Source organism: Centroberyx gerrardi, chromosome 1 (genome assembly GCF_048128805.1).
Source record: "Centroberyx gerrardi isolate f3 chromosome 1, fCenGer3.hap1.cur.20231027, whole genome shotgun sequence".
Taxonomy (NCBI): Eukaryota; Metazoa; Chordata; class Actinopteri; order Beryciformes; family Berycidae; genus Centroberyx; species Centroberyx gerrardi.
The window spans coordinates 23,518,598-23,660,415 of record NC_135997.1 but is presented as its reverse complement, the minus strand read 5'-3'; the positions used below and the strand labels follow the sequence as shown (position 1 = coordinate 23,660,415).

General features: G+C 41.9%; 5 protein-coding genes and 1 long non-coding RNA gene across 7 annotated transcripts; 1 reads left to right on the top strand and 5 right to left on the bottom strand.

The window, feature by feature from the left end:
- Positions 1-4,354: 4,354 nt before the first annotated feature.
- Positions 4,355-34,885, bottom strand: LOC139920940 (RNA polymerase II elongation factor ELL2-like). Of its 2 annotated transcripts, none has more exons than XM_071911045.1 (12): positions 34,748-34,885; positions 34,059-34,106; positions 17,359-17,486; positions 15,813-15,976; positions 13,146-13,390; positions 10,817-10,941; positions 8,547-8,661; positions 7,836-8,322; positions 6,979-7,030; positions 6,038-6,209; positions 5,770-5,814; positions 4,355-4,726 (listed from the first exon to the last, which is right to left on the bottom strand). In XM_071911045.1, exons 1-12 carry the CDS (start codon positions 34,883-34,885, stop codon positions 4,616-4,618), a joined length of 1,830 nt encoding a protein of 609 aa, XP_071767146.1. In that variant the 3' UTR covers positions 4,355-4,615. The 2 variants fall into 2 exon arrangements, with proteins under 2 accessions (XP_071767146.1, XP_071767148.1); XM_071911047.1 differs by having other exon boundaries at positions 6,038-6,200.
- Positions 34,886-62,806: 27,921 nt separating this feature from the next.
- Positions 62,807-65,981, top strand: serf2b (small EDRK-rich factor 2b). The gene is made up of 3 exons (XM_071911052.2): positions 62,807-62,936; positions 63,826-63,934; positions 65,537-65,981. Exons 1-3 carry the CDS (start codon positions 62,930-62,932, stop codon positions 65,604-65,606), a joined length of 186 nt encoding a protein of 61 aa, XP_071767153.1. The 5' UTR covers positions 62,807-62,929; the 3' UTR covers positions 65,607-65,981.
- A 1,017-nt stretch (positions 65,982-66,998) lies between these two features.
- Positions 66,999-68,165, bottom strand: LOC139920937 (uncharacterized). Its single transcript, XR_011785070.2, has 3 exons — positions 68,048-68,165; positions 67,694-67,775; positions 66,999-67,524 (listed from the first exon to the last, which is right to left on the bottom strand). It is a non-coding gene; the product is annotated as an uncharacterized LOC139920937 (long non-coding RNA).
- A 73-nt stretch (positions 68,166-68,238) lies between these two features.
- LOC139920931 (endoplasmic reticulum aminopeptidase 1-like) lies at positions 68,239-76,797 on the bottom strand. Its single transcript, XM_071911037.2, has 9 exons — positions 76,702-76,797; positions 75,639-75,770; positions 74,784-74,938; positions 74,528-74,607; positions 73,472-73,655; positions 72,524-72,680; positions 70,765-70,952; positions 68,359-68,530; positions 68,239-68,277 (listed from the first exon to the last, which is right to left on the bottom strand). Exons 1-9 carry the CDS (start codon positions 76,795-76,797, stop codon positions 68,239-68,241), a joined length of 1,203 nt encoding a protein of 400 aa, XP_071767138.1.
- A 1,623-nt stretch (positions 76,798-78,420) lies between these two features.
- On the bottom strand, positions 78,421-82,326 carry LOC139920932 (endoplasmic reticulum aminopeptidase 2-like). Its single transcript, XM_071911038.1, has 6 exons — positions 81,758-82,326; positions 81,233-81,371; positions 80,714-80,848; positions 80,343-80,463; positions 80,097-80,251; positions 78,421-78,543 (listed from the first exon to the last, which is right to left on the bottom strand). Exons 1-6 carry the CDS (start codon positions 82,324-82,326, stop codon positions 78,421-78,423), a joined length of 1,242 nt encoding a protein of 413 aa, XP_071767139.1.
- Positions 82,327-83,933: 1,607 nt separating this feature from the next.
- On the bottom strand, positions 83,934-129,653 carry sema4bb (sema domain, immunoglobulin domain (Ig), transmembrane domain (TM) and short cytoplasmic domain, (semaphorin) 4Bb). The gene is made up of 15 exons (XM_071911053.2): positions 129,519-129,653; positions 115,910-116,356; positions 102,567-102,727; positions 101,848-101,910; positions 100,832-100,930; positions 98,989-99,100; positions 98,264-98,380; positions 97,526-97,683; positions 93,943-94,124; positions 92,570-92,720; positions 91,424-91,634; positions 90,992-91,107; positions 89,645-89,802; positions 89,028-89,119; positions 83,934-88,681 (listed from the first exon to the last, which is right to left on the bottom strand). The coding sequence occupies exons 2-15, from the start codon at positions 116,028-116,030 to the stop codon at positions 87,909-87,911; spliced, it is 2,514 nt and encodes an 837-aa protein (XP_071767154.1). The 5' UTR covers positions 116,031-116,356; positions 129,519-129,653; the 3' UTR covers positions 83,934-87,908.
- Between the last annotated feature and the right edge of the window lie 12,165 nt (positions 129,654-141,818).

Genomic DNA, 141,818 nt, shown 5'->3' with positions numbered 1-141,818 from the left:
GTATCCTGAAGTGAATAAGTCTATTAAATAGACTATGCCACAAACTGAATCTTCCACGTGATTGTTTACTGCTTACAGGAATTCAGTAATTTGTAACTGAGTTCATTTTGAAAGTAACCTTCCCAACCCTGCTATGTAAGAGTTGAGATTATTACATTCATCACTGATACTGTTCAAGCCTAAGGGTCACAGCTAAACTTTAAAATATCATGCAGTTATGATAGGCAAAAAATATAGCACAGAAAATCATACCTTCATACCGTAGGTGATAAAAAAAACCCCAAACATATAAGAAAAGTACGATACAGTGTGGAGTACTATAGACACACTATCAGCATATAACGTTGCATGAAGCTTATGAAGATTTTTCGTTAGGATGGAGGGGAAGCATACAGCTGCAGTCTCTAAATTGTTACACTAGAGCAAATTCAGTAGAAAGTTAAGTTAGCTAACGCTAACTGTTCCTCTACGTTGATCGCCAGCTGAACTCAGTACAAAAGACAAAGCTAACAAGCTAGCATTTAAAGTTAGCAACACGGCACAGGTGAGTATGCAGGAGGAGGCACGGAAAAGTGAACTTAGTGAACTTTGTTTCGCTGACTTTTAGTTAACAATGACAAATTCGTCGAGAAGTTGTAAGTAGGTTAATACAACCATTGGCTGACGACCTTACCTTAACCCTGCTAAAATTTTGGCCAGACAGCCGATGTGTAGTGTTGTTTCTGTGAGTTCAGCGGTGATGGGTCGTCATGACAACAGCGCCCGCGCCCCTCCCTTCCCGCCCGCTTCACTACAACTGCAGTGACCTAAGTGCACCTCTTGGTAAACTCGGGATACAAGGTTCAAATTGTGCAACAGGTTCTGCTAACCCTCTCTGTTGTCACGTTTTTATAAAGATGCATATTTCATTGTATCAAATTTATATTACAGTTGTATTATTAAAATAGAAAAGTCAATTTCCTACAGAAAATGTGTGCTTGCTCCAGCTTGGCAGGTTAAGATGAGTCATTTGCCAGTTAATCTTTTGAAAGTGTTCGCAATTCGACCACCAGGTGTCACCATTCACCCTCCGTCATTAATTTCTACAGGGGGGAAAAAAAATAATAGGCACCAAGAAAATACTACATCAACACATCTCCTGAAGTAGTACCTTAACATTTTAAAGTTGGAACCATGGGATGGAACAGAGCCTCTAACTTAAAGTATTTGGAAACTCAATTCTTGAGTGAGTTGCATAAATTCCTATTTGACAATCCTTGTTCAGTTTTACTTACCAATTTTTAGCTAAATAGTATAGATACATTATTTGTGCGTTGTCCCTCTTCTTTACATTCTACATTGCTATCCAAGTGCAAGCCAAACCCTTTATCTACTGTTATTGTTGTATATTGCATGTATATGTATACATATATTTACTTATGACAAGTTTGAGTAATTTGTCTGGCTACATAGGATCAACTGACATCAGGCCACAACTATGTATGCAACTAAATATGCACATATATTTAATAACTGAAGGCATTTTCTGCATACTTATCTTTTGATCTGAAACATAAATTTAAGTTTACAGCAAAAAGATCTAGTCACACTCCGCTGTCCCAATACTTTTGTAATTGGCTGCACACAGCTTAAAAAAAGTTGTGATTAAATAAAACATGGATCATTCATCATCTATGCTGATTACCAGCAACAAAGAGAACCACAGAATGAGATTTACTGCATTAAACAATGAAAACTAAAGACCAAAATCACTTTGAGGTTTTTATTCTTTTGACTTTGAATAGGACAAGAGAAAGTATACATTTGTAAAATGCAATTCATAAACAATGCAATTTAATGCATATTCTCCTCTCACACCAACTGTGAATGAAATGGAGCTTAGGTTTCCCTTCAGCAGGTATATGGTACAGACAAACACCTACTGTGCAGTGCAGTACACACCGGTGAGCTTCTAAATGCTCTGCACTCATACAAAAAAAACCTTATGAGCCAGTTGTTATTAACATGTGATTTAAAGACTTTCACAGACAGTGATTCTTTCATCATACTTCACAATCCACAGTTAATTATGGTCTTCAATCGACCACTGTGGCACTTGACTATAATAAACACTATCGCACCTTTTCCCTCCAGAGTCCATCTCATAATTATTATCCCCCACTGGAAAGTGATTGAGTCTTCTCATTTTAAAACCATAGCTTCTTTGAGCACAACAGACCAGAAACCACTGAAGACAGTCTTTCAATCAAATTGCTCCATGCCCTCAGAGGCGAGTCATTTCGTAACGGGAGGGAAGTCAATAAGAATACCATCAGAGGTAAAAACCACAGCGGAATTCCAATCGGCTGACCATTTGCCTCATCTTGGCCTAGAAATGGTATTGTGATAAATGATTCAAAAAACAAAAAAACAAAAAACAATCAAGTACCAGAAGGATTATAAACACAACTGATAATAAGCCATGTCATTACAGCCAATCTTTATCAATCTCTGCACTGAAAAACTATAATTTGAAGGAAATAGTTTTGATCACGAAACTCAAGAATATTTCCTCCAGAGAGTAATATTTAAATACACGCGAGAAAGCCAATGTTAAGAGAGGCATTCACTCTTGAACAGTGACATGGCTAAGACAGTTTTCAACAGCTAACAGTAATGTAAGGCAGATAACAGATGTGTGTGGATAATGACACCTTCATGATATTGGCAGTTTGTTTGAAAATTGAGTCCTATAAAAGTGTAAGTCTTAAGGCTTCTACGTCATCGACTGCGTGTGAACATTCAGTACAAAATCTGCAACCACAATGAACAATTACAATCTGGATGGAAATTTCACTAGCCTGCTGGCCCATTGTTTTCAGTGTGGGTTTTAGTGCAAAATTGCGAGAAATTGAATGGGCGCCAATGATTGACTATGAAAATGGAAGGCTACAAAACCCTCCAGGCTAGTGCTTAAAATTCCCAAGTACCACAACTGGTTATGATGTTACGGCATACCGGCAAATCTACATTTCTCACCCATATGGCTCCATATTTCCCTGAAGACCAACTGTCTAAGTGTTGGGTAAAGTGGCCACTAAGCTCCCCATCTGAGGCCTTTTTTTTTTTTTTTTTGCCATTTCAACAATAACGGTAAGAAGACTTTAGCGCTCAAGGGCATCTTCCTCCCCGTGACGCTCCATGACAATTCATGACCGAATCAATTCAGACAGAGACAAAATATACAATATATTATGTAAGGTGAGCCTTTCATCTATTCACAAGCTCTCCCACCTTGCTCTTGTAGCTGCTTGCATACAAACACTTTGATCCAACATGACATGACGCTTCAGGCTGAGGAGAGCAGAATAACACATCAAAAACACAGGGCAGAAGAAGGCGGCTTAAAATAAATACATCAGTAGTTCAAAGCATAAAGAGAGTGAGAAAGAAAGACACTTATGTTCATTGTTTGGAAATACTTAAAACTAGACGTGGTGCTGATGTGGTGCTGATTAACAATGTCAATAACTGTTGTGGGGAGGCAAAATTTAAATGTCTTTCTCCACCAAATTTGTGCGTCAGTGATCAAGGCAACTGCCCGTTTGGTCCCTTAACTGCTATTCAAAAGTAAGGGGAGTGGTTAATAAATACTTTCTATTTCTGTGATAAACTTAAGCGCAAGAGTCCCTCCACCTAACCATGAATACACACATTCTTCAACACATTGTAGCATTTCTATGTGCACCGCAGCTCGTACATATTCATCCAGTTCAATATTATCCAATGCACTGCTCACTGGATTCAGCTGCTTTCAAACGGTCCGTTACCGTTACAAGAACGCAAATTTAGTGTACAATATATTAAGACCACATGCTCTACCCATGAAATACACTGACTAGGTGAAAGCTTTGGCCCCTTACTGGTTGCTACTTTTAATCACGAAGAGGAGATGTAGATGTAGGGCAGGAGACAGATTAAAGAAGCAATAAAACAACTGAGATACAGGATCTGCAAAAAGGCAGTAATTCAATGTTAGGCTTGTGGTCCTAGTATTTTGTACACTCTTTGTATGCTGCATATCGGCTGAGTCTGAATTAATCTTTAACTGGAAAACTTGCCTTAAGCAGTGTTCCAGTTAACGAAGATGTATGCCACATGTGTCCATAACAGGGTGAATAAGTTAAAGTCATATTTGCTACCTTTTACATACTTCCAAGGACATGGCCGACACTGACATTGGTTTTAACAGGGCGACAGGACAAAAACCACGACAAATGAGATTGTTTTGTCACGGTATTACGATTTGCACACAAATCCTTTCTGAGATGACTTTGAATGTAAAATCTCAGAAGCGCCGAGACAATTTTCTTCCCTCACTTGGACTTTTCATGTCAATATGACAGCAGTGATCACTTTGAAACAAACAGACTTACAAAAACCACAAGGAAGTCTGCTGCTGTCTTTTAACCATCAGCGGTCACAGCGGCAGCCTGTGTCGAACCGTTGCAGTCTCATCCCAAAGCTCTGATCGGGCTCTAAAGTGAAAACGCTTCTTTTTTTCAAACCTATGTTCTTTATACAAATCAGGGCCTCCCATCTCAAAACATCAGTGGTCAACACATAAGAACCAATGCTATGAAGAGGCCTGAGTGACATCGTAGTCTGCGATGAGCTGTTTTATGTGGGACAGTTTCTCATGGAGATATTCACAGCGCTTCTTCTCTTCCCGGTAGCCTGGGAACTTCTGCAGAGACAGGAGAAAGCATTAGAATCACAGCTTTTCACACTTGTTTTCCCCTGGGGGACCAATTTTTTAAAAGACTCTTATTGTCAGCACATGATTTGTGTGCACTAAGCAAAGTAAGGCGTAATAGCGGATGACGTGTGAAATATTTAAATGGATGATGCAGAGACTAAGAACCACATGAAGCAAAGTGCAAGAAGGTCCATTCAAATCTAATCAAATTGAACATACACCTTGAAGGGTTTCATCCTCCTTCTACTCTGGCCAACTGCCAAAAACATTAACAATAAGGAGTGTTCATTCATATTTCCTTGTACTGAAAGTTACTTGAGCTTAGTTCACTGCTGACTTTAAAGGAGATAATACCTTTGTAACTTTCTGCTGTTTAGCAACAGGTGCCCATATGCTGCTTCAGCAAGGATAATGTTTTATGCATTTCCAACACCATACGGAATAAACACTGCACCTATAAACGTATAATTGCTTTGCCAGCTCTATCCGGTTGTAACCAGTTGATGCCAGAGTGAGAGGATCATAATTTTGTGGTTACCTTGTAACAACAGGACAGGACATGCTAGTTTTCAAACTAGTGCTTTCATGAGCCTTGATCACTAACTCTAACCACTAACCATTTTGAGCATCTTGAAAGACCATTTAGTCATGGCATTGATATGCTAGCATAGGGATGTGGATGTGATGGAATATTGGCAACACATTGATTTAGAAAGGTGATCAAACAGCTGCGTCTGTATTCTGCAAGGACATTGTTTTTTGTGTTTTTGCCACCATTATTAAAAAAAACATGACAGTGCAATTTGAACAGGTTTTGTTCCTTAGGATTTGTTCTCATTCTGCTCTACAAATTCTAAATTTCCTTTCTTGGATTTCTTTGCATATCATGTAGATGTACAAGATGGAGTGAGGTAGATTGCAGCACAGATTAGCATACAGAGCTACATTTCTTCAAGGAGTTTGAGGCACGATGCAGTAAAAGGCAAAATAACTTGAGCCATTTAAATGACAGCAAATGTGCTATGGCTTACCTTTCTATACTTCTTGTACTTCTCCAGTATTTGGTCTTCCATTATCTAAAATGGTACAAAACACAGTTCATTAAACAGGAAATATTCAGGTAACTTCAGGTAACAAAAAACAAATCCCACCACAAATCAGCACTGTGAGCCTAGACAATAGCAGTGTGTGTGCATGCTTGCATTTAATATGCGCATCTATATTGTTTAAAGCCCGGTGGCTTTACAGATTCACCTGAACATAAATAAATCATTCAGATGTATGAGCGCACGTGTGTACCTTGTACTCTTGTGTGCCAGGGGACAGGCTCTTGATCTTGGATCCCAGCTGAACAAACATGTGAGTGATGGTGGCGATCCTGGAGTGGAGGTCTTTGTACTCGTCATACTCTGCACAGAAGTCGTCCTGATACCTCTGACGCTGCTCCACACTAGTTATGGTGCTGTATGTACTAAACAGAGAGACATGGACAAACTCCTATTTATACAGATAGCCATGACGCACTTGTGACGTTATGTTGAATAACATCACAGGAAGAATCAGTCTTAGCCTATCATATTGATCAATTGGGACCAATTATTGTATAATGTGGAATAACATCGACACCTAAATCCTTCTTCCTCCATTATTTTTGTCCTGCTAAAAGTGATCAGGATAATTGTTCTAGTCTGTAATTATATCTTTTTTGATTTTTTTTTAAGCTGAACTATCTCAAAGAGACTAGTTCTATTAGTCTGTTTTATTTCCATTTTGTGTTGTACCTTTTTTTTCACACAAGGTGGCAACAAAGTGCCATACTGTTTTTATGTTACAGTGGTACCACTTGATAAATCTCCCTTCATGCATTAGCACCACAGACAATTCTTGAATTTTCCAGTAGGACCAAAGTATACTGTATAATAAAAATAAAACAAAACAAAACAAAACAACAAAACCTCTAATGTCTCTCTACTAACTAGTCAAGAGACCATTTGTTTTTGACCATTCAGCAGAAAAGAGCAAATTGATCTGATTTTTCCAAATAATTACTGTTGGGGATGGAGCAGAAGTAGTAGTAGTATGCAGCAGTAGCTCAGCAAGCATGCTCATCTAAGCCTGCTGTTTGCCATCAACACATTCAACAGCCAACATATTCTAAATGTGTTAAAAGACAATTGTGGCAGTGACAGCATGTGGGACAACCAAAACAAAATCATCATAAATCATCTGTTTACACTCACAGCACGTAATCCGGCTTTTCCTCGGAGGCCACAGCATTTGTGATGTCAGGATCTGAAAAATGCACCGAGACAAGGCAAACGACATTAGCCCGAGCCAACTCAATACAGCCATCCCAATGACACTTTGTCATTGCCTAAATGCTTAGCGGTGTGTTTTTGTTTTGCTTCAGGTCAGTGTGTGAGTGTGTCTGCCCGCCCGCCCGCCCGCTTGCCTCTGTGCAGACGAGCTAAGAGCCCGCGGGTATCAGGAGACAGCTCGGCTTAGAGACCTAATGCACTGCTCGAGCTGTTATTGAGTCAATCAGCCACATAACACACTGAGGACTCAGGAGAATGGGCTTAAGGGAGCAAACACAGACGGGCTTATGAGATAATACTATATAAGTGCACCAATGGCCAGTCAAACAAACACTCGCTCAAGAGAGAGACCACACACACAGAATTACCACTGGTCATCTGCTCGAAGCCTGTGTGGTAACGTGTTATTTTGTAGCCCTGTGTGCATGAGACTCACTCAGGGAACAAGTCGGTTCACAGCCAGATGATAACAAAGGGTGTTTTTTAGGGGTATGCCAACTGCCATATGATACAATATAATATTCACACGAAAACAGTCCCAGTCTGGAAGCAATAAAGTGATATCTCCGATCTGCTACCAAGACTCACATGGGAGTCAACGTAATGCACAAAAGGAGGAAAGAATCTAGCTTTAAACAGGAAATGTGAACATGGTGCAAATTTCTAAACACTTACCCCTCAATACTACATCACTGTGTTGGTATTAGCCTGTGAGCAAACATGAAAAATGGAGGCAAATCTGTGATCAAAAGGAAAAGGTTATGTAAAGAGGCCCTTACTGTCAAGTTTGTCAGGGTTCTGCTTGAGATCAGGACTGGTCTCCAACCATTCACTGCTCTGGTTGTCTTTTAACCGCTCCCTCTCCTTGTCCTTGTGCTTTTTAGATTTCTTCTTTCTGTGCTGGCTGTTGGCGAGTTGCTGGTGTGTGCAGTTAGAGTCAGCCTGCGGCAGCTGGTGGCTGCTCCCTTTGGGTGCTGGCTTCCCGGTCTCCGACACAGGTGTGTCAGAGGAGCTGGACAGTTTGTGCATAGGTGGGAAGCCATTTTGGCCCCCGGGGAAGCCATTTTGGTTCCCAACATGGTTACTTGTCCTTTGAAACTCTGTTTTTGTGTGGAAACTGGGGTTGAGGGTGGGAGGTGCATTGTCTCGTCCTCCTTTATTGTTTAAGAGTCCGTTTACAGGTGGCTGCTGTTGCAGCCTCTGGTCTGCCAGTCTTTGTCTCTTAACTGCTAGGCTTTCCAGTGGGTCCAAAGGCACTGGGCGTTTCTGGGAGAGAGAAAATGAAAAAAAAAAAAAAGGAGAACAACCTTTATCTCTCAAATTATACATTAATGTTTCCATACAATACCTAAGCACAGCTTGCAAAAATAGCTTGTCATTCTGATGCTGATGTTAAGTTAAACATAACATACAAGATACTATCCCAAAACAATCAAGTTCATACATAGTAGTCACTTTCACAGATATTCAGAAAAACAAGGTGGATTTACCACTGCAGGATTTTTCCCTGTGCTGTGATGCAGTGTCGAATCCTCTGAAGTTTTCTGTACAGATTGGTTTGCTTGGAGATTCCTTGATTGGCTGGTGTTGTGCAGCTGCAACTTCCTGTAAAACAGGAGGGAAGGACATGGCAATTGGGAGACCAGACAAATAGATATTTCATATGTGCCATTTCAAAACATTACACTGTACTTGGTGTCACTGCAAAGGTATGGGGCTTTACAGGTGAACGAGTAAAAGTAAGCATGCAAATGCTATACAGCTACGGTGTGTAGCAGGTACATGCAGGCTCTGTTTGGTGGTGTTGAGTAGCATCTGTAGAGAGAGTTGTGGACGAGGGAGAAAGAGATGGGAGCCACTAAAGCTCTGTCACGCTAGTGGGAAAAGACAACAGTCATACCTGTCAAGATGCAAGTCACCATGTCCAGCAATTCCCATTTTTATTTTGTTACCACCAACCCTATTTTGTCATTCATGATAATTACCATTGTCAGCACTAATGAATAGTTGTTGAAGGTACTGTAGACATTGATGATGAAATTATGTCTGGTACTTGCTTTGACTTATTGTTATTATTCTGAGGCAGGTCTATTTTTTTACAGAGTCTGATGATTTGTACATGGTTATGTTTTTTCTTTTTCCTCTAAGGATTTTGATAACTTGATTGTTGCCTGCAAAACAAGGCATTGTGAAAACGTCAGAAAAAGCCATTCCAAAACCTATTGGCAGGATATTGTATTTAAGTAGCCTATGGACCCCACTGTGTGAGATGAAAAATTCATTTTGATCTGAGATTTTGTTGTAGACAGCTCCATTAAGTATAAAAACCAAAACTAGATATAATTTACTCTGCAGTGACACCAAAATAAGACACTCTTGTGACCAAATACGGTAATTTATTGTTCCACAATTCAGAAGTGGTGTGAGGTAACATGGTCATTTCTGTAGGACGGCCTTATAAACAAAGTTTTAAAAACCATTTGACTGTTCCTGTAGTGAAAAGATCCCCAGGCCACAGATGGAAGCTCCGCCCTATAATGGGCTGCAGGGCAGAGTGATAAAACAGCGGTTCAACAGTAAAGCCCTGTGCTTAAAGCCTGAGCAGCAGTGGAGCAGTGAAACACACCCGCCTCTCTCACCAGGGGGACAATGTTGTTGTGATACTTGGGCCAGGATATGATAAAAGCGGGTCTCTTAATGTTTTGATTTGAGACCGCTATATATTATGATTATCTATTGTGTTTTTCTTGGACTGCTGTTGGACTATTTTTCTTTTCTGCGAATGGAATCATGTTCCTTCAGGCAATGAAATGTCCAAATTAATTATACAGAGACAGCACAGAGCCATAAACCAATTACTTGATAAAACTCAAGATCTTTCGGATTTTAAAGCCCTTTCGTAAAGGACCTTTTACCATCTAAGAACATCATGTGATCGAGCACTATAACTGGGTCTTACATTAATATCCTTGAAATCCAATTGAAACTAGAAGGCACTCAGAGAGCACAAACCTCCGCCAATGCTGAACAACTCTTCAACTTGCTGTTACACCCAAAGGCATCATTCCTACCACTTAAATTTTAAGTTAAATTGATTTCTTGACCCTGCAAACATACCCTTAGGATTTGGAATGAAGTCTCTATCTCTATTCATTTCATAGTTATGGCTAATAAAACATGATTGTCTAATGGTGGAAATCCCAGCTCTGGATCTAATCAATTTTTCCTTGGCCCAAGGCCTATCTGTCCACCAAATTTCATGGAAATCCTTTCATTAGTTCTTGAAATATGCTGCTGACAGACAAACAAATATACATAACCTCCTTGGCAGAGGTAAATATCAATACTTGGCATTAGTGTGTTGATATAATATTGTGGGGGAAAGTATTGCAATACTTTTATATTATTTTTCACATTTACCAAAGGTGATGGGTTGCAGCTAAACACCTCATTCCTTAAAGCTGCAATATTCAACCTTTTGCCTTGAGTCAGTGAAGAATATAGTTAGTCCCACCCTCCTCCTCCTGGTGTTCACTCCAAAATGTCCCCGACATTATTGAAAATCCAATATCAGACAAAGCGGGGGATTTACATACGGGGTCACAGACAAACACATACTGATAAGGGATGAGGTATAATATATCCTATTTATTTAATGCCATTTTAATGTGACAAAAGTTGAATATTGCAGCTGTAACATGTATAATTTAAAAAAAAGGAAATGCAATTAATAATTTGTTGTAACAGAGCCTCTACCCACCTGGCCAGCAGCCTGCTGATCATCTGCCTCTCCTCCTCGGCGTATCCCGGCCAGTCCCTCTGCACATGCTTGTAGAAGTCGTCCCTCAGCAGGTAGCTGCTGTCTTTGGGATTCACTTTGGCCACCTGAAACACATGGTACAGCGCAAGGTAACTTTCAGCTCTCATTACAAGTCTTTCACTCATACCAGAACATAAGAGAGCAGATAGTTTTCCCATATCTACGTATTAAACAGCCATATCTGGGACATGTAGAGTTAAAAATCTGAGGCTTTGTTCCTGTGTGATGCTGCCTTAGATTACCTGAGTTCACTTCATGGCGCTTCTCAACATCCGTCAGAAGTAAAAATACAGTTTTACCAGCAATTGTCCACATTAATGCAGGAACATAAAACACTTATTCCCTAAATGGGGATGTTTTGAGCCACAATTAAATAGTGGGCTATTTTTACAGCGTGTCATGTGTTTACTGCTGTACTGTTTCCACTGCATCTCTATTACCAGTCTTCAAAGTAGCAAACTTCTTATATACAGTAATGGGTCTATTTTGTTTGTAGTGCGTCTTCATTTTTGTTAGATACCATCATGTTAAGCTGTTATTTCTCAACATACAGTGCACACCCCAGCTTTGATCCTTCAAATCAGTCCAATGAGTATTAATTCAACTGATGAATTATTCAGAAACACTCGCATGCATAATATCAGGATAATTAGCCACACTTTTCAATTATTGATGTTTTTTTTAATTTTGTCCCTCCAGAAAAACAAAACTACCGTGCAATTTTCTCCCAGTCGTTTCACAACAGTATTTACAATAACAGATTTAACCACACTCTCAGAGAGGATGTGTCAATTTACACGTGTGTCGAGTTAGAGACAACAAACCTTGTGCCACTGTCAACACATCATCTGTTAGAACCTCTCATCTAGCTGTGGGCCAGTATCTAATTTTCAGGCTACTGTTATCTTGACCAAAAATATCCAAGTAAATGGTATCATCACAATATTCACCAAAATAAGGTGAAAATTGCGATTAGTAAAATCACTTCCTACCATTGTTCTGCCTTGTAAAAACAGATTTATACTTAACATTTGATTTAAATATACCCATATTTCTACATTGAAAACCATACTGATTATATTGCAGAATTTACATTGTACATTGAAATAGTACACTCAATATGTCTAAACTCTATAGTCATGTTGTCTGAAAGAGAAAAATTAGTGAGGGTGTCAGTGGGCTTTTTTTTTTTTTTTTTACCATGGTGCGAAGTTAAATGAGTAGTACTGCCCAGCCATGCTAGCAACACATATCAACACAATATGCATTTTTGTTAGGTCAAACACGTACTGTCACTACCATGACTCATGGATGTGTTGAAAGTGGCACATTCTTTCTCAGAGCGCAATATTCCTGAAAAGCAGAACTACTTTTCTCCGAATCTGAGGTTCCCATCTGAGAGTCTCCCCACGCAGGCCTTGGGGCTTTCTCTCTCACAGTGACGACTTTAGCCTCCTCTATAATCTAGCCAGACTGCATTTCTCTGAGGACATCCATCTTTCAGAGGCCTCCTGACAGAGCCGACCCACCCCACAGCAAACACAATCTCAGCAGAGACAATTACAGTGCCGACCTAATTACACAAACACACGCAAACACACACACACACACACATAACGCCACAAAAACCACATGTGCATGCACACAGAAACAGGCGTGAGGGCCAGCAAGCATACAAACACGCACCCACCCACCCACACACACACACACACACATGAATGTCCAAGCACACACAAACATCATTTAGGAAGTAGTCAAAAATGTATACAGGAAAACAGCATACAGTAAACAGCTCTAAATTAGATCACCATTTCAATTAAAGCATGACTGGCCCTTTGCTTCACTCAGTACAAGATTATATGTTTGCATGCCATGCAAACAATTTCCCCTTCTGCCCCTGTATAGCTGGTACTTGGACTTCTACTTTTCAGATCCTGAGTCAAATGGGCTCAAAGGGCAGATTTTCTCTTGCCGTGTAAAGCCTGTGTGTGTGTGTGTGTGTGTGTGTGTGTGTGCGCACTCTTATGTGTAGGTAATCAGTATATGTATAGGCCTTATATGCATGTGCGCACACACAAGCAACAATGTGCCTACAATATTTATCTAGATGTATACACGCGTGTCTTAAGAGTGTGTAGGTCGTGTAAATGTACAAAACCTGTGTGGGTGGGTGTTCCCACATGCTACCATTTGGGCATGATGTGTCTGTTGAAAATGTAGTGTGTGTATGTCTGTGTTTGTGTGTGAGAGAGCATCTATTTGTGCGTACCTCGTCCAGCACGGCGCCCAGCTCGGCCTTGTCCTTGGGGCTGGCTCTCTCCCTTTCCAGCCACAGCAGCAGCTCTGGTTTCCTGTAGGGTTTGAGAGCCAGCAGGTGGATGATGCGCTCCCTCAGGGGCTTCTGGGTCGGCGGGGCCACGGTGCCGTTCCGCCGGTTGTTGGGAGAGTGCTTATGGAAGCTGCTGTCTGATGCAGACAGAGGAGCGGGCCTCTTCTGGAACTTGACGCATTTACCTGGACACACAGGAAGACCAGATGGTGAGCAGGAACAGGAGGGTTACTGTCAAAATGCAATATGATACAGATTACCTGCTCTAACTGTAATCAGTAACGGAATTCATGAATAACTGAAACTGAAACTCAGTGATGCGATCTGATTCATTTCTTTTAAATCAGTTACTTTTGGATCACCTTCCCCTAAACTCTACAGAACATGAAGTAAAACTGACAATTTCTATGCACATTGTATGAAATATTTGTCTCTATAAATTTTACAACGAAAACACCTTCTTTTACTTCAAACATGTGTCTCAGTACATTTTCAGAGTTTTCTCTGACATTTAGAGAGACTTTGGCTTAAGCCTACTGGAACTAATTCAGAAGCCCTGAGCAAGGAAAATTCACTCCTGGAACTCACTGAAATGAAATGTGTCACGCAAACACAAAACACAGAACATTTCACATTCTCATGTTGGTGGTCAGAACAAGTACTGAGATGTGACACTTCAGAGTTCAAGACAGAGAAAAGGCCTGAATTTTAAACCATCACCCACGCCAGCACTGCATTCACCTGTTTAGGTGGCCGCACAAACCGGCCAACTGGCTGACTAATGGGAAAACATTTAGCAAAAGATATATTTTAATTACATTTTTCCTCAGGTGTCATGTTCATGCGTTTGAGTGGCTATTAGTCTTTCGATGTAACTGCCCACTCATCGTTGCTGAGGTCCCTGCTCAGACGGACAGGGCAGCTAGGATATGTTAGGGCAGTGAAAGCCATCTCTCTCTGCTAATCCCATTACACGTTAAGCTGTGCTTTGAAGGTCAGAACGGGGCAGTGGCACGGGAAAAGAAGGCTCAGCACCACAGAAGTATGTGCTGCCAGGAGATAATAACGCTATCCATTATCATTAGTCTACTACCTGCCATTAAATCATCATAAAAAAACACTAAATTACGTAAGAATTATGGTGTGGGATGTATGGAGTGTCAGAATGTGTGCTCTATGGGTTTTGGCATGCCTGATAATATGTACTGTGTGTTTTTGAGCACCTCCTGAGGCAGAGAAGGGAATGCAGAGCGCTGATATTAAATGTGTCCCTATGGGCACATACGTATGTTGCAAAGTCATCGTCACCTAAAGACCTGATGTTGCACAATACACCCCATCTAAAACTGGCCTGAACCGCCCGGAGCAAAAGCTTCCCTCCTTTCTGCAGCTCCAGCACTGACAGGGGGGTCTACAGTCATGCCAAGAAACAATATTGCATAATCACACCAAAGGTTGGAGAGGAATACAAAAAAATTTAAATTAAAAGAGAACCACAGCTTGCTTGCCAGTGTATGTCTCTCCACATATGATTGATTTATGGTAGCCTAGGTGATAGACATAATATGAAAACAACATCATATGTTCATAGGCTGTGAGCAGCTTTTGCAGTATATCATCACTGGCTGTCACTGAGATATGGCTCCACTGAAATCAAGGAACTGTATTGATTGAATACAGACTAAACAGAGTTTCTGGCAAACATTGCAAGAAATTTATTAGAAATTGTGGCAAAAGTTAAATGTTGCAGCAAAACTGCAAATCACCTGCCAATTTATGCAATTTAGCTTTGTGGCAAACCTCTAGCTAACTTTTTTTTATTATTATCAGAAGTTCAGGGTATATTTGCAAAAATAGACAGCTATTGCTGCACAAGCTTTCAGCCAGTTCAGCAAACTAAATAGTTTCCTGAAAATATGCTACAAACTAGCTCCAAGTTTGAGCAGCAAACTTTTCCTTTTTGTAAGCCAAAAAGGTACATCATTTCTTTCTGAAGACATCTTTCTGCAAACTAAATGGGAAGAAGCTGGCTTTGAATCTAACCTTGGCCCGCTACCTGCAGAGGTGGTGGTTTAAGGACAGATGCTGTTGACTTTTAACAATACAAAACTTCCCTTTGGCCAAAGCCATCTTCAAAAAAGCTACATTTACGCTTGTGTAATTTGGGCACAACAGCGAGATGACAACCACAAACTAAAATAAGAGTGCAAAAGTAACAAATATAAGAGCTAGTGTTAGCCTTGGACCCTATTTACACAAGCAAAAAATATGGCTTTCACATCTGGTTTCATAGAGAGCTCTAGCAGAACAGAGATGTTTGTGCCCATAACAAGGAAAATTTTGGCTCACAGTTTAAAGGTCATGATAACATTATACAATTTCTCAGGCAATTAAAATATTCCTTTAATTATTTAACTTTTATTACAACTATTATATTTCTATTTTTGTTCCTTACATCACCTTGTGTTACCTGCATCCCATTTGTTAATACCTTTCTAAGCTGAAGGCCCTTTTGCCCTTTGCCCACAAAAATGTACCCATGTATGTATGTATATGTGTGACCACATTTTTGCTCTGGTCCCAAGAGGCCTCTAGAGGAAGTCTTACTCGGATGCGTGGCTCCAGGTTTGATCTCAATGGCAGAGCGGCTCCAGCTGTCCTTCTCCACCTGAGACATCCTCTCCCGGGTCATCTGGTAGGAGTCGTCGGTGGCGCACACTGTGATCTTGTCCTGGATGCTGCCTTGGCCTTCCAGCTGCTCGCGGCCCTCGCTGCAAAACAAAACAAACAGTCGTATAGGACCTCAGGACTTTCTGCAGGCTAAAGGCCAGCCCCCCTATACACTTTACACTGCCAAGACATAGTCCCGTAAACTAGCTTAGAGCAGAAGGCAAACAGACTCCATATAGCATAATGTGGCTTTGTGGTCGAAGCCGGCTAAGACAGGCCTACGGTTATGTTACGTCACTGTCCAGATATAGCCCTCTAGCTCGCTAGTTCAAAGCAGGATAGAGCCTGTGGAAAACCACCAGGATTAGCTTGGCTCCTGACAGCACAGTTACAAAACAAGACCCATCTTGGACAGAAGTAAAAGGTTTAATACTTGAACCTGGACTGCATTGGTGCTGTAAATAAATTAGTGATTCCCAGTGCTGCCAAACACACTTTCTCCCATATTACATAAATAAGAGCTTTCTTTCAAGTTCTGGTAACAATTCTAGTATTTTCCACTAAACCATTATAAAGACCTAAACATTGTCCATTCCTCCTCTTTATCCTGTAAATATCAAAACAAGCAGCAGGCAGAGAGAGCAAGATCTTTGTCTCCGTTGTCCAGGGTCGCCCCCACGCCAGAGCTGGACCGAGGCAAATAAGCCCAGTGTTTGTGATGTTGCTCTTGGCTCCAGCGGCTGACTGGAACCAGAACTAGCTAGAGTTCAGACCACAGCTCGGCAGCTGGCAGCGGGAGGCAGCACCAGAGCATGACCCTCTGTCTCCCTGCATGGCCACTCCACAAACAAGGCCTCACAGGTTCCAGTAATGAGAGGGTCCGCCCAGAAATATACAGGAAATTACAATTGCCTGGTCCTGCGCACAACAAACAGTGCGCTCACTGACTCTCATGATGACTTAGGCGACGTGGTTACAGAGAGAGACATGAGGATCCATGAAAAAGAATGTGATGACCTTTGGACAAGACACAAAGCTATCATTTGGGGTCACATGTGCCACAACAGCTGACCACATCAAAGCCTTGTGTCTAAAAATGTTGTGACACAAGGGTCTGGAAGCTTTTCCAGCCTCCACTGATTCAGTTATTTTTTGTATTTTTAGAGCCAAATTTTGCTGACTGGAATTGTGCTCAGCAATATATTAATCATTCTATAAGGAAGCATTGTTGGAAACTATTGGGACCTTGCTGATTTATGTGGCAAAATTATTTCTAGATGGGTGGCCCTGGACCCGGGCAACCACTGGTGTCCCATTTAGCCCGGTCTGATCTAGGACCAGAGCTGGGTAAAAATAGTGGCTGAATTCCATTTGAAAAAATGTAGGAGGACTTGATTTATCTCATCTTGCAAGGAGCCCTTTAATTATTTGGCAACATAATGAGACTCTGATTTACAAGTCTCTCTACTGCTTACTTCCATACCTCGAAACATATTGGTGGATGCAGTCGAAGCTGGCTTGAGGTTGGTCTTTGCTGTCGCTGGACAGGTAGAAGGAGAAGAGGCGCAGAGCAGAGGGCGACTCTGGAGTGGGAGCTGGGATCTTAATGTACTGAGGAGGAAAGAGGACAGCAAAACGTCAGTCTCCTATAAAAGCACATGCGTACACCAGCAAACATATAGACACACTTTTGCTAAAGCTGCATGTGCACACACACACAAAAACACAGAATAAGTTTTATGCACCCACACATTCAAGGCTGCACACACACACAATTATGTATACTGTTGAAAAATGGCTTGGCAGTGTATTTTCACAGGCAGAAGTTCAATGGCAGAAATGCATGTCAATTAGAAGGAATACTATCTGAGTGATTTCTGATCAGTGAAGGAAATTATAATATCCTGCTAACCTGTGGCTGGTAGTTTTTCCAGACTTGGCTAAAGCAAAATAGTCTAGCCAGAATTTGAAGATAATCTTATGAAAATGGTATGATGATAGCAGCTAATTAATGATTTCAGGCTAGCACACAAAGTACATAAGTGCAGTATGCAGCCACCTACTGAAACACTGGCACTCCTCTTCTGGCTTAGTTTTCATACTGATTTATTGGATTGAGTACATTTTTGTCATGATGAAATTTACTCTATTTCTAATCATTTCTCATGATGTTAAAGTTTTGTTTACATTTCTAATGATTTTAATCACGTAAATAAGTGTATTTAATAAGTGTATAAGACCTGTATTTTAAGTTATATTCACAAAGTTCCAAAAAGCTTATCATCAATCTACAAATCAAACTCTTAGAGATAAGATAGATAAGATAAGATAGAAGATAATTTGTGAATATAGCCAACTTAAAATTGTGATGGTAAAAAAATACAACTCTGAATTGAATCTTTAAGATTTTCTCTTGATATATTATAGTCAAAATGCAAAACAACAACATATTCATATTAACATTTAACATTTGCACTTCACACATTTTGCACAAATATCTCTTTGCTCTCTTCTTGCACATCCATTGTATCTGCCACCACCCTTTTTAATTGTCTTGGGATCAATCTTTTTGTATTTGTATGGTATCTGTGTTGTCTGTTCTTGTGCGTTTTTACTGTGCCTGGCTGCAAGCTGAATTTCCCTTGTGGACAATAAAAGTGAACTGAACTGAACGTGCGTCTACATGCACATTTATATTCCAATATTGTTAGTAAATCAGTATGAAAACTAAGCCAGAAGAGGAGTGCCAGTGTTTCAGTAGGTGGCTGCATACTGCACTTATGTACTTTGTGTGCTAGCCTGAAATCATTAATTAGCTGCTATCATCATACCATTTTCATAAGATCATCTTCAAATTCTGGCTAGACTATTTTGCTTTAGCCAAGTCTGGAAAAACTACCAGCCACAGGTTAGCAGGATATTATAATTTCCTTCACTGATCAGAAATCACTCAGATAGTATTCCTTCTAATTGACATGCATTTCTGCCATTGAACTTCTGCCTGTGAAAATACACTGCCAAGCCATTTTTAGTGACCTTAACTGGGATCTGTGTGCTTTTTAACACTCTCATGAAGAAAGAGAATGGTCATATTGTTCTACAGGCTGGACACCGGCCAGTGTTTCATTCCAAAGCCTTAACTTGTCAATGGTTGCCTGACAAGTCTTCAGTGATATAAGGCAACATCTCATGCATCTTTTATTATCTTTCCAACTGTCAACTTATCATAGGGAAAAGCAATTATCTACTCAGCAGAATCTGAGACACAAACTCTCTGATGCCAAATGCATTGTAGCCAAGAACACAGGACCTTCATGGTTATTGCAATCAGCATAAATCAGTGGACCACTTGCAGCCCACTGTAAAAACCAGATATTGAGAAATGTAGTTGTTGGGCCTTCAAGGAATAGTTCAGCCCAAAATTAAAATTGAGTCATTATCTACTCACCCCCCCTCCGTCATCTGAAACGCCATTTTAGTTCGTAGGAAACGCAAACACAGCAACTTGGCTCTAGTCAGTCTCAGTCTTCTCCCAAACTACTGCAGCTAATGGGGCCATCTTTTTTACAGCTCCACTGGTCGCACATAGGAGATAATGAGATGAATATTGGACTTTTGGACCCAAAGTGCAATTGTTTGGCTACAAAACACTTGGATTATGCTGCCAAGCTGTTTGGAGAAATTTAATGGATATTTTATGATTTTTTGGAGCCGTTAAAAGATGTGTCCATTAACTTCAATAGTTTGGAAGAACTACGGGGGCTAACTCGCTGTGTGTTTGATGGACCTATGAGCTTAAATGGAGTTTCAACTGACATGGGAGTGGGTAGATAATGACTGAATTTTCATTTTGGGTTGAACTGTTCCTTTAAGCATTGGAACCGTCCTCCAATACGTTCCTATTGTTTTCATAGCCTAGTGCATCTCAACTCTCCCACTGCATCATGCATGCATGTATGTATATACGTACACACGCACAAGCATAAAAATATTGACCAACCCTTGTATGCGCGCACACACACACACACACACACACACACACACACACACACACACACACACACACACACACACACACACACACACAATCTGGCGTGAGTTTTGGTGTCGCTCTGTAACTTTAAATAAATCTCCCTGGGTAAACAGTGTTTTTAAGAGCCCGCTCCACTGAGGCGTCCATGAGATCCCCTGGCAGACTCAGTGGAGCACAGCAGAGCCAAGGCTGCAACCTCCAGGGCAGACAAATGCACACACACACACACACACGCTGACAGATAATAACAGATCTGGGAAATATAATGACTGGGAAATAAGATTCTACACAGATCTGACCACCAAGTAAAAACACATTGATTGAATCAAAATTCTGTATTTCCTTCTTCGGAGCTCTAGCACCCAGGTCAGAGAAAAGCCGACTCGAGTCTCCCGTAACTCAAAAAGCTACTTTACAAATGTTTTAATTTAGCTTGATGAGAAATAGACTGTTTGCAGCAGAGAGAGAAGAGTTGGGAGAGAGAGTATGTGCTAGTGAGTAAGGAGAAGGAGAAAAGAGCATGGGCGAGAGTGAAAGAGAGAGAGACAAATGGAGAGAGAGAGAAATGGAGAAAGAAAGAGAGATGCCAGCTGGTCAGGAGCGAGTATAAGTGAGTTAAATCCAAATCCCCCGGTCAAAAGTCCCACTGCAGGGGAGATGCACACTCTGTCATCAGAAGCATTCTTCACTGCCTCCTTACACTGGCCGGTGGGTCAGCAGTTTCACAGCAATCCCATTCTTCATGCTGCAGGTAGCCTCGACCATTATTTTTGGGGAGGGGGGCATTTCAGCTCAAAGCAGGAAGTCATCACGGGCCATTTCCCCTACTTTCCCCTTGTCGTGTCCTTCTGCTACTGCTTGGCTCTGGTCTCGCTGTTTTTCAGCCCCAGTTAGCCAACAGTGTCCAGACCCTGTCTAGATTTCCCTGCCTGTGTGTGTATATGTGTGTGTGTGAGTTTGAAATGGCGACTGATGGTTGTGTTATTTTAGTTTTCTCAGTCTTTGTAAGCTGTTTTGGTGTTTCGCAATATGTCAATTGTCACTTTTTTATAATGTCTTTTTATAGAGGGAATATATACCTTTTTACTTTTTATAAATGCTCTGATGACACAATTGTATGTTCTTGCAAAACCCAATAAACAAAGTTTTAAAAAAAAAAGAAAAAAAGAAAAAGAAATGGCGACTGATGATGTACTAAGATTGGCATCCGTAGCAACAACTCTCGACTCTCTCAAAATCCCACAAGGCTTAAGATTGATTCTTTACACGTAAACAGAGACGATGAGAAAATTCTATTAATGAGAAAGTTGGATCATGTGTATTGAAAATTGAATTTTGAGAGGATGCTGATAACCTGACTTTGTTCAGGCTGTGATGGCACGGGGTCAAACTGCAATCAAATAATCACAGATGGGAAGTTTCTGGGAAGAGATTCTGGGTTGTCTACTTTTCTAAACATTATTTTTTAAATGGCATTTCTGTTTGAGAAGGCAGTATACAGCAGACAGGACAATAAGAGAATGAATAATGTCTCACAAAGGTAACTAGATTTGAACCGGCAATTCTGCGAATGCATGATATGCTCCTTAGCCCACAGATTCATCAGGATGCCCCATTCTTTCCTTGTTGTTTTGAAAGTCACTTCAGAATCAGATCTACCTTTCGGGCTTGTAGTGAGCAACAAAGCAACACAGACGTTGACTCTATTCTCTTATCAGCCCGCTGCACATGTCTATACACGCTGGCTTTCACCGCAGGAACTTACACAAACACTCCATCTATGGCCGAACTCAGATAGCACTGGAAGATACACACTAGCCTGCATGTGGCTGCGCAGGTGGATCTCCTTACTATCTGATATACTGTAGTCTGATTTTCAATATAACTGGCTGTGGATCAACATTCAATGAGACTGACTTAAAGGTTGTAGGTTAATACTGCATGCTGTTACTGCATTCAAAATTGCTAATAAAAAGTAATGTCAATTATAATTTAAAATCAAAAGGAATTTATACTGAGCTTGACATAATACAAATAATACTAATACTACGACTAATACTACTACTAACAACAATAATAACAAGCATCATCATCATCAATTACATGCCACATGCAACATAACAATACTACAATGCATCATCATGATGCATCAAAAGTCAAATTTTGGAGACAACCCATCATCACTGGAGAAAAATGCGGCAGTCTATTTTAACCATCCAATTGTTAAAATCTGCTTTCCTGAGCATCCTGTGTGAGAGACAGAGGTAAGTCAGAAAACATCCGTTGCGATTGCACTGGATGGATTATTCTTCACCATGTGACATTTTTGTTTACATTTGACAAGATAATGCGAGTACTTTCATTTTATGACCACTTAGACATAGCCATGAACTTAGTAGTAATAAAACAATGTTAAAAGCTTTGTTATTTCAGCAAGCACTATGGTGATATAAATAAAGATGTCACAGCATAACACTGCCAACACCAAACCCCTTGCTCTTCTTTGTCAGGCCCAACAATCTTAAAACACCTCCACATCTGTCAAAGCAATCTCACTCTCCCGATTGCGCAACTCTGAATCAGTTGTGAAACCAGAGGAACAGCTGGTACTCGGGGTTTTATACAACAAGACTTCTTGTCTCCATTCTCTGCAAACGGAGGTTTGAGATAATCTGTTTAATCCCTACACCAAAAGAACAGGACGTCTCACGAAGAAAAACATGGTTTAGGCCTGGGTTGGAGTCAATTCGCTTTTGATTCAGCAAGTTCAGGAAGTGGATTTTCTTTACAATCCCAAAATTGAAAGGTTCAGATATTCTGAAATAGCAAAATGATTGCTACATCATAAATCACTAGCAGTTTCACTATCCATTTTGAAATGACTGAATTCAGAATGAACCCAAATCCTGCTTTATACCTACTGCTTCATCACTACCTGACCATCCACCTAGCAAATCCTGCTCACATGGATTACTTTACACTGCTCACAGGGTTGATGGAGAGCCCTCTTATTTGTTTTGTGTTCCACTTCTAATGAAATCCAACTCTGCATGAAGAGAGACCAGTATTTCCTGAGTAAAATTCTGGGAAAGCAGACAGATATGACTCTCAGAAATCTGAACAAATGCTATTTCACAGCAACAGAGTATGGGAGCTAATCTGTAAAATTTAAGAGCCAATTCAACAAAGTCATAAAACTAGAAAGGCCTCGTTCAAACCCAACCTTAAATCGCTTTCTCGGTTTACACTAACTGAGAGCCCGAGGTTGTGCAGGGACATTTCAGAAGTATTAGTGCATCTCAGTGCAGAGCAGCCTGTCAGCTCACACATCTCCATATGAGCAAGCCTGAGAGCTTTGCAGATGCAATGGTCACTTCTGGGTGAAAATTAAATGTGTTAAGTAAGTTATGACTGGAATGGTATGCTTACTGAAGCAACATCAATATTTGATGTAAAGCTTGCACCACCCTCAAGCATTAATAAATGAAAAAACAACAAAGACTTGATTCAGAGGAGATCATCAGAGGACATTTTATTTCCAATCTTCCTCTTCACTAACAGCAATAAATAATTGATGGGCTCTGTGTTCATTGGATTGTGCCATGGGCAAGCGCAGGATTCCAGCTGTTGCAAATGCCCAGTCATGCAGTGCAGCCAGAAGCACTTCCTGGCATTTAGCCGGTGACGGCTCTTCCAATGACCTCCACAGGCAGACTCCTGGAGCCCCCGCTGGGCCAACCACAACAAGCACTCTCTCATTCCCAGCCATCGGGCCCCACACCAAAGCCTGGAGCATTCTCCTGAGAGGCGCATATGGCAACTCAAACCCAGAGAGCCGCTCTCACAAAGGACGTGGCACTTAAAGAATTCAACTGACCATGAATAATGAAATATTTATTGTCTGCCTTTCAAGTAAAATATTCAGGGAATCTGTGGGCTGCGTCTGATCTGTGTGATTCGGAAAAGGAAAAAAAGAAAAAAAGGAAATCGCAACACATCAAACATAGGCGAAGTTACTGAGGTGAGTGTAAATTAACTTATCAGCGATGGTCCGTGCTTAAGAAGTGGATGGAGCGGTGGACATTCCCCAACACTTGGGAATGACTTATGACCTCAATAATGCTCAGTGACCCCCTGAGGGCAAAAGGCCAGGGGGTAAAGCTAGCAGGAGCCTGAGTTTGAGGTGATTCAACTCATAATCCTTTCTTTTAACCCAAACCTTGGCCCCCGACGCCTACTCACTCCACACACATCCGCTCCCAGACTAGCCAGGCTTACCCCTACATCTACCTCTGTCTCACTCTCCACATTCCCCATTCTCATTCTAATTAATGCCACTAGGTCAGTCTAGTCCTGGCGGCTCTGTCCTTTCACTGCTTCCTCCTCTATCTTCATCAACAGCAGATATCGGGGGTGAAGTAGGCTCTCGAGCCTCTCCCTTCAACTCTTTTCTCTAGTCTGTCTGTCAGTCTCTCTTTTTCCATAGGTCTGTCTGTCTCCATCCTTCTTTGTCTGCCTCCATCTATGTCCCTCTCTCTCAAATTCCCTCCCCTTGGTAAAAGCCTGTTTGTCCATCTGTCTTCTTTGTCTGCGAGCTTCTCGACCCTCTTTGCTTCAATACAGGTCTATAACCGTCTCTAAACTGTTCGTCTACCTGCTTCCCTCCGTCTGACAGACTCATTTCACATTCTGTAAGTGGAAATTTCCATCAACAACAGAGTCTTCACAGCAAAGGAAAATTATCTGGAGACACATATCCTATATGCAGACTCCCAAATTAGAAGCAAATCACATAGATGTATAGAGAGGGGGAAGCAAGAAGCGGCAGCAATGCTAATGTGCAATTCAGGTGCACAACCCTGAGGAAGTCTACTGTTGTTGGGTGAGATTGTCACAATAATCATGTACTATTGATCAGCATTGCAGACTCTCTGCATATGCTTTCCCTGTGTATGGGATTTTTCCATCCAAAAGTCTTTGTGGACCACATTCAGTAACCAACTGTAAAGGTGAGCAACAGTAAAACACTATCTACAGTACACAAGGGCAGCACAACTAAATGAACCACATTCTTACTGCCATACTGTATGGAATGCTATTATCGTGTTACTGTGTTCACTTGAGTGTTACTTGCTGAAAATCAATTGCCCTCTGCACTAAGAGTGAACTGAAGTGAGTGGGACACTCCCTCTCTGTCTCACACATGCACAAACAGGCACCCTGCCATTCCCTCAGGCCTCCAACATTCTTTGTTCATAATCATACTAGATTAATCACATTGGAAATTAGGTTGAATAAATGTGAAGACATTTCAACTTTTAACCCCACCAATTTATGCAAGGGAATACTGCAGCAGCGGTTGAAGATTTGTTAAGTAGTTGCCTGCAGTCGCCCATGTTTGTGAGCTAAATGGGACCTCTGTGCGAAAACTAGCTGCCGTATTAGTGCGTGAAGTGGGAAACACATCTGTGTGCGTCTGTGCGTGCATTCTGCACGTGTCTGCATGTATGTGAGCATATACTTATTCAGTGGGTATGTGCATGTGTAAGTGTTTCGTTCCCTTTAACTCTCACTTCCTGGAGAGTGTCTGACAGGGGGGGCAGGATCAAAAGGGCAGAGCTACTGGTAGAAAAGATTTTGGTCAGGTTTTACTATGAGCACCATGTTGCCATGTTTCCTCTTGAACTAAATAGTGTTTGCTGCAAATCTGTAACAAACCTCTTTCTCAAGGATAGTACCAGCGCTATCTAGTTCTTATCTCCAGTGGCTAGTGATGACTTTATATCTACTCCACAAATATAGCTCCATCCATTGCCTCAGCAGAAATTTGGAATTGAAACCGACTTACCTAATTCAATTCAACAGACTTTATTCATCCCTGAGGGGCAATTACATTAGCTCCCAATGGCTCCAAAATCCATCAAAATACGGCATTAAGACTTGATTTCTAATTTATAAAAGATATCCATTATTGCGACAACCATGTCACTGCTCGGGTGGAGAAAAACAAGCTTGGAATTTGTTTTAGGATAGAGACCTGTAAGATTCTGAGAAGTTATAAGGTCAGTTTTCATCTTATTAATCTATTTTAGAATTCAGTGTCGTGTTCAACAAGATACAACATGGCTCTGTATGGCTGTGGGATTTTTTAAAATCTCTATTCATTTTCTCATTATGTTTTTACTTATTCTTGATTTTTTTTTTTTTTTTATTATGGACAGCCTGCTATGGTGATCTATGATCTTCCAAAATAATTAGCAGACAAGACAGTCTAACCACTAGACTACTCTGTCACTCCGCCACCAGTTTTGCAATTTCCACCTAAGCAATACTTGCCAATGACTACTGTTAACACTGCAAAGCAAGCTGCCATTTCACAAAATATCAGCACCTAAAGTTTTGATATAATGGAATTACAACACACACAAACTGAAGACTCTTGACAGTTGGTTTCGTTTCAGATGGATGGGAGCCACTAAGATAAGCAAAACCCGATACTAAACTAAACTGGCTGAAACACTGAATGGCAGCCCTTCATGTAAGCCAACAGGACAATATGATGAGTTTTACATCATCAACATTTTATGATCCTTGTATGCTCCTTCACAAGCACATCATCATGGTGAAATACCATACTTTCTAAAAATCAACTGGAATAGAAGTGAAATGGCTGAACTGTGGCTATATAGTACAGCTCTGGGGCATGGCTCTGAAGTGAAAACACTGACCTTGAGAGTTTCAGTCTTTAAGGCTGGGAACCAAATGTGAGAAATTCAGTCTCACCCTGGGATCCAGTCTAATGGACACATCTGGCTACTGCAGTGATGTGGGGAACCACTAGAGAAAGGTTTGCAACCCAGTTTGAGTCCCACCCCATCTTTAAGAAACACTGACCTAGATCCAAAATCTTTGCCACGTCTCCACCTTGTGTCATATCCCATGTAATAAAGAGTTTACAGCTGACCCACACAAACTCCTAAGGGCAAACCATGCAATCCAGGACTACCATGAAGGCCTCCAAATCAAAGAATGGTTCACAGAAAAAAACACAGCATCTTTTCAATATATTCATAGCTTAAATTTAAATGTTTATGTTTTTTGGTATATTTTTTTTGAAGTCACAATAAAACTGCATTTTGAGAGCATCTTGCTTCCTTAATGTGAAGCATTTCCTGTTGAAACAGGATATCGAGGCAGGACAAGATGTGGGAAGGGATCACACAACAATGTAAACTAACAGAATATCAGTTAGGGAGAGAGAGGCAGTTTTATTTGATGGAAATGACGGAGGGGCCAGATTTTTCAAAAATCTCTGATAGTTTTATTGGTTGGAGTTTTTATGTAAGCCTCCTAGTACATGATGAAGTCTTCCAGGAAGTAAAAGTAATGAGATTTTGATATAAAAATACATCAAATAAATGTTTTGCCTCATTTTGTTTTGACATAAATTGTCAAATTGGTGTATGGTAGGATAGTTAGAATGAGCTAAAAAGGCGAAAAAGTCATTTTTCATTTAAGTGTGACTTTAAATGGAGAAGAAAAACCATGTGTACCGGCTCATATGTGTGGCAAGACTCTCTTAATGAGCCCCAGTTCACTCTGAACCGTCATAAATGTCTCCACACGTTTATGAGAGGGGGATGGGAAAGGGTCACTTTCCTGACTTTATCAAACGATAAAGTTGATTGAACAAAAACTGTGAGAGACTGCTGTCGGTGCACAAGGCTTATGTTTCCTGCTAGCCTGTGGTTGAATGTGGGGTCTGGGTGTAGATCTCATGCAGGCTATTGTTTCCACATCCTCTGCAGCCTGAGTAATGGCCTTCTGAAAACAGGCTGTCTTTTGTTCTGGCCTCCTCGGCTCCAGAGTGGGATGCCATGGCACTGCTTCCCCTTTCTGGGAGATAGGAGGAGAGGGAGGCGGTGCAGGACGAGGAGGAGGAGGAGGAGGAGGAGGAGGAGGGAGTGAAACCTGTCGCCGCCACCGCTGCCTTCTAACAGCAGGAGGCAAGTCACTCTGGGCTGGGCGCTAATGCAAACTCTGTGTGTGTGTGTGTGTGTATGTGCATGTGTGTGTGCGTGCATGTGAGCTAATCCAGCATGAGCACAGAGAGGCTCAACTGCAGGTCTTCTCACCAGGGTGTCATCAGCATTACTGCCACTCATAAGACGGGCGAGGGAGAAAGGCCAAACTCCAGCTATCAGCCAAACATCTCAGCCACTGACTCCGACACACAGCCGCACCCACACAGACACAGACACACACACGTAAACACAGACATACACACACACAGGCACACGCAGACAGAGACAAACACATACACACTCAGACAGACAGCTCGCCACCACCCTCATCCTTACCACACATCAGTAAACACTACTTCTCATCATCTCATCACAAACAAAGGAGCCTAAGCGTTCCCAGGGCCACAAGTTGACACATGCCATTTAAGACGAGCCCCCTCCACAAAGGGCCCTCCGACCACCAGCGTCCACAATGGAGGACAGCGATACAAAACACAATGTGTCTGTGTCTTTGGGCAAGTGACAGAGTGAGAGAGAGAGAGAGAGAGAGAGCGAGAGAGACAGAGAGAGAGAGAGAGCGCGGGGGGGGGGGGGGGGGGGGGTGCAGCGCAGAGAGCGAGAGGGACATAAAGATAGAGAAACAGAGAGAGATTCTGTCTGTGTTCACGCGTGCGTATGTGTATGTGTCTGTCTGTGTGTGTGTGTGTGTGTGTGTGTGTGAGACTGTGTGATCCCACAGTCAATCAGTCAGCGCTTCGAGCTACGCCGTGGCTCCTCTCTAGCTGAGTTCCACGTGCTGGCACAGGGTGATTAATGTGGCTGCCTTGAGTGGGAGACAGTGCATGTAATCAAGCCCCAGCCTGTAATCACCTTCCATTCCTTTTCATTTGCAATTTCACAGAGGGCCAGGCTGCTGCCAGAGCTGCGAGCTCCAGCACTGGGGAGGGGAGAGATATGGGAGGGAGGATGGGTGGATAGGAGGAGCGATGGATGGATGGATGGATGGATGGATAGATAGAAGGAAGGATGGAAGGAGAGGGGGTTGGGTGTGGAGAAGGAGGGGGGGGGGGGGGGGGGGGGGGGTGTACTGTGCCACAAGCATCCCCTGAGGTTTCCCCCTCCAATGCCAAGGACGATATGTCTCTGGCAGGTGCCTGAGGGCCAAACTGTCAACTTCGACAAATTGTGGGTCACTGTGCCTGACGCAACCCCCCCCCCACCACCACCACCACCACCACCACCACCACCACCCCGCCCCCGAGCCAAGTGGGATCTTCCGCAGAAAGCGATGTTCCCTGAGATGTAAGTCCATACCATTACACACACATATGGGGGGGCAACTCAGGGGAAACAAGCGCCCTTTCATGTCTCATTAGCTTGTGGTGGAGGGGGGGTTTCACATGAGGGAATTAGACGGGACACGTTCCTCGGCAAGCCAAGATGTGTCCCATATCTCCAAGCTGCTTAATCAGACAGAGAACGCTTTTTGCAGCGCTGCTGGATCTCGGAGGCCGCTCGTCTTCCTCTTGCTCTCAAACCTTCACTAAATAAATATGTAATCCAGTCGGGGCACAAGATTTTCATTCTTGGCTAATGTTTTTAAAAGGAAGCAGCGAGCTGTAACCACCAGTGTTTAAAACATCATAATCCCTCAACAATTTCCCCTTTGTGCTGATAAAAATGGAGGGCCCACGCTGATTAACGTGATCTGAGGGAAAACAACACCTAGCTTTATTGCTAGTGACATACAGTCTATTTACATTATACTGAAGAGATTATTTAAATGCACCCAAAGCTTATTTGAAACGTGAAAGCATGCACGTGCGCACATGTTCCTAATTACCCTACATTTTCCCATGTGTGGTTAAGTGCTTTTTAATTTCATGTATCAAAATGATTAATGCACAAATTAAGAGCATATTTGTGCATTGTTACAGATTTTGCCCATTTGGACAGCCAACCAGTTCTGACATCTAAGGTTGGGAGAATTCAGGTTCTACTGCTTTAGACGCCAGATAAAAGCCTAGATTCAAAATTTTGCACATAGTTAAATAAATTACTGGGAGCAATGGAAGAAGGGTGCAGTGTTTATTTATTATTTCACCCTCCACCGCATTAGATCCATAGCAGGGAAGCTTATATCACGGGCCCAAAAAACCCCTCAGGGCAGACCATAACACATCTGGGCCGACTGTAAGGCACTAGGCTGAAAAACTTTACTCATTTTGGGTGATCTGTGGAGGGTGACAAACATTCTGGTGGCATTCCCCCTCTCATTGTTATTCAAATCAGAGGAGACAGCAAACAATCATAGAGGGAGGGGGGGGGCACACTCCAGGGATCTGGGTATAGGCAGTCTAAACACACAGACAGACCTACACACACTCAAACACACATATACATAAACACTAAAGTGACAACAGCCTCACACACACGCGCACACACACACACACACACACATAATGGAAGGGTCCACAGGGGATCCACTCTGCTCCATCCAGGCTAAAGACTCTTGTTGCACAATGGGCAGAGGGGGCAGGACAGGAAAAAGGAGGTGGAACATGATGAATACACTCACGCATATAGGCACACACAGGTCACAGCACACACACACACACACACACACACACACACACACACACACATACAGTGACATAAAATACACCCAGACGCATACCCAGGTCATGGCATTCAAATGCATACATTTAACATGACGTACATGTATACACACACACACACACACACACACACAACATGTATATACACTCACACCCACCCATCCTCCACTAGGCTTCAGCATACAACTACAAACAATGTGCTCTCTCTCTCTTTCAAACACACACACACACACACACACACACACACACACACACACACACACACACACACACACACACACACACACACACACACAGGAAAAGTGGGCCTCCAACCTGAGAATGGGAGAGGGAAATTAGCAGGCCAGGGTTCACGTCAGCTGCCTCGCTATTACTGTAGCAAGAGTGTGCCAGCACCACACACACGTTTACGAATGTCTGAGTCAGGCAGACAGGGAAAGCTATTGCAAACTGAAGTCATGATGCCTCATGCTGTAATCAAGAGTATTATGGGCCCTGTAATTACCTCTAAACATTAATTTGGCTAATAACTCTTCTCTCAACCCCATATATAGAGCAGGGTGTGAAATTCCCAGCCAATCCCTCAGCGATCACAACGACACTAGAGGTCCAAAGATGAACCCGCTGACTGTCAGTCGCTCAAGACATACTCGCATCCCTATGTAAAAAGAATGGAGCCCAGATAAAGGCCCAGGCCTAGCTCAGGTTTGCAAATAATATGGCAGCAGTGAACTACCATGGTGTAAACATCGCAAACAATCCACATTCTCTGTAGCATTGGGGCATTCGAGTGGCTGAGTGAGGCAAGGCATACACTAAAAACCTGCAATTTCACAATGGGAATATACAATAAAATATTAAATACAAAATATTCTTTTCATGCATTTTGATCCACTCCTCCGCTGCATCAAATCTCACCAGCATGGTAAAACAGGCTACCTTATAGACAATGTAATGCAAAATCTATTTTGCATTCTCTTTTTTTTAATTGACAGTTGACATTTGTCCCCCATGCATAGACCATGGGACAAAGCCAGCCAATTTAAGTGAAATTGATCTATTATACAATGGATGGATGTGTGTCCATGTGAAAATCACATCTTGTACACTTATTTTTTACTCCTGAAAGCTTTGCTTTTGGCAGACATGAGGTTTTAGCAGGACACATACATTGTGCTTCACAGCTAAGCAACTTTTGTGCTGCAATCTAAAATATTCTGTGGCATGTTTAGTTTCTCTGATAATCTGGACTGAATCTAAGTATCAAGTTTTATGGCTAACCAACTACTTTACTGCCCTAGTCACAAACTCTCCATCTCTCCCCTCTGCTTTAGGCTCCTAGTCTCAAAGTCCTGAAGCTGTGGATTAGATTTGCAGCTTTTCTCAAATTCAGGGCCAGACAGGTTCCATGGGATGTTTTTGAGCAGGCTGGTCCCCGACCTAATTATCTGGTATGGAAAGGAGTTAGAAATGCCCCGTGTCTCCAAAGGGGCCTTATAGTTGCAGTTGGGATCTACAGAGCCAGGGAAAATGGCAGCTGACCCAGTGCCCCCGCACCTCCAACCCCCACACCAGAGCAGAAAAACTGCTTCTCAAGCGGACAATCCTGGGGTATCGTGACAGTTTGGGCTGGAGCCAGCTCTCACAGTGTTTACGGGAACTTCCTGGGCTGATTAGAAAGTCCCACCCCCGAGAAAATAATAATGGAAGAACAGGAAGTAGAGAGGAATTTGACTGCCCCCAACCTCCCGGAAAAAACCCAAAACGATTTGCTGGAAAAAATCTTGATTGAAAAAATCTTGAAAAAAAAAGTGATTTCCCTGATTCAACACCCTCTAATCTAAAAACACGAATCTTTTAACATGATGTGTCTACCTCAAATTCAGACAAGGTACAAGATGGCTGTAGCTGTGAGTGGGGGCGGGGGGGGTGGGTGGGGGTGGGGGGGGGATGGGTACAGGTGGTACTATGGCCCAGAAAAAATATGGAGCATAAATCTTTGGCAAGGTTGTGGCACACAAAAAGGCCAGCATACAGGCCAGTATACTCAGTTATCCCATTAGTCCATTTTTCACTATCTACTTTCTAGTGAAAACAGGCCATTAGTAAGTTTATTCAATGTTATTCCATTAGAAAAGCTGAATAATGGTAATAATGCATTTCGGTATTACATTTTAATAACTACTGCAGGGACTGTATTGCTCCAGGGAACAATTTTAGGCTGCGTGGAGACAGCGGTCCTTTTAGTAGCACACATTTTGAAATCCACTGATGGAAATTTTCTTGCACCTTAGCTACTATCCAAAGTATAGGCCTTTTCTTTTGGGTTATGATAATGATGATAGTTAACATAAAAAGCACAGGGCTGACACACTTTCCTTGCTTCCTACCTCTGGCTGTCACCCAGAAAGGCCACACCTGTCTTCACTCACACACACACAGTCCACCGCCACCAACACTGTAGGGTTTAATCCGATCTCTTAACGACACCAGTCCTCTCACAAACCTCACCACTGCTCAGCTCATTGTCAAGACAGGAGGGGGGTTGCTGTTCCCAACCAGCTCATGCAATTAGCATGTATATTGGATGAAAAGTGAAATAATCCCAAGGGATATTGGCATTCCTGGTTTTAGACCACGACGATCAAGTTCAGGCTATATAGATTATGGTTCCACTTCATGAGCCCAAGCATAATGTTAATGCATTACTGGCTCATACACACACACATATATTATACAGTAGGTGGACAAGGCTACTCTGTATCATTGGTGGCTCCTTATTTGACTCATGAGAACTCTTCTCATCGCTGTGCTAGTAGCAAATGACATGGCTCTGGCTCTGTCAGTGTGTGTGTGTGTGTGTGTGTGTGTGTGTCCCCCTCCCCTCTTCCCAGCAATGCTCAGTGACTTAACAAAGCCTCTCCACAGTCACCAGCCTGACCCAGTAACCTGCATGGCTCCTATCTGCTGGAGACAACCAGCTATAAGCTCCCATCCAAAAGCTCTGAAGACTCCCACTGCTCCAGCAAGATGGGCAACACGAGTAAATAGCAATGGGTGATTAGGTTTTAGAGGTGAACGAATTTAGAAGAATTTTAAGTTTATTTAGAATTTATAAGAGCAAGATGAAGGCAACTGAAATTTGATTTGACAAAACTTCAAGGATCTCCATGGGGAAACTGGATGGCATCTCCCATGTTAGTTTAAATTCTGAAGGAAACATATAATGTGATGTTACCTTCTTAATTTAACAAAAGCAATGCTTTACCACCCCATAATGCTTCTTCATCCATTTGAACAAATCAACCAAAGCCTAGTGGACTGCCAGGCTACATGCATAAATACCACTTGGTTTGTCAACAAATAACAGGTTTGAAAAACTGATTAAGCCATTTGCAGATTTAGCTGGTTATATTTTATTGTTGCATTGTGTCTTCAACAGAATAATAAAGCTAATGTGTCAAACCTAGCACAGCATTGTGGAAATAATAATAAACCCCAAGCTTACCCCTTGGTTTCCTTTGAAACAAATAGAGGGTTGACTTGGTAAGGATCCCTGAGGTGAGAGAGAGAGAAACACAGAGGGACATTTGTTGTAGCACAGTTGCACATATCCAGAGAGCACATTTATCTAAAACTAGCCTAATAAACATAATAAATAATTTTTAATCAATAGTGACGTTAGAGTTACAGAATTATAGAGTATAGTATAGTATAGTATAGTATAGTATAGTATAGAGAGTTAGACTTTAAACCAGTGCGAATCTTGAAGAGACACAAGAGAGACGCAAAATGTTTAACTTGCCAGCAAGATAACTAGAGAAACGGGTGCAGTGTTTCTGTTTTACTTTGAAGCACAAGGAAGATTTCCTAACAAACAGCTGACTGGCTTGTCTTTCCCGACAATCACAGGGTTGAGCCCTGGTATGCAACAATGTAGCCAATTGATTTGGGGTTAGCGTAGTGAACTGTCGCTGTGGCAAACTTGTTTGAGCGAGTCCCATCGACTTGCCCACTACACAAGACAGACTGCACGCTGCGATGAAGTACAAAAATGCAGAACACGCTTAATGAACTAACAGCACAATAATTTAACACAGTGCCGCGGTGGAGAAATTTACAAAAATCAGGCGACAACTTTGACAAGTAAATGAGTGGTAATTTCAACCACACATAAATATTAAGAGGACATGGTACCTTGAGATTCTGGAAGGCTTCCAAAGCTCTGATAGCTGTGTCGGTGAGCTTGACGTGGTAAAGCGTCTTGTTTGGGGTGTTTTTATTAATTTTTCCACAGGAGAGCCCATAGTGGTGCTCCTGCCTCAGCGAAGCCATCGCTGGCTTTTCTCTTCTCTACAATTAAAGCTGCTTTCCTCTCAGCTCAACACTCTCATTGATACGTCACGGTGGGCGGGGCTACACTGAGTGACAAGTACGTCAGAGGAGGCACGGCGTGCACTGGGTAGACAAGCAGTCGTGACTATAAAGCACTTTAAAATTCCTATAATAGTCCTATATAGACCTATAGTGTGTCTATAGAAATTAGTAGTATGCTTATAGTGACCTTACCATATTTCATGGATATTTTTAAATCTCCTATGCTATAAAAGCCCATATATATTCCCATAATATTCCTATAGGGATGTATAGTGTCTGTGGTACTCAATAGTGAGATTATGGTGACCAGATCATACTTTAAGATCTTTTTAAATCTTCTATGATATCACAAATATTCCTATAAGGATTCATAGTTTTGCTCTGATATCTATATAGTATCCTTCTAAAATGTATTAGGCTATAGGATTACTTGAGGTCTTGTAGTAGTAGCTCACTGATGTCTAAGTAAAATGAAGACAGAGTCTTTAAGGAAAAAACATAAATTAATATTTTCTTGAAAATATAACTGATTTGTGTTTCTAATGGTGGTCATTTCAGTGGATTGGAAATTCGTCCTGCGTCTGACAGCTGACTTCCAAATGTTCTGCCAATATTCCTGCAAACAGCTTTTAAAAGAACGCATTGACTGCTGCTAAAAAACGTCCGTTAGATTCAGTGTAGAGTGTGTCTTCAGTCAGCTGATCACATTCTCTCCAAGCTCAGAAATTACCTTCTGCATTTCACATGAAACCACAGGCAGACAATACACATTCACAGAAATACACACACACACACAAGCACACTTTTTGAATACTCATTGTTGAGTGAATAAATCAGCATGTCCCTCTCAACACAGCCTTTAGTCTTTGTATATCATGCCAATGTATCAGTTTTACTTATTAATCATCTGATGAAAACAGCCTGGAAAGCTACACGAGGAACAAAATGGCAATGGCAAAAAAAAACAGAATGTGGGTCAGTTTGCAAGCAGTAATCCTTGACGGCAAAGATGCTTATCCCGAGGGTTAATGGGCTTAGTTACCGTCTTTTTTGACAGTCTGTCCAACTTTCCTTTCCTTTGCTCTTGGATGACGCCCAACAGTGAAAGGGAAATCCTTCTCCAAGAACAGGAGTAGCTAAAACTGATGGCAAACCAAATCTCACTTCTTGGTAGGCCTGTCAGTTTCTGTTACGCACACACCGAACTTCCCAGTGTGTTTCTGAGAGTCACACACTGTACCGAGAGATAGCAAATCTAAACAACTTAAGTGTTTGCATAACTCTGTGAGAAAAAGCACCGCTGAGGGTGGAGGTTGGCAAAGCAGATGAGTCTGACAAGTAAGCCTATTTAGTTAAATTGCTAAGCTACTCCCTGAATGAAAGTACATGGGTGGGGGTGGGGGGGTTACTGGAGGGTAAGAAAGAGCAGGTGGTGCTGAATCTTCACACGTCATGCTTCAGTTCCATGAATCTGAGACTCTGAGAGGCCTGTGTTTCTCCCAGTCAGCATTCATGTTGCAATTCTCTACAATTCTCCTATACCTTATCAAATTAATTTGCAAATCCAAGTCCATGAGAAAAGCAGCCCTTTCCCCCACTCCTATAAATGTGTATTTGTCCTTTCCTCCAGGTTTGAGTCCCTCGTCCAACAACCAGGCAGTGGGAGATTAACACATTCCCTCCCCCTCCTCTTCTTTACCTGGCTCGCCTGTCTCATCCACTCATTGTCTGTGGTTTGCCATCTGCTGCAGGGGAAGCCACTAATGCACACCGACCCCTGGGGATGACGCTTCACACCTGAGGTCAATGACTCCCAGGACACCTGCAACTGGTGTGAAGTAGAGCCACTGAGCAAGTGAGGTTGATCAGGTTGTACCACGGTCCCCATGTTTCCCTTCTCTAGAGCTACAGGCAGAGTGGGTTGGAAATACATAATGATGTCCATGGTGAGATGCCAAGCCGCCTAAACATTAAATGATATAGAATGGATTGCAGCCTCAGAATATGGAGATAATATTATTGTCGATGAAAAATGCTGTGGCCAAACTCTGACTATGTATGGCTCTGGTGTGAGACAGGAGAGAGCAGACGTGAAAAAAGGGGAAACTTCCAGGGACATAATATCAGCAATATGTATGCATATGTGGTATGAATGTAAATAGCATGAGGGAATACCCTTGTGAAGAAATGGTATATTGAAACCACAAATTTTGTACTCAGTATACTAAGGCTCCACTTATGCCATGTAATAGTACAGCTAAGGTTGTGCTAAATATACCTAGATATACTACTTTGGGACACATTTAATATGGGAATCAATAAGGTATAATGGCTTTTTTTATTTATTTTTATTTTTTTTTACCAGGATTCACATATCAGTGTACTTCATGAAAAGAGTAAGTGTCCCTAATATTTTGTACATGTGTACAGACCTCAAAATCTCTCTGTCTGCACCCAACACATGCACACACACACACACACACACCCCCACAGACACACACACACACAAACACACACACGCACACAGCGTACTGTTCAGTTAATATGCGTTTCATTGTGAAATCCAAGAAGATATTTCCACAAAGACAGTGCAAATGACTCAAAGGCTGAGGCTTAGAAAGGGTGTGTGATCAAAGTCCAATCCCCAAGACACATATGCACATTCACACTCCAACACACACACACACACACACACACACACACACACACACACACACACACACACACACACACACTGTTATTTCAGCTGGCAGGGATCTGGCAGTGAGAAGGCACTTTTGAATTTGGGAAAGGTATCGTGTTAGACAGACTAACGCCTTTCTAGTGAGACTAACGCCTTGCCTTGTGTCAAACACAGCAGCACTTTTAGGTTAGTTATTCACAGGCCCAAAAACTCAGACTTTTGGAGGTTTTCCAGCACAGATTTGATCTTCCTTAAATATGACTATATGAATATGAATATATCTAAACACAATAATACATGGTTCCCTATTCAGACAGTAATGAAAAGATCCTATGCAGCATATCCCACAGAGGTTACACTCTGTGGTTGCACTCTTTCTGCAAATTCTTACAGAAACAGAAAATCTTAATTTTCTGTAAGAATTTGCACTTGTAAGAATCATTGTGTTTAGTTGTGTAACATGAGGACCAACAGATAGCAAGGCCCAGAAAACATAGAAAACATAAAGAGAGAAAATATTTTGTTGTTGCTGTTACTCAAAAGTGCAGTACTGTACCATATTTGATAGCAAGTAATAGATGATGTCTCTCATACACGCTAAGCAATATATTTGAAAATCATGAACAACGCTATCATTGTAGTAGCTTAAATTCTTATTTAACCATGTTTGAATAATTTTTATGTAAGCATAAAAAGACCGAATATACCTCACTAGAATAATTGAGTATAAAATCAATTTGTATCCTTCTAACCTTCTGAGCAACCAAATAATTCAAACCTATATAGGACTAATTCATTTTAATGACCTCTTAAAAATCAAGATGTAAGTGAGGTTGCAAAAAACAACCTCCAGACAATATCAATGACTCACTTAACACGCTCTTTCCTTAAATCACACTGCAATTCAAACACACTGTTGAGTGCTAATGACAATGTACTTTCTCTCAGGAGCCATTTGTTCTCCCTGGTTAGGAAGGAAGTGCTGTGAGAACATTGAGAGAGTAGATGCCGGCTGAGCTGTAATAGCGATTAATTAATTGACTTTTCCCAACAGCATGTGTGATGTTGTGCAAATGAATATGATCTCCACAGACCAAATCATGTCATTATGCTGTCTGGTACTTACAAAGAAGGACAAAGGCGTCCCAGTGGCTCAGCTGGCGAAGGTGCATACCATGTGCTCATGATGCTGTGGGTTGGAATGACTCATAACCTTCTAATAAAGCAGAGACACCCTGAAAATTAACCTTAAAGATCGACTGAGCATCCTCAAAACTAATTTGAGCACACCTATCTCTTTCATATTAGACATAGAGAAGGCCCACTTATCAGCCTTGTTGTTGCTGATTGAAATTGTGTGGTGGGATCACAGTATACCCAGACTCTGATTACTGGACGTACACCTCTTCAACTACCACTCAGAACTCGGATAAATAGTACTGGCACTTTCTGTTAGTGCATTTGTTGTATATATTGAGTATGAAATGTCATGTTTGATGCCTTAGAAGAATGATTTTTAGGATTGGTTTTCAAAATACAAATAAGTAAGGGTAACTACTAGTCTGAGAATAGCCAATGGCGGTGGTTGACCCTTCATGACCCTCTGCAGAGCTGTGTGTCAAATGTGAAAACAATCTGCCCAAAGGGAAATGTTGCTTTCAGATTGCGGCAAAAATCATAAATCAAGGCTGTTCTTATAGATTTTCTCTGAGCATGATAATGAAAAATGATCTGACAACTGTACTGGATGCCAAATTGTAGTGTGGTTTTTGTATGAGTGTACCCAAAGAGCGGAAATCAGCCTATACAAGGAATCATTCCTATATTTGTTGTTGCAACATTTGTTTTATGTTGTATTGCAACATACAACATTGTTGCATATGTTGCATTGTATGTTGTAACATATGTTGTATGTTGTAACATATGTAACATTGTAACATATGTTGCATTGTATGTTGCATTGCAATGTTGCATTGCAACAATGCAACATTTCATTGTTGCATTGAGAAAGATACAGCCTAGCCTTCTGTGTTTCAAAAGATGGCCAAGTGGAGGAATGTGAAGGCTGTGTGTTACTTCCAAGGCATGCTGGCAGTGGACAGGCCCAAGCCTCCTCCATCTCATACTCTGGAGCCCACTGAGCCTCCTGCAGCGAGCCAACGAGCCTCTCCGTACGTGCTTCCCTCCAAACTAAGAATCAAGTTATCCAGTAACATTTGTTGTAGTATTGTGACCCAAAATGAGTCGCGGGACTTTATCTGGGTGAGTTTAAGCTTAACAAAATTAGCATTATGTTTTCACCAACCTGGGTCCAAGGACGGAGACTAAATTTCTGGGGCCCAGTCCAAAAAAGACTCAAAGACTCTGTCACACTACCATATAAGATAAGATGCAATCAAAACAATCTTCCAGATGATTGTACATTCTGTACATTGAATAGGTACTGAGAAGTATCGTGCTGTAGCTCAATCTAACAACCTCTTTTCTCCAAAAAAATTGAAAAAATAAAAGAAAACATCTGGACTAAGCAATGTTTAGCTCAATAAAAGCAGGCTTATTCAGCAATGTCTACAGATTATGCACAGATCTGAGATTCTCAAGTTTGTTTTCACTGTCTTTAAAGTGAAGGTGGGTGCAAACCTTTCCCACAAAGCAGCACAATCAGACTTCAGAATCAGCTTTTCATCCCCTCTGTGTGTGTGTGTGTGTGTGCGTGTGTGTGCGTGTGTGTGTGTGTGTGCGTGTGTGTGTGGGACACACAACTCCACGCCCATTGCTAAGCAGACCCAGGTGTTTGGTGTTTTATTGAGATCACAGGCCTTTTCACCCAGCATTTTTACAGTGACCGTACAGGTGTGACTGATCATTTCAAGCATGAAATGAAACAGTAGTCAAAGACAAGTTGGTCTGTGTTGTGCTGACCTGGAAAGTCTCCCTCATAACATCAGTAGGCTGCAGAAACCTTGTGTGTCCACACAGTTAACATTTTAAACATTTAGAAAGAAAAATGGCTGATTCTCCCCTTCTGTTGTTGACATTTGACAAGGCATTATTAATTGTTTGGCTTCGACCCATGGTCATGAAACAGATATTACATATCTATCTATCTATCTATCTATCTATCTATCTGTCTGTCTGTCTATCTGTCTATTTGTCTTACGCCTTCCTTCACCCACATATCCCCTCTTTTTTTCTTCTTTCCTTTTTTCATACATTATGCAAACTAAATAACAGGGTTTGCAAGCGCTCCAGGAGCGAATGCCAACTAACTAATAGAACTGTCTGCTCACAACAAAATCTCAATGGCGGCGAGACGGTTATGTCTGTGTTTTTATATTACAATTGGCATAAGTGGATGATTTTTGGTTTAAATATCAGTCTGGTCTGGCGTAACCAGCGAACTGCCACCACACAAACAGACAACAATGAATGGCGCCTGCCACTGGAACAGGATTGGATAATTGGGAGCAGGAGCAGATTTCCCATAACCGCAGGGACACAGTGACAAAGCGATCCAATAAAAGTCAGACACCAGACTACTGAGGCATTTATACCAAGGGGCCAGGATGGGGCCGTGTCTTTGAAGCCAAGTTTAGACAGAGCAGGGTAATGTAGCAGGGGCCAGACCCAACACACAATACTGCAAATCTAAAAACACAAATTAGCGAGTTAATTACCTTGGCTGTAATTTTTTTAATTCAGCTGTAATACATAGATTTGGGGTTTGAACAATCTAATTGCTCATAATTCACTGCTGTATCTTGGACTGAGCCAGGATGAAGTCTCATATTTACACATTACTTCTGATTGGCAGAACTGGCTGTTTGACTTGACTTGCATACCTAAAATGCCATGTATGTGGCCAGAACAGGCTGCTGTAAAACTGCTGCAAGAACATGGAAGTCATGAAAACTGACATCAGGCTGTGCTGCAGGAACGAACACCACAGCTGCATCTATTTCTTATCTATATCAGTAATTTATTCTCTATGTTGTTCAAGGATAAGGCAGAGATGAGTCTTCCCAGTCATTATCGACCTTACACCACTATGAATACAGAGGTCAACAGCTCATATTTTATCACTGCATCTTTTGATTCCATGGCCATGGCTGTCAATATGTGAAACATCTGAATAATAAGCAGACGAGCCTTCTGGTCGGCTGACACATTGCTGTGTCTTCAAGGAGAAAAATAGATCCGTGTTGCTGTCTTTTTGTGTGTGTGGCCACCGCATGAGTCTGTCGTTGCCTTTGAAGCTTGGAATAAGAAAAGACAGTCGCCTTGTCAAGAGCTGTATCATGACCATGGAATCACACTTGAATGTGAAAGGATTGAGAAGCAACAAAAGAGTTGCACAATGTCCTATCTCACTGTTTAATACTACTCATCTATTGCCTGTTTTGGTCCCTCTGGGGATTAGCTGGACGATTTGAACTATCTCATCCAGAGCTTTGTGGGGGGTGGGGTGGGGGTGGGGTGGGGGTGGGGGGGTGGGGGGGAGTACAGTCACCCAGCCAGCTCGTTTCCCCGGCAGCTCTTCAGGGTCTGGATGACTCACACAGGCCACAGACGTCATGTTTTTCAGGGCAGGTGCCTTCGTATTACCAGAGTTGCACAACACTCAGGTTCCCAAAGAGGAGAGAGGGAGAGAGAGAGAGAAAGAGAGAGAGAGAGAGAGAGAGAGAGAGATGCAGAGAGAGAAATAGAGTGACAGAGAGATAGAGAGAGAGAGATGAGAGGGAGGGAGAGACAGACAGAAAGAGAGGAGAGAGAAGCAGAGAGACACAGATAGAAAGAGAAAAAGAAAAGAAGAAGACAGACATATTTGAGAATGTAATCATGCCAGGTGATGCATAGTGGAGAGAAATCTCAGCTCTTTCTAAATTTCATTAAATGTCTCTTTCTAGCTTTTGGTGGCGGTTTAATATACCACTGTTTTTCAAATGATTAATCACATGCAGCTTCAATTCCTTCTCTCACACTTCTGAACATGGACTCTGGTGATTGTGGAAGAAAGACTCGACTGTATGATCTGATTGAGTTATGTCAGTCTAATTGAGTTACGTTTCCAAGTCATTTACCATCGTAGGGTATTCTGGCTGAACAATGTCACCTTGGGAAAATGTTGTGTAGCAGGTAGGTATGGCCTACCAGCCGCCAAAAATCACCGGCCCTTCAATGGTGACCAGAAGGACCGGCTGGGAAAACACTGGTGAGGAAAGTGAATGAGTAATGCTCTCCCCTCCCTCAATAACTACCATTGAGCAAGACATACCTTCAGCTTCTCCAGTGGAGCTGCTCAGTGGCCACCAGTAGAAGACTGTGGCTGCACTGGGCAGCTTCCAGTGTGAATGTGTGTAACTGTATGCATGTGAAGCAGGACAGTGGTGGAAAAGAGCAAGCGTGCTCAGTCAACCTTCCCTGGATAATTTAAGGTAAAAAAAAAACATAGTACCCACAGAAGCAACCATTATTCACTGGACTAACCAGCTTAGCAAAACTCTACACATGGAACGTTCAATAGCCAAAATACACAGTAGACCAGAACATTAGATTCATAAACGCAATTCATTGGGAAAATAAGAGATGTGTATAAATTTGTCTTTTTCCTTTGGGGTTGTGTAGGAGGTCATTTGGCTTTTTAAGTGGAAGGATGAAGGGTTACAATTTTTCATGTCATTGCATTTCTGTTATTGTATTTAAAAATATGAGAACATTTTAAAGGCAATGGATGACACAACACAAAATAAATAAATTGCCCCCTTTCATCTATGAGCTAATTGTACAATGTTGAGCACAAGCTTGTCAATGTTTCTAGAAGGATGACACTAAAATTAGCATCCCAGATGTGGGAGTCTCCTCCATGGCAACTTGGCTTTACCAGGCCTTAATTAGCCGAGGAGCAGGGCACAAGGGACCCCTTGCCCATCTACAGACAGGGCCTCTGGGACGGGAGGAGAGGAGAGGAGAGGAGAGGAGAGGAAAGGGGGGGGGGGGGGGCAGAGTGACTGTACAGTAAAGCAGACTGGCTCTGTACAGTAAAGCCCATTATTGTTGGTCCAAAGTGCAACAAATATCCGCAGTGCCTTTTCCCTGGGCTGACACGCCGTGACAAATATTATGATGGGTGGAGTTAGACGCAGTGTGCTGCTTCAGTCTTCCCAAGAGTCTTTTGCTGTATAAGTGTGCGTCATACTGAATGTTTAACACAGTCTGTACCGTATGGGTACTGAACATTATTTCAAATTTACATTGTTACTTTGTTGTACTTTATAATGACACGTTCATTTTTACATATCTTTTGATTCCTATAAAGCAGTTGTCAGACATGACAATGCTAATAGCATATCAAGGCCAAGGTTTTTAGGTGTTAAAGGACTACACGACTGTTTGGGAGTTTGTTCCATTGGTCACCTTACCCAGTATGTGACAAGAGGATTGGCACCAAAATCATCTCTGTGATCATCTCAGTAGATAGCTCTGTCTGGAGCGCAAGCTAACGCTTAGCATACAGCATGTTAAGTAATCGTAGGTGACTAGCATTATTCTACAAGTGTAAAAATGAGAAGTTGTAGCTGCTTTAGGGCTGGATGGTTTGTTCATTTTAATGACACGCCTTAACCTGCCAGGCTTGTTCAGGGGAGTGGTAAAGACAAAAAAGAATGTAGCTACAATGTGATTCGTAATGGATTTGACTAATGATATGTTTGTTTTCAGAAGTTATGAATCTGCAGGCCACAAAATAAAAACCAATACTACTTTGTACTACTAAAAGGTTTATGTTCATACTTTGGATAATACTAATCGCCCACAGTAACATACTGCATGCTAAAGTGTTAGCATGTGCACCAGACAGAGCTATGTATTGGAGATACAGAGATGATTTTTTTTGTGCCAATCCTCTCGTCACATATTGGATCCTCTCATCACATACTGCGTAAGGCGACCAGTAGGCCAAACTCCCAAAAAGTCAGTGCATAGTCCTTTAACCCTCCAGTGGTATTTCCCTGCAATTAACATACCGTCTCCTGTAACCACCATTCAAACTTGTCCAGGCTGAAAAAGTACAGGCTGCAGACTAGCGGGCAAGAGAAATTTCCATCCCTGAACATATCACACAACTTTGCATCAAAATACAATCTAAGTGGACAACGGTTTGGAAGAACGCTCAATTTGAAACACTTAACAAGATACTCTGCCAAAGCTCAGTCAACCCATATAATTTATTGGCTCAAAAATCTTCATTTCAAGCTTCACTTCGCAGTCTGTTCCATTCATGTTTTTCTGTACTGTACATTACACAGTTGATTATGTCTGCTTATATGTGGTATGTGCTGTATGTGAGTTACAGTCTGTCATGTCCACTATGTGTTGCATGTGCTGAATCTCACTTTGTCGCGTAAGAATTTATTGTGAAGGACACCAGTGAATTCAGTTGAATCACATGCAACGTCACATGCATACAGGTCGTGTTTTCAGCGAGTCTGCACTGCACGTGTCTCTTAGTTATTACACAGGTGGAATAATTCTCCATACTTTGCATGCACAGTAAGGAACCTGTCAGTCGGTTCGTCTGTTGCTTGAACCAACCCAGATGAGTCAGCCAGGAGACAACGGTGAGCTCACCCACAGCAGGAAGACAGAGAGGGAGAGAGAGAGAGAGAGAGAGAGAGAGAGAGAGAGAGAGAGAGAGAGAGAGAGAGAGAGACAGACAGAAACAGAGAGAACGAGCATGTGCATGTGTGTGGGAAATGTAAACAATTATATCTACAAAAACAGAGGAAGACACAATCCATATTTTGAAAGTTAGAGATACATTACTTCAGAGAGACGGGAAGAAAAAAGGCGAGAAATGGAGAAGTGGAGAAAAATGGACAAAGTTAGAAAGATAGACAGAAAAAAATGGTCAGAGAGAGAGAGAGAGAGAGAGAGAGAGAGAGAGAGAGAGAAAGACAGAGGTGGACAAAGTGAAAAACAGCGAGAGAGATGCACATAGAGAGATAATGGACAGAAAGGATTGATCACAGATGTTGAATGATAATATCTGCCAAATCATGTACCGTAGAAATTGAAATGGAAGGTTGACGTCACCCATGGAGCCTCTGTGTGTGTGTGTGTGTGTGTGTGTGTGCAGCAGTGTGTGGATCTGTGTTTACTTCTGTTGCGATTATCCTGTTTCCAAAATGAATGTGATGTTGAACCAGCCAGCCCTTGTCAGAGGGGCTTTGTAGGATCCAGTACATCATCTGCTGTTATCTATTCATCCCTAAATACTGGACATCATGCATTAGCTGGGAGATGGCTGTTACCTTGGCAACCACTCGCATACACGCATGGACATTGTCATAAGTTTATTTCATTATCGTATTGAGACCAGTCTTGACGTAGCCCCCTTGTTTTTTGGTCAGCATATTCACAGTCTGGGCAAGGAAGTGCATAAAATAGCATTATGGGTAATATATTTGCCTGTATGTTCTTTTTAGTCAAATGCTTCCAATGTAATACAGATTCCAGAATCACATAATGCAGAGTAATAAGGTTGAGGGATTTTTTCAGTCAGCCTGTTGCATTTCCAGTTGATTTAGTGTACTCTTTCAGTGTGTGGTGTTAAAAGCAGGTTATACAATGGACATAAAATGGATGATATGGTCTTCAGGACAAACGCAAGAGAATACAGCGTGTACGTCTGGTATAAATGTAGAAAAACAAGCCCATCATTTTCTGCTTGGATGACTGCTATTGTTCCGTCCCATGTGAAAGAACATTTCAATTACCCCGAATCAGAGACAGCGCCTTCAGGTTGTCACATTGTAGCTGCACGAAAGGGCAAGGTAGCTGTGTAAAATCTGAAGTTACACGAGGCAAGCCAATTTGTGACTCAGCATGTCAAATTGGATTTGCTATTTTTTTCCTGATAGTTTCACGTTATATGGATTTATAGACCTATGGATGTACTCAGCGACTTCTGCTTGATCGATTGAGTAACTGAATAATTCACTGTTTTCACTCCAATCTGTGGCCATTTTGCATTCCTCCCAACAACTATATTTTTGTGATACTATTGATCCCCAAAGAAGAAAATCTTTTTCACTTGACCACTTCCAGAGTGAAATCAAACTACAGGGTCAGCCCAGGGGTAAATTGGGATTTGGTTCAAAAACCGATGTTATCAAGTCTGAAATTACTACTAAGGTATATGATTTGGACTCAGAAATACATGGTAGATGGTCATTTACAGCACAGAAGCACATATATATTTTTCATAATCAACCTACCAATGTCTTTACTGTTGTGTTGTTCATACATACATGTGCACTGATGATTAGATGAGTAGTATTTATTAATATAATCCATGTGTGACGCGCAATATCTTAGACACCACTGATCCGATTTTCACAAAACTTGGGGAAATGATGCATCTCACCGCTGCGTTCCAGCATTCAGAATTACACTGATTGACCAAAGAGGGAACTACAATTACAGCTCAAAACAAGGTTACATATTTGTTTGATTGGTCCAGATGGGGACTTCATCATTTGTGTTTACTGTTGGCTGGTATCTAGTTGTAATTTCTAGCTCTTCCAGCCCATATGTGTTGTCAAAGCCTGCACTACCTTTCCTGTCACTCTCACTCTGTAGTAAATCAGAAATGTGCAAAATATATGAATCACTTTTAATTTGTCACCAGTAAGTCACCTTTCTTTTCATATCTGAAGACCATCTTTTGCTTTTTGTTGGAACCTTTTTTCACATGTATTTTCCGCATTTTTGCTGTTCCTACGCACCTGGACTAACGTTTAGCATACCTTAAGTCAAGAGCGAAAACTTCCTCTGTACTTTCAATAAAGCAGACCTTCCACCATAATAATTCAGAGAAAGAGAGTTACATCCATAGTCCCGTCAGTGAAATACAACCCAGCCTAATCTCCAGCCCTGCTGGACTGTGCTTAGTGTTTCCATGGCACAGGGTCAACCGGTCCAACATCTGCACTACAGGAGAGATCACCTTGACGCTCACGTGCCTTCCTTTGTCCCCAAATCACTTTTGATCCAATAGACCGGTTCCCCTCAGGCACACCGGCGGGACCCCTGATAAAAGGTGAAACAATGGCTTCCTAAGCAGGTGGGATGGGAGTGGAAATACTAAAGACGGGTGGGAGAGGGTCCTTTTGTTTGCCCTCCATCACCTCAAAACAAAACAATCCAGAGTATCCTCCTCCCCCCAGGTATATACAGGCAAGTGACAGGTGTGCTAGAAACCCCTGAACTTTAATGCTGCTTTCTCGTTCTAGCATGCCAAAGGTTGATTGTATACATGAATAGTTCATGTGATTCCCTTCACTGAAATTAATAGTTTCAGTTATGTCTGGAAAGGAAAGGAACTGGTTATGTAAAAGTTACAGGATCAATACCAAGGAATGTAGGGAGGCTCAAGGTATTCTTCGCTGGGATCTCAAATAACTCGTTGAGCACAGCCCATGCACCCGCACACACTGGCCTATCTCGACCCTCTCCCAAAGAATTCCTCTCATTTCGGGAGTGAAGACAACAGAAAACCCTCACAACCTACAAACACGCCTTAATTCATGCAACACCAGAACACATTAACCCATTTTAATGTTCTTGTCTACAGTGAGAGCTGCGTCTATATTGTTCAAAGTTTTATGCCTAACAAAGGCAGGTGAAATGCATCACTGCGTTGCATAATATAGGAGTGATTCCCATGGGAGCTGACATTAATGCAGGTGATGAGATTTCCTCAGATATTATATGAATGGAAGTACGCTGCAAAAGATGCACATTTTGCCAAGTGTTTTTACCTTTCACCTTTAACTCATCGTATGCTGTACTTCAGGAAAAGCAAGGTTGCAGACTTGCTTGCAGTGATCAAAGTCAGATGCTATACCAATCAGAACCTCACTGACTACGGTGGAGGTTTTTACAACGGCCTATAAAGGGCCATGTGCAGGTATCTAGAGAAACAAGGAAGGATGTCTGCACACTGAATATAAGCTCCCAAAGTATTTATTGCAACGTTTCGACCAGCAAGGTCTTCGTCAGGTATCTAGAGCCAGACTGAAATTTGCCCAATGGATTCTGGCAGCGGTTAAGCTTGGTGGATTTGGATGAAAACTCTGCACTGTGTGTGTGTGTGTGTGTGTGTGTGTGTGTGTTTGTGTGTATGTGTTCTCCATCCACAGCTGTGAAGGGAGGATGATAAACTCCTTCACTATCTGATAGACCTCTATGCTCAACTCCTAAATTAAAATTTGTACGGCTTGGACACTTGGCCTCACACAAGCACTCTCTCTCTCTCTCTCTCTCTCTCTCTCTAGCTCTCCCTCTCTCTCTCTGTCTCTAGCTCTCTTTCTCACATACACACTCACACGCTGAACTCCCTGAACACTGTACTGAACTGTCAGTGGCACAATGACCCTACACACTCAGCCAGATAACACAGTGGCCATTGTTCAGGGAGTCGTGGCTTGGACAAATTGATTGAAAATCAAATGAACAGCATTCCCTTTTAGTGGATCTCAAGTGATCTAAGGCCATCCGCAAGGAACAGCTGACTGATACAGCTGATAGTGTATCTTGTTTCTAGACAGACCGGCGTTCCTCAAATCTACAGATGGACGGATTCAGGATGTGAAGAGACTAAGAGTGATACCAAAAGAATAAGTAAAGACCAGAAGTGAGTTACCTTCTGAAAAGAGATATCCATCATTTTAAAAAGTGACACTTGATTAACACTTTATGCCCTTTATTATACTATTGGGGCAACTAAGCCAATGCCCTTTTGTTATCATTTTAATATTATGTAAGTAAAAATGAAAAGGCCTAACTTCCAAACATAGACAGGCTTGGTTAACTTATCCCAAACTGCTGCAGTATGAAGTGAATATCAAAATGAAGTAAGATAATAACAATATACAACCAACAACACATGTAAAGACTGAACATACAACATTCTTTTTACAGGCTTTCGTCAAATTAGCTCCAACACTCAGGACATGCAGATTTCCAGAAGAGAGGGAAGATAGTTGCAATATACAACGTCATATTCATTGAACAAACAACATATTAATTTCATAGTCTCTTGTCAAAATTAGCTCCAACAATCAAGACACGAGGGATATTACGGCAGCACAGAAGATGGGATCAGCAACTCCCATCAATCATTCCCGACAGCGGGCAAGACTCTGGCAGTGTGATGGATGACAGTGGCGAAATGAGAGAGAGAGGAATGCGCCATACGTCCAGCTTGTCACACTAAGTTTATACTGCTACACATCAGCGCTTCCACCACTTCATGATCAGCATTTGCAAAGACCATTCACACCAGTGGAGCCTATGCATGAAGACAGTGCAATCAAATGTTGGAGGAGAAGGTAGCGCTGGTTTTCTTCACATCACAACATCTTCGCAACCGTGATTTTATGAGTCATCGATCACCTGTTTGGAGTGAAAAAATACACAGTGTAAACACACAAACACACTCGCACAGAAGCACGCGCGCGCGCACACACACACACACCCACACACACACACACACACACACACACACACACACACACACACACACACACACATCATATGGCCAAACTGAATAGAATGAATTTACTTGCATGTGATGGTATGACAGGGAGGTATGGTATGTCACTGAGGAGCCAGTATGGCAATGTGCAAAAAAGAAGTAATATTATGAGAGGGCACGGTCTGTTATTCCAAAAAATCTCCCAGTTAAATATAGGATGAAATTAATGGAAAACAAAGATTTTCCTCCCCATCATCCCCCTTTGATTAAATTTGAGACAAATAAGCTTCTGGAAACATGAGCAGCCGCTGAGCTGCACAGCAGCAGTCACACAAGGACAGCATTAACACTTAGAGGCTTTGTAGACCAGAGGCAGTCAAAACTGTCCAAATTACCAGGTGGTGATAATTGCACTGGGAGACAAAAATAGTTTAGTTTTAGCAGGACGCTGCTGCTGAAAGCAGCTGTGGATGGGGAAAACAAGTGAGAGGCAGACATCCTGGGCTGCCTGGTGTCGCCAGCAGCCCAATAAACTGACCACAGTGTTCAACATGCTGTTCTACACGCTGTTAAAGTCTTCACACTCCACCATGCAAGTGGCATGAAAAAGCCATTGCGGTGTAGCCACTCCATCCTCTGCAGTTTGTATTTTTCTGTTCAAGTCTGTGTTAATTCACAAGTCTGTTTGTTAATTGCGCAGGGAAGATCTCAGTGTCTCAGACTATGGGTTGGGACCCAAAATGGCCTACTTCTAGTGGGTCCCTCCATGAAATGTGCAGCAATATGCTTTTTGATTCCAGGATGGGACACTAAATCTCTCTGTTGTGTCAAGGGCTGAAAAAGAAAAAAAAATGGGAAAGATAATTGAATCACATGTAGACTGCAAGTAAGTCCGTGCTTAGCTGACCCTCTTATACAATAGTGATTGATTGACACTAGAAGTGGAACAGTACATAAACTCTTTATTTAAATAAGATTAGAAACACACCGATGAAATAGATGTATGGTAAAATGAAAGACCTCCTTTCAAACTTCTAAGTAAAGGTATTTAAGTAAACCATATTAAATGCACTTAAGTAAAAAAGAAAAAAAGGGTACACTTTCAATAAAACGTCCTGGCAGTTCAGTGCAAACAAGTGTTAGTTTTAGGATTAATATTGTTAAGGTTCGGTTTAAGAGGTCAGTGGTCATATTCCGCTTGCTCTAGATCCTTCTTCTGAACGTTAGCTGGTTTGAAGGTTGGATAGGTCATCATTTTGCAAAATGTTAGAGTGAAAGGTTTCATTCCAAAATTAGGAATCCCCCATTTGAAAAAGTGACACCTACTCTTACAAAATGATTGATCTCATGCAATGAAAACAAATTATTGTACTTTTTAAAGGATAGTAGATGAGATAGTAGGTCAAAAGTCTGATCAGAACTGTATTTCATATACTGTATACTTTGAAATGTGCTGCGGTAAAAGTATTAAGTCCCCTTAAAGAGCCAATCTGTAATTCGCTACATGTTTAAACACTGTTGCCCCACTCCTGGTTTTGTTTGCACAGTGAGTTATTCAGCTGAAGACATTTTTGTCATTCTGAAATGTATTGTCTAGCTTTCGATACATGGACTGACCGTATATAACGCTGCAGTAACACTGACTTGGTTCATTGCTACAGTGTGAGGTTCCTTCAAATATTTGAGGGAACTTGTGTCAGATTATGATATTTATGTAGACCCTTATCAAATTCACAGATAGAAATACCCTATGGCTACTTATACTCAACTGCATTCCTTCCTCCTGACCACAGTTTGAGCTGAGTGCTCTTTGGCGGGTCAAACTCATGCATAATATACTGCAGTTGCAGCCTGCAGTGAAAATCAATATAGAAATAAGCACACAATACAGCATTTCTGTTTACTGGCAATGTATTTATAGTATATTCAAACCAGTGATGTATGACCACCTGTCTCAAGGACATCACTCGCTGATTTCTTATTATGTTTATGGGAGCCTGCACATGATTTTGACCTCAAACCTTGGACTAGAAACATTATCAAGAAAAATGGGTGTGCTGGAACAGTTAAGTGTTTGGGCTCTACTTTTACCCATTATATGTTTTTAGACCAGCATCCACCAAGAAATAATGTGCAGAGGCCTGTGAACCACAAGCAACTTACAGTATGTAATTAAATTCAAAGAAGGCCTTAGACTTCCTCGCCCAAATAGACCCTTGGCTAGACAATCACAGCAGTAGTTTGATGGCTCATTGTATTCAAACAGTAATTATGTCCTTAAAATACAGTATTGCTCTTTCAGCAAGAGGCCTAGCCTGGTGTTTGGCCTCCACTACAGCTCACTTCCCTCTCTATGAAAAAATATTAGGAGTTCTATTCCAAAATGCTATATATCCATTCTGGAAAAAATATATCAATCAAAAAATCAAGTTCATCATTCAGTATCTCTAAAACACAGAGGGTCCAGACTGTATAACTGTTATCATTTTGTCAGCCAAGGACTTAACGTATCTACTCTTCTTTAAAAAGTAATATAATTTGTTTTAATTTTGTGGTATCAACCATGTTTCAAATATCTGATTTTGGAACCAAACTCCTCATATCATCTTATCACATATAGCAGCCAATCAGGAAGTCCCCTTGAAAAGAAACAAAGTTGCTCATTTCTTCTGTTGTTCTAGTTGGTGGATGCCTGATTGAATCAAGACCTACAGCACATTAGGTACATGCGAGTGTGTTGCAGCTACTTACGGAAAGTTTTCATTATTCTATTCATAGTTGCAGAGCCTTACTATGTCTGGATTCAAGCAGAGCTTTTAGACATGACTCAGTCATGAAGCCTATTTCATTACGAGAGAGTCAATAAAATCATCCTTGCACGTCAACTGCAAGGAAAACATGTGGTTTTTAAGTTAAAATACTAATGAAACTCCCAAATACTTCTACATCTATCTTTTTCTCTTGCTCTCTCTCTATCTCTTGTACCTATCTAGCTTTTACCCTGCCCTGCAAACAGCGTTTATACTTTTGATCCGGTCAGCATCAACCATGTAACCCAATCCAGGCGCTTTCATGATTAAATTCAGTTTGACATAGACCGCCACCTGCTGGCTGCTTCATAGACTTTTGCAGACAGTTAAAGAAGTGATTCAACCAAAGTTTTGATGGAAGTTACTGTGTTGTGCTGTGTTTTGTACAGCACACGTGTGTGTGTGTGTGTGTGTGTGTGTGTGTGTGTGTGTGTGTGTGTGTGTGTGTGTGTGGGGGGGGTCATCTTAGGAGGAATAAATTAAAAAAGGGGCATTATGTACCTTGGCATCATCACCGTAGTTACTGGTGTCACTGATTTGATTGCAGGAGTCTGGAGAGAGAGGAGGAGGAGGAGGAGGAGGAGGAGGAGGTGACAAGTTGGTCTGGGACAGAGCCAGGTTGCCAGGTTCCTGGGGTCTTTAGTGAGCTGTCTGCCTTTACAGGCTCCTTGTCCTTTAATCAAGGCCTCGGACTCGGTGGGCTCCAGAGTTTGACAGGCTTCCTCTGCATGTTGGCTGGGCTGTGCTGCTCTGGCCTAGATAATGAGGATGGAAAATGTCAAAAAGTTGGCAAAAAGTTGAGAAACTCTTATAATGTGGTTATGTAGCTTTAACTGTCATGACTTCATTCTTGAGGGGAATGTAATAATATGTAAGGGTTAATGTTGAATGAGAAATTGTTGCATTTCTTCTGTTTAGTCTTAATCTGTCTGGACAGATTTAGAGTCTATTATTATTATCATTATTATTATTATTATTATTATTATTATTAATAATATTATTATTATTATTATTTACTATACGTTTTTCAAAATGCTTTTTAGTCTGTTTTAGTCTATTTTGTGCCCTTTGCTTTGTTCTGTTTCCTTGTGCTCTATGATGTTGTATACTGTATTTCATAATTTTGTTCTGTGATTGATTGTTGATTAGTTAGATAGGCTCATTCTCTGTGAAGCCCTTTGAGACATGCTTGTGATGAAGGGCAATATAAATAAACATATTTTTCTCTATGCACTGTATGTGCAGGTATTTCTTTATTATTTATTATTCTGTACTTATTATTCTTTCTTTCTTTCTTTCTTTCTTTCTTTCTTTCTTTCTTTCTAAAACTGCCTTCCCATGCATGAACATCAAGGAGGTTAACTTGGCACATGGCTCTAGTCGCGGTGTTGATGACGTAAACAGGAATCCCCACTGGAAAGCAATGGGGATTGACTCCATAAACCTGTAAACTCAAGTTACACTGAAAAACCCAAAGAATACTATAAACAGCAATAAGTGTATTCTACAACTGAGCATACATCACCGCTGTGCCCAGCCAGCCGCAGTCTCCTTTACTGTACTAATCAGTTGTATTGATAGACATAGAATCTTTAAATGAATCAATCTTTTTAAACCTGAAAAGTTTCAGATCTGGTCCACATGGGGCTAAACATCAAAATATGTTTTGGCATCTCTGATATATTAAAAAAAAAAAAAAAAAAAAAAAAAAAGGTCTTTAGATGCTCACAGAATTATTAAAGAGGTTTCTATGAACCAGTAGTCCCTTAAAATAACCTTACATTTTCATGAATTTACATGAATTCACCCCTTCATTCATGCAAAATCCCCTTCAAATGCATGAAGGGAGTTATTAATGGAGGAGATCCCATCGAAACCTCCTTAAACACCCATTATTCTTGACTACTTACTTCGTAATTTAATGAAAAATGCAGGGACTTTTCCATTAATTTCCACTTAATAACCCTGTACACCATGCACAAAAGGCATGAAAAATCCCTTAATTACTAGAGTCTCTGTGAATCAACCCATGAATAAATCCCTGATACTAACCCTACTGTTTTAAAGCTGTTATTTTTAATGGATAATTAATGTTTATGTAATGGCGAAATTAAGGACATTTCAGGGATAAAATGAAGGGGTTTGGTTTCATAGGTAGTTAAAGGTAGCAAATGGAGGTTCAGCAGGGAATCACTGGGGAAAATTCATACTAGCACTCTGTCCAACGACAAGTGAAATACTGGGGAAATATTTAAACAATTATTTACACCACAACCCTGACTCTGAGGAGTGTAGAAGCACAAGTGATGAAGAGCTGAAGAGTGCTGGTCAGCAGGACAGCAGCAGAGCCAGCCAGTCTTCCTCTGGAGTTCACTGATGTTTCTTCTTCTTCTCTGCAGTGCAGGTAGACCTGGAAACACTCACCTTCAGCTGTGGAGACAAGTCACATCAAGGCAGACACACAGCTACATTTATTGGACAACTAACAGACATTTTAATTCAACTGCATTAACATTCTTCATTAATTGTTTCCAAAGTTTTTGGTCTATTTCACTACTGAATACAAGCAGATTGGGAGAACTGAGGTTGTGCAAGAACTTGGTTCTTTATAAAGATAAGTGTCCCATCTCCTTTTTCTCACATTAGTTGTTTCTGTATGTAAACTCAGTTTACATTTTGTTTTGATGCTCTTTTACAGAGTTTAGTTACAAAGATGTGTGAGCAGTGACCTAAAGGGTTCCCCTTCCAGCAGCTGACAGCTGATAATATAAAACACTTTTGCATCATAGTGGTTTGTATAAATGCTTGGATCTTAACAGAATCTCTTCTTTAGATGCTTTGCCATTGAGCCATAAAAACTTCACAGCAAAGTTATTTCTGTAACCATGAATTGAGTGGGGATGACTTCCCATGTCTTAACACAAATTATTACATGCATCCCCAAAAATACTAATTTTGTCAAGTTGATGTATGTATCTATCCTCTCAAATCCATGTTTAAGAATAGTGAGGTATGTGATAGCTTCTTGCAAATCAAACAACATGAAGAAGGCATTTATAGAGACATAAATGATGGTTCATATTTCAAAAACATCCTCTATTCTCACAGCAACGACATGTTCTGCAGATCCAGTTGTATTATGATGATTTTGAAATGGCTCATCCGTTAGGCTCAAAAAAGGGAGTACATAAGCTTTATTTCATTTTGAAGAACCTAGCACCAAGATGCAACTCTGAGTTGATGAATATTCATCTTGTGGCTCTTTTTCATTCTGAAGATCTGAAGAAAAATGGATTTGATGAAATACGAAAGCCTCTGATGATTTGAAAGTTTAGGAAAGCACAGGAATAGAGCGACCTTTTTCTGAAACACCGTGCTTGTGTCTGTATTTCAGGTAACAGGTGATCATTTAGCTTTCAGTCCTTTAGTGCTACATATTGTTGTAGATTAGGTTTGACCACTAAGGATGAGTTACAGTGTATTTAGTGAGGATCACCTTGGACTGATTTTTCGTTCAAAAGAGCATCATTTGGAACATTGTAACGTGCTACAGGAAAATCCCACATTGGCCTCGGCATTTGGTGTTGTAAAACTTGTATGCTCAATTCATTACAGTATTTCCACTGCTCCAGAAACTATGCAGTGGATATTAATGCATTATTTGCTTGAAGGTGTGGTGCAATATGAACTGAAACTGGTTTTCCAGTATCTTGTGAAACAGTGTTATCTCTCTTTAGACACATTGTCAGAGAGGATTCAAAGCTTCAATTATGGTTACACAGAGAGAAGAAGCAAACCAGGTGGGTTGAAAATGGATGATGGCAGCAGAAACCTTGGTTTGAATGCAGTTCAATCATGGTGTCTTCTGTGATTGAAAGAGATAACAGGTATTGGAGCCTTTTGATCCAGATGAATATTGTATTCTCACCTGTTGTTACATATGGAATGACATATTATTTGAAGCATTTGATTTCTGAACACCACAGGCTATTTAAATCATTGTTTCCTGAAAACAGATTGATTCCTAAGCGTCACTTTATGATACATTACCCAAGATGCATCTGGAAAATTGGCCCGCTTGTTCGTGGTGCATGAGATTTGAAGCTAAACTATTTTTTCAAAAAGTGTGAAGAATTTCAAAAACCTCACAAAATCTTTGGTAAAGCAACATCAGCGACAAGTCGAGCATTACATTTAAACTTATACTCAGATGTCTCAACTACCAGTTGGGTTAAAAATTATGGCACTGAATATCAATTAGTTTGTTTGTGTTGGAACAGACCTGGATATGCCACTTTTCAAAAAGATCAGTAATAGCATTATAATTGAAGAACAAGCTTTCATAATAGTTGGCCATGTTGATACTCTTTATTTTGATGATCACTTTAATGGATTATGTATTGAGGAGAGAAGTGACCCATGTTCTGTCATCTGCATTGAAAAGCTGATTTATTCATTGTTACATTGTGGGGTGAGGGTGTAATTATTGATTGCTCTACAGTGTTAGAATGGAAATAAACTATTTGGGAGATTTGAGGATGTAATCTTAAAGATTTAATTGTGCAATACTGTATTTACACCCTGTAGTGTTATCAGAGGCAACTCCAATAGTAGCTAAGTAGACTATGAGAGATTTGATTTTTAACACTTAACACCAGTGTTAAGAGGATTCAACACTGACGTGTGTTGAATAGTGTTACAGTCTAACTATACAAAGACCCATATAGACATTTGTATTGAAACTGACTCTCTTAGAGTTGTTTAGGGGCTGCTGAATTTGCTGTGCCATACAATTTTCAATGAACTAGTTTTGTGGGAATATTTTGACCCATTACCAGACACCGCCTGCAATTCTGTTCAAAACATTTTTCTCCAAAAGTTCTTTGAATCTAATTATTTTCTGGTTGTTGTTTTTTTCACATTAAAAATCACTACATCTCACAAAACTAATTAAAACTGAATTGATAGCAATGAAGTCTACAATTACATCAAAGAGTACAATGAATAGGACCAGAGACAGAAATGAAGGCTAAACTGACTTTAGATTAAGACAAATGAATAGAAATGATTATTATTTTGATCATCATCATTCATTTTTATGATGATGATGATGCTGAGGCACGGGGTGATGGAGGTGTGGCGGATGGGGATAGTAAAGACATGTCGGGCCTGGCTGAGGACAAGAAGACGAAGAAGACTAGAACCACGATGAGGCAGGTAGAAACACAGGCAGGTGGGACAGGTTTCTGAAGGAGAGCATGTGCACACACACACACAGACAGACACACACACACACACACGCACACACACACACACACACACACACACATACTTCCTCTTTCTCCTCCTCCTCCTCTGTCCTCATCCTTTTCTTCCTCCTCCCCTTCCTTGACTTCTTTCTTTTTTTTCTCCCCTTCTCCTCCTCCCAATCCTCCTCCTCTTTCTCCTCCTTTTTCTGCGCTTCCTCCTCCTCCTACTCATTCTCTTCTTCCTTCACCTCTCATTCCTCCACGCTCTCTTCCTCCTCCTCCTCCTACCTCTCCTCCTGCACCTCCTTCACCTGTTCCATTTCTTTCTCCTCCTCCCAGCACAGAACTTGGGGAAAGGTGATGATGGTGGTGATGATGATGGTGGTGATGATGGTGGTGGACACAGTTCTGGTGGTCCTCACACACCTGGTGCTTGTTGGCTGGTGGCAGAGGGGAGTTGAGGTTGGATTGGTAAATATGATGGTGATGATGATGGTGATAATGGTGATGAAGGTGACAGTCCTGTTCTGGACTGGTGTTCTTCATCTGGTGCTTGTTGGCCGGTGGCAGAGGGGAGTTGAGGCCGGTCTGAGGATGATGGTGGTGATGATGATGATGATGATGATGGTGATGGTGTGTATGGCCGGTACAGCGAGGTGGAGTCAAGGTGGTGTTGCTGAACGACAATAAACACAATCAGTTTCCTTAGGAATCGAAGCAAAGTCGATTACTTTCACTTGATTACTTGTAGTGAAAAATATTCAAAGACAAATTAAAGTAACATTTACTGCTCCATCAAATTTGGTAGAAAATGTCATTCAGTTATTTCCCTCAAGTTCCAAAGTGTACCTACCTGTTACTGCTGTTAGGTGGAGACCTTGCCACCATGCGAGCCGGCTGAGAGCTTTTCTGCTCTGAGTTCCTCTTCAGGAGGTTGGCCCTCCTCTTTCTCTCCTCAGATCTGGTTTTGGCCCGACCCCTTCTGGGCTGAAAGGAGGAGCGAGACTTCTGCCGATCTGCAGCCTCAATGACAGGAGGCACCGCCTCAATGACAGGAGGCGCTGCCTCACTTCTGCCAATGAACAAGCTGCGAGCCAGGGAGGAGGACTTTCCACTGGAGGAGATATGACAATCAATCAATCTATTCATCAGTCAACCACTCACCTTCATCTAACTTAAACAAAGCAGTAACCACACACACACACACACACACACACACACACACAGACTTACTGGGAGCAGTCGTGGTTGCTGCCACTCAGGTGGCTCAGAGTGACAAATGGATGGCTGAGGACTTCGCCAGGCAAAATCCTCTTAGCTGCATCCATTTCCAGCATCCGTTTTAAAAGACTAACGAACTGTCTCCTGTCCTCGACCTCTGCCCCATCATCTGTAGTCAGGTAGAACTGGATTTGGAAATAAGAAGCAAAGTCCAACAGAAAACCAGATAAATCAATTATTCTGGATTATGGAAACAGAGCCAACGAAGGTGATGAAGTTAATCAATTTAGCCTTGACAACACAACACCTACCTCTCTTAGTTCATCTAGAGAGCTGAAGGGATAGAAGAGGTGGTGACCAGACTCTATCCCTGTGTCTGCTGTGTATTCATCTGGGGTCTGAAAAACATAGATAGGACACCTCTTGGTCACTGTCATTCATTTACTGTTATATTTTAAATAAATCCACAGGCACTTTTAGATGAGAAGATGTTGTTTGGTTGTGGTACCTTGAGCCTCCACAGGTTCTGGGGAGCCTCTCTCCTGAAAAAGGAGGCGGTTTTTGCTCCAGCACTGAGCATGTGATGCCCTGGCTCTCCCCGGGTGTGCATGATAAAGCGGAGCTGGAGAGACAACACATGGTACACATGGACATTAGTCTAGAATATATATATCAAGATCCCATGAGGTTTTGGAGATGTGTCGGTTGCGATCGACTCCTGGAGATCTTTCAGGAAGAGTATCTATGGAAGCAGCAGTGCTAGATCTATTAGGAATAGAGTAGACAGGAAGGTTACTAACCAGATCATATTCACCCCTCCCTGTATAGAAGGAGTGGCCGAGGAACAGGCCACCCATCACGCAGCCCAGAGACCACATATCTATGGCCTCATTGAATGGGAGACCCAGGATGATTTCTGGAGACCTGAGGGGCGAAGAAGAGTATACAACATGAGACATATGTGACACAGCCTCTTATTTACTGCTTATTGATTGTAGGAGACAGACACTAGTAGAGTATCAGTGCAGGGCTTTAGAGCTCTCACCTCCAGTACAGGGGCTGACAAACATAGCCGATCTTTGCCTTTGATGTTGGTATGGCCAAGCCAAAGTCGATTAATTTGACCTGGATTGGCTCTTTCAGGCGGTTCACCAGCATTACGTTGTCAGGTTTGAGGTCAGTGTGGATCACTCCCACAGTCCTCAAGCCGTCCAACGCCATCGAAAGCTGCAGGTACAATATAGAAATGTAGAGTTGATGCCATAGTTGGACATTGAAAAAGCAATTTATTTTGATTTCTCTCGGACAAAAGTTGGGGATTAATTTTTTTTAGATTTTCTCTATATTTGGCTTTATCGTTTCAATTGGTCTGCAATCTATTTGTGAAAACTACATCCACTGTACCTGATGAATGATTGGCCTAATCTGTTTCAGAGGCAGAGGGCTGGACCTCCTCTCCCTCATGTAGTCCCACAGGCTGATGTCCAGCTCTTCAAACACTAGACAAGTGTGTCCTTTCAGCATAAAGCAGTCGTGCCACTTTACGATGTGGCACTTGTCCAGGTCCAAATGGCGCAGTTTTTTCAGCATGGCAACCTGCGAGTACACAAAGAGTTAGAGATCGTTATGTGATCAATGTTTAGTTCACATATGACATAATCAATTTCATCAGTGGGTCAAGTAAAATCTGACCACCAGGACAAATGCTACTCAAGCAAATCAAAAACATTTAAGTGGCCCACCTCCTTTTCGGCCTCACGGACGTAGGCCTCTTTATCCTTTAACACCTTCACCGCCACGCTCTCGTTGGTGTCTAGCTTTAGACACCTAACCACTTTTCCAAAGCTCCCCTCTCCCAGGACGGCCTGCAGCTTGTAGTTGCTGCTGCGGGGCTCCTGCTGGGGCGCAACAGCGACCGAGAGGGGACGAGCGGACTGGAGGCGTCTTGGACGACGAGTTGTCATTGTGAAAGAAAGCTGAGGGGAGACGAGAGAGCAGAGAGAAAAGAGTGAGATACTTTATTAAATACTAATTACACTAATTTATTTGAACTTTATAGAAAAGTATACTCTCACTCTTACCTCAGACTTGGGTAAAAACTGAGTAATTGATTTTTAATTAAGTGAAATGTGTCAATACTTTCCAACAGTATCAGCTTCCCTTTGCTTCAGAAAAGGAAGTCACCAACTCACCTCAATATCGTCCTTCCTCTGCTTGCAGAGGTACACAGATTTGGAGCTTCTCTCAGTAAGTAGAATGACACTGTCTTGAGTAAAAAAATATGCAAAACACTGGAAAATACTAGGAAAGCAATGCTTATCGCACCTTTGGTCTTGCAACACCAACCACAGAATGACATCCAGACACAGAGATCTGACAATATGTGTAGAACCATTATGATGCAACTATGGCCTTCCAGATATCCAGACTTCCACTGCTTAAAATAAACAATGAAAATTATTCATATGGCATGTATATAATATAGCATAAATTATAATATATACATCCCTATGTACTTTTTATATACAGTATCTATATATATATATATATACATATATATTCCCAAATGGCATCTTAATCACATCATGTCCAACTCATCCTCACACACCCTTTTCCTTCAATAGAGGCCTGACAGTAGCTGACCTCCCATGACTAATGGTGCCTCCATCTACTGACCTGCTATTCAACATCATATCTAAATGCATACAGCACAAAGCAAAACCAAAAGACCAAATGACTCAATTAATGCAAGTTTTATTTTCAGAGGGCAATGATTATTATTTTGGATATTGTGATCAGCACAAGACAAAGCTGGAAACAGTCACAGGGGAACTAGTCTAGCAGGAGGGACCTTGAAATTTAGAGATACCCCTACCAGAGGTAGAAGAAAACGCTTAAATGCTGCAGACAGATTGTCTGTGGAGATGCATCTTGACTACAAGTATGGCAAGTTTGAGAGCTATCTGACCTTCTGATTCAAATCTACATGAGTTTATGTGCAAGCAGTCCCATGCGGATTGGCTTTGTTTTGCACCTTTTTTTGTTGGTGGGGTGTATCAAAATGTGGACCAATTTAACCATCTTTGCAGTAAAATATTTTTATACAACAATCTGTTTCATTTATGGGAGACCCTAGGGATGCTAAAAAACATTGTTGTGTTTTGTTCTACCTCCGGTAGGGGTATCTCCACAATTAAAGGACTTTTTGAGGCTCATCCACTAGCCTAACGGTGGTGATACAGCAGTGGTCTAAAGTTTAAAACTTATAAAAAAAAAATCATAAAAAATCAACAATACATGCTACAGCTACCCAGCGCATGCGCGATGCCACATGGTAAGACAGGGGAATGTTCTCGTACCGAAATCTCGCGGTTATTTGTCAGCCCCACTGAGGCACCAAAGCTCAAGGAAAATCAGCGACTGGCACGACGAGAAGGAAATAAGCAGCCCTTTGGGTGAGCTTATTCGGATTTCGGGCGAAAGAAGCATCAACTGCAAAAAATGACCAGTGGGTATCAACATATATTTTGACTGTAAGGCATTTATGTACTTCTGTTGTGGTCATTTCGGTTGCATGTTATCTCTGCTCATCGTAGACATGGCGACTGCCGATGTGGGCCCCGTCTATTTGCTGAAATAGACGTATTTCATGGAATGCAGACGAACAGTGTTGTCTACTTGGGCCATGTATTTTGCATGCTAGTTGGGCCGAATAACAGACCACAACTCAGATGTATATTTAAGCTACAGTTTATGTAATTCAGCTATATTGTAACCTCTCACATGATGATGAAGTAACGTCCGACATTTGTAAACACTGATTGTCCATTGGGTCGCTCTTGTCCAGCAGTTACTCTAAGCCTCGGCCTGCTGAAAGCCATTGATAACAGAGAAATAACACGGATATTGGATATTAACGTTACTCCTGGTTGACACGGTGTTAAGTTCGGTAATTATAGTTATTAGAAATCTGCCTCTGCCCTCGTCATTTATGTCTTTACTCGACCGGTGTGACATTTTAACGGTACTTCCAGAGATGTTGCTGTCCTCTGTCCTCTTGTTCTGGGCTTGATGCTCCACAGCGCCTCCCTGCCACGTCGGCTGCAGACAGATTTGTCACCTTGTTTTTTTTTTCTAAAAATCTGATTTATTTATTTTGTTTGATTATTATTTTTTTTCCTTACTGTCTACCATGCTAATTAAGCACTGCACATTGTGCTACTTTTCTGCAAGACAATAAGAAAATCCCTGCAGTGTTGCTTATGCTTGCTGCTTTGTGTGGCAACTGTTTTATAATGGAGGTGTTCTCAGGGTGTAACTGCTGCTCACACATATGATGGGTTGCTCATTAATGTGCCTTTTGTTCAATAACAGTTTATGTCTTGCCTACGTTGCAGGAGGAAACCAACGTGAGCTTGCTCGTCAGAAGCATGCCAAAAAGCAGACTGACATGGGCAAGGGGAAGAGGAACGAGGATGGGTTGTCTGCTGCTGCCCGGAAACAGAGGTAGGCAGCATCAACGTGAGATGAGATGCAGCGAAACTTAAATGATCCCTGTGGTGCAACTGGATGTTTGCAGCTGTAAAATCACAGCCAAAAATCAACATAGCAAGACTAGATTCAGATCCAGTAGTCTTTTGTTTTTTTTCCACCTAGTGTGTTACAGGCAAGGTGGGCCAATTTTGGCTGGGTTAATTCATTCCCCCTACTGGGCCTACACATTGGATACATAGCCTAGATCCCCATTCAGATTTCATTGTGGCATTAATCTAGGGTTCAGTGGAATGTTTCACACTTCTCTCATCATGCCACGCATAGGTCAGTATGGGCCTGTCTCATAGATGGAGACCACCAGGCTCAGCAACTTTTCAGTTTTGTCACATTGGAAGGCAAGAATGAGTCTTCTGTCAAGCAGGTGTTAACAAAGCAAGACATTTTTTTTCCATGCCAAAAAAATTCTCAAACACCTGTCCTATGATTATCATAGATTCTTGTTGTGATGTGACAGTAAACTCACTGTCCCTCTTGTTAAATTTGAACGTATTGCCCACCAAGGCCAGGTTCTGTATCCCAAAGCTTTTAACTTTTGCCATAACTTATGAAGTAGACGTCCTCTGATATAACTAGTCCCGTGCAAAATATCCACATCACAGTAAATTCAGGCAGACTCCTGGCTTCATTGGTGTTATAACAATTAATTTTGCTTGAGAAAATCTGTCTGTTGAAGAATGATCGAATTGGGGCGGCACTGATATCGGTATGGGGGCCGATACCAGGTTAAGTATTCGGTATAGGTGGAGTGAGCTGATGCCAAGAGATCCGGTACCGTAGGTTGTGCTGGAGCCTGGGGCGCGCGTGTTTCAACTGTTTTAAAAAAACAAAATATCAACAAATAATCAATCAATCCAAAATGTTTTTAAAAATGTGTCTTATGCAGTGATCTGGTTATGAATTATTTTCAGAGGTTGCATAATGTGAAGTACTTGTATCGGTATTCTGTATCGGCAAGTACTCAAAGTTGTACTCGGTCTGAAAAAAATGGTATCGGTGAACCCTTATTATTGAATTCAGGTGTGTGATCAGGAACAGCTTGGGGAGGTGCAGGTTGGGACTGGAAAACCATAATCTTCCACTGGAATGAAAAAGGGAGATGCATGTACGAAAAACATATCCCTGCATGATAGATTTTATTTTTTTGATGTGGCATCAGGCGTTGCATTCAGAATAACTAATTACTCTCAAGTGGCTTTTGACCCATCAGCCAGGGTTGCATGTAATGTTGGTGAATATTTCGCAACTAGCAACTTTGTCAATCCAGGAGGCACCATAACTGTCGAGTGTGGAGGTGTGCCACGCTCATTATCCTGTGTGACTTCTCTGGAAAACAGGTTGAGGGTTAATTCTCAACTCCATGAGCAATTTTGTGTGGAGTATTACTTTTTATACGCATTTTCAAGTTTTTGAATTGGTTATCCATATAGATGCATGTTAACGCTCTGTGTGTGTGTGTGTGCTATAGTTGGGTATATCTTAACAAAGTTTGTTTTCTATCTCGAAATCTCCCGACTCATTCGAATGTTTTGTTTTTTCTTCCTTCCTTCCCCCAAGGGACGCAGAGATAATGCAACAGAAGCAGAAAAAGGCGAATGAAGGGGGGAAAGCACCTGAGAAGAAATAACGTTGCAGTCGGAGATGAGTCCGACTCGGTGTTCAAGATCGTCCCTCATTCAGCATTCTTCCTGATATTTATGAGAATGGATCTTTCATTTTTGTCTAGACTCAAGAATATAGGATCCTACATTCTTCCCTATGGCAAATGACATTGCTTGTTGCTTATTGGAATTGTGTTATTTTACCTGGTGAAATAAAGTCTGAGCAAGTTAGTGGTTCTCCACTCTGGTCCTGCATGTCTCATTCAGAGGAGCATCAGTGGTGTAAGCAGCAGGAGTATGAAGTATGAACAATTCTCAACACAAAGCATCTACATAACGATTGTGTATTTTTGTATCAAAATGTCCCCTGCTGGTTCCAAATAAAATATCTTTTTAGTTCATGCTTGCTCGAGTTATTTTGCGTGTTGGCGTAGAGAAAACAGTTGTTGATTTTTGTTGTATGTTAAATGTCAGTTACATCTTGTAGAATCCTCTTCATGTCATATCAAGTTGTCAAGATTTCGTTTTCTGAAATTGAACATGACAATGGGGATGGAGGAATGATCAGGAAATAAACTTTAATTAGCCGTTTTTCCACTGTGTCCTGGTATCCGGACTATGTCTGTTAGATAATTTCACTTACAATGAGAAGAAATTCTATTAATGGACTGTTCTGCATGTGAAGAGTTGGGGTCAAGCTGTGTTCACAGATTTCATCAGAATTTGAGTTGGCAAGGGTGAAAAAGCAATTACATCATAGGGATAATGTTTGTGTTGGAGCAGCTGTCTTAGCTGTAAACCTTTCACTGAACAGACATCCATACAACAAGCTACAGTTTAATCAGCAGGTTGAATGGCTTCTTTAAACTAGTCTCATCAGAACTAACCTAGCCTAATAACAAAACATGTAGCATTTTGCAATATTTAAATTCTGCTACATGTAATGAAAACTACCTTAATTATGAGAAATAGAGCTAAACAACTAGGGCAGCAGTCTAGTATCTGGTCACCCTAAATAATGAGGTTAGGTTCAAATGAAGTCTTCTCACTTCATATAAAATAGTACTTGGACAAACCCAGCCCAATAAATTAGCACTTCCCAGTGAGATTGTTTGTAGAAAATATGAAACAGAATTTTTTCCAACCATATGCAATGTGTTTACACACTGCAATGCATAAAAGGCTTCATAAGAAAATAAGTTGGCACTGTGCTGTGGACACGGCGCTCTCAGCAAACAAACAATACTTGGATCTATCCAATTTATTTACATGAAGAAAATCTTCACATCGTCAGTACTTTCATGTGAATAACAACGATGCAAGTAAGCGTATGCATAAGCATAAGAAGTGTGATTTAAATGTCGGTCTCTTGGCTAAAGTCTGACTACTTGAAATCTTTCCATCCTCTTTATGAGGGTGTGCCAAACAAAACATCTTGATCTCTGTTCAATCCCATCAATATAATTCTCCTGATTATTGTTTTATTTGTCGTGATATCTCTACAAGTACTTTGAAGAGGATAAAGGGCTGGATTCAGAGATTTGACTTTAATAATGAGAAAAAGGGGAGGCAAAAACAAGAAACACAACACAGACAATGTGGTTACTGATAAAGGCCATGACTGTTATAGTGATTAAGAACTATTCCAATGATTTTGACAAACATCTCCTGACGGTATATAGTGAATGATAGCTTCACAGCTGGTTGACAGCTACAATCCTACACACTGATATGAATAGTCGCTCCCCATTTGAAGTGGTAAGTGTATTTTTTCTTGCAGAGTGGAAAGGCTTTAAAGGCGTTTTTGTAGGTTTTCTGTAGCCAGGCTTGAATAGAGGCTGTGTTGTTGTTCAGCCAGTGCATGTTCACCTGGATCAACTCTAATGAGCTCCTGACAAAGGAGAGGTGCCCAAGTCTCCTCTGTGTCACAAAGAAGTCATAGACCTAGGGTGCAAATTAGACACATACACACACACACACACACACACACACACACACACACACACACACACACACACACACACACACACACACACACACCAGATTTGAGTTATACACCTTTAGATGAAGTAGATATGATGGGTTATGTCTAAGGAAGTTGAACATAAATCACCTCGTCATATTTTTTAGTACAGCTGAAATGGGATGTGGCAGCTGTCACAATGCCAGATAAACAGGATGAATCCAAGGGAAACCTATAAATAAAAGCACAACACAACTTGTTATCAGTGTTAACTTTAGAGCCAGTAGGTTAAATGCTTCGGTTAAGAAAACTGACACCAAATTAAGATAGATAATTGGTCCTTTTTACGCCTCACCCAGACTACCAGTGTAACCCTCCCTGCAAGTGAAAAACCAGTTCAGCCTGAAGCTGGCGTTTGCCAGACAGCCAGCCTGGGCCTGGATAATGGTTGATTGCTTTTATGATGTAAAGATTAACCAGAAACAATTATGAAGTGATGCTTACTTTGCTACTAGCTTGTCCCAATTGTTCTGCAGGAATTTCCACACGATCTCATTGCTCCTGGCTTGACCCGCCAGCTTCTCCACAATAAGGGCAAAGTCCTGGGCTTTGAGTACTTGGTCCTCGAGAGATGCGTTCAACAACCTGATGAAAATGACACTGAACTGAAATATAGCCAAGAAATACCTTGCAAATCAAATTTCTTTATCCATGCCATTGTTTTTATCCCATGTCTAAGAGTCCAGATAGATTCTCAAATAGAGAAGATGCAGATAAAGTAACATGTGCATAATCAGATAAATGGTAAGCTGTACTTGCCACTGTATCTTCTCTCGGTCTTTGGTGTGACAGAGTGCTGTTAGCATGAGGACCTTCTCTTTACTGGATGAGCAGTGGCAGTATTTCTGAAGCAGGTATGTCCACTCTTCATGGCCTCCGCTCATCACGGCCACCTGGAATATCAGGCCCCGCAGACTGGAGGGCAGCCTGCGTCAAGACAAGATGCAACATCACTGGCACACGGCACTCATACAGAGCAAACAGTCCCACAAATTCTTTCATTCATTTTCTCTACCCGCTTAATCCTTTTCAGGGTCATGGGGGACTGGAGTGTATCCCAGCATACACTGGGCAGAAGGCAGGGAGACGACCTGGACCAGTCCCCAGTCCATCACACTCTCGCATTCAAATCTATGGGCAATTTACAGACTCCAGTCCACCTGACCTGCATGTCTTTAGAGTGAGTCACCGCATTGCCCCGAGATAAACACATTTCATAACTGAACTGCTAAAATCAGTGTTTTCTTTTAAGTTGCTTCTTACAGACAGACTTTTATATAATTTGTTTTTTTTACCTATGTTATTTACCTGCTGTGTTCTTCTGATTTTTTAAATTGATGTCTGGTATTTTTATTGTTTATCTTATTGGCTTTTATTAATTGTTGCTTTATTGTCTTTAAAGCACTTTGCAACCCAATTTGAAAAGTGGCATACACATAAAATGTATTATCAAATTTAATAGTATTCCCTAAACGAATACATCTTGTATTAACAGTAAAATGCTCTTTATGGAAGTCATAACATTGGTCGGTCATGGGCAAGATACATTTTTCTTTCTCTGCTTCTTGTGTCTTGTAACACTGGGGTCTGCTAAATTTAATAAAACACATCTGTGATAATAATGTTGTTGTGACATATTCACCACCAGGTGGAAGCATACGCCAAGATGGAAAAAAAATGGTGTTCTTCCTGATGAATATTGGTATCAGATTTGAGGGAAATGTACAGCAGAAAAATTTGGTTTTGATTGATTTGGTTATGTTATGCAATCGTATTTTGTTTATACTATTGTATTCTCCTCGCTAAGCCAAACATGAGCACACACACAGTATCCAGGGCTATGGGTTAATGTGAGATTTAAAGATCTCTTGAAGTGAAAAAATGACTTTTTTGAGTTGTTTGGTGTTGTACATCAATAGAAGATACTCAAACCCTGTAAACGTGTAATTGAATGGCATCTTAGACTGGAGGTAGAGGCTGACTAATAATAGTAGGTTGCCAGTTCGAACCACAGCACCTAAAGGAGAGCATATAGTGTAGCTGTGAGCTAGTGAGGGTGGCCAGTATTTCATCTACAGATCCCACCATCACTGTCAAAGGGCAAATGAGCAAGGTGCTGAATCCCAATCTGCTCCAAGGCTGATGGACTATGGACTGTGCATGACTCTGTACTATAATCCTGGTTGCTTTGTATAAATTAGTAAATACAGTAATGATCTTCATTTCAGGATATGACACAGGATAACCGTACAACACAGGCCACAAAATTCACTGGAATCAAGACTAGCAGAAATATGACGTTTCCTGTAGATGTGCTATCGGTGCGTTTTGATGACTCATCCTGGCAAGCTTGATGGGCTCTGGGCTCCTTTCCAACGTCATCTTGAACGCAGATTAACAGACTACTGATTTCAGCGAGAGCACACAATGCTCCCAGTAAGTTAAAGCAAGCAAAGTGTCGTGATCAAATCTGTTTGACTGTAACCACACTTCATCACTGCTCCTTTGTTTTTCATTGACACTTCCTCAAACACTGTTGCTGTCATTAGGTATTTGGCCAGCGCTGCCACCATGATGCACAACAGTCAACTCAAACAGCTCCCAGCCATATTTGTGTTTTTATCATCATTAATTCAGCTGTGATTTCATTGCATGAGGTGTTAAAAGTCTTCAAAGGAGTTTTGATTAGCAGCATCTGCCCACCAATTAAGTTTGGGGTTGTAAAATTGTGGAACCCCAGCATTTAAATGCATGTAGCTAGGGTTGTAGGGTTTTGCTCTGGTCTCAGTCTTGACTTGGTCTCAACGCCCTTTGAACCTGGCCTTGAATCAAACTTAACTGGACTTGGTCTTGGATTTGACTTGGACTCAACCTAGGTGATGTTGACGACAGTACAGCATGTAGCACTGCAATGCTGCTGCCTTTCCAAAAGGAATTGCTTAGAAAAACCTGCAGTGCTAATGCAGGATAAATGGCGGGTGGCAGCAGGCAGCTACCATTTTCAACAGCTATTAGAGCTGTTATAGCTCTAATAGCTATTTAGATATTCAGAAGTGAAAATTTCAGAAAATATGAAGTCCTCTAAAATGGAAATATAGTACAAGCAATAGTACAAGCAACAAAAGGTTTCTCAAAACTGTTTGCCACCCCAGCGAGCTTACAGGTAGTCTCCATCTTTGGCCATCCAGAAGTGGAAGAGACGCAGGGCTTCCTGTTCGGAGGCTGGTGAACGATCTGTTCGCACCGCCACCTCCAGCAGCTTCACCCTCCGGATCTGAACTGACAGAGACCCGGCATCCTCCCAGCGCTGTGCACCGGCCTGCCTACCCAAGATGGCCCACAGGTGCTCCTGCATAGACGCAAAGAGAGTACATCTTTGAAAAGGGAGGCAAAAAGGTGGGGCATGCTGTTGAAATTAAGGAAATATCACACAGGCACTTAACCTGCTCAAAAATTGCTGTTGTAGAGCCTTAGTGTTATAACTGTGTTCCTCAAACAAAAAGAGGAGCATGTATTGCAGATATTTTGCAGTGTTCAGCTGGCCAATGAGCTGCTGATCTGCTTATTTACACCCAATACGCTGCGTGTCTGCCTACTGAAATCCAGTGAACTCGTATGTTCCCTTTTCAGATTACAGGAAGCATAATTAAGGCGCCAATTTTGCTGAATACTGATGAGCTGCAGATACAGAATCAGGAAGAAAATCAAGAAAAAGTTGTGTAAAATCAAATCAAAAAGTCAAATCATATCTATTATTATCCATGAACCTTTTTACACTATAAGTATGGGGTTCTTAGAGCTTTGGATAGATCTCACTTAATTTCTACCATAAGGCCCAGCAGACCAGCTCTGGTTTACCTAGCACAACCCGCTGCTGCTCCTACAGGAGGGGGAGCAAAGAAGAGCTGAGTGGTGATGAGAGATGCAGAAAGCAAAGAAAGGGAGTAGTCAGCTAATCTAATTAAAGTCATACCATAAGCCCTATCTCTTTATGCCTTATCTGCTGCATTTGTTGAGATGTGGGAGTATTAGGTAAAGTGCGTTGTTGCAGCAGAGCTATCGCCAGGGAGAAGACTGTATGAAGGAGGACAGCTTCCTCTTTGTTATTACACTACTGAATTATCACACTATTGAATATTGCATGGGCCGGCGTTTCAAAGTACAGCTTTAAGAGAAAATGGGCAATGACGCATCAGCTTGCCTGCTTGTCTACCCAAAATGCCCTTCAAGTTTCAGAGAAGAAAAAAGAGGACAAGAGAAGAGGAAAAGAGGGGTCAAAGAAGGCCAGAATAGGACTGGGACTGATATATTAGGGGATATGCAGAATACCAATAAAGGGAACTGATTTAAAGGCAAGCGCCATTCCCAATCCACTTTGCACTTAGGGAGACTTGATAACACTGAATCTGCATGGGAAGTCTCTAGGAATCAACCCAAAGAAGGCACTGGAGCACTGGAACGCTGAATCTGCATCAGTAATAAGCTTCAGTATACATCCAGGGATGGATGGATGTCCTAAGATAGAGTTTGAGGCGTTTTGCTTCGTCACTTTCTAATCTAGTATAGTTAATACTGAAAATAATAGGGTTTAGGCTTCAGTAGGCTTGGGGTTTTATAACTATTCTGTTCTCTCCAAGATACGTCAGTTTACAGGACAGAGGATCAGGTCTAGATACGGTACCCATGAATTAGAAAGTCAGCAGCCAACAGTACAGGAGGATCTCCAAGGTGTGAGTCTCTGTATATATTTAACCCTCTGTCTCCCCTACCTGTTGCTGTAAACGTGGAATTTCCTGCCTAGCTCCCTACTTTGAAGTATCGAATAAAGCCAAAAATGCATACAAATAATCTTTAAAAAAAAATAGTAATGTGTTCTTCACCAACTTGCCTGATTGGAGGCTACATACAATATACTTTTACCTTGAGAAGTCGAGTGATGCAGTGTTCTCCTCTGAAGGAGAATTTGATAATCATGTTCATCATGTGGTTGATAAATACAGTGATGGGTAAGTATTCCTCCTCTTTCATCAAGAACGTGCTGAGGGTGAAGGCATCACAGTACTTTAATGATCCTTGTCTGTTGACATAAGAAGGAATAAATCTTTTAAACACTTGCACAGCAGCAGCCATTTCAATAATGACTACACAGTGAATAATGGATGTTATAAAAATAGATAGCTCTGATCTAGCCCTCTAATTGGTCGATAGTCATGATGTATACCCGGTATACTATAATGGCTTATCATGGCAACTGTCTCTTCATACTGTAATTCAATTTATTATAAATAATGTTGGGACAATGGGAAAATAAATAAATTAAAAACTGCTACATTAATTCTGCCCAGGTATCAGGCATCCCGCTGCATTATGTCTCCGTCTGGCTGAACATTAATATGATTTTATGTGTGTAGATATTGAATTATACAATTTTGAATTTAATGTCACACCAATATATAATTCTTTATCAACACTGAGAGTTTAATATGACTGCAGAAAAACCATTACAAACCACTCTCAAGCCAATTATGTCAGACATTTTTCTACTTACACATCTGACACATACCAGGACAAACTGCCATATTCCTATTCAGACCTATAGGATATCTTCACATTGGTTCCATGTTTTGCGGTCATGTGTGTATGTGAAAAGAAATCTACTACTGCTCTTTTTTTTTCAGTCTTGCACCTCTCTAACTCCTTACCACTGGTTGCTTGTTATTCTATATTTGCACTCACTGTAAATGCCTTAAATGTAAAAATGTGTGTGTACGTGTGTGGTTGTGTGCATGCATGCGTGAAAGTCTCTGCGTGCTTGTGTGTGTGAGTGCCTGTGTGTGTGTGTGTGTGTGTGTGTGTGTGTCTGTGTACCTGGCCAGATGAAAAGCGTCATCGACCAGTCCAGCCCTGTCAGCCGGGCCGAGGGCCGGCTGGCTCCCCTGCAGCTGTGAGTGCAGCCGTCCCAGCGTGCGGCTGTCATAGGACACCCGGTAGAATCCAGTGGAGTTCACGTTGGCTTTGATCCACACCGCATCCTCTGGGAGCTCGATCACCTCTGATGGGTCAGAGAGAGGCTGGATGACTATATTCTCTATATTCATTAAAGGGGAAAATACAACCCTAAAACTGAATATGTGATTCTGGTGATCCGGGGGAATTCATGTAATAGTTGTGAACTTTTCTCCCAAAAGGAGAAACCAGAGAATCCTGCTGAGCTGCTCAGTCTGTGATGAATCAGACTGACTTTGGAGTCATTGGGTATTTTTGAGCTTTTACATCAAACTGAGCTCCATTTCATCATTGCGCTAGCAGCTATGAATGAGAAAATATTCCCATATCAGCATCATAATCACTTTAATTTGCCAAGTATAAAGGACACACACAAGGACTTTGACAGTTCAATACAGGATTGACACACACAGGGCAAAATTAAACCTCACATATAGTGCAGACAAGACCTAGACTATACACAAACACCACAAATAAATAAAGTAAAATCCCCCTGGGTAATATGTGTGTGGTCTCCCTTTCTGAACTGATGTGAACAAGATCATAGGAATACCATATGAATTCTGTTTCTGGGTATATTTTCCATATAATGTGGAGAGATTTCAAGTGATTACAAAATGAGTTAATATCATCATCCGACGAGGATTTAAATTATATGTGTACACCTAGTTTTGAAGAGAGGTGAGGTGGTGTGTGACAAGTTGGGTCAGATTGATATAGAAGATCTTGCAGTTCCTTTCACTGACAATGAAAAGCAAATCTGTTTTTCAATTTCACCATCAACGAACCGTTGCCATGAAATATGCAATGCAATCACGGGACCGAAATGCAAGCTGACTGTAATTGTTTTCAAGGCTGGAGCAAACAAAAGACACTTTTCACAGCACAGTGATTTGTTAATAATGAATACCAAATTACCTTCTTTGCTCTTCATCAAATGGCTGATGACAGCGGATGAGCTACTGGTGTAGAAAGTAAATGGGATCTGCCACACGGTGCTAACGTCAACAGAGAGAGAACAGACATTGGGATTCAGCGAGCCTCAGAGAGAGAGAGAGAGAGAGAGAGAGAGAGAGAGAGAGAGAGAGAGAGAGAGAGAGAGAGAGAGAGAGAATCAGAGAAAGGGAGAGAATGCTACAAGGGGATTGTGCAGGTTTCTTTTTGTTTTAATTACCCCGTGTCATTCTGAGGCAAGATGGTGAATAGATTCTGTTGCAGGTGGATGTGAGTCTCCCGGACAGTCACTGTCACCACTGGATACCCCGTCTGTGTTATCCATGTGTCCATCAGGCTTTTCACACCTATGGTCATGTTACTCCTCTGGGCAGTCTGTGAGGGAGAGAGGCCTGTTATTCCTGTTGGCAGCTGAGCTGTGGCACAGCAGGGGTGCTGGGCATCAATAAAGTGAGATTTAATCTCAGTATTCTGTCATGTTCCAGGTTCACTCCTGGGCCTGTTTCAGGATCAGTTCCAGTAGGAGTTAAAACATGAATGGCTCTTATTTGCATATTTATATATCATATTATATGGGCACAGCAGCTAAATGAATGAACCACTGTGTCTGAGGCTCAGTAGAGTACGGATCCTGGGATCAGTTTTGGCATTTATCCACTAATTGTTAGAGAAAATGCGTGTAGGACTTTCTCATTAGTGCAATTTGGCGAAATAAGTTGTAATTACATATCCTGATGCAAGCACAAAAACAGACTCTCTCTGTTTCAGGCAGCAGCCCCAGTGACCCTGCTTTGTTCTATCAATTGGTAATTTCTCAGGCTCAATTCCCCACCAAAAATCCCTCCTTGTAGGTTTTCTTGTTAGTAAATTGTGCATCAAAAACAGCGGGGAGGGGAAAACCTGCTTTTAGACTGCAGCTCAGAGGGGATAGAGAATATAACACTAATAGCACAATTTGACAGTGATATATTTAGAGAAATGCTTACATGGGTAAGGATTTAAGGTGAGGATTACGGAGGGGAAAAGGTAGTCACAGCAGGGCTCAGACATTTAAAACGGGACAGGCAGACAGTACCTCGGTCATGGCTCTCCACAGATCATCAGGCTTGGCGCTGTCGTAGCGGTGCTCACTCAGATAGTGGCGGATCCCACCCATAAACACAGAGTCTGACAGGTAGGAGTGCAGCATGCCAATGACAGCAGCACCCTGAAACAGAGGGAGGAGGACTCTTCTTCTCTTCCTGCTGTTAGTTATCCTTGAAAAACACTGGAGACTACAAAGCAGTACCTCAATACAGAAAACATCAAAAGACGAGTTTATTTCATTCCATTTAACATTCATTTAACCAGTCAGGCCAATTAGTCAACAGCAAATTCCAGTGCCAGCCTGGCTGTAAGTGGTGGAGTTTGTGTACCAAAACTGATCTTGATAAGACTTAATTAAACCCCAATGGTATTTTTATGTGCTTATTTGCTTTCACTTTTATGTTTGCCCACTTAGATTTGAAAAAGCTATCAATGTGACTTCATCACAAAGAAATCAGAGTTTCCTTTCACTGACTTTGTTTGCTTCCATCAGTAAGCACCACCCTTCAGCAGGCGATGTGTATCAATCCATACCTGTGTGCACCCATATTAGTCCTGGCTGTTGCTTTAACAGAGACTTGTTCATGTTAACAAGTCTAAAGTTGTGACCTATTACACTGGAATCATGTTTGTTTAAGCCTTGGCTGCAACACTGTTTTTTAAGTAATTTAGCCTGGGATTATGCTTATAGTTGATTATTGATAATGAGAAAAGTAACAAATTGAGATATAGGGCATAAGACTGCCATAGCACAAATCAGCTTCTGAACTGCTGAGTGAGCTGTTTCATTAATCTATTGTTGTTGAGACCAGTGGTTTAGTTTAGAAATGATTGGGTATTTTTTTACTCAATAATGTAATCAATTGTTTTTAACACAGCCTGTTGTTCTGGGGGCAATGTACATATTCAAATGGGAAATGACTACTTGACAACGTGCCTATTCTCACCCTTTTTTCTCTAATCTCCAAGAATTTTGTTAGAGCGTCCAAGCTCTGTCTCTCCCAGGTGCAGTTACATCATATCCTGTGTGTTAGTAAATGTTAGTGTGAAACCTTGTTGTGGGAGACCACATCAAACGTGTGTCTGATCTGTGTGGAGTCACGGACAGGGAGGGACACGGGTTGGGACACGGGGTGAGAGGTCAACATGGAGTCTCTGTCCAGAGCGGCGAACGTGTTCAGCAGCAGATGCTGGTTATCCTGAAACACACACACACACACACACACACACACACTGAGTTTGAATAATACTGGACAGAAATATTACAGCCTGCTCTTACTCTGAATTCTACTGATAGTGCAAGGTTTTAATATGAACAGAGCAGAACAGAACAGAACAGAACAGAACAGAAAATGTGATGGAAATGTTTCTTTGACACGTAGGCGTAAAACAGTAAGATAAGTCAAAGGCAGACACGCTGTATAAAGGATGAAGCTGAAGGTTATTGATTACATTGTTGCTTTGGTAAACAGGCCTGAAAACAGTAAGAAAAATGAATCATGTCTCCAGCTGCCTGCAGCTCTCCTCACTAGTCTAACATGCCCTTGTCGAGGGCAGAAATGAATGCCAACCAAATTAGTTCAGGTAATTGGCACTGTGAGTTGGCTCCCTGATGGGAGAACTTGAAAAGAAACATGGCTTTCCTTAAAAGTGTCTGTAGCTGTAAATGTCATGATTTAGCCTCAATTAAGCTGTCCCAAACAAATTTAGAAAATCAGGGGGTGAAAGTCATTCATCAGAGATGTTCTCACAGCACCTCAATCCAGGAAACTGCATCATTATGCTTAATTAAATCAAGAAATATGCAAAAAAAAAGAAAAAAAAAAAAATCTGGTATGCATACCCCCTGAGGGATATGTTTTTTTAAATCTTAAACATGTGATTTATTTATCAATAAACATTTTCAAATGAAGCTGAAAGAATCAGAATGAAGAAAAGAAGAATGATATAAATACATTTATATAGACTTTTGTTTGGACTGTAAATACTGTTTAAGTGACGATCATGTGGTGCACATGCCATGTCAAACACATCTGTGAGTCAGTTCTGCTTAGGGCGGATTTAGTTTTCATTAAAGACCAAATTTATAATCCAAACATAAACAAAAGATTATTCCCACCACATGGGGATGAAGAGATTTCACTCTATCTCAGTGATTGACAGTGCTGCTGACTGCTGCTGATAAAAGGACCAATGGTGTGTAACAGCTTAACATGAATTATGAAGCTATAATAGGTTTGATTATATTTGCATTGTTTGAAAACACTGGAGCAAAATATACCAGTGTTTTGATTTATGATTGGATGAGACTATACTTAATTACAGAGAGGTTACTTTATTATGCAGGTTCTTTGGTTCAAATATCTATGAATATATCCATAATAAACACAACTACCTAACATACTGTTAGTGTTCTGCAGAAACCTTAGATCTATTTTTCAGGAAATGATGAGTGATTTTCCTATTCACTTTCATCTACTTTTTTTTTGTATTTTAGAATGCATTATCTCTTAAACCTTTTCAGCATGTCTGGACCAATGTCAGCTGCCAGTTACACTAAAAAAGGAACGCAAGATGTTTTGCAGTGACACTGATGATACACAACTTTTTTCAGACTTACACTTTCATTCAATGCACACACAGGTATGTATCTTAGATCTTAGATATCATATATTGTATTTCCAAACTGCCTAAACCATATCTGGACACAGTCTGCTGTGGATACATTTAAAAAAAATCTGGATTAAGACTTTAAAGCCAGGTGCTAATGGCTAACTCACCACACACCAGTCAGGCTTCAGGTGTCTGACGGCTATGTGCTCCAGGTAGCTGGCAAAGCCCTCTTTCAGCCAAACGTCTCTCCAGCAGTGCATCGTCACCAGGTTGCCGAACCACTGCCAAAACACCAGCAGACGTACTGTAAATAAGCCATTCTCAAAGTTTTTCCACGCTAAGGATTACCTGCTAAATAGCCATGTTACAGAGAACATCCTCGTGTTTTAAGAGGTTTAAAGTTGTACTAACTTCCATTGCATTATGGTAATAAGAAAATCGTTATCAATAAATGAAATGATAACAAAAGTAAATTGTTCTTCATTTTCCTGGGGACTTTTTCAAGGAAGGAAGGAAGGAAGGAAGGAATCCACCTTGAGAACTACTTCTGTAAATGTTGCAGATATATTATATATTAGATATTACTCTACATATTTCATACTTTACTGCATATTTGTGCACCGAGAAACAGCATAACAATCTGTTGTACCATAATGTATTGCTTTTATATTTGACTGCAAGTGTAAATATCTATGGTTGATGAGTAATAAACCTGGTCTCACTATTCTCGGAAACAGAGAATAAAATGCCCTCCACTGAGACTCTGCTATTTGTTTATGGGGCCAGATGGTCAGAATTTATATTTATAAAGCTGCACCCACTTTACTTCCTTGGTTCCTTTCAACTTCCTTCATTGTTTCCTTTCCTTTAACCGTTGTCTGCTGATGTTGAAACAGTCAGATTTCCAGATGTTCGTATGACCACGACAGATGATAAACGTTTGCCTCTCTCAAGAGAGATGGTTCATATTGCGTTCTTGTTATGGTGAGTTCTGAATCATCCAAACGGGCTGGATGCTTGCAACTGCTGTGCTAATTACAGTCAGTGATATGTGGTATGAGTGCAGGAGGATGTGAGGAGTCGCTTAATATTTGCACCAGATGTGGTCAAAAGTAGAAGAGCAGTGAAAAAAAAAAGCAAATGAGCTTCAGATACATTTGTTGAAATATTCCAGATACCTGGAAGAATAAACTTAAAAAAAGATAAATAAAAATTTCCTCATATGTTATGATGATGATGATGATGATGATGATAGTAATGATGATTATGATAATGACGATGATGATAGTGATGATGATGATGATGATGAAGATAGTGATGATGCTTATGATAATGACGATGATGATAGTGATGATGATGATGATGATGATGACGATGACGACGATGATGATAGTGATGATGGTGATGGTGATGATGGTGTTAGTAATGATGATTATGATAATGACGATGATAATAGTGATGATGATGATGATGATGAAGATGAAGATAGTGATGATGCTTATGATAATGATGATGATGATAGTGATGATGATAGTGATGATGATGATGATGATGACAGTGATGATGATTATGATAATGATGATGATAGTGATGATGGTGATAGGGATGATGATTATGATGGTGGTGAAGATGATGATAATAGTAATGATGATGATGATGATGATGATGAAGATGATAAAGATGATGATGATGATGATGATGATGATTAGTACAAGTAGTAGTAGTAGTAGTAGTAGACTAGAGTACTACCACAGTCACAATAGCAGTAGCTGTTGTAGTAGTATTGGTGGTGATGTCACCATCATCTGATCATGTGATTGGTTCTGTGCTGTACCTGGTGTGCCAGTTCATGTGCGGTGAGCAGGCTGACCCGGAGCCGGCTCCTCCTGCTCTCCCTCTGCTCCTGGTACAGAAGAGACGCCTCCCTGAACGTCACCAGACCCCAGCTCTCCGTCCCCACCGCCTCAACGTCTGGAACGGCCACCAGGTCTGGAGAGACAGGAGCCAGTCACACACATTTAGACATTATCAAGTGTGTGTGGAGGATAGCCTGGTGTTGTCTACAATGTTAAGTAGGTACCTAATTTTGGCAGAGGATAGGCAATCTGGAATAGTTGCTCATAGATGTCCATTATTTCCACTGCAGATTGGAGCGCATAGTGAGTTTGGTTTATCAGATGGTTTGCTGCAAAGACAGATACCTGGAGAAACCAATACCTTTTTCAATTCAAAAATGAATAAAAAAGCTATTTTTCCATTGACACCCATACATTTTGAATACTTTGAATACTTTACAAGCCATTTGCAAAGGTCAGGGAACTGTTTTTGTGTGGGGGGAACAATATGAGATTCTATATTATATCAATTGCAAGCAACAGGCAAACAAATAAATAAATAATGAGAAATAGATAGATACTGTATATATACATTCTATCAGTTGCAAAACCTGACCTTGACTCCTCTCTTTGTCTCTGCTGAGTTGACAGCATAATCGCAGATGACGAAGGCCACTAGATAGCTGCTCATCCTCACACTGGTCTGATAGTAGTCCTGCTCTAGACCGTCTTCAATGGCCTCAGTGTGTAACTGCCGAGGGAGAGAGAGAGAGAGAGGGAGTATGAGATTGTGTGTGTGTGTGTGTGTGTGTTAGAGGCAGAAAGAGAGAGAGAGTAGACAAAGAGGAGAGAGATAGAGAGAGTGGGAGAATGAGCATGTATGTGTGTGTGTGTGTGTGTGTGTGTGTATGTGTGTGTAGAGAAAGAGAGAGAGGGAAAGATAGAGGGAGAGAATATTATCTTTCTGCGAACAGGTAGTGAGAGTCTACAAGGTCTCAAAGCAAACCATGACCTGAAATTATGGCAGTGGAGAAAAGTGTACATATTCACAATGCAGAACAAGTCATCTGCACAAAGATGTCAAACAGAGTCCTGTGTCTTTTCTTGCAACTGCATATATTCCTGCTATTCTCACCTTTGGCATGTTGGAAAGGGATATGTGCTCACTTCGTCGAACAACCACCAGGGAAAACACGGCCTTCATACTCGGCTCATCAAAACACGGGAAAGCCTTTCGGGCGGCGCTGGGCTCAAAGTGCGTGGCTACAATGGTTCTAGATAAGAAAAATAGAGAGAAAAACAATAGGAGAAAATACAGGAAAAACAACAGCCAGCAGTTGAATCGTGTCACTCTCTGGCCATGTATGTAAATTTGTACAAGTAGGAGTACTGATAAAGACTCACTGTTGACTTTGCATGGCCATAAACTTAACATTAAAGGGACAAGTGGACAAGGGACAACTTCTATTCTAAGATACTTTATGCATTCCAGTGTAGGTTCACATCTTAAGAGGATCTCAAAATTTCAGAGGTGAAGTACAAATGTAGAAACTTTTTTTTTTCCCCACTAAACTGAAATGTCTGGTGAAGTTAAAAAACTGACCAACTAAAATTCAAAATGTCAAGGTATCCAATTAAGTCAGCCTTGAGTTTTCCCTACCTGGGGGCTGCATCAGCAGGTGTCCGATAGGAGGCTTTGTAGATTCCTGAGTTACTGTCGGAGAATTTTCCAGAATAAGAGAGAGATAGCTGGTACTTGTGCCCCGCTACGAGAGGCGTATCCATGAGCAGAGCCAGCTGCTCTGTGGCTTCGGACTCCAACACACGTAAAGCCATTGGTTGTTTCACCAACTTCTCCTGCGCTACATTCGCTCTGTGCAGCATCTGGCTTTGAACTGGCCGTGCTTCTTGGTAGATGAGAGAGGGCACAGAGAGGCCTAGTAGAGTGGCCTCCTGTATGACCAGGTCCTTGCTGTTCAAGATAATGAAGCTGGTGTCGTTCACCACTGTTATCAGGATGCGGACCTGACCTGTGAAGGAGTCAGAGCCGACGTCGGGGTGAACAGACAAGAAGTAGTGTTCGGGCTTGATGCTGGTGGGGAGTCGGGGCTGGCTCCATGGGAAGGTTTCCTCAGGAGGGGTCACGGTGTTGACCTCGTCAGGTTGTAGTTTTTGATCTGCCCGTACTGTGATCAGAGCCCACAGCAGGTACAGGATCGTAGACAACATGGCTACAGCCTGACCAAGACAGAAAGACAAACTAAACATAATGCTCTCTCTTAACAAGAATCAACATTAGAAATACCTATAGGCCAATATGTTGCAGGGCCACTTTTGGTGTGTCCCCACATAAGAAGCAAACTACTGGGTCCCAGGGACTCAACTTATACAATTTTGGTCCTGGGGCAAAATAACCCAAAGAACCCCTACTCTTGGTACCTAGATAGACAACATGCTTAATATACTTACAGAAAATATATATTTTTTTAAAATTTCTAACTTAATAGCATTCCAATTTTCAGTGTTTTCATCATATCTTCAAATATGAGCTTTTAATTTACAGACAGACTATAAACACTGAGAACAAGGTTTCAGGGCCATCGTTAGTGCCAATGGAAATGTGTAACATTGTCTCAGAGTTTGAATGGGCATTGGTGAATGAGACCAAATTAAAATGCATAACATTGAGTGCTATAGGTAAAAAAGTTTGCCCATCTACAATCACCCAAAAGATTGCTCTTGCATCATGACATTGAAATGCAATTTTTTTCAGTTGAGAAAAAGAGAATGCTGTAACTTATTGTAGTTCTTACCTGTGAGGTGCTAGGTGTGAAAGAGAGCAGTGCCAGTAGCTCAAACAAAGCAGCACAGAGATACTCAGAGTCCCTGTGCCATAAACTCTCTGTCCATGCTGATAAAGTATCATTCACTCCCGGACCGCAGCCACACACAGTGAGCCTCACACAGCTGGTATTTAAGTCAGGGCTGCCCTCAGAAACCATGTGTATCCAATGCAAAAAGACCAATAACCTGGTGCAAGGAGCACAAAATCTTGATCACTAAGCAAGGGAAAAAACTAATATGCTCTGGTGAATCATCTTTCACCCTCTTCTCTAATTTTGCATTTTATGAAAAACTATTTTTCTGCTTCTTCTTAATTTCTTAACTCAGCCACTGAAAACAGTAGAAACTCATCTCTAAATACTCATTATGGCACACTGATCAACTATATAATATTCCCAAACCAAAGCTTTCATAGTTTATGAATTATATAATTGATGTAAATGAGCCTCATTCACTTCCATTGTATTTATAACTCAAGCACCGTTTATAATCTCCATTGCACTTTTAAAATGCTCAGTGTAGCATGCTTATCAACTGTGTTCACACTCATAATGATAGCATAATGAACTCATAACGATACAAATATAAGTTATGAAATACATGAGCCCTATCCACTTCTATTGTATACTTTTTTCCTTCTTCTAAAAGTCATCTTCAGTCATATTGGCATATTGTGCTTAGACCCCTACAATTGCCGCTTGTGGCTTTATTTCCATATGCAATTGGAAAATGGTTGATATAAACTTCACATTGCTTTGTTTACATAACAGTTTTATGTTGTTTTCACTGCTGAAGTTATATGCAAATACAATATTTGGTATTCAAATCTAGGAGTTCTTTTTCACCGTTTGTCTCAGCTACCATCAGTTCTATGCAAAGGAGAAGAGACCAAGAATCCAGTCAGCAATACACAGCATAAGATGGACACACACATGCATGTTTCAAAACATGTATTTTATTCATTTATCTTAAAAAATTAAAATAAAGTGCTTTTTATGTACAATATAATAAAAACAACAGTCACAATATCAATATATGATACAAAAAAATACGGTTCACAACATTTTTTGTACACAACAGATCCAATAAAAAACACATTTTCATGCAGGCTTACAAGACCACATTAGTCTAATAGTTCTTCAGTCAACTAAGCTTATGGTGTACAGTATGCTGAGGCAAAGCTGCTGCTGTGTCTCATGGCCGATATGGAGGATTTGGAGCTGTGCTTGCATCTTACTGTAATACTACATAGCGCAGCACAAAAATGATTAATTATTTCTATTGTGCTGTTTCCTTGTAGTCTGACTGTTTCAAAAATCCCTACAAAGATGATGCAATGGATTGCCTACTATAGCCATTTTAGGAAAATAGACTGCTGTAATATCCTTGAAGATGTTCTGCAAAATATGTGATATATTATAATTAACTTGGCTACATTCATGTACAGTACAGTATGTTGCATTACTGGGGAGCCACTCAAAAAGTTAACCATCAATCACCATGGCATTATTCTTTGCTTTTTAATCAAAAGCCTGTGTCTTTAACAAATATGCACATCTGTATAATGTACAATATTTTCCTTTTGGCATAATTAAGATGCACGGCCAAATGGTATTGTAACTTCAGCTTTATATAAGATTAGCAAGTAATATTGTTACATAAGGAATGCTTCAGGAAGGTCTTTCCTATGAGCACAGTATCACTTTTGACACAAGCAAAGACTCCGAAACGAGACAAGATTTTGAGCAGCTCCCAGTCTTGTTGTTTGCAGGTAAAGTTGCAGGGTGGCGAGGGTGGATCCATTCGAGTGTCAACCCGTGTCATGTAGTAGTGGAGTTAGTTAAGTGTGCCCACGGGGGGCTACAATCAAGCCTTGCACCACACTACTGTTGGCGAGGTCACTGCTGGGTGCTGTACGATGCGGCACGTGGCTAAAGGCAGAACAAAGTTACATCTAAAGGCATTTTGAAAATATGTTGTGGCCTTTATCTATCAAGCATCTCAAAGCAGGTTATTCATAGCCTGACGGTATGTGCTAAATTCTACTATAGCTTACAAACTCTGTTTTAGCTGGGGTGCTAAACAGTATGTGCTGCGCTCCACTGAAGCCTTTCTAGGTACCTTTCTATAATGTGCTATACTCCACTGTGCCTCGGCTCGGTTTGCCATGCATCTGTTTGAAAAGGGAATACATCTGTTTATTTGGTCAGTGTCAGTTGGCGAGTTAGGCAAACAGGATTAAGATAATTCAATATCACAGGAAAGGCAAAACTGATACCACTCCTGCTTTGACATGCTTGATAAATACCAGGCCAGGTGTTGAACTGACAACGTACTGAGAAGTGTGCCGTAGTTTGTGCAAGACGAGAAATGTATGCTGAAGTAGGCAGTAAAGCACTATGAAAAAAATATCAGCAGTGTGCACTCTCTAGTTTCAAAACTATCTCTACAACACATCTTGCACAAGGTCCCTTAAAAACACACAATATTAAGTACAGATATATACACAACAAAAACAAAAAGAAAAAAAAAACACTGACCACTGTTGCGCAGTATGCTGTGCAATTACTTTGTCAAACTTGTAGCAGACACATAGCATTTTGTCATGTCCTCAGTGTTCGATATAGCAAAATATTGATTCTGTATGATGTTGGAATATATACTGTAGGCTAACATGATCAATACAGTGAACTGGTGATGTATTCTAAGACCTATATGGTGCCATGTTGCCCCTATGGCCCTGGAAATGATTTAATTCAGATTTACAGAATACTATAAATACAGTTTCCTACATCTTTGGAAAAATCTGCTTTTTAAGTCTCAACAAAGTCTGAGCAATGTGGTTGCAATAGAATTCATAATGGCTGCAATGGTCCCTGTAATAATAATAATAATAACTGATTTGATAATACATCCTTTACTTTAGCAGTCACACCTTCTGTTTCTCAGTAGTTGTGTTTCTTAGAATACACTCCCAATCTACAAATTTCAAAAATTTTATTGAAATGTGCAAACAACCTGTAAGTATTCATTGCCCTGATCGCTTGTGCTTTCACATATAATAGCCTTGACAATTGATTGAGCGTGGTGGATGCATGTATCTAAGAAATGTGACCTGGAGTGATTATGTTCAGATAATACACCTTCTTCACTACATAGTGCAGCTGCTGTCTAGAAAAAGACTTGAACCTTCAATTGCTGGGTTTTCCAAAGCTATCTTTGCACTACAATGATGGTTGGAACCTACAAGGTATTCTGTGATATTTTCATTTTTTGTCATTTTTATTTCCTTTGCCAGGCAGAAATGTTCTGTATCGACACTTCAATTAACCAAAAAACGGCATGTTTGTATTGTTGGCATTCATCGTCACTACCTCAATACCTTGCAACTAGTTGTACCTGTTGGTTTCAGTGTGAATGCTAAGAATGCAAATGACCCTTTTTAGGGCAGCTGAAAGACAATTCTAGAAAATTTTCCTATCATGTGACAAGCGCATTGGCAAGTTTTCACCATTACTCCAGTGGAGCTACATGGCTTTCATCTCCATGCCATGTCCTTTGGCCCCCATTCAGACTCTAAGTCAGATGGTGAGGTCAAGCACAACGTAGACTTCCAAATATCTGTTAACAGTCTAGAGACATTTCCATCCCTGCGAAGATCCTTGCACTTCACATTTGTTTATAATGTAAGAGAGTTGTTTAGTGCCAAGATACGTTTGTGAAACCCAATTCTGGGCCAACACCATGTGCTCTTTTGACAGTGATCAATGCTAACAGAAGGCATGAGATGGAGTGGTCATAAGAGAATGGCACTATTGCATTTAGATAAGACAATCAAGATATTTTTTTGGCACAGTGCGCATTATGATTTTGGTGCTGCCCTGAACATGATAGAGGTGTGTGGGTGTTCCCCTCTTTTCTTGGCTGTGTGTTTCCAATGTCCTCCTTGACGGTCTGAAACAAGTCCTTTCCGTCTCTCTGATGCAAGATCTATGCTCGGCCAATTTTGCTTCAAAGAGAAGGTATCTATGTTGAAGTCGATCCCATGATGGTACTGCAGTCAGTGTTGAAGAACGTGGCCGTCTCAGATGAGTGGAGATGTGCTCTGAAGACAAAGAGCCTCGACTTCCCTAAATTGTCCATGGCACAGTTATCTAACGACTGAGAAAGACCTTCTTCGAACAACAGCGTACATTCAGGAGGGAAACTTCAGCCCTTAGGCCCTGGAACATCATTTGTGACCACATTTGTTGATTAGTGGCAACCCTTACCTTTCTAAAAAGTTGCAGTCCTTTTCATTTTTGTTCTCACAGGATAAAAAAAAAAGGGCTCTGTCTAACCAAAATGTTGTCTTTTCTCCTGGTCTACCTGATCGTCGTCTTTCATCATCATTATCCTCAAACAATTGGACATTTACTCAGCAAAAGGGAACCAATGTGCTTCTGACTTGCTTCCATCATGTGTGGATTATAATGGATATGCAGTAAAATGAATTATCTTCTCCCGGACCTGAACTCTTGGTGACCGTGCATGACATGTAGCATGGGTCTAGTGAGGCATCTGCTTAACAACAGAAGAGTAGACGTTGTGACCGTAATCTTCTGCAGAACATGTCTAAGGATACACACACACACACACACGCCGGTAGTGGCTATGAGAATGACTCAGGCAAATGAAGACCGTATTATAACTATTCTTATCAGCTGCCATGGCTCAGTGATCCTGGTTGAGTTCCTCTTCCACACAGCAGGACGCTCCACCCCACACAGACAGGACCTACCACTGGCTTCGTTGTGGAAATGGTTAAAGAAAATGACCTCCGTACTGATCACAGATTAAAGATGACACAAATTAAAAAGGTGTGCTGTGATGTGGGAGGGTGTCGGGGGTCTCCTCTCCTCGCTAGGTGGCTTTAGCCTGTACCTCCGTGGAGATACAGCGCAGCATCTTTAGCGTCCAACGCGCTCTCATACGATAGAGTCTTTGATCTCCGAGCCTAGCCTCACTCTGGGCCGGGGGCAGGTCGGGGAGTATTCCACGTGGCTCTCCTTCAGGTTGAGCGGCCGCCTGTCAGAGGACTCGGAGAAGCTTTTGCTGTTGTCCGGCGAGGACTCGTGGGTGGGCGTGCTGCAGATGTAGTTGTCGTTGAGCGTCTGGTAGCCCTTGTGGTCGGAAGTGGACACAGGAATGGTGTTGCCGTTGAGGGGTAAGCTCTCGGCGGGCTTTCCCACGATCCTGGGCTTCTTCTGCTGCATGTTGGGGCACTCGCCCTGCTTCAGCATGGACTTCATGCGGTCGCGGTTCCTGTAGACGACGAACAAGGAGAACACCACCAGGGAGAACGCCAGGAGGGCGCACACCACAATCAGTTCGTTCCAGTAGGTCTTGGTGTGGACCTGCGCGGAACGCGACTCGCCGGGCAGGATGATGGTCTCCTCTCGCTCGATGTGCGGCGTACGCGAGTGGCCGATCAGAGTGGTGCTCTCCTGGCGCGGCTCCGCCCTCACGCAGTAGTTGGCCAACAGCTGGCGGAAGCCCTCCTCCTCTGACCAGCACTCGTAGGTCTCCAGCCTGTCGTTCTGCGCCACCACCACCAGGTTGCCCTCGGGAGTGGCGTAGAGGAACTGGCTGGCGCTGTCACTGTAGTGCCACCTTCTCCGTGCCAGGTTGGAGCGCAGCTTGCAGGGCAGGACCCTGAAGGTGTTGGCCGGGATGGTTATGAGCTGGCAATGGGAGCCACCTATAAAAAAAACAAAAACAGTGTTCTTTTTAGATTCCTTTAAAAAGGGAGAATGGAAATGTGGTGGAAGGCTATAAAAGAGATCTGTGAGTGCGATAAATTAAATCACTGTGTGTTGTACTCAGCCTTTGTGTAATATACATGCATGATTCATAGCAGCGAATAGCTTATATTTTTTATATGCAGAACTGTTCAATGTTATCTGGCATCATTTTCAGAGTCAATACGTGACAACTGTTTTTACAACTCTGTGTGCACGATGGTGCCGTGTTGATGTGGTGACAGATGATATGCCAACTGACTGACAACACTTTAATTAAGGACCATTGTACAGATAGACACTCACGGGAGGCTGCTGGTCGGGCGGATCGGGAGCTGGGAAATGTCCTGTTACAAATAGCTGAAGTATCAGCCTCTTCCACATCCTGCTGCCAGTGGCTGAAACAAAACATAGCAAACAACAGGGTGGGTTTAGCAGCTGTAATGAGAGGAACCTTGTACGTATGCGCTTATTACCCTCTGGAAGCCTTTAATTGCCACACCTATAAATATGGCTCTGTGAGTATGACTAAGAGGCCAATCTTCTTTTAAAAGCTACTGGTTCAGGCACATGACTGAATATCACATGCTTATTTTGTTTGGGTGTATTTTTATACATCATACACAGTAGAAAAGCATTTATCTAAATATATTTAAGTGGCTTAATGAACAAAAACAGCAGTAATTTAAAAATATATTCTATTAACTGTGTGAGATCATTTGAATTTCCTTATTGATGCATGAAACTGAAGGCATTTGAACTGCAAATTAGACAGAACTGGATATTTAAGAATGAATGGTTCATATTTTCAGCAAGCTTTGCTCCGGTCTTGCAGTGTATTTCGGTCTTTGCCAAAGGTCTCAGGTCATTTGTGGCCGTGGCAGATCGGGGTAGCTGCTGTATGCGTGTATGTAAGCTCTCACCTATCAGGCGGAGCCATCCTGACGTCTCGACACAATCGGCCGGTCCAGGCGCAGTAAGGGTCTCTGGACAACACACACTCTCCACAGCTCAGGTAGTTAGAGCAGTTGGCCACAGGAACCTCCACCAGCCCAGAATAGGACGACACAAACAACAGGCCCTGCAGAACAGAAACACAAATAGATGTATTATATGTGACTATGCCAACTGAGGCTGAAAAGCTTTACTTATGGGACAGTGAGCTAAACTTAGTCTTTAATACTGTACTCTTGTACAGCATGATACGAATTTCACATCAGAAGATCAGTATGAGGCAAAAGAACAGACTTTCTGCTTAAGGTTATGAGTTTTCAATAATTCAATAATAACCACATTAAAACAATGACACGAGAAAAACAAAACAACACAACAAAAACTAAACACCTAACTTTAGCTCACTGTCCTCATACTTGATGCCAGCCAAGTACTGTAATCACATTGGTCAAGGACACATTGCAACCAGATTCCAGAGGGAGCTACTTAGCAATCTGTCTCGTTCCCCCCGTTTTATTTATTCTTTTGTATGCACAACACTTTGTAGAAAACTTTTCAGACAGTACATATCCATTGGGAACCATTGCATAAAAGCCATAATACCCACAAATGCATTCTTCACCATGATGAGTGTGACGTTGATGCCGACATACAGTGTATTACTTACAGTAAAGAACGCACTCTCACGTAATATTGTTATATTACAACCTACACTACATTCCATATTTGGGCTAACATATGTGATCGATTGCCTACTACTACATTACATAGATGTTATATAATATCATCTCAGTCTTTCATATCCTTACTTGGAGCTAAGAATATACACACAAAAATGATCTTGCACTTTAGTAGGGTTACATAATCTGAGATAAGACTGTAGTTGGACTGTTTTGGCCCAGAGACAGAGCATTATGTAATAAAGAGGGAACTGTAATGAAATTTAGCTCTGAGTAAAATGCCAGAGAGGATCATAAAGTCAGCTCCAGACGGCACTATAACTTGCGGGATAATTCAGTGGAATGGCCCCTCTGGAAAAGAAAATGTCGATGGCCAATTCCTGCATTGGTAAATCTACCAGTTCCCATTTCTACAACTTGAGAATGAATACAACTATGAAATGAGTAAACATGATCATAAGTATGAACTGGCACAGTAGTAGGACGTTAATCAATAAGGCTGTGTATCAAGTTGTGAAAAGTGTTTTATTGCTAGTATACTGGATGAAGACTCCACCTTAAATTAATGTAAAATAAAACTGAAATAAAATACAAATAAAATACTGTGAATGAAGTTATGAGAGGCTAAGGATTTACCCTCTGAGGATCGAGTTCGATGTGTTGCACAGGCTGAGGCTCAGGAAACAGAATCATCTCCTCTATGATGTGCATCTTGTCGTTCGTGTTGATGGCCTTATGCAGCTTTCCATCATCTGGAACACACAGAGGACAAGTGAGTTACACTGATTTGAGGCCAATTTGAGGGGGGAAGAAGCACATTATACTATTTGTTAACACAAAACATGACTGCAGACCCTTTAACTGTAGATTTTAAATATAAGCAGACTCCTAAAACATTTGTTTTCAAGTAAACAAAAGAAGAATTTAATCTTAACAAATAGCAGCAGTATACTTTAGAAGCAAAAACACAAATCCAAAGATTTTCCATTGAAAAGTATGTAAATAACCGCTGACTACCTTTACGTTAACTGTACAGATTTGCTGTTGCTGCTGTGTAATGTATTGTACCTGTTCCAATGAAGAGGACGTCGTAGGCCCTCTCCATGCCCTGGATCTTGTGCACGGCGATCTGCGTGTAGCGCACACTGCGTTTCAGCAGCAGCGGAGGGCTGCGGATCACACTGTCCATCAGGAAGTGGTCCTTGACAAAGTTGAGCACTTTATCAGGCATGTGTAAGGACGACTGGATACCCATTTGCCTGGCATGGTTGGTCACACACTGTGTGGGAGTAAATTAGAAATTAAAAATGCATTTCTTCCATTTCAAGCACCTCAGCAGCTATACAAAGACACAAAGAGCAAAAGTATCATATTGACCTTTATTTAGACAATGACCCTGGCTTTATTTATGCAGGGAAAGACACTAAAAGCGAAACCTGTTTAAAAAGGTGAGCGCTCACTGTGAACAAAGACAGAATAAAATAGATACTTGATAACCTTTCTTGTGACTCCAAACTGACTTTCCAAACTACTGTGTTGGCTGAGGCCACATCCACACTAATACGTTTTCATTTTAAAATGCATAACTTTTGCTACGTTTACGCCTAGCGTCCACACTACTCCGTTAGCGGAATTTAACAATGTTTTTAGGCCAATATCTACTGGCTTTAAGTTTTTAGGTGATTCTAGCTCTCAATCAGCATACCTTTTGTTGAAGGGACCTGTGGAGGGTTTAACAGAACATCAACTAGCCAGTAGTTTTGGATATCAATTTGGCCAATTTCTACCTTCCACTGTCCTGCCTTTGGGCCCCAAACCAGTCTTTGAGAACCACAGCTATAACCTCAGTGCCAGTGGTACCTCAGCTCTGTTGGGTTTCATTGAGACAGTGTTATTAAATAGGCAAAGACAAATAAAGGGAGAGCATCTGCTTTACATCAATGCCTGCAGGCCAAACAGCAAAGCATCACTTAGCGGTTATCAGGTATACAACTAGACAAGAATAGCTGGAGGCTTATTATCATCATCCAGCCTAGGGAATACTGGCTTTTCACATTGTTTGTATGTGTGATAACTTATAAGTATTTGGGATGGTTGTAAAACATTGTTGTTCTTTTTATCTGTTGTGTGAAGCAGCTTAAATGCTGTCAAGTGTGACTAGACTGTGTGTTAGAAGACATTCCCTGGGGAGTAACAGTAGGGGGCAGCACTCACCGCCCCGGGCCGTGGTTCTGGGACAGGGTGGTTGTAGGTGTACCACTGCTGGGTCTCCCTGTTCACCTCTCGGTAGCGCCCGCTGAAGGCCCTCTCCACCTGGGCCATGGTGAAGGCACACACTGCTGAGCTGCCCGATGCCCCTTTATACCTGGGGACACATTAAAACATTTGTTTCAAAATAACATCTCTCACATATTACTGACTATCTAGTAAAAATGTGATCAGTAATATAACTAATTAACTAACTATAACTTTTTTTCCCTGGTAGTGAGAATTTGTGTGGAAATCTTGCACAAGCTAAGAATTCGGATTAAATCATTTGTTGCAGTAAATTTTCTTCAACTCAAATAGAGAAACCGTTTACTATGCAAATGTTAAATTACATACACGTGAATTGAAGTCGGAGAAAAAAAATTGCGTGTTGTCTTTTCCTGGTAGATACTGTAGTGGTTCAAAACCATTTTTAAAAAATGTTCTTTGTCGAATTAGTTAACAAACAAAACAAACAAATCCTGCCTCAAGACTCTCCTTATCTCCCTTATTTTTCCTCATTTCTTTTCCTTTTAATGTCCTCGTACTTCCTTGTACTTCTGGGTCACAGGAATATGGTCAGAGCTCTATAGTTCTCACTGTTGGACTCCTTGTTTATTTGCAATGTTTGTGATCTAGAAAATGAAGCTCACTCAGATGTTGAACTCACTGTTAGTCGCCCTGGATAACAGCATTAGCCAAAAGACAAAAATATAAATGTAACATGTATTTGAGTATTGTACTGCCTTTTATCCATACACTTGCACTCTTCTCTTTCAGCATGTTGCCAATTGTTGTACCCATGCACTCTCCATCCTTTCTGCAACAGTTGGTGACATCCTTTCTATAGACAAATTGGAGCAGCCGCTTCTCACTGGAGAACAAGTTGTAGAGCGGACGCTTGAATCATTTCCATATATAAACCTGTATTTTGTTAGTGCATTAATTAGACAGAGAGCGGTGCATGAACCTGTGTTAAAGCTCATTACAGCTGTTCTAAATTCAGAGGGCCCAAACAAGAAGGATGGCAACTCGCCAGGTTTGGGTGTGTAGATTTTAAATAAGAACTGGCGTCTAACTGTTGGCTGTAGTTGGTGTGTGTGAGAGCACGTATTCGCGTGTGTGAGTGTGTCTGCTATACACATCCTTGGTTTGCATTTGGTGTGTGTAGTGAGTGTGTGCATGGGTCCATCCATGTGTGCTTGCAAAGTAGTATTTAGTGCCTATTTGTGCATGTGTGTCTTATGAACATTAACCACAATGGCCCTATAAATCACATTCAATAAGGTGCCTGAGTCTGTCAGAGTGGTGATCAGGACAACTCCCTCCACTCCTCTTACCATTGGGAGGTGAAGACCCCATAAAAAACTGTGTTCTCCCAGCTGTCTCCCATGGGCTTCAGGACAAACATGTCCTGGATGATGTTGAAGGGGAAGCCGTCATCAGGGAGGGAGCACAGCAACTGAGCCTTCAGGAAGGTGGTCCACTTCTTCTGCAGCACCCGCTCACCTCCCTTATCGCCCTGCAGAGACAGTTAAAGCACCTTATGGATAACGTGGCACAACAAGGAAACGCAAAGAAAAACGGCAGCAGGTAAACCGGAATGAACGAGAGTTGTGTGCCCAATAATCACTTCCCTGTGACTAGAATGGATGGCTTATTGCAGCAGTTCTCAATCCCAGTCGTCAGGGCCAAGAACCCTGCTGGTTTTCATTCTAGCCATCTAATCAGCAAATGATTTGCACCTGGGTGGCAAGGTGAAAGCAATTAACTACCTGGTAGGATAGAAAACCAGCAGTAGGCTATTCAGGGTCCTGAGGACCAGGATTAAAAACCACTGACCAATGCAGTCCCCTCCCTGTCCTTTAGAGGGGGGTATTGAGGTCAAATAAGGGATGCTGAAAGCGGTGGCTGTACTTGTCATGAACTCTTTTTGAGGAAATAAACTAGACAAATCTCAGCCACAACCAACCAGGAATTCTTTGTCCTGGTAGAAGTCCAATTCTTGAAATCCTTTCCTCTAGCTCGGCATGTGTGTGATGTATTTGTACTGAATTCCAAAGGATATTTTGACAATAAACTGTGGGGGCAGAAAACAAGCTCTAGTCTCCACATAAAAGAAGCTTTAGCACAGAATACCAATTCTTCTTTGAAGGAGAGGACATGGCGAAAGGGATAATAAACAACAATTAGTAATAATTATAGCTTTGAATTAAAATATCTGTGGTTCACTTCTCAAGCTGGAAGATGGAAGTATTCACTCTCCTTTCAAGGCGTCACGAAATAGCCATAAAAACACAGTTATCAAATATCTTGGCTAGCGCCAACGATTATCAAAGTGCTTGTAAACACACTCCAAGAGCACTCCTCCAGAACAACAGCCAGCAACATGGAAAACACAGGAGGGAGGAGGAAGAAGAGAGGACCAAAACAACGGGTCTCGCCCAACCTCAAGACAGCTTGCCTGGCTCTGGAGGATACGCCTCTGATCCAAACTATCCCAGCAGCAAGACCTCCAAAACTCAGAGCAACTCCTACATGAAAACACCAGGAGTGAATCACCCTTGAGGTAGATAATAAAATGTAAAACTATTCTACCCCTGCCTCCTCCTCCGGGTGGCTATTAAACAGAAACAATCATCTTGTTGAACGGCGAGGTGAAACCACATGGGACTGATGCAGGGCCTGGGAGCCAATTACTAGGCTGCGCTAGTAGCCTGTCCACATAATGAGGAGAGCACATTCCTGCTCTCTCAGCTGTCCCCTGCCATTGTTGCTGTGCTCCGCTGCGCAGCTAGCTAGCCCGACTCGGCCATTCAATCACATGGATATTTTATCTAAACTTCACATTTCAGATTCTTCACTTTTTTTAAAGGTTCTGCTGTCGACCTGAAAAGTGGGGGCAATACTGGCTGAACAAAAGGTTGAGGAAAAACGGTGCCACGCATTGTTCAAAATCTGCCTGCTTTCCACGGTCCCTCAATGTGCACACCTGAATAAACAAAAGAAAAAGGGAGTGGAAGGAGGGAGGGGGACAGAGAGGGAGGAGAGGAGAGAAAAACAACTCGGTAGCAGAGTTCCTTGGCAGACCTGGGCAAAATAGTAGTTAGAGCAGCATGAAAAAAAAACACAAGGAGCCTCTTTGATTTATTCTTATCTTGCAAGTGACGTGCCCTCTTTATAGGCTATTGAAATGTCTGGCAAGATAAATCAAACGCAGCTAAAATTGCTCAAATATTTCGAACCACATTCAAACATATTTTTCCTCGGCCCGGTACAGAGAAAGAAAAGTGAAGTGCACGCTTTCTCTCAAAGTGTGTTGAAGACACTGAGCCCGCTAACAGGGAGGGGCCTTCATACCTCTGTGTTACCTAACCCTAATCTGAGTTCAGCACTTACTGCTCACTGAGGGAGTAAACAGGGCGTGGACTCAGCTGTGATACAGTATTCTGAGTAAAAAGAAAAAAAAAACGGTGCATACTGTAACAGCTCTACTGAATAAATGTGCTTATAGGACGTTAGCCTGCAGCAATTCAGATCTTAATGGAATCAGTTGCTCACTCACAGCAAACTGATGAGGGGCAATGCTCCTCCTTTTTTCTGAAGAATAAGGAATGGTTTGACATTTGCGGCGTGTGCAGTTCTAAGATCAAAATATCACTTGCACAAAATTAAGTGGATGCTGCGTGCTGTAATGAGGGAAATAGGCTTGCTCAGCAGACGTACAATAAGACGGGAAAGGACAAAGGCGGCATTTCTCTCAATAGGAAACAGACAGAAAACTGGAATCGCTAACTGTGTCATCACTCCGCATTCAGCTGTCAATGCTCTCAAGCATTTACCCGGTAAAGCGAAGAATGCACCACCTGCAACACTACTGTACTCCCATAGAACAGCATCTGAAAAGACGCCAGCCAGGAAAAAAAGGGGGCTGCTGCATTCCAGTGAAATAAAGGCGACCTATAGAGCAGTGGAGCACATTCTCCCGTCTCTATTGCACAGTTCATCCACAGCAAGCCGCCACAGTCTGGGGGCATTTCTGTCAATGATTTCCATATATAGAACCCAGGAGGTGCTCCGCTGGCTGGGAGAGGTGTCGCAGAACTGAGTGCCAAAGCCTAGCAGGACTAAGTCATTAAGCTGTCACTTAAGATTACATGCTGTCCCCACGATTACTCACATTACTGCCTCCATGAACAAGAGACATCAGTCAATATGGGATGCTGAGGCTTGAGCACACATATCAGGCAGCTTTATAGCCATTTAATTGATCTGATGACAGGTGAAAAGGGATAAGGTCTGGCACTGATTATTGAGGGTGATTGACCAGACTAAACTGTTGAGGAGGGGGAGGGAAAGACGTCAATACACTTGAAATGATCCCAGTGCATTCTGGGGTGCTCAAGTTCGTTCACGCTTTGCCTGCAACAAAAACAGGCCATATAGTAGAGAGGAAAAAGCATTTCATATTGCTGCGAAGCACCCTTGAATACTAATAATGCCTGCAAAGCTCAAAGCGCTGGTGGAGAAAAGGGAAAGAGCTGGAGGGATGGACGAGTGCAGCTGACATTGTGAAGGAGATGGAAGGAGAGGGGGAGATGACATTGCAGAGGAAAGGGAGGGAGGGAGGGAGGAGGGGATGATTCAAGAAACCAAATCTGTGGAAAGTGTGTTTGTGTCAACTCCCGCTTAGATACACAAAAAAGTCAAACAAACAAAAAAAGCGTACACACAGCAGTGGCATATTTCCACTGCACCTACATGGGCATGACGTACTGTTGTTGCCACGCATGTGCTTTGACATGACAGCATCCCTTCCTTGTTTTTGAGGTAATTGTACTGGGATTACGGCGAGGAAGCAGAGCTCTGCTGCGCCTCTTGCTTTTACGATTACTGACCCCACCCGGTCCCCAGGTGTCTTACCTTACACACGCGAGCAATCCTCGACACAATAGTGTTGTCAAAGAAGTCAAATTCTTTCCCCGCCTCGCTAAAGAAGAAGTAAATCTTGTCGTCGTCGCCCACGGGGTTGCCTATTGGCTGACTCTCCTCGATGTAAGCCGAACCAACAAAGACTGGATCTGTCAAACAGACAAAAACACGCTCTCAGTCAAAAGGAAACATGCGGTGAGAAACAGAGAACTTGATCGCTTTGCCTATCATCTTACACCTTTATCATCTATGTAAGGGAACCGTTTCCTCAGCCACGACTGTTCAGACAAAATAACGTATGATCATAAGTTTGGGAAGACTGTCAGAATCCACAGAGAAGAGCCGGGTCATACAATCCTAGCAGAGCAGAGGAAACAGCATCCCTTGTATAATTGTACTCAGATGCCTCAGCGGGGGCACTCTGCATGAATTACCCTGAGATCAAAAGACAAGAGAGGTCTTAATTGTGAGCAAAGTGCAGCTTGCTCTGGCAAAACCAGTGCCAGCCAGCCGAGGCGGTTTTGATGTGCATGTGTGGCGACTGATAGGACCCAGCTCCCGCAATCTAAGAGGGCTTGTCTTTGCTCTCAGTCTGCGTGCATTAGCGACTGTGCCTCGCTAATGATCGCTACTCTTTTTAGAGCTTATCTACTCTGTTGGGTACAGAGTGGAAGATGTGTAGGAAAAAAAAAACATAGATTGCCATCTTCAAGGGCAAATGGAGTTTACCTTGCAGCCAGTTTAAAGAGTTTTCTGTCTTCAAGGCAGTGCTCTGACCCAGACTCTTGTAAATGACTGGTTCATTCCCCTGGAAATTGCTGACAGTACCAGTGTACAACTCACCATCTGAAAGAAAACAAAAGAAAATAAAGAAAAAGGAGGTTTCAATTCATATTATCATCATGTCAGTCAAATATTGCAAGGGGTTTGTTCCAGTGTGTATGCACTTAAAAATCACAAACTTTAAAATTTACAAGTCAGTGAATTTTGTATTAACTAAAAGCACTGAAGAAAAATACATTATTTATAGAGGGCTCTCTAAAGTGCAAGTCAGTAGGTTCAGGAGTTTAAGGAGCATTCTGCCTCTGTGTTAGCCAAGTTAGACCACCATTACAGAAGGTTTCAGTGAGGGATTAGACTAATAGTTTCTCCAAGTTCAATTATTTACTAATTGGTTGTTAAAATAACTTTAATGCAAACAGAGGCTGTTATGTCAGTCTGCTTATCAGAAGGAGTGACATAGCCAAACAGTATCAACAGACAAATCATGACTCATTATGGACTCAAATTGTAGGCTACATCAAAGTAATGTTATTATGTTGGAAACAAGCAGTTCTTGTTTTAACAGCCTTCAGCCTCTTCCCAAAGCGAAGCCACTCACTAATAACACCTTCTTCTTTGCAAGCCACCTGTTTAAAATGATCAGGAACACAAAGCTGTGCAGTACTACATACCAACTATGATGGCAGTGGATTTGTACTCTGGATTGAAGGGGCACCGACTGCGCCCGTCCTCCATCACAACCTCGCCCACTTCATCTCTCTCCAGTGAGAATGTTGACGTATTCTGGAGACAGACACAAACACCAAATTTCCCTCAGGCACATTCCAATTAAATTCCACTTACAGTAAGAGTACAGTGAGCTAAAGTTAGCTCAATGACCTGAAGCTCATTTCCTGCTCTTTGTCATTCTACATGCTGCAATAAAGCCACACTTAAATGACTAGTTACACCTTCTTTTTGGGAGTTTGGCCCCGGTTCACCTTAACCAATATCTGACAAGAGGGTTGGAACTAAAATTATCTCTGTGCATCTTGTTAGCTCTGTTCAGTGCGCATGCTAACGCTTTAGCATACAGTACGTTAATTAATCATGTGCAACTAGCATATCCTAAAAGTGAGAAATCAGAAGTTATAGCAGCTCTAGGAGGGCTGAATGGTTAGTTCATTAAACGACACGCATCTAAACCTGCCAGGCTTGTTTAGGGGAGTGGTAAAATAGACATAAAATTTGCCAAAAAATGCTCTTTGAAACTACTTTCAGTGGCAGAAGATTTCTCTTCCCGCATAACTTGTTTTGTTTGAAGTGAACAAAGTTAGCCAGACAGGCTTTGCTTGTGCTTTTGATCTGTAAATGTACTTCACTAATGATGAAGATTGAGATTTTGTTTACAGAATTTATGAATACAGGCCATAGAATGATACTCTGATTGATTGATTTTGGTGCCAGATATTGGCAGATATTGGCAGATATTGGGTAAGCTGACCAGAGGGCCAAACTCCCCTAAAGTCTGTGTAGCCCTATAAGCAAGATCCTTTAAGGAAATTAGTTAACTTTTTGATGCAATGTATGCAGGGAATTTTGCAATATTTCCAGCATTTTTACTATACCATAATATCATTCACAAATTATGTGTCCCGTTGGTGTTAAAATCTAAAACAAGACAATATTAAATGTCTGCATCACCTCATAATGTTTCCCATGTATCACCATTATAAGTTGTCGTTCTACTCGGGGGTTTGGTTTTAATTCACGTCTGTCATTTTTATTGTTTATCTTCTTGGATTACATTTCTTATTGTCATATTGTCTGCAAATCGCTTTGTGATTGTTTTCCTATAAAGCTGCTGTAAAAATAAAAGTTTATTATTGTTAATGTTATGCATCTCAGAGTGTGTCTAGTCTGTAGGAAAGCTCTGGGTTATACACAGACTCTGCTCTGGAGTCTGTCAACATGATGATAAGTGGGAGGCCAAACAGTTTCAGACCAACTGAGCTGAGAGATGCTTGGAATCCCAGTTCAGGACCTATAGTCCTGCCAAGTCCCCCTCACTCTGAGACGTCCCATATTATTCTTTCACTGTGACGTCAAAGGGGAGAGTTTAATTCCTGGCTTTAGGAGTTGAACCGGCTCCAAGCTTGATTGCCCCCTATCACTGAAATCAATGTCATCCTGTTGCTGGCTACCATCTCTCCCAGTTTGCTCCTCCGCTAGACAAACACATAAAGACTCACTGGATCTGCTGCTTCCAGTCACTGGGAACCACACAGCTCTTGTACCCCCTGTCGACTTGTCTTGCTAAAATGCCTCAGTAGGATTTGGTCACGCTCGAATAACAAGAGCTCCAATACTGACATGGTGGATAAAAGAGCTTGATTCTCCAAGAACACAAAAAACCCATAGCAATCCAACTTTGGGTTAGTGGGAAGGCTGGAGGGAAACAAAAAAATCAAGGCTCCAGGGAGAAAAATCAATCCTTGAGGGCTAATAATAGGTAGATTGGAAGTCATCACTTACTATGTAGGCGCAGATGGGACTGAAGGCATAGGTGCCGCACACATAAAGATGAGTGCTGTTCAGCCGCAGCAGAATTTTGATGTAATTGAAGCAATCAGTCTGGATGGGGAACAAATGGAGAGAGTGTGAGGTCTAAGGATGCATTAGAAATTCTTCACAGCTGAATATGATAAAAGAGTAGGATGGTTATCTTGAGAGCTTTGCTCAGCTTCCTCAAAATCCATGCCTCTGAAATAGCCCTTAAGCATAAATAAGAGTCTTTTAGACCAATAAACACAAAGACGTAAAAAAAAAAAAAACTTGATCGATCAATAAAAATCGCACAGTACAGTAAAATGTCCCCATTTCAGAAACCCTGCTGGGAAAATCTCCCAGCATCACACAACAATTGGTGAGTGAGCGTGCTGTGATACACAGACCCAAGTTGTACATTGCAGTACACAGATTACCGGGGCTTGTCGCCTAGGGATACAACAGCTGGCATGACAACAAGGTAACAGACAGCCAGAGAGAAGCAGTGCACAGCTGAAAAAAACACCCTGAAAAGAGCAATTCCCAAGAGAGTCTACACACTTGATGAATCTATTTGTAACTGGTGGAAAGGTTTGTCAACACAGAACTCTATGGATCCTTCCAAAACATTTAGAAAAGGGCAGTCTTCACAGGGCGGCACCGGGCCTCGGTGCAGCTTAGAGTAGGTTCTACAAGTTTCTCACAACTCTAGCTGATAGAAAACGTTCACAAAAGAATAGCAATGCTTCACCATAGGATGAATGTGATACTTTACCCCCTCTCCTCAGGCAGGTCAGAGGTCAGGCTCAGCTACAGAACAGCACCTCTGGAGCTCATTCAGAATGTCTTTGTATTTATTGGTCTTTACCTTTGCCTCTTAGGGCTTGAATGTGCGTAAACCATATCAAAACATTCCATGCTTTCAATAGTTTTATTACATATCTCTCATTTCCTCAGGTGCTTTGCTTATTTTGGTTAGCTGTAGGTGTAAAGGCGCCTCTTACCTCTAGGTTCTTGCCTTTGAAGCTGCACTCCTCTCTCTTTCCAGCAGGAGTGCCCCATGTCAGCTGAGGATGAAAAAGACCCTGAGTAAGTCATGCAAATTACGGGGAACCATGCTGGCTCTACTGCATCTCGATGGTCGGTGTCTGGAGGTTCATATGCATACCAAAAACAACAGTATGCAGCGGAAATATCCCCCCAAATCCCCCGTAATGCATAATGCAACACCGTCATATGGAGTCAAGTCGGCCGGTGGGTTCTGCATTTTTCAGGTGTTTAACATAAGATCCTTCCCAGCTATTAATTCTGAGTAGTAGGCAGTAATATCGTTCACACAAAGAAAATCTCTGAATATTTGCGTCTATAAAAACATAGCGTTTAATTCCATAAAATGATTACCAAAATCAAAATGTTAATCCCATAATGTCAGTTACATAAAGTGTCCAGCCATTATTCCGATATGCAACTGCAGCCATGATTGCAATCAGAGCTTTTATTGCCTGATCCAGGCATTGGAATTATCTGCTACCCACGCCCACTTCTCCACATTTCTAAGCAGTCAGGACACAGACCCATATTCATTAGCATAAGTCTACATATGACTTGATACGCTTAATAGATACAATGTGCATCCATCTTCAAGTATGATATGTTGTTGCCGATTCTGATATAAACTGTGAACATGATTCTGATAATCTGATTAATTGGCACTTGGACATACATTCTTCTGCAGCTTGGTCTTGCTGATGTCGGAGAGGCTGAGGGCGAACAGTGCCTCTCTGGCTCCAACGTACAGCATGTCGTCCTCCTGGCTGAGCAGCAGAGAGGTGTAATTGAAGACTCCGTCCACAGAGAATCTCTTGGCCGACCTCTCCTTTGCATCTGGGAACAGCAGGAGAAATACACAGGGGATTATTACTATCAAATAGCAGAAAAGCACAGAGAGAAACAGAGTGGAACAGAACGTGTCCTGATGCTGGGAGTGTGAGACCACACGAGTGCACGAGCAAACACATACAGCTCTTTTTTTTTTTTCACATTTGGAGTGCATTTGGCTTGCACTGTTTTATAAAATGTCATCCCATTGGAGAGAATGAAAACATTTCCATTACTGCCATTAGATCGGGTTAGGAATATCTGACAAAATAATTAGGCTGTGATTATGCACATGAACATCACAAGTCAAAGGATTATTAATGTAGGTCTACAAATGCATTATGGCCTCCCTACAACAGGGGGCAGCGATTCTATTTCTGACATTAATTTGTCTCAAGCAGCACAGTTCCATAAGGAGGTTTCCAAGACAGTGGCAGCTGCTAGTGTAAATGGAAACAATAAGGAGTGGACAGGCATCACATCACACAGACCCACAAATGCACAGTGGTGTGTTTGAGCCACATCAATTTAGCAGATTTCTGAAAAATCTCATTGCACAAGTGTCATATTTGTAATTCATTGCTCCTGGAGGCAACTGTCCCAGTCCTTCTTTTGCCCCCCTTGCACAGTGGCAGCCAGCAGCTCGCCCCATGAGGACATGCCATATGTATGTCAATGAGCCATGTGAACATTTTCCTGTCCTGGCTGGCACTCACTCTGCTCTGTGCTGGCAGCAAGGTAAAAGCCTCTTCTATTCTACTCACACCAATCTAAATCTCCTTCATTCTGCTGCCGGGCAAACCTCTTAAAATGGATCTGTTTAGCACTGGGCCATAAGTCAAATGAGTAACCTTTTCCCATGTCGCTCCCTCCCTGCAGCCTCAATAAGTTTTTGTGATGAACTATGGATTTAATATATGTGTCTCCTTTACTAGCATTTCTCATAGCTTCATAAACAACTCAGGATCTCCTCCAGTGGCATCAGCAGTCACCCGCAATAAAGGCTTTTAACTGCATTCCACTGTGAAAGTGGAGTTTCAGAAGATTTCAATTTTTGTAACAGGCAATAAGTCTGACAAGTTGTCGCTTTTCACTTTGATTTACTGCGTGTAAAACTGCTCAAAAAAGACCAAATACTGAAAAAACAACACAGTCCAGGAGTCCCTGGAAAATGGTTTATTCAGCACCCACGAGCTTCATGGCCCTTGGAAAAACAACAGCAGTACTGGGGCCCATTTGTCCCCTGGTTGGATAGATGTTATCACTAAGTATCTATCAACAACACTAACAAGTATCTTCTCAGCCGTGTAACTGAGAGGGCTGCAAACTCACCAGAGGGAGACACTCTGGATGTATGCAACCAAATATTTGTGTATCCAGTGCTTGCACACTTCATTCCCTTTGCATTTTTTTGACCATCTCTGTAAATGTTTATCTATTGCCTCCTATTCCAAACATATTAAATACACTCAACGTGCTCCCAAAGCTAAAATGCTTGGGTCGTGGACTCCATTTGCTTGTCCAAATAAGATTACTGGCTCGTATCTGAGGTCGTAAACACTAATCTTTACTGCAGTAAAACCATTTACAGCCTCCCCCCCCATGTACAACCATCAAATTGAATTCAAATTCTGAGACTTTTGACGGTAAGAAAAGACATCAGCAGTAAGTTTATCTTCGGCACTCCAGGTGGTGCATTGGACCATAATGCAAACGGACCCAATAAACTGCAATAAATGTTTACAACCCACGACTTAAACTCTTCAATATGCTCACAAACAAATGGTTCATCTAACACTCAAGGCACTTTGGCAGATGATTATCTTCCCCTTGTGGGAGTAAAACCCAGCTGCACAAGCCACATCTTGTCCAAAATCAAATCTTAGGCCCTTTCCAGATCAACAGCCCTCATTCTGTTTAAAACATTGTGACATCTGGAGTCAATGAAGAGGAGGCCTGTCATTAAAATCAGAGGGTGAGGAGAGGGGACACAAAATAAAAAGACTTCCTATTGTCATTCTTGGGCCATCTTAGAAAAAAAAAATAGTTTTCCTACATTGAGGATGAAACGGCTGTGGTTTTGTCTCAAGGTAAATTAAGTCTATTACAATTTTCTTAAATGGCTGCGAGAGGTCTAGCTTAATGCAACTTATAAAGAGAGCTATACTTAGTCCCAGTGGTTCCTGCAGTTGGCAGACAAAGGAGTGCCATCTCTCCTCTCAACAGGGGGACATATCATAGCTTGACTGTCACGGCTCCCCTGGGTTTTGGCCATTCACTGGAACCAAAAACAGCCTTCCCTCAGCATATTAAAACTCTCTGACATAAATCACAGTGACATCCTCTTAGACAGACAATGGAATAACGAGCGGAGGAGAGCAAACTCATGAAACTTTTACTCCGAGAGCAGTGCGAGGCCAGGGAGAGGGCTGAGGAGTACTGAGTGGGAGTTGCGGTAACCAAGAAGATTGGATTGGGATGTTGACCTATCAGAAAACATGAGGGGAAAAGGCCATTTTCAAAGCGCTTGGAGAAGGCTTTTGGTTAAGAGCAAAAGGTCTTTACTTTAGCAGTTACAAACATCAGCGCTGGGTCAAAGCTGCAGTGATTTGAAACAGACAAGCGAGGCTTTCTTTTTTACTTCGATCAGCCACAGAGGTGCAGTTCTTTGGGAGACTCCTTGTGTTCTCTGATACAGCGGCTCGGTTGTGCGTTTTGACGTGCTTTTGGCAGAATGCTGGGCATCCATTGGGAGCTGCAGCAATTACAGGCCAATGTAGCCATTTCACAGCCAGGCTCCAGGTCCATTCATCACCCGCCTGTTTAATCAGCTGGCTGTCCCCAAGCTGGGGCCTCAACCTCTGCTAACGCTCATCACCTCACACCTACCACCAATACGGCTACTTCACTGCTAATGCTAACATGCTGCATTGGTTTACACCACAGGTTCTTCTAGTGTTTCAGTCTGGAAGCCAAATTGGGTAAATTTTGTCTCACTCTCCATACTCATTTAACCCCACAAGCACTTTTTATCATAGAGGCACCCAAAAGGAATTGGCCAATTTGTGTCCAGAAGCACACTAGAGAGGGAGGGAGGGAGAAGCTGCTCCCAACTCAGTATTACATGAAGCAATACTAACAACATGCAGTAATTGAAAGTAATTTCTCCACTGGCACATAATATCCATTCGGCAATCAATTAGGTGAAATTAAAGATGTTTTCCAGGGCTCATTGTTCTCTAGCACAGAAGTGAGTTAGACGTTGCCATGTGGTTTGATCAGCGGCGGTAAAGGCAGCTAGGGAACAAAACGGATCACTAAGAAATAAGAGAGCATCTGCTCCGTGATCATAAAGCTGTTTGTGTTTATGGGGAGAGAAATCATACTGGCCCTGAGCACATCCAAGACACTTCAAACTTCTTGAATTCATATGAAGATGCATAAGGGGAAGTGTTATGTCAGTGTGTAAAAGATACCTCATATCTCCAATTCTGCATGTTAGAAATTAGTTTGATTGTGGAAATTGTCTCCCATATGTATAACATATTCCATGACTATAGGATTGACAATGCATTATGAAATGTCAAAAATGCATTGGCATCAATGGGGAAACAAACCAGAGTTTCACAATTCCTGAAAAGTGGATTTCTTTTGAGAAATACAAGGTTTCTGCGGGATGCTGGTGAGATAGGGGGTAAATCATTTTGACAAAATCAATCTTGGAAAATAATGTTAATTCTGTTGAGAAACCAGACCTCCAAAATACCACCGAGGCATCAATTAAGATTTCCATTCCACCGCATCCCCTCATTTACGTCACTGTTGTGTGTCTAGTGTGTGTGCTTACTCGGCAGTGAGGCGACTAAGATATCATCAGAGGGTGCCAGCTTGCAGACACAATCTCGCCGGGTAATAAAATACATGCCAGCTCTTTGCCAGGCATCATATTTCAGGGTAAAGGGGGCAGGATCTACCTCTTCTCGTTCAGTTTCAGACTACTCCCAAGGACTCCGAGGATGGGGCGATTGATTGGCTGCTTCGTAGGTCTATGCCTGCCCAGACGCTCCTAAAAGGACCGACCATAAACATGCCCCAGATTTACTAAAGCGGCGTGAGCCAAGTCACAAGGCAAGGGGGCACTGGGGACAAAGGGGTTTGCTTACAGCCAGGCTGGGAAAACGCAGAGGAGAGGAGAGTGCATAGCCAGCACGGCTGATATTCATCTCACACTGAGCTCTGCTTATCTTACATGCACAAGACACACATTCATCAAAAAACTCTCTGGCTCTGCCCAGTGCCAGCTAAAGCTACACGACTGCGCACATCTTCAAGGCTCTCTGTTTGACATATTCTCACAATGGACTTTATATATTGCTACCGGAGCTCCTGACTGAAGGCACTTCAAGGTCATAATAACATTGGTCCTCGTGATAGTTTGGGCAAAGTGATGTGTATTTCACTGTCAGAGTGACATTCATCTGCCAAGAGTAGTCTCGGTCCCTGCTGCTGCTGCTGCTGCAGCCAAGTCAGCACATAAACACTGTCGTCGACTCACTCCGAGGGCACAGACCTCCGATGAGTGGGCAAATTGAATAAGAGGGGTTGGGGTGTTAGGGGTGTGGCAAGATGCGGGGGTGGGGGGCTTATACTCTTCTGGAGCATCAGATTTAAAAAGGGAAAATCCACCCTAGAACAGACTTCACATATCCTATTCCCATTTTAGCTCAGATGGTTTAGTAAATTCTGTTCTGTTTGAGGGTCAATTTTCAACTTAATGGAAGGGCCGTCTGAGTGACAGCTCTGTGCCTTCCCATGTCCTCCAAGACAGAGAGAGAGAGAAAGCGGGACAGAGAAAATCAGCCTTTACTGGACGATAAACAAAAGGCAGACAGCAGTCATTTAGCTCCAGAAAGACTTATGACACCTATCTGTAAGGCTAGGCCATCATGACTATACCTTAATGGCTTATAGATGTATTGTGTCTATATACAAGAGATGATGGTGTGTGTGTGTGTGTGTGTGTGTGTGTGTGTGTGTGTGTGTGTGTGTGTGTGTGTGTGCCTTTCTGCTTGTGTTTGAGTGTGTATATGTGTGTACACAGCATACATATGCGGAGCGAAAGCTGCACCTTGCAGATAATAAGATTGACAGTATATAGGTCCAGTGTTTGCATTGTGTGAGGATTATGCTGCAAAGAGGAGTTAATGGTGGCATACTGTTACACATGCACAGAGACACACCAGGCTCAGGATCACGACAACAACAACAAAACTGGGTATTTTATTGGAAATTGAGAACAGTTTCCAAAAGCCTGGAAAATCCTGAAACATTACACATGCACAACAGATCTGAAGCCACACACACACACCACACATACAAAGGATGAGGTAAGCGCTTAAAACACTGGATACCACTAAAAGCATAGAACAAGGGGCTGACACAGGCATGATGTGCTGCTCTGTAATTATTGGCTCTTAGGTGTCATCCTGATGCACTCTGGGTTGGCACCCACACACCCACCCACTCAAAGCAGTGGAGCGATGGAGTGCAACGGTCTGTCTGTCACCACTGAAAGCTTACAGAATCCTGGATACTAGGTCAGAGAAACACAGAGACAGAGGGAGAAAGTATGTGGTGTTTGAGCGAGTGATACAAACAAAGAGACGGAGGGAGAGAGAGACAGTAAACAGTAACTGAGTGAGTGAGAGAGATAGAGAGAGAGAGACTGACAGATAGACAGAGTTGGTATAATTTCCCCGCCCACAATCCAAACCAGGCTTGCCTGTGCCTGTCATGTGTGGGTTGCCAGAGCCCCCTCAACCCATCTCTCCCTCCCTCCATCTTCCCCTTCCCTCCCTCCAGGGGTGAGAGAGAGAGATGGCACTGGAATATGATTTCCACATACATTCAGCCCCTTCACTGCTCTTTCTGTGCTCTAGTACAGGTGACGCCCCAAATGAACACTAAAAAGGCTAATGGATTTTAGTCTTAAGAGAAGGCTAACAAGCTGTTATTTGTAGGGGGTAAATACTATTTCCTTGTATGATTTTGAAAATCTCACAACACTGGTTTCTACAGAAAGTAGGCAAGGAATAGTCATGGAGGGACATTTTGAAAGCTAAGATATTTCAATTCTAAAATTAAAAAAGCTATCAATTGACTGCAGTTTGGCCGTTCTAGTGTTAAGGAACTAAGGAAACTACCAATATAAAGTATCTTAATGGGGTTAATGGGGCCACCTCTTACGTTCAATATCCTAATACACTTTCTATCCCTTCAAGTGTTTTCTTTATTCTGGTAGTTATCTCTGTCACTCTAAACAAACCAAACAAAGATTGTCTAGATGAAATATGAGATAGCTATAGGTCAAGTGAACTTAAGACAAAATGTCATCTGTGTTTGAGCTGCAAACATTGGGCCTCATGCAGCAACATTCTCTTAAATTTCTCTTATATTTTCTGTTAAGAGAAAAAATAAGAGAAGTCAACTCCAGATGCACCAAACGTTCTTAACCATCCAAATCTGCTCTTACCCAGGTGTGCTGAATGATGAATCCCACTTGATCATAAATTGGAGGCACGTGGCCGATTGGTTGTTATTAGCATAGCTAACGCCCCCTAAACACCATATAAGGGCAGGTGTTGTGCCGTGTACAAATACTCTGGCAACTTCAGCAGCCATTCATCCGTCTCATCAAATAGATCTGTGCGATCTCTAAAAACGCGTTCTCTGCGTAAGGCCTGGATGGCCAAAGCATCTAAGAGCAGTATGTAAGCCATTCAGAAGCTGAACGCACACAATATCATCCAAGGGTTTTTATAGTCTTAATTGGGATCAATGGACCAATAGTTTTCTTTAGCCCACAAATTTAATAATCCAATCATTATAATCATTCTAAAACATATAATAATCTAAATTTGATTATATGATATTCATGCGTTTTTTTATGTTCCTCAAATTTAAAACTTATGTTTCCTTGCGTTGGACAAACAATTTGTGGACTGTGAAAATGAGATGTTTTTTTCTTATCTTGGTAAGAGTGCTCTCGACCACTCATAAAATTTTCTCTTACCTAAGAGAAGAGCAAAAATAACAAAAACATTGGTGAATCCCATAAATCAATGGGTAACAAAATAAGAACAAATTGTGGATACGAACAAAAAAAAGAGAAAATTTGTTCGTATATCGATCCTGCATGAGGCCCATTGTGTCTAAATCCAGTTGGCTTACACAGGCGTGCACATGGATTTGGCTACAGCAAAAATCCCAATGAAATACCCTTCGATACATCTCTCCCCCATTTGTTGGTTTGTGTACTTGTGTGTGTGCGCACTTGTCAATTTTAGTGCATCGATGGAGCTGCTCGCGGTTTTCTGAGTGCACTCACTTTGGAGTGGCATGTGTCGAAGGTCCTGGAGCGCTACCACAGCACACATTCACTAGCCCCTCACCCTGTGTGTGTGTGTGTGTGTGTGTGTGTGTGTGTGTGTGTGTGAGAGTGTGTGTGTGTGTCTCTGGAGAGGTCCTTGATGGAAAGAGCAGGCTGGGGTCACACAGGGTCTACTGCTCTCAACTCAGCCAGCACACAGTAACTGAGGAGGAGAAGTGGTCAAGCACATAGGTGTAATGAGTGTAAACTCACTGCTGCTGGCCTTTTACACACACGCGTGCACGTGTATATAACAACACACCAAATGTCAAACACACAAACCGCACATGGGTGTGTGCAGTGATCATCCCTTCAGTGAAACACTGTTGTTGTGCGCATTAATTCTTGCCATTCCACTGTCAGATTTATTCCCATAAGAGCAGGAATGGTACCAGTATTAGTATCTTTCCTAGAAATATCGCTGGTGAGCTCAGCATCTCCATACCTTCTGCATTAGACCCCTAATTTTGGCTTATAAGGGTAATTCTGCTATAGCTTGATCTGACAAATCCAACCTCCAGGCTAGTGGCCTTATGGAATTCCTATCCCTGGCTACAGGTGTCATTCATACTGACAAGGACTACAGCTTCCTCTCAATGCCAGTCTGTCTTGGATCCATCAGTTCTATGCTTGCCAGGACGGCAGATTGTCAACTGGCGTTACTGATCAAGCCAATTCAAACATGAAGCCAATTCAGAGAGGAACTCATGAATGAGACAAGAGACAGGATTTCTACCAAATGAGTGACTTTAACCAAATCCTTCAAAACTCTTACATCGGCCATGTAGAGTGACTGTGTGAGAGGGGAATTAAATGCATGGGCAGAGTGACAGGTAGTGGATGAAGCAGATATAGAACATTTTACAGCCAAGCCAAGGTAGAGATGCAGGGTGACATGCAGGGACACACACCTCAATCCCTAAATTCTTTTTCACATATGTGCACTCATGACATATCACTAACACAGCAGAGGGTCAGATGGTGATGCTGTAGGTATTTAGGACAATTTATGGGTTTTTTTGTGTGAAGATTAATGAACTAAAATATTACGTCAATGAAAGCTGAAAACCTGTTCATGTTCATGTTCACATAGTGTAGACTCAGAAATCAGCAAATTATCATACCTCTTATCAAAATGCTCACTTATATATCAGTTCATCAAAACATGGAGTTGGCAAGCTTTAATGGTACAAAGTCCAGCACCACCATTACTCCAATACATAGAAAAACAAACTTCTGTTCTGGGGAATTTTTAAAATCCATGACAGAGATGAATGAGAAAAAATATTGTCAATATTGAACTTAACCTAGAGTAAACCAACAGGCACCAACACGCTACCTGTTCTTGGGCAATTGTGAGTTGAAGAAAGTCACTTATCATGTCAAACCAGTAATGCCTAATAAGTATTGTTTGTGTGTGTGTGTGTGTGTGTATGATGTTGATAGCAGCTGTGAGTCTAAATATTTTTTTCCTAAGAACTGCAACAAAAGGCCCTGTGATAAAAGGTTGTGTATTTATTCCACGCCTTTCTTCATGCTGAATGCTTTGGAAACGGTAAATGCTTTCTCTCTGTTCACAGGCAATGTGAACACAAAACAAAGCAGCGAGACAAGAAGCGCCTGTTTAAGAGTCATAATATAAAATAATACAATATGGGATGTTATTCTGAGTGTGATTTCCTTTTGAGAGCTGTCCAGAGTGATTGTTGGGCTCCTCAGGCGCTCAAAAGCCATATCAATGCTAAATGCTACATCACGCTATGAAAAGCCATATTCAATCTGTCAGTAAAGGCGTTTTTTTGGTGGCACAATAACAGTATACCTATGAAACTCGATGTTACAAGATGATATGAAGATGTGAGGCAAAACACATTTTCGTTTTGGACAATTTGCATTGCGTCAAAGCAATTCAAAAACACCAAACGTCACTCTTTAACCTCGCATTCCGGTCTGTCCCTCTTGATTAACAGCTATGCCATTATTTCTTGCACGCTTGCCAGTTTCTTCAAATCAACTGTTCTTTATCAAAATCTGTAAAGACTGAACTTTTCTGTACATTCCCTGGAGCGTGGAAGCGATGAAGCCATTAACATGTCGGAGACGGACGGAGTTGATGTGCTGTAATTATGCTCCATTGTCGCGGCTGTTGTGGCGGTATATGCGGGCACTTGTGAGTGCCACCTCTGCTGGAAGCCGCAGACGCTTCTCTTTCAGGATCAGTGGGCGTGTCTGTGCCGGGTTTTAGGTGGGCATCGGAGCATGTCTAAAACCTCACGAGTATTTGGCCTGACCCCCCTCTCGCCCCCCTCCCTCTCTTTCTGCGCTGCAATCCACACACTGCCAAGGTCATTGGATTAGCATGCATGAGAGAAAGCGCACAATATCCGCTGAACACGGAGCAAACGTAAACGGGAACGGACACTGTGTACGCCGGGCATACACAGCATGCTTGGTAGTTGGGCTGTCTTTGCTTGAAGGGGCATTCTGATTTGTTTTCTCAGTTATTAGCAACTTGTGTGAAAGCGGTAAGACTGAAAATGTTCCTTTTTCCTTTACATTACACATACGTATAAATATAATGAGGAATCCTACTGGAGCAGCAAGGTGAGCCACCTGTCAGCTACTTGTGGTGCCATGGATTTGAAATCTGACTCGTGACCTTCTGTTGCATGTCACACCCTCTCTCTTCCAGGTAATCCATCACTCTGTCAACTATAATATGAAACCAGTAATTATTTAAATATAACATTCAAATTAAAATTAATAAGACACAGGACTGCCTGGAATTCTACATGGCCATCAACAAATACTATTCTAAAATTCCCTTTGATGGGAGAAGGAAAACTCTAGAAACCCTGAAAAAATATATCACACACACACACACAAGCACTGGATATCACCAAATGCAGAGTTTTTTTATATAGATATATATTACATTATGTTGGATTTAGCAACCGGACACACAGCAAAGCGGGGGTGACGTGATAAAGTTCATGCACTATAGTCAAATCTTTTAACATCAAATGCACATGGTAACTTAACCTGCTTATTAATGTGCACTGTTCTTATATCTGCACAACTTGACTTATTCCTGCTCGCTCCAAGTGAAAAAAGTCTCAAGAATGATTCTCCGGAGACAGACATTAACAACCTGGCTGCTATGAAATGGGAAGCAAGTTTTTGATACTGAACATCTGAGCCACAAACAGGGATACACGCGGCATGCCTAACTGATTGCCTACTGCTTCACGTCCCATGATCCTTTGGGCTGCCTCTCTGCACAAAAGCCATAATGAAAAACAGACAAGCACTCCCACTGCAGCAACCACAAAACCTCCACTCACTACACATGGGAGATTAGCCTGCTCATTAGGAGAGAAGGAGGGCGAGAGAGGAGAAGCGAGAGAGAGAGAGAGAGAGAGAGAGAGAGAGAGAGAGAGAGAGAGAGAGAGAGAGAGAGAGAGAGAGAGAGAGAGAGAGAGAGAGAGAGAGAGAGAAAAGGGATGCCTTTCCAAGAAAAAGGCCATGTTGAAGGAAGGCTCCTCTCTAGAAAACAGCCTGGGTCCCCCTTTTCTTGGGGGCTATACAAACCGAAGTGGAGGTTTAAAGGGGTCCCCCACTTTACATGTTGGATATCAATGGCCTGGTATTGAATTCAGCTTCATTTCCATAGGATACGCATAGCATGTCAGTGATGCTGTAGATCCTGTTTATACAAAGGCTGTACTCTTTGGAGTGGAACGAAGGGGTTACAATCAGTGTCACTGACGTTTGGATAAGATTTCCACGGTTCTACGCTGCATTATCAGCTGAAAAGGGTGTTGTCTCTCAACGACTGCCTATGTTCTCTTAAAAACTTAGCCGATGATGGGAGCTAAAATGCAAGAAATTTACGATATCATTGTTGAGTGTAGAAAAGTGTTGGGGAAAAAAACATCAGTGGCTTGCAAAACACCTATTTGCAGGAAACCAGCTTTGTGCCGATTCACTTGGTTCTGTTCTTTGAGAAACAAGATAAAGGGTTGGAGTATTTGTAATGTTGTTCTCGGGTATGAGTAATGCCATTGTGAAACGGTGCATGTGAACACCAGTGTGTTGCTCATTGTGTTGGCTGAGAGGTGAGGAAAATAAGTCTCAGACTGTTTTTTCCAGAAGGAGGAACTTCAGATTCAGACAGGTAGTGATTACAGGGGCCGTCACGCCTTCTATACACTCTATCCTGATAAGCCTATACTCTGGATGGGCGTATTTGTCCGTCTAACCGCATTTGCAGAAAACACTATAGGAATCAGTGAGCTAATTGTATAGAGCTGTAGGAACCGACTGGTTATCTATACAGAGCTGTCCAGTTCAAGCAATTAGGTTGTAGGATGTTAAAAACAACACGGCAATGTCTTTAGTGACATTTCCCTGAAAGCCAGTCAAACAATCCATCAATTTCCCCTCTAAGCCACATCCAAACAGCTGCCTCAATTTTCTCCATTTTTTTCCCTCATTTATCAAACTCCCATAATGCATCAATCAATTACCAAAAAGCTGTTAGCCTGTCCCATATAAACAAGTGGTGGAAAAACACTGCCATGTTTTTAAATTATTAAGGCTTAATCCACAGTTATCATAATGAGAGGAGCGCTGCAGTGTGCATGGAATAATTACATGCAATGATGAACTCAGGTGCAAAAAGGTCTTCAGTCCAGTGGGTTTGCCAGGAAAGACATTAGTTTATTTGTCAGACAAATTGCTGCGCTCAGCTAAGCATTACGAGAAGGTCGATTACTGGTAAAAGGCAGGATGGGCCATGTGTGTGTGAGGATGTGAAACCAGTCACGGTTTGCCGTTTGGTCTGAATGTACAAAATTTATCACGGGACAATAGGCCTTAAGCTGGTACACTGTATGTGGTTTTCACCTGAGTAACTCTCAGCTAGCAGTCACATGCCAAGCTTGCATCACCCCCCGTTTTGCTGTCAAACAGGCTCAGGGTGGAACAAAACCACACAGTCAATTTTGTGCAAAGTGATGCTGCCATCTCACCAGTTGGCAGCACAACAGAAATTCTAGACATCTAATCTCTTAAAAAGACCCTGAGGGTACAAAATTATAATTGCATGAATTTATGAGAAGTTGTGTGTGTCTGCAAGTTGGCATGTGTGCATGTGGACCTGCAGGCGCTTGTGCACTCTCAGCGTGTGTGTCCTTGTGAATACGAAGTTGCGATGGCTGCATCACTGCACACTTGCTATAGCTGTGTTTGCTACCAGTCAAAAGTTTGGGCACATGCATTTTTCTTTATTTTTACTATGTTTCACATCTTAGAATAATAGATAGATATCAAAACTCTGAAATAACACTAATGGAATTTTGCAGTGACCAAAAAAGTGTTAAACAAATCAAAACTATCTTATATTTTAGATTCTTTAAAGTAGCCGCCCTTTGCCTTGATGGAAAGGCAAAGGCTTTGGAAAGAAATTCATCCATAGGCATCAACTTCACTATTTATATACTTTTATTTGTCTAAAAAATAAATTTCAAACATTTAAGCATAAGCCTTTGGATCAAAATGGCTTTAAGATAATGAAAAACATAGTACATTCAATCAGGTGTGTCCAAACTCTTGACTGGTAGTATATGTATTTTTGTATAGAATTATTTCTTGAATAATTATAACAACATCCTGGCGGGCCATATGTTTCCTGCAATACACTGAAAATAACCATCTCTAAATGACAATAAACGCATGAGAGAATAATTGTGACTTACTGTACGGGAAACTGATGCGCGGCGTGACATCATCTTCAGTGGCCGCCACTGATTGGAGGCGGCTGGCCAATAGCAGTGCAGCTGCCAGAAGACAGCGGACAGTTGTAGCTAGTGTCCACATGGTCGTTCGATCTGCTCGCACAGACGTACACAAACACACACCGTTTGTTTCAAGACTCCTTGGTATTCATTAAGCTCCTCTTCAATCCACAGGGCTTATTTTCTCACTCCCATCTTCCTGCGGGCGGAGGGGGAGTGAAAGTGTCCTTGACTGGTTCTTGTACTCCCAGTGGTCCTTACACACTGTTAGTAGACTCTTAAGACAGGGAAGAGGGATCCTCTCTGGATTAAAGGCTGGTTGTTTTCAGACACTCATAGTGTCCGTAGATGGATACTCGCTAAGCCCCAACCAGCAGCCATTTACCAACAGTGAAAGTCATTCTGGATCTGTGAAGAGAAGAGAAGAAAAAACATTCCTTTATGCTTGATCCAAGAACATTAAAAAAACAAAAAAACATGCAACACAAGCTAGAATAACAGATCTATATCCAACTTTTTGATGGTAATCAACGACTATAAAAGCAAAAGGATTGGCACAGTTAGCTGAAGTTTAGTCTTGAGCATCTACGGAGTAATATGGATTTTACTTCAAACAATGAGTCGAGGTGAAAAGAGTTTGGGTGTTTACTGGCTTCTAGGATGAAAGCAATGACACCAGCAAGAAATGACCAGCCTCATCCCTCTGCCCCGACATTTTTAGGAGCTCTGGCGCACTGATGGCCTCGGCAAAATGACACGATGACAAAAACAAATATTTATGTTTCTACAGTTTACTCTTTCACCACACTGCCCAAGAAAAACTTGGCTAATTGGACCATTCAGACCATCGACCAGTTGACATGAAAACACACATCACATCATAGGGTAGCGTGAGGGGTTTTTCAAATTTGAAGTCTGACCCGAGTGAATATCCAATTTGCTCTCTGTGCTACAGGCCACAAAGTTTCTCTGGGAGATAAAAAGCCAGTTTGATTTTGTATCCCTGTATTCAATTAGGCTGTCATCGACACTCGGTGAGAGATCACCAAGAAGATGACATGGGGAGTTTGGCTCTCGTTTTGTGGCGACGTGGGATAGTAAATGAAAGAGACCAGCGACTCCCGAGACAACTCTGTAATTTGTCTCAAAGACGCACACTGAACACATCTGCTGCCTCAATTTTATTGGCTTCAATGTGAGCCTGCAGAAAAAGGTGCCAGTTATGTAGATATATGCTGAGTTCAAACTTTTTTTTTCTATTTAATAAAGGGTCAGGTTTCTTGGAAAAAGCCCAACCTCAAATAGATACTACTCCCATCTGTTCCAACTCCCCCTTTGCTAAAAACAGTGCATCAACATTGTTGTATAAGTTCTCCAAACATCATAAACAATTCAAAATAGACTGAGTGGAAAATCTTGGTATAACCGCTCTGGAATACATCAAGGAAGAGGTAAACACGCTATACACTTGAAACAGTTGCAGGTGAAATAATTGGCAAGGCTTTACAAACCTGACCGAGGGGAATTCATTTGATTCTTACGGTCTTATCCAAATACAGAAAGTACAGAGACCCAGGTTCAGCGAACGCAACAAAGCCTGTCCCTAAGATACAACACAGTCGCCCTGTTCCTAACTGCCTGACTGCACTGGATATCTCCACAAAGCTCCCACATAGGTAATGACGTTTAGAAAGTAAACACTGGGAGAGCACATGGCGTCTCCGGTCGAGAGCTTGCGTCACTGCAGCAGCTCCCACAAGGGCCTCATTCAAATATTTACGGTAGCTAGTAAAACCAACGATAGTACAAGACGACCGGGGGTCAATCGTCTCCCAGTCGTCTGATGAGTCGGGCTCCTGCGGGGGAGTGCTATTTTTAACATGTAATCAACCTGGATATACTACAGAATGCAGGCTACGTGGGGATTTACGACCCCCGTCTCCCCCCCTTCCTGCCAATACATTGTCCCTGAAAGCACCAGTGCTGGCTGCCTGTCTGGCAGACTTGGAGACTGGCTGGTTGGCTGACAGACTGGCAGCAGGCAGAATTAACAGCTTGCTGACTGGCAAACTGGCTGGCTGGTGAACTACGTGGGTGGCTGGCTGGTAGCAAACATGCTGGTTGAATGGAAGGCTGGCCGGCTCGCATAATGACTGGCTGACGGGCAGATTTTGGGGAGGCGGGGGTCTAAAAGGTCATCGGTCTCACCTTTGCCATGCCAACACAGATCGCACTGGTTTTATTGAATAAAACATCGGACACCTCTTTTTTTTTTTTTTTCTTCCCCTGTCGCCGTCTTCATCTCTGCATCCGTGTCTCGCTGTCACACCCTTGTCTCCGTTCCTCCCCTGGGCCTCGAGCAGTGAACCAATAAGTCTGTGTCACCCTTCACGTCAATACCGGCCCGCTCTGGTCCCTACTGTTCGGGGGAAGCTAACTGAGACGCCGAGGGATGAAAACATCCATCTGTGATCCTGTAACTTCCCCCTCCTCCTCTTCCTCCTCTGCTGGTCCCTCTCATGCCTAGTGGGACTGCAACAAGCAGCGTGGCGGCCCCGCGTGCGTCACACACACCCCAGGTCTCCATGTTCCCAGGGCATATCATTATGTAACTCCTGAGTTCTTTTAAAATTTAATGACAAGAGAGGGGTGCTGTTCGGAGTGCCTCCTGGGGCTGTGATAAATTAGTCAACTTTTTGGGCAATGCTGGAAGGCAACATTGCGCAAAGAAATATCTCAACACTCTTGCGCTGATCTTTTCAAAGCTCAAATAAATTCTCTTGTCCTGTCACATCACCCAAACAGTTACCTGTCATGTTTCCTAAAGAGTTGACTTGTATGACTTTAAAGAAAGCATTTAAGACCAGAATAAATGGACAACGTATTAAGGGAATGTTGATGTGCTCTACTGGCATCAACTATGACCAAAAGTATTTTTTCAGAATGTTATCCACATTGATTTGGCCCCATTTGCCTGTTGCTGAAGGCAATATTGCCAATCTGCATTGTGTAATAATGTCTCCCATGCACCATTACCTTCAGGCGAATGGGAGACATTGCAGCTAGTAACAATGTCCAAGTAAGCTATAGTCTATACCAAATCATACACAGAAATTATAGACCACCTCTATCATTACTCTCCTTGCCACAGTCAAGAGAGTAAAATTAGCTTCAATACCAACATGTTCAACTCAAAGTCTTTCAGAATTTCAATAACTCTTCGCACCTTCAGTCGCACTTAACAAAGACAAATCCCCAGGTCTCATGTCTTTGAACACAACTTCCCTCAGTTGCCTCTATACCGCCGCATTAGACTTTGAAGCAAAAAGGAAGTTGGTGTGCTCAATAATAAATGAGAGGCATGCCAATATGAAAAGGGCCCTGCAGCAGGTTAGGAAACATGAGGTATCTGGGGAATCCAAAATACAGGATGACTCATGGTTATGATGTCTATAATGTTCATATTATGGGGGCCAGCACCTGAGGAGGATGAGAGGAACGCTCCAAACGCCAGAGGGCAATTTGTTCAAACTTGGCAAGGGGGGTGAAGGGCAAGTAAACGGTTGTTATACTTCGCATTTATCCAAGTTTATTGTGTCTTTTTATCTTTTAAATATTTTTTGGCTGACAATTGTGCTTTAATACACAGTATATAGTTGTGAATAACAGGAAAGGTATGAAAGAGAGGGTAATATAACTCAGGTCATGAGCCTGAATCAGCCCACTGTGCCACAACTGCATGTACTTTAGCCCACTGACTCATGCAGTTTCCCCAATTCATCCTGAAAAGTGACGCATCGTGGATCTTACCAAGAAAAAGTATTAAATATTAATACAAATTAAATCATACTTGACAGCAAGTATTAGAACAAAGAAAATTATGTTAAAAGCAGCAACTAATATAGAACTTTAATGTATGGACAACCTAAACTTCCAAGCCGACCTGTGAAAAGCGTCATATCCATTACAGTTATTTGTCCGCTGCTACTACAGCATCCCCAGCAGTTCTGTTCAACTGAAGCTGCTACAGTACAGGCAACCCTCTATGCCCAGCGCCCCAGCACCCATCTGCTCATCTAGGAGAGGGTCTGGTGGTCCTTGTATCTATGGAGGGTGAATCTGGTGCCATATTGCTTCAGGGTACAGCTTCATTAACCTTCTGAACCTCCCTGGAGGCTCCCTATTAATACCTGCATCTGTTGAGACAGAGGAAGGGGGCGACAGATACATTAGGAGCTACACTTAGGCAGGTCATGGCAAGTTCACTTGAGGGGAACAGAGCTGCATGCTAACCGTTTGGCTAACTCCATATAAACGAATGGGCTTTTTGCTCGGCTACCGGCTCCCGATAATTCATCTCCGCAAAGTGACTTGTCTCTCATTTAGTCTTTGGCATGGACTGAGGCACTTATGGAGATAATCAGCTGCCGGGCAGGACCCTGTGATGGGAGCTCTATCACAGAGCTAGACATGAGGCTAGATTAGGCCGCCGTCCAATCCATTAACAATATCATGAGTCCATCAAAGTCCAAAGAGAAAGTGATTTATAAAAGCGTTTGCATTTAATCGAGTGGCTGCAATCAAATTCGAAACCGTTATTTCGGTGGCTCAGATTTTTGCCAGGTTCAAGGGTGACTTTGTAAGATTGTATCACAAAAATCCAATAACTGCTCCCAACAACAAACAAAGAGATAAACAGAGAGGTCTAATTGTTTTGATAGGGTCAAATAACTGTCCTTGTCTCGCACAGCATAGTTTAGCGAGAAAGTTTATTTTTTCTTTGTCTGACAGTCGGAAAACAACTAGGGTCCTTGGGGTCTAGATTACTATCCAGCAAGATTCATGGAGCCATTGTGTTGGCCAGCAAAGGCCACAGTATGAGACTGAAAAGGCAGAGACTCATGCTGTGTCTGTCATTATAACTCACACTCATAGCCGTCTGCTCACTTGTCTAAGGAATAGACAGTGCATGATTGGTTCAGATTCAACCAGGGGGATGGTAGGGAGGGAAAGCATTGTTTCCCCTGCAAAATCAGTGGTAAAGATGCTGTAGGATTTGTTTTTCGTTAATGTATTGCAGGAAACAAATTGGAAAACCAGCAGATATTTAAAAAAAAAAGTGATTTTCATTACTACAAACATTAACTCATTGATCTGCTTGTCCTTCCACTTGCTCCAAATTGAGAGTTCTTATGTTCAATTTCCTGCAAAATCCCTTATGGATAAACTGGTACATAGATTATCAAAAGCAGCAGGGAGGGGAAACAATGAAATACACCAACAGAAGCTCATGGGGGCTACAGAGTATAGCTTTCATTGTTATCGCAATTCACATGACAATTTTATCTCGAGACAAAATCCCAAATGGTTACTTTTACTAATACGTCATGCATATATGGTGCATTTTGTGCTGTCAAAGGTTGCACCACCCCATCAGACCTCGGTAATGGGATAGGAGGGAACAGTGAGTGAAGCCTCAGATGCCACTTTCATATACTGTCAGATAAACTAGTAGTAAACTTTTTCAATCTATGTGGGTCCTATGGCCAGGAAACCTAGTTAGCCGTCGTCCCACTTATCTGAGAGTGCATGATTTGTTCAAATTTCAAGTGAGTTGAGGCAGTAAAGTACTACTGTTCCCATAAAATCTATAAGGTACGGCATTATGTGTTTTATGTTAATGTGGGGGACGCCATTTCTTCTCATCCAACCCCCTGGGAATGGGACAGGGGGAGTAAAGTGGAGGGTTTCAGCAGAGCACACTGCTCCCGGCACCAAGAAAGCAGACTCCTAAATGATTCACGACCGGGTTAAAAATAAACTGTGAACCCCCCTGCAGCAGCCGTGGCAGCAGCATGTGTTTCCTAAGCTGGCAGAGCTCATAGTAAATTCATCATCACAGTGACTCGGCGAGATCATACAACGTCAAAGCATGAATCAGCACATCTGGAGGAGGGAGCTGGCCGATAAAGCTATCAGACAAAGACGAAGAAAAGTGGTGACAGTGATGACATCATTAATTGCGAGGTACGCACTAGCAATATAGAGAACATCACTTTACATCTGTCATGACCTCCAAGTGGCATGTCTTCATTTCAAACTGTAAAACAGCCAACAGAGCTTTCAATGGGCATGAACAAGAAGTTAACCACTGGAACCTCATGATAGGAAGTCTAAGCTACAAAGATATGTCGGCGTCTTGAGAACATCCACAGTGGTGCTAAAATGGGTCATTGCTTTCTTAGCAATGTACAGCAGCGTATGCCTAGGTAATAATACGTCTATCACAAAACAATCACCAGGATATCCTCTCACAGCAGCCTTCCAGTAGTTTTCATTATGTAGACCGTGTCGTAACTCATAACAAGCTGAACACAATGCATGCCCAGGAATAAGATCTTTCCATCAAGATATCTGTTTCTGCAGGCACAATGCTATCATGCTTCTTAAAGGAAATGCCAATGGAACTGGCTTCGAAATGCTGATTAAACGTAAATATCTTAAAGAAACCATTAAGAACTGTCCATAGAACTAAAAGAAATAATAAGATATCAACTGTCGTAGTGGAAGCCAGAACATAAGCTGCTTGCTGTCCGTTTTAATATTTTCCTACAAGTTACAAAAGTCTGGGGAAAAAAAAAAAAAAGCATACTCAACCACAGAGAAGAGCATGTTCTTATCCTCTCCCCCACTATCATTTCTACCCTGCAGGTAGCACTGTTCTCTCCTGGCTCCAAAACTAACCAAGTCTTTCTGTCAGAACACAACAGACCAGGTTTTAACCCAGGATAAAAAAAACCCTCTATGCACACTCCAAATCTTGGGTCCATAATACGGAACAGCTGGCCGCTGAAGATTTGGGATACTGAAGCCTAAAGGCAAACGCCTCTGAAAGACACGAGTTTGTACATATGCCACAAAAAAAACAGACCTGAATGCTAAGCAGTAGCCACTGATTTAACATATCCTCCCTGTTTCCTCTATGCAAAGTATTTCTTTAATGATAGCAAGTGGCTAACACACATTACTTTGTGTTAGCAGAGAGCAGCTCTCCTCACAACATGCTAAATCAATTCACCACTTCACAGATGCTTACAATGAGTGTGATTGGGAGAACATGGAAAGGACGATGATGGGAAAAAAGCAGCAAGAAGTGGTTCGCCAAAAAATGAGTATAGTGTCCAAAAAGCTTGAAATCTTGAACTAAAAAAAACTTATAATAACTACTAACTAACTTATAGTGGGCATCACTTATTGCACAACCAGAGTGTGCGTTTGATAGTAAGTAATATGAAACAGACTCTGAGAACTGAACCCAACGGATCTGCCTTTATTGCATTATTGATTCACAGGTGTGATATCCCAGAGTGATACTATGAGAGTACTGAAATCTCCTGCATATATCATTAATTATTCATAGCATCATCTGTCCATTGATCACTGGCTGTAATGCATCCTGCTGCGGTATGTCCCTTATTCATTCAATACATAATGATTATACCTTTAAGTCAAAAGATAACAAATAACAGGACTGCATAACACAAGTTAGGATTTTGCTTAAGCGAAATCATTTTCATCCTTATTTGAAAGGGAAAATCCTCATTTGGACAATGAAATGCTTTACAACTCTCCTACTAAACTGGTGTACTGACCTACTACCAAAACAATGGTTTTCATAATTCAGGTCACAACCCAGTCACTTGCCATGACCCAAAAATTACTCACTCACTGCTGCTTCTCACCGCCATTTGGGAAACACGGATATGGAGCAACGTTCCTTTTCAGCGTATCACAGACAAAGAGCGCTTCAACTGTGGACAATATTCAGATAGAAGGCAGATAGAAATATACATACTAAATGGATCAACACCCGTATCAAATTCACTTATAGCAAGCCGTTTGCCCCAGAGCGTAAGTGGACAAAGATACACTTGGTTACTTACCATGTCGCTGTGTGTGACTAATCCACCTCTTTGTCAATTTTCCTTTTCATATGCTAATGAGGGACTGGGCAGGGCGTAGGATGTGCCCTAATTGGCTTGGCATGACCCTGAGCTACTGGACAGACTAGAGTTAATTGGTTAACTACGTGCTCTGTTTCCACGATCCTGTCCCGTCCGGTCCTGCCCATGTCCTGCAGTCAAAGCTATTCATTAAAAATGCAATGATGAACTCAGGTTTTACATCCCTCCCTGTCATCTTTTGGTTAGCATCAGGCCTTGTGTTCCTGTCACATCTCTCCCAACATGCTGTATACACAGTGTTAAAATGAAGAGAAAAGAGCGTGATGTGACAGCACTTTAAGCAGTGATCCTATGTTCTGTCTTGAAAGAATAGGCTGTAAGGAATATTCAAATCCCTTTTACATTAGTGTACACACCGCTCAGCTTTGCCATGCAGTAAGGAGTAATTATCATTTCAAACGAGTGAGTGAAGCAGAACTGGCAGAGGAGATAAGTGCTTAAAGGAGAGTTGGGGTCACCTCACTCCCTCTGATACAGAGTTGCCCTTGCCTCAAATTATTCAAGCCTGACGGGGAACAGTGGGAGATCATTTCTTGAAAAACTTGCTAAGCGTCAATAATGAGCTGTGCGTGTCAGTCAGAACGCAGTGTGATAGGGGGCATAATTTCCCCTAAGTCCCTCGCGATCACAGCCCTGCTGCAGAAACTATAGGGACCGAAGTAGGTCTGGTGTGCAAGCCACTAACAGTGGAAATCACTTCAATGCATTGGAAAATGATTGCTATAAGACTATAAACTCACTGGAAAATAGATTACGCTAATCTCCCATTGTTTATTATGGGCTTGTGGGTCGAGAGCCCCTCTGCGCTTTTAACCTAATGACCTGTTTGTGCATTGACCAATCGGAAAATCCTCATGATTATAGCCAAACATTTTGCTTGGGATGAGATCATCACACAATAGTGATAGAGGAATTTAGATTTCCATTTGCTTAGGGCTCTACAGTTTGACAGAAAGCAATTTAGCGATTGTCCAAAGAAGTCAGCCGTGCCGGAAAAAGGTTGGCATTCCATTTATTCCCCTGGCATTCGGGTTACCTTGTGTCTTTCTAGCTCAAATATATGGAGAGACTGTTGCCATCAGAGCTGCAAATGGCCGCAACACAAGACAGCTTCCCATTCATCCTCTGAGTTGATGATGATGTCAGCCGTGTCCATGAGTAAACTTCATGGCGTGACAAAGGAGAGTCTGAGATTTACAATCACATAATCACACAATGGTGGCCTTTGTGTGGGCTGGACCGTGCGGTGTTAGCATCACAGCTCATCTGGTAATTACACCATCAAATCCAGAGACTTGGCCATCCATAGTGGGCTGTTCATCTCATGACTTAAACATAAAGTTGGGGGAGCGCAATTAATCCCTATGGTTAAACCGTTTTGAAGACTCATTTCTTGACACGATTAGACAAGCAGAGCAATAGGATTTAAAAGCGGGCCGTATCAGATGACGATATTCTGTTTCCTGGCCCTTGCTTCACCTCGTCAGCCCGACACTGCAATTAGTTCGGCGTGTTCAGGTACGGATGTTTCGTAATAAATGTCAATGATCGCAACGACAAGCCTTGGCCGCAAAACTCGTCACATTACTCAACCCGAGTGGAAACATGACACAGTATGTCAGAGTCGTTTGTCAGGTTTGCCGTTTCAAGGCAGTTGGCTGTTTACACTTGGCAAACACATGTCTACTTCAAAGGAACAGCTGAAGCCCTTCTACTTTGTTTACTGTCAGGTAGGGGGCTCCGTCTTTGTCTTCGCGAGCGGTCGCAGCCAATAAAGGAAGTAATATGTCAACAGTGGCGTCCCTCCTGGCAACAGTCTTGCTGATAGCGGCTGATGTATGGGATAGATAGGGTTGGGTATCATTAGAGTTTTATTCATTTAGAACAGTTACTTAATCAGGGATGTGATATAAACAACACACACACACACACACACACATACAAATTAAATGATAGATGGAAAATTGGGGAAACAAATCTTGGAAATGATTGGAAATGACAAGGATGATTGATTACAGTATGATGAATGATTCGATTATCAATTACATTGCTATAGAAAAAGACAATTTAATACAAAATATTCTTCTCCACTGAGCTACGCTCGAATGCATAAAATCAAGACACAAAGCTTTATTTTCTCATCACATAAATGCATTTAAATGTATGCATTTAAAAGTCTTCACTGATGCCTACTAACTCTTCAAAGTTATTACTGCTTCTGTTCCACCATTTTCTCATTGATTCTGTATTGACTTTGATACTACATTTTTGGGACTGAGGGGGGAGGTCACACATGGACACACGGATGGAAGCAGATGTCACTTGTTAATATGTCAGAATACAAGACTTTTCTCAGCATCTAGCGAGCCCAAAAAAATAAATATAAACTATTTTTCCTCAGTAACCAACTTGCTTATCTTTTCAAAACAGCACAATATTATTTTAATTGTAAATGCCTGGTAAGCAAAGTTTCACCCTGGCTCATTTTTCTGTTCTATTTTTTTTTTTCATAGCAAACTAATAATACAGTTCTATTTTGTAATTTCCTATCCAAATACTGAATGTCAAAACAGCCTATGGGCACAAAATACAATATAGGTATCCATATCACTTTAACTGAAACATCAGATATGGTTATCAGCAGATTCACAAGGAAAAACATTCCAGACACGTAAAAAGTCTGTTTTCCATTAAGGACTCGTCCATAACAGCGGCCTTCAGTCACAGTATATCTCTATATTTCTTCCAAAACAAGGGAGGGGAAATGGAGAGGACATTCATTTCTGGCTGGGGATTTCATACTGGAGAGGGACGCGTTACATAATATATTTCCATCCCAGGACAGACACCTCAGCTGAGGCCTTGTCCAAGTCAATGCAGAGGGGCCTTCCTTCAAACTAAGGGAGGGAACAAGGGGCAAGCAGCAGGGACGGAGGTAGTAAGTCAGATTAGAGCAAATGAATGTCAGGCTCATCAGCATATTGCCTCACAGGAACATTACCTGTATTCAAAGGCCTCCCTTGGCCCGGCATCTAAACCCCAGCAGGGCACAGCCAGCCTTTCTACAAGACCTGCAAGTCACGCCGACTATGAATGGCCTCCCGACTGCCTCAAGTCTGGCAGACAAAGCTGTGTGTAGACACAGCAGAGACAGCTAGCAGACAGGGCTACAGCCAGTTCTAGTGAATGCAAATGTTAACCATTAAATGTTGACGCCCATGTGGAACGGCGAGGTGTGACTTTTCACAGGTTAGGGCGCATTAACGCTACAAGAATTCTTGCAGATTTCTCGAACTCACGCTGCATCCTCGCCAAATGTTCTAGCTGCGAAGAAAACCTCAGAGAAAACAAAAGTCTAACATGGGACTTTTCCATCCTTTGCTTTTTAAATTTGGGTCGGACAGCTTAACTGGGGCTCCATCTTAAAAAAGGAGAGATACTGTTTCACAACAACAAAACGTTTCTGGAGTCGTCTGCACAACTCCAGCTGATGAAAAGGCCCCACTGCCCTGTCCTGGGTGAACCTTATGAGCTAAAAGGGTGCAGTCTGGCTTCAGTCCAGTGCTATGACTGTTTTCCCACATCTCAGCATTGTACGGGAAACAGCGCAGGGCCTTCGTGCCTCCGAACACCCCGGCTCACCAAGTTCCCATCGGTTTGTACTTAGTAAGCCCACTCCCTCTGGACGCTATGGGCTATCGCTAACCTTTTGGGGGTTAAAAGCGGCTGACTGTCTCCCCTCCCCCGTTCCCACTTCCCTTCCAACTCTTACCACAACCTCTCCACATGCTGACCATTCCTCTGAAGTTGTTAAAGTGGGTGGAGTCTTGGGTGGAGTTTGTGTGTTTGTTTTGAGTGTTTGAATGTGTGCGTGATTGTGTGGGTGGGGGTCTGTGTGTGTGTGAGTACTGGAGAGAGAGAGAGAGAGAGGAGCACCCAAGCCGCTTTGGCAAGCCTGTCCAAAAAGTTTCAAGGGTTATGTTTACACAAAGAGAGGGAGAGACCATCCATGTTATTAATGATATTAGTGATACAGTATCTCAGACTGGTGCCAGCAGATGAACAGCAGAGGCCCAAGGGGAAGGGCAGGTCCACCACTCATTTACAGTGTCTAATTCCACTAAAGCACAGTCAGTACAATCTAAATATTGAACTGGGCTTTGGTTCTCACAAGCAGTATAACCTTGAGTCCGTCTTTGTCCGCTGGTTCAGAATGGAATACAAATGATCTGAGTGCTCATATGGTTTGGGCTTGCTTGTGTAAGACAAATTCAGTGAAAAAAAGATGCTTTATCCAGGGTTAAATTGTGTGTTTTTCATATAAATGCACAGTGATATGCGAGACATTTCAACACATTCTGCAACATGCCAGCAGAGACAAGAGGAGGCGGCTATTTGGAAGTGAATAAAAGAAAACAAGCAGGGTGTCATCATTTGGCGCAAGTTAAAGTTGGAGAGAATAAATTCCAAAAGAGTCCACATGGTGTTAGCAGCCCGGTATGAATAATCAATGCTTAGCAACAACAATTTTGCCAATGTTTCTTTAGGCCTGATGAAAAAAACAGAGCCAAATCAACAAAACTGCCACTGGTTTGTTGCTTCTTTGCACTAGATGCAAATAGCAGCTGTTTACCCTGATCAGAGCAAATACAAAGAAAACAGAGGGGCCAGTCCATCAGGCTCTCTCCTCTACTAACCAAACTGCTGCCCAACAGCCTAATATTACCACAGGACAGACTACTGCATTTACAAAACCAATGCAAATCATGCATATAGCTGCAATATATATATATATATATATATATATATATATATATATATATATATATATATATATATATATAAATATTTTATTTATTTTTTATTTTATTTTTTTAAACTAGCCTGGTATTGTCGCAAAGTGCTGAATAAATTTAAATCAGATAGTTCTACTTCTGATTGCTTTCTTTTTTTGCTTTAGAATTATGTTTACGAACACGCAACCAACAGGCTACATGCACACAAATAAAACAATGATACAAATATGATTTGAGCTTGTGCCCTCTTGTCAACAAGCACACCTGTAATGGAAATGACGTGGAGCCCAGTGGCGCTGAGGTGAGTAACCATGAACACAACCACCGAGCTGGAAACATTAAAACGGCGCAAAACAAAGGTAGTGATTTATGAATAAAACAGTGGTGTTGTGGTAAATAAAAAGGTGAGTAAACTGTGACTCCAGTCGATCATCATAAGGCAAACAACTACCAATGCAAAGAAAAATAACTTACATTTTCAGAAAAGCCTTAATTTATGTTTTGCTTTGTTTTTGCAATTAACAGACCCCATAAAGATATATCACTTCGATACAACGCACTATGAATTTCCATAATTTAGATTTGCATCTGCCTAAATAGGCGGCCAAACTATTCTGCACATAAAAAGGTGTGGTAAAGTGGGTTTAGGTGGGTTTCCCCTCCACTGCATCCCGGCTCTTCCCGTTTAAAAGGTGTGTAACCCAAAACCAAAGACGACAGCAGAGAAGGTAACGTACTAAAAGACCTTACCATCCACGCGCTGGAGGGGGAAAACTCTCCGGGTTGATTTCAGCACAAAAACTCGTCCCACTTCAGCTCTTCACAGTCGATGAAAAGTTGTCGAAAAAACGAACAAGAAGCAACGCTGATATCCCAAGAGTGCGTTTGAGCTGATGTTAGTTTGAGCCCCTTTACTAGTGTGTGCATGAAGTGTTGTCCATCCTCCGTGCGGTTAAAGACGAGCCTCCTCCTCTACTACAAACTGAGGCTGGCCGCTTTCAAGCCTGCAAACTTAAGCCCCTCCCCCGACACACGGCGCACGCTGCCTCCCTGCAGGACTCCCACACACGTTTCTCATTTATTTTCCACCTGAAAATAAGTTACTATTCCAAAGCCAAAAAATATCGTACAACAAATAATTTATGTGCCCCAGCTCTCTCTCTCTCTCTCTCTCTCTCTCTCTCTCTCTCTCTCTCTCTCTCTCTCTCTCTCTCTCTCTCTCTCTCTCTCTCTCTCTCTCTCTGTCTTCCCTATGCAGAAAACTAGTAGGATTACTTCAGAATATGCTTTGAGGTGTTTCTATGAAATATACAAAAAGCGGCCAAAAATGTATTTCTACATGTTGGTGACATTCCTTCGAAATATATTTGAGTGGCCAGATTTTATTTTGAATCTAGGCTACTTATGTGCAGATATCAGTTGTCAGCCATAGGAAAAATGTATTTTCAGTGTCCAAAATCTATTTCAAATGAAAGTCTAGATCTCATTTCTTTCAAACATATTCTGAAGTATATGTGAAATGTATTGTTTTGCAGTATGCAAACACACACACACACACACACACACACACACACACACACACACACACACACAAACACATAGAGAGTCAAGGGAGAAAAAGATGCTCAAAGCTTATAGCATTCTCCTTCAGATCCTGCTAGTGATAGATTTTTTTTCATTGTGCTGTGAGAGAAAGTTTTCTTGCTCTGTTGTCTTGGGTATCAGTGATCCGCCCTCACTGCTCAGGGCGCCCTGCAGCCGCCAGACAATGAAGGACAACTGAGAATGTCCACCACAAAGAGCATTACAAGGGATTATGTACAAAGGCAAAGACCTGAACACAACCAGACTCAGCCATTCATGTAATCTCTTTATGCCCCTGGAAGAGAGGAAAGGAATTGTGGACTCTAGTCATCAAGGTTTCCTTTAAGTGTCGGGTCAAAAACAATAGACTGCCTGTCTGACCCCTCTGCTCTGCCCAGAACAGCCAATCCGCTGAACCCTCCATGTCAGAGAAGACAACTATATCTGCTCCAACACACACCTCACCAAAATTATCACTGTTATCATCTTTTTCTTGACAAGGGGGGGACACAAATCAAGCTCTCACTCACAACACAAAACCGTTCATCACAACCGGAGGGGAGAAGATAACAGCAATAATTAGTCTCCGGCTCCTTGTTTTCCATGACATGCGACAATGTGAGAAATTGTCATATATTTTGACTGTTGCCGCCGAGAAATGCGGTGACAGTAATGGAGCCAGGCCGAGAATGCTTGAGGCGGTCCTGATAGCCCGGCCTGACAGGATCCTGACGCTTCCTTCTGGAAAGGTTGTCACTCTCTGACTGGTTTGGCGTGACTGTGACTCAGACGAAGCAAAGGCCAACACTTCCCCCTCTGGAGCAATCTGTGACAGGTGGGGGTTAAACTGACAACACAGTCCCCCTCTCTCTCTCTCTCTCTCTCTCTCTCTTTCTCTCTTACAGTATGTATGTCTCTCTCTCTAAGTATGTCTTCTGGAGGACAGAGGCCAAATCAAAGTTTCTCTCCTCTATCTGCCAGGGCCTCAGTAATCCCTCAAATTGAATCAAGGATTACTTCTCGGAAGATTATAATCGTCCAACTTCTGCAAAAGTCAGGCTCGCAACAACAGGGGGTGGATGGGCCACTCAGCAGAATTAATTCCTCGAAATGTGGGTGGAATTTTCTTTACTAGCTCCATATTCACTACACAGTGTCAAATATATGGCATCCTGTGGGAAAGGAGTCTGTTGCACACACAGTATAGGCTGTGATTTCCCCAAACTGTGGTTGAGTTCTCCAAAAACTAATATGCCACCTTACAAGATTCAAAAATGATCGGTGTAAATTAGCCTCTACCCAACGCTGAAAAAAGGGAGGAGAAAATTAAAGTGCCAAGCAATTCCCAGACGTTGGTACTCACAAATTGAAGATGCACTAAATAAGATGCTGAGAAGCAATGAAGCTTTGGGGGAAGAAGCACTTTGATAAGAATTAAGTGGTCTCCGGTGGGAATGAGTACGCCGGGGCTTGTTTGGAGTATTTTACACTCGATAATAAAGAAACAATTTCTGATTAAGAGATACAACAACCAGAAAAATAATACTCTCAGAATTATTATTATGAGTCAAGGCAGTACATCTCTAATGAAGGTTGTACTTAACAAAAGCCGAGCTCGGTTGTTGACCTGATCGAGCTTTAATCTGCCGCTGCGCTCGACTAAAGCCTCGTCATAACACGCAAACACACCGGGGAGCACGCACCAGCCGTTTAATATTAAGGACACCCGTGGAGCTTTTATTGGGGTTAAGTATATGACAGACTCTTTGAATAATACACAACACTGGATTTAGAGACTCCCCTAAATGTTGTGTGGATTTACCAGTTTAACGACAGCTCTTAGTAGTAGCGGCTCACAGCAGAGCCTAGTCTACGTCACGAGGATCAACTAAAATTTTGATAAAACAGGCTTAGCACTTCAGGTTTAGGTGTTTGTTTGCCTCCATAGGCAACAACATACAAAAAGAACCCCTGTAATGTTTTATGGTAAAGTGAATGACATAGACGACTACAGGGTTGGGGTCAATTCATGAATGAACTCATCAATTCCAATTCAACTGAGGAATTGGAATTGGAATTTGAAAAAAACTATTGAATTGGAATTTCAGGAAGTTTAATTGAATTCAATGAAATTCTGTGAAATTCTGTGTTTACATGTTAGTGTTATATTATCAATACTGAATATCATAAAATGTTAAAGGTACCTTTCAGGTGGTATTTGATGCATAACGTAAACTTAATACATACATTATGATTGAATGTATTTGATTTGTTTAACTGTCTTTTATTTGATTCATAATGTTTGATTTCTAATGTTTAGCGAGTCAAGACAACCTCTCCTTAGAAGTGGAATTTAATGGAATTTAATGGAATTCAATTCTGTTTCCTGTCATTCTAATTCAATTCCAATTCTGTTTCCTTAGAGCTGGGTGACATTCCAATTCCAATTCCAACTCCAGGAATTGAAATGGAATTTACCATGCATTCTCAATTCAAGTCATGAATGGACATGACAATGACAGGACATGACAATGAACCCTGGACGACTAAGTCTTATTTAGCCATTATTGGGAAAACAGGCTATTGTAAAGATATTTTAGAGATATGTTTTAAATTGTATGTAATATAAATAGTGTCTATCAGGAGGGATGCAGAAGAGAGGGGAAGACATGCAACAAGGTCACGTACCAGATTTGATCCCATGACACCGTGACAGACACCATGACACGGTGTGCAGCCCTGTCCAGTGAGCTTCACCCCAGGCTGTGATGAAGGTAGAGCAGCCTGGTGCAGGTGCCTCCTGCGCACAATACAGCTCTATAAAAGTCTGCATGACTCATCCCCGTGTCCTCACCTTGTCCTAGCCCTGAAGTCCCAAAAACGTCCTCACATCTCACTCAACTCCTCTCCACGCAGGTGGCACCAGGAGACTTCCTCTCCTCACAGTGGGCTATTTTGATGATTCGTGACTATTCAACCGAGGAGCAGTAGTCTGGCCTGAAAGTATCCCATTTGCTTCCTCTAAAAAAGATCTTGAGTAGGGTTGTTTTGGCAAGCTGGTCGTAGATCATGGATAGGAATGACTTGCTGGTTTGATACCACTGACCACTGACCACTGACCATATATTGTGCGCACATTTGGCTAACCGACCTAAATCACAACAAAAATATTTTTGTCGGTAATCTGTATGTCCACATGTAACTATCATAGAAGTCTCTCTTGTAGATTCTTGCTGCATACATGTGCTGCACTGTTGCTCAACTCCCAAGACTTGGCTTGTTTCAGTCTTATCATTACTTCTTATCAGGTAGTTGGCTACCGGTGCCATACAGATGCAGGACTGCATATTTCTGCAGTCAATACTCACATAAAAACCCAAATTCTGAAGCAACACAGCCATGGAGGAGAAATTAAATGTACTAAAGTCCTTTCCTGGCCTTTCAGACTGAGCAGGATTTCTTAAACTGTTTTTTAGCTTGAAACTCATATTAAGCAAATTCAGTCTCACCCTGGTACTCACTCTAAAAACACACTGCTACTCGTGTCTAATGGGCATCCACCATAACTCTGCCTGTGACCTATTTTGGGTCCTGACCCATAGTTTAAAACACCAGGCAATATAATAAGGTCCTTCAGATAGAGATTAATAATACTCAATACTAGGCCCATGCCTTTGTTAACAGGGAGTGTAGCAATACGGCACCACTGAAGAAGAGTGTAAATCACTCTCTGTCACCGCAGATGGCAGCTCATGTCCATATCAAAGACATCATGGTGGCTTCCCCTGTCTTTCCCCCTCCCTTCCTTCCCTGCTGCCTCCCGCCCGCCTCACACACACACACACACATACACATCACAGATAGGCATGTGTTTGTAGTGACAGGGAAAATAATTAAACAGGCGATCCAAATCATGTCATCAACTTTAATTGGCTCTCACTTTCATTCCTGACATGTTCAATCATCTCAGAGTGAAGTTTTGAAGTTTTTACACTCCCCCACATAATAAAAGCTTAGAGGTTTACCAACTAAATTGTCAATACAACTCGTCATTGTAAATGGATCGTAAGAACTAATGAATGGATGAGTGCATCAACCAATAATTAGTCAAATTAAAGGGAAAAAAATTTGAAAAAAGTGTTGTGATCTTTCATGTTGTGATCAAATTGGAGCGGGTTACTAGCTAGGGTAAAAATCCACAAAATAATCCCATGGATCAATCTGAACACATGGAGGGAAAGTGTCAGAAGGACAGCAGCAGCCCATCTTTCAGATTACCTTTATGGCATTTCTGCTCCACTGGTCAGTAAACAGTACAGAGTGACAGGCAAGACACACAGAGACAAAGAAAGAGAGACAAATAGACAGTCAGATAGAGACAGCATGACATGTGGCAAAGGTCGTGAAACAGACTCGAACCCGTGACGACACGAGCGCATGACATATGCTCCAGCCTATGAACCCACGATAGTGAAAAAGAACCAATATCTGCTGTGCACAGACTGGGGGAAGGGCTGACATGCGGTGTGAATATGGATTCTATCGTGTGTTGTGAGATTAATGTACGTTTAATGTGGTTTAGTTTTCCCCTGAGAGCGTGAGGGAAGTGACGTCAGCGATGGTCGATGCAGTTTAAATGAAGATGTCGGTGTGCGTGCTCAATACATGGATTTCCTTTGTCTGCGTCCTCCTGCATGGTTTGGGAGCTGGGAGGCTTTAGATGCTGCAGCAGGAGGGCAGAGGTGAAGGTCCTGCTCAGCTGCTCGGAAGGAGGGGGGAGGGCTGCGCTGTACATTTCTGAGGAAGAAAGCCTCCAGGCGCTCACAATGAATTAATGAGTTTCTGAATTTTTATGAATTTTTCATCACTACTAACTTTATTAATCATGACATCAGGTATAGTATAGCATTAAAGGTGTATACCACTAAATTTAAGAAATTGCCTGTGTATGTCTTAAGGGCTACAGTAGGACTGCCCAATCAGTATCTGCGATTCTCTGCTGAAGTTAAAGACCAGAAAAGCAAGACTCTAATCCGTGATGCCATATCGATGTACAGCTTGGAGTTTCCAGAGTGTTGTGGATGGCTAGGGAAAACGCCCCACTGAAAATGGAATGAAATTTGGACATAACAGTAATTAGTTATTGATGATTTTACATAATTTTCAGCAAGGACAATTCAGCAATAATCATATTTTGCCCTATGGTGGTGGTTGAATTACGTTTAAACCTTACTCGTGTTCTATTTGTTAATTACATGTTGGTATGAACTGAATGAAACAAAAATGATCATCTATTATTAACAATGAAAACAATTTTTCACAGATTGCTCTTCCTAATTTGCTTTGCTGTCAGCCTTCTCCTGCTCATTGTTTAGTCTCTCTGAAACCACAATACAGTACCAGGTATCCTTGTGTTCTGAGCTGTGTCTTTCTCTCAGTGTTGTTTCGCAAACTGCAGTCGATTTTGGATGTGTTATCTACTTTCCAAAAGTCACAAGTTGGACTTATAGAGGTAGTTCAGTAGTTCAACAACTTTTTGTGTTAAGGTAGTAGTTGCTAAGCTATATTTGCAGGGCAGTTTGGATGTGAAGGTAGTTCATGTTATTATGGGAGCAGGGCTGTTTTCAGGATGGGACAGCCAGAGCAGCTGTCCTGGGCCCTGTTTTTCCATAAGTCTTGTAAGTAGGGCCCACAATGTCACATGTTTTTTTTCTTGGGAATACTTGTGGAGTCCCTGTTTAGAACTCTGGCAAACAGAGCGAAGGTATCAACCAGTCACAACCTTTGATCAAAAACAACCGACATTGCTCATGTGGAAGTCTGCATGTAGACAGAACTGTACAGGAAGATAGACACATACACACTCACACACTAGAAAGAGAAATGGTATATCAAAACCTCAAAACAAAGTGACAGTCCTGAAGTCCTCAACGAGGGGAAAGATATGAGAATGCCTCTCTGTCTGTGCCATAATCAGGATCCAAATTGGTTACACAGTAGGCAGCGACGGTTGATTGATTGAATTGATCTTTTTGCTTTGCTAGTCTTTCACTGTTCTACCTTGAGCGGGTTCAAATATTCCTATTCACTATAGTTGATTGGTTTGACTTCACTACACCCAGTGAGGGCAGATGCAAAATTAACAGGTTCAGTCAGCATGAAATTGTAGCACATTTAATGCGCCGACAGCAAGGCTTCTGCAACCTCAACTTAACTTCACTTCACAGGAAGCTCCAAAGTGCTCAAAGTGACAATTTCGGCGGATGATAAAATGGGCGAGACAAGAGAATCCTTGCAATCAGAGGATGATCTAATAAGTGAGGAACTGCTTCAGGGAGAATGTTAACATTTAGACGATCTGCCAGGTTCACAAGCTAGTGCAGTGCTAACACAGCTCAAGACTGCACTATGAGTTCCTGGTCTTACTTATAAAGGTCTTTGGGGCAGTGGAGAGATGCAAAGTCTGTCTTTGATTGTAATGGAATTCAAATAGCGAGAAATCAATAGGCTATCTTAATGTGACCCCACACTAACCTTTTAAGGACCCACATGTTGCTTAACAGCCAATAGGAACCAGCTCTGCACCACACTTCCTCATTGCATGTATTGGTTTGTTTGCGGACCACCATCCTAATTACTTTCCATTAATGCCAACAGAGAGTATATCAGAGGTAAATAGCCTCGGGGAAGAGCTGTTTTATGCGCTAAGCATCGATTAAAAATCCACCAACATATTTGCACACACTGTTCTATGAAGGACTGTAAAGAATTAGAAAGGACAGCTGACGTGTGAAAAATCTTCATGGATTTCCTCCTCTTTATGTGGTAATAGCTGAGAGCGCAATCATTGATAATAATGAGTGAGTTCAAAAGCATAGCAAAGCTCATTTGTTTGTTGGTTAATTGAAGAACAGCATGCAGATTATCTAGCATGGGAAATATATTGTTTGGTTTGCTGCCAGTGAGCTCATGGCGTTTGATGGATTACACTTCCTTCAAGATTTACCAGATATTTGTTTGAATTATGGAACCCATCAATGGAAATCTATGCATCAAAGGATGTACTAATTAACTCAATTTGATGCAGATACTGTAATTCTACACATTTTAGGCATTCGTAGTGAAATGGAAAAACACTGAATCACGTCTTGCTTTTTCTGTCTGTTCTGTACAAAAAAAAAGGAATGGAAAACATCTGGATGAATTAGTTATGAGAGAGTCCACATGTGAAGTAGACCAAGCATATAAAATATTAACATTTCAACACACTGGCCAGAAAAGGTTAGGCTGTAGTGCATTGCCACACAAAATGCAATTTGGTCAACCTCAGCCGAGGAAAAAAAAACGCACCAGTGACTTCATTCCTCAGTTCCATTATCGTTAATGTGTCATTTAGCAGTCAAAAGCCATGGAAATAATAGAATTACTTTTCCTATTAGTCTCAATATCCTTGAGCCTTGCAATGAGAGACCCCGGTGCACATAATAGGGAAGGAGAGGACAGATAGAGTCTTGCAAGTGTCCAAATGATACAGGCACACAGAGGAGCACGAGTGCACACAGTATGCACACACCCTGTTTCGTCAGTGGCACAACAGGAACAATCTATACCAACATAATGAGACTGTCAGGGCTTTATTGTAGCCAATATATCCTCCCTGTCCAGCTGGCAGGAGTCAAACCAACCTAAAGCAACATTTCACATCCACATCCTGACAGAAAACTTAATGCAGCAGCAATCCTTTGGTTGTAAATTCATGTGATCCAACTCCAACGTTTTTTTTCTTTCCCTGTGTCATCTCAAAGCTCGGTGAGTGACATTTTTCAAATCTGAGAGGAAATAGAACAGCTTTTAGAAGCAGATAACACACAGACCCTGGAGCAAGGTAGGCTTCCTGATTCAGGCAAAGCGAGCAAGTGTGGGAAGCCACACACACACAGACACACACACACATACAAACACATCTTCAAGCACACTCAAACATGCACATGCACCTCACCGTGGCTTCCAACACCTTACACCTTACTACAAGGCAACAAACACACACACACACACACACACATACACAGTGAGACAAGGACCCGACTGAACGCAATCTATTGCCATGGCACCCAGCGCCTAGGTGACCGGAATCTATAGAACCTGAGCAGTCTCAGACTACTCCGCTCCTCTTACCACACACTCAGCCGTGAGCCCCTCTTTCCCGGCTTCAGCAGCAATGCCTCCCAGTGTTTGTCCCCCACTCTCTGCAGAAAAAAGCAGCCTTTCATCCTTTTGTCTTGTTGTGAGCCACATCGCCGGCTGTCATAACAGAAAGGAGGGACTTACCGCGCTTTTCCCCCCACGGCGGAGACAGAAGCCAGGTGGATTGAGCAGAAGCTGCGGCGGCGGAGGAATCCCCCTGGTAGTGTATGTGTAAGAGTGTGTGAGAAGGAGATAGATGGGAGCGTGTGTGTGGGTGCATGTGTGTATGCGTGTGTGTGTGTGTGTGTGTGTGTGTGTGTGTATGTGTGTGTATGTGTGTGTATGTGGGGAGTCAGAGCTGATCCAGCAGATGCAGACGGGAGCCACCAATAGAATGAGGAGAAAGACAGAGGAGTGTGTGTGTGTGTGTGTGTGTGAGAGAAGGAGGGAGGGAGAGAGAGAGACAGCAGAGGAGGGGTCTGAAGCAGGAGCCTGATAGCATTACATCATGGACTAGGGAATGGTAGGTTTGCAGGGGGTGGGCTGGGGCTGGGGGAAGGTGTGTGTTTGTGTGTGTGTGTTGTGTGTGCATCACCACTGTGTATTCTCTCACTGCTGCAGACCACAGGATGATTAAAGATTGTGTCCATGCTGCATACAGTGTCGTCATGGTGCATGCACCTGGGATTATGTGTGTGTCTGTGCCTGTGATGCACGTCTATGTTTGTGGATGTGTAAGCATAATGTCTGGCCGCCTCTCAGACTTCCATTACCGGAACATAATGCAAAATTTATAATCAAAAGATACAGTAATCACAAATGTATCGACTAGGTGCGCCTCATTTCAGAGATAATGCACTCTAAGTCTCCTGGCGCACAGTTTATAGCAATGATGGCTATAAATAAATATTCTCACAGCTTTTGTGTGTCTGTGTGTGTGTGAGTGAAATGTGTCACACATTACAGACAATGATTTCCCTTTCTTTTTTTTTTTCGTATTACTTGGGTGCCACACAGACTAACAGTTTTCTTTGCTGCAGATGGACATGCTAAAAAAAAAATCTGAATCCCGCCCCTTACACCACAGGACACACACTCAGTGCTACTGGCTAATGGCTCCCTTGTCAGTTTGAAAAAGCACTGATGGACGTCCTGTTAGGAAGTAAGGCATTTCAGGTGAGTGATTCCAAACACATTCTGCAGGCTTTGACACACCACATCTCTAAATGGAAGAGAAAAAGCCCCAGATTTTTAACCCCATAGCAGCAGCAATTACCTGCCTTTCTGTAGACTGTCATCCCTGAGAAAGTATAGGAAAGAGAAGGGGGGGAAAGAGGGAGAGAAAGGGCGTTAGCGGTAAAACAATGACAGCCCTGGGTCAACCTAGCACCTCCGCTCTGTCTGTATTGATCTGTCACGAGACAGACAGACAACGAGATAGGAGGGATGCAACTGGCAGAAACACTGAGAAGATAAAGCGGGGAAGTAGGGGAAATCAAGTCTTTTCTCGCAGCTCTCTTCATCAGTTTTCAGAAGCAAAGTCATGGCTGTGTTTAGCCCCGTGGGCCTGGCGGGACCTATATCATCAAGTTGTTCCTTTTCGCTCTCATTCAGGTTGCAGCTGTATCCAGCTCATGTCTCTGCTCTGAGAGATGTGTGACGAGAGATGAGTTCATTGCTGGGAGCTACTCAGCTTACAGGAGTGGCAGCCCGGCTTTGTTTGAAAGAGAACAGGCAAGAACCTGTGGCCGTGACTTGGGTTAATGCAACACTAATACATTTATCACACCTCAAAGTAATGGGGGAAATCTCAACAGGGAAACAAACAAAGAGGTTCTAATGAATTGGAATGATTGATGACTGTTCTCTGTTTACAGTTTTATTGGCAGGTTTGCTGTCATGCAGGCTTTCAGAAGTGCTGCCACTCGTGCTTTTGCTGCCAATATCATTTTATGAGATATTGAATATTTTCAAACACACTTTCACCCAATGATTTTTGTTGCTATTTCAAGTGAAGGTTGATTTTGGCCATTATCAGGAACTGGCTAAAGAATGAGCTCCACTTATCTCTTTGCCCTCTCATCTCTCACATGGGAGGTGCTGACTCGGCATGCTCCATCCATCTTCTGTGGTAGGCTGTCAAAGATCAGAACACTAAAATATACTGTACTATCCCCTTATTTTATGTGCATCATTTCAACCCCAAGGTATCTGTCAGGCAATGTGGTTGAAATGTTACAAAAAAGTACGATTGCAGCAGTGGTAGCCATTGTCAAAGTTCCCCACTGTGCATCTATTGCGCAGTTATACTGAGGATTTTCAACACAATTCCTCTTGGAGTTGAAGCAATAGTGCAGCAAGAATTACAAAAAGTGGGATTTCTACAATTGTTACATGTGTATGCTCTGGTGTGTGGCTATTTTTAATTTAGAATTCAAGTCTTCTTTTGTAACCTGATCAAAATTTGTTGGGACAGAGATCTTCTTGACTCGCTGGAGAAAACTCCATCTTTATGTGGTGACGGCTGATGTAATCATGGCCCATATAGATGGACGTGCCTAATTTATCTGTTGCTCATTATAGCTATATGCCCTAGACTGCTATCTGTTCGTTATAGGAGCATCTGTGAATCTTACTTTGAGTAAAGTCAACATGAGATCATAAATTGGATTAGATGTACACAATGCTGGCAGTATTCATCAGAGAGTGTAAGGATTATGGTGTGAGAGTGTTGGATTAAACATGCAAGATTCATGACTGTGCAACAGACGAATCCATCTTTTAGTCCAGATTGCCATAATTCTCCAAAAATATGTAGCATTTGAGACACCAAAATACTTTGATTTGAAAGATGAAGCAAGACTATTTACATTTCTTAACAGAATGACCATATCTTGCCCATTTTGGCCTAGATTGCTTGTTATGTGTACGTTCCAGTGTGCCTGTTTCTTCCTTCCTTTGTGAAAACAAAATCACGGCTTGGTCGGAAGGGGCCAGATCTAAAGTCAACATGGTGGCAGGGTTCCCAGGCTCTGTAAACTGAGCGGCAATTAAGGCTGCTGACGTGAGACGGGTTGACTAAACTGCAACGGATGGTCTATTAATATGGCAGCATATGACACATTCATGCATATTTATAAGCTGCAATGCTGTAATGGATGTATTCTATACCATGGATGTTTTGTTTGCCACCATGTTGCTTGACCTGTTATTGCATCTGCATTTATGCAAAATGTCGGCTGTGGCCTCCATCATTATATATCTCAAACAACAGAAATGCTT

Bases quoted from the DNA above. Each gene is read 5' to 3' on its own strand.
- LOC139920931 (XM_071911037.2), bottom strand. From the start codon at position 76,797: ATGTTGACCTCTCACCCCGTGTCCCAACCCGTGTCCCTCCCTGTCCGT. The intron at 70,953-72,523 runs GTAAAAGTATAT...GCGTCTATGCAG, and splicing joins GCATCACTCGACTTCTCAAG to GAGCACCTGTGGGCCATCTT. The intron at 68,531-70,764 runs GTAAGCTCGCTG...GTCTTGACGCAG, and splicing joins GCCAAAGATGGAGACTACCT to GCTGCCCTCCAGTCTGCGGG.
- sema4bb (XM_071911053.2), bottom strand. From the start codon at position 116,030: ATGTGGACACTAGCTACAACTGTCCGCTGTCTTCTGGCAGCTGCACTG. The intron at 89,803-90,991 runs GTAAATCCTTAG...TCTGTTCTGCAG, and splicing joins TCGAACTCGATCCTCAGAGG to GGCCTGTTGTTTGTGTCGTC. The intron at 89,120-89,644 runs GTGAGAGCTTAC...GTTTTGTTTCAG, and splicing joins AGGATGGCTCCGCCTGATAG to CCACTGGCAGCAGGATGTGG.
- LOC139920940 (XM_071911045.1), bottom strand. From the start codon at position 34,885: ATGGCTTCGCTGAGGCAGGAGCACCACTATGGGCTCTCCTGTGGAAAA. The intron at 8,323-8,546 runs GTAAATCCACCT...TCTCTCTCCCAG, and splicing joins CAGGGAAAAATCCTGCAGTG to AAACGCCCAGTGCCTTTGGA. The intron at 5,815-6,037 runs GTACACACGTGC...GTACCATTTTAG, and splicing joins CTGGCACACAAGAGTACAAG to ATAATGGAAGACCAAATACT.
- serf2b (XM_071911052.2), top strand. The intron at 63,935-65,536 runs GTAGGCAGCATC...CCTTCCCCCAAG, and splicing joins GCTGCTGCCCGGAAACAGAG to GGACGCAGAGATAATGCAAC.
- LOC139920932 (XM_071911038.1), bottom strand. From the start codon at position 82,326: ATGTTGTCTACGATCCTGTACCTGCTGTGGGCTCTGATCACAGTACGG. The intron at 81,372-81,757 runs GTAGGGAAAACT...TTTCTTATCTAG, and splicing joins CCTGCTGATGCAGCCCCCAG to AACCATTGTAGCCACGCACT. The intron at 78,544-80,096 runs GTACAGCACAGA...GTGTTTTGGCAG, and splicing joins CACATGAACTGGCACACCAG to TGGTTCGGCAACCTGGTGAC.